The following is a 137294-nucleotide window of genomic DNA, read 5'->3' on the forward strand; positions in this document are numbered from 1 at the left end:
TGTACCCATAGGAATCACCTGCCTTGCTCTTTTCCCCCTGTACCCATATGAATCACCTGCCTTGCTCTTTCTCCCCTGTACCCATAGGAATCACCTGCCTTGCTCTTCCTCCCCCTGTACCCATAGGAATCACCTGCCTTGCTCTTTCTCCCCCTGTACCCATAGGAATCACCTGCCTTGCTCTTTCTCCCCCTGTACCATATGAATCACCTGCCTTGCTCTTTCTCCCCTTGTACCCATAGGAATCACCTGCCTTGCTCTTTCTCTCCCTGTACCCATATAAATCACCTGCCTTGCTCTTCCTCCCCTGTACCCATAGGAATCACCTGCCTTGCTCTTCCTCCCCCTGTACCCATAGGAATCACCTGCCTTGCTCTTTCTCCCCCTGTACCCATAGGAATCACCTGCCTTGCTCTTTCTCCCCTGTACCCATAGGAATCACCTGCCTTGCTCTTTCTCCCCTGTACCCATATGAATCACCTGCCTTGCTCTTTCTCCCCATGTACCCATATGAATCACCTACCTTGCTCTTTCTCCCCCTGTACCCATATGAATCACCTGCCTTGCTCTTTCTCCCCCTGTACCCATAGGAATCACCTGCCTTGCTCTTTCTCCCCCTGTACCCATATGAATCACCTGCCTTGCTCTTTCTCCCCCTGTACCCATAGAAATCACCTGCCTTGCTCTTCCTCCCCCTGTACCCATAGGAATCACCTGCCTTGCTCTTCCTCCCCCTGTACCCATAGGAATCACCTGCCTTGCTCTTTCTCCCCCTGTACTCATATGAATCACCTGCCTTGCTCTTTCTCCCCCTGTACTCATATGAATCACCTGCCTTGCTCTTTCTCCCCCTTGTACCCATAGGAATCACCTGCCTTGCTCTTTCTCTCCCTGTACCCATATAAATCACCTGCCTTGCTCTTCCTCCCCCTGTACCCATAGGAATCACCTGCCTTGCTCTTCCTCCCCTGTACCCATAGGAATCACCTGCCTTGCTCTTTCTCCCCTGTACCCATAGGAATCACCTGCCTTGCTCTTTCTCCCCTGTACCCATATGAATCACCTGCCTTGCTCTTTTCCCCCATGTACCCATATGAATCACCTACCTTGCTCTTTCTCCCCTGTACCCATAGGAATCACCTGCCTTGCTCTTTCTCCCCTGTACCCATAGGAATCACCTGCCTTGCTCTTTCTCCCCCTGTACCCATATGGAATCACCTGCCTTGCTCTTTCTCCCCCTGTACCCATAGAAATCACCTGCCTTGCTCTTCTCCCCCTGTACCCATAGGAATCACCTGCCTTGCTCTTCCTCCCCTGTACCCATAGGAATCACCTGCCTTGCTCTTTCTCCCCTGTACCCATAGGAATCACCTGCCTTGCTCTTTCTCCCCCTTGTACCCATAGGAATCACCTGCCTTGCTCTTTCTCCCCATGTACCCATAGGAATCACCTACCTTGCTCTTTCTCCCCTGTACCCATATGAATCACCTGCCTTGCTCTTTCTCCCCTGTACCCATAGGAATCACCTGCCTTGCTCTTTCTCCCCATGTACCCATAGGAATCACCTGCCTTGCTCTTTCTCCCCCTGTACCCATATGAATCACCTGCCTTGCTCTTTCTCCCCATGTACCCATAGGAATCACCTGCCTTGCTCTTTCTCCCCTGTACCCATAGGAATCACCTGCCTTGCTCTTTCTCCCCTGTACCCATATGAATCACCTGCCTTGCTCTTTCTCCCCTGTACCCATAGGAATCACCTACCTTGCTCTTTCCCCCTGTACCCATAGGAATCACCTGCCTTGCTCTTTCTCCCCTGTACCCATAGGAATCACCTGCCTTGCTCTTTCTCCCCCTGTACCCATAGGAATCACCTGCCTTGCTCTTTCTCCCCTGTACCCATAGGAATCACCTGCCTTGCTCTTTCTCCCCCTGTACCCATAGGAATCACCTGCCTTGCTCTTTCTCCCCTGTACCCATAGGAATCACCTGCCTTGCTCTTTCTCCCCCTGTACCCATAGGAATCACCTGCCTTGCTCTTTCTCCCCTGTACCCATAGGAATCACCTGCCTTGCTCTTTCTCCCCCTGTACCATAGGAATCACCTGCCTTGCTCTTTCTCCCCTGTACCCATATGAATCACCTGCCTTGCTCTTTCTCCCCTGTACCCATATGAATCACCTGCCTTGCTCTTTCTCCCCCTGTACCCATAGGAATCACCTGCCTTGCTCTTTCTCCCCTGTACCCATAGGAATCACCTGCCTTGCTCTTTCTCCCCTGTACCCATAGGAATCACCTGCCTTGCTCTTTCTCCCCTGTACCCATATGAATCACCTGCCTTGCTCTTTCCCCCATGTACCCATATGAATCACCTACCTTGCTCTTTCTCCCCTGTACCCATAGGAATCACCTGCCTTGCTCTTTCTCCCCTGTACCCATAGGAATCACCTGCCTTGCTCTTTCTCCCCTGTACCCATATGAATCACCTGCCTTGCTCTTTCTCCCCTGTACCCATAGAAATCACCTGCCTTGCTCTTCCTCCCCTGTACCCATAGGAATCACCTGCCTTGCTCTTCCTCCCCTGTACCCATAGGAATCACCTGCCTTGCTCTTTCTCCCCTGTACCCATATGAATCACCTGCCTTGCTCTTTCTCCCCCTTGTACCCATAGGAATCACCTGCCTTGCTCTTTCTCTCCCTGTACCCATATAAATCACCTGCCTTGCTCTTCCTCCCCTGTACCCATAGGAATCACCTGCCTTGCTCTTCCTCCCCCTGTACCCATAGGAATCACCTGCCTTGCTCTTTCTCCCCCTGTACCCATAGGAATCACCTGCCTTGCTCTTTCTCCCCTGTACCCATAGGAATCACCTGCCTTGCTCTTTCTCCCCCTGTACCCATATGAATCACCTGCCTTGCTCTTTCTCCCCTGTACCCATATGAATCACCTGCCTTGCTCTTTCTCCCCTGTACCCATATGAATCACCTGCCTTGCTCTTTCTCCCCTGTACCCATAGGAATCACCTGCCTTGCTCTTTCTCCCCTGTACCCATATGAATCACCTGCCTTGCTCTTTCTCCCCCTGTACCCATAGAAATCACCTGCCTTGCTCTTCCTCCCCCTGTACCCATAGGAATCACCTGCCTTGCTCTTCTCCCCTGTACCCATAGGAATCACCTGCCTTGCTCTTTCTCCCCTGTACCCATATGAATCACCTGCCTTGCTCTTTCTCCCCTGTACCATATGAATCACCTGCCTTGCTCTTTCTCCCCTTGTACCCATAGGAATCACCTGCCTTGCTCTTTCTCTCCCTGTACCCATATAAATCACCTGCCTTGCTCTTCCTCCCCTGTACCCATAGAAATCACCTGCCTTGCTCTTCCTCCCCTGTACCCATAGGAATCACCTGCCTTGCTCTTTCTCCCCTGTACCCATAGGAATCACCTGCCTTGCTCTTTCTCCCCCTGTACCCATAGGAATCACCTGCCTTGCTCTTTCTCCCCCTGTACCCATAGGAATCACCTGCCTTGCTCTTTCTCCCCCTGTACCCATAGGAATCACCTGCCTTGCTCTTTCTCCCCTGTACCCATAGGAATCACCTGCCTTGCTCTTTCTCCCCTGTACCCATAGGAATCACCTGCCTTGCTCTTTCTCCCCTGTACCCATAGGAATCACCTGCCTTGCTCTTTCTCCCCCTGTACCCATAGGAATCACCTGCCTTGCTCTTTCTCCCCTGTACCCATAGGAATCACCTGCCTTGCTCTTTCTCCCCCTGTACCCATATGAATCACCTGCCTTGCTCTTTCTCCCCTGTACCCATATGAATCACCTGCCTTGCTCTTTCTCCCCCTGTACCCATAGGAATCACCTGCCTTGCTCTTTCTCCCCTGTACCCATAGGAATCACCTGCCTTGCTCTTTCTCCCCCTGTACCCATAGGAATCACCTGCCTTGCTCTTTCTCCCCCTGTACCCATATGAATCACCTGCCTTGCTCTTTCTCCCCCTGTACCCATATGAATCACCTGCCTTGCTCTTTTTCTCCCCTGTACCCATATGAATCACCTGCCTTGCTCTTTTCTCCCCTGTACCCATAGGAATCACCTGCCTTGCTCTTTCTCCCCTGTACCCATATGCATCACCTGCCTTGCTCTTTCTCCCCTGTACTCATATGAATCACCTGCCTTGCTCTTTCTCCCCCTTGTACCCATAGGAATCACCTGCCTTGCTCTTTCTCTCCCTGTACCCATATAAATCACCTGCCTTGCTCTTTCTCCCCCTGTACCCATAGGAATCACCTGCCTTGCTCTTCCTCCCCTGTACCCATAGGAATCACCTGCCTTGCTCTTTTTCTCCCCTGTACCCATAGGAATCACCTGCCTTGCTCTTTCTCCCCCTGTACCCATAGGAATCACCTGCCTTGCTCTTTCTCCCCCTGTACCCATATGAATCACCTGCCTTGCTCTTTCTCCCCATGTACCCATATGAATCACCTACCTTGCTCTTTCTCCCCCTGTACCCATATGAATCACCTGCCTTGCTCTTTCTCCCCCTGTACCCATAGGAATCACCTGCCTTGCTCTTTCTCCCCCTGTACCCATATGAATCACCTGCCTTGCTCTTTCTCCCCCTGTACCCATAGAAATCACCTGCCTTGCTCTTCCTCCCCTGTACCCATCGGAATCACCTGCCTTGCTCTTCCTCCCCTGTACCCATAGGAATCACCTGCCTTGCTCTTTCTCCCCCTGTACCATATGAATCACCTGCCTTGCTCTTTCTCCCCCTGTACCCATATGAATCACCTGCCTTGCTCTTTCTCCCCTGTACCCATAGGAATCACCTGCCTTGCTCTTTCTCTCCCTGTACCCATATAAATCACCTGCCTTGCTCTTCCTCCCCTGTACCCATAGAAATCACCTGCCTTGCTCTTCCTCCCCTGTACCCATAGGAATCACCTGCCTTGCTCTTTCTCCCCTGTACCCATAGGAATCACCTGCCTTGCTCTTTCTCCCCTGTACCCATATGAATCACCTGCCTTGCTCTTTCCCCCCTGTACCCATATGAATCACCTACCTTGCTCTTTCTCCCCTGTACCCATATGAATCACCTGCCTTGCTCTTTCTCCCCTGTACCCATAGGAATCACCTGCCTTGCTCTTTCTCCCCTGTACCCATAGGAATCACCTGCCTTGCTCTTTCTCCCCTGTACCCATAGAAATCACCTGCCTTGCTCTTTCTCCCCTGTACCCATAGGAATCACCTGCCTTGCTCTTCCTCCCCTGTACCCATAGGAATCACCTGCCTTGCTCTTTCTCCCCTGTACTCATATGAATCACCTGCCTTGCTCTTTCTCCCCTTGTACCCATAGGAATCACCTGCCTTGCTCTTTCTCCCCTGTACCCATATAAATCACCTGCCTTGCTCTTCCTCCCCCTGTACCCATAGGAATCACCTGCCTTGCTCTTCCTCCCCCTGTACCCATAGGAATCACCTGCCTTGCTCTTTCTCCCCCTGTACCCATAGGAATCACCTGCCTTGCTCTTTCTCCCCTGTACCCATAGGAATCACCTGCCTTGCTCTTTCTCCCCTGTACCCATATGAATCACCTGCCTTGCTCTTTCTCCCCTGTACCCATATGAATCACCTACCTTGCTCTTTCTCCCCTGTACCCATATGAATCACCTGCCTTGCTCTTTCTCCCCTGTACCCATAGAAATCACCTGCCTTGCTCTTCCTCCCCTGTACCCATAGGAATCACCTGCCTTGCTCTTCCTCCCCTGTACCCATAGGAATCACCTGCCTTGCTCTTTCTCCCCTGTACCCATATGAATCACCTGCCTTGCTCTTTTCTCCCCTGTACTCATATGAATCACCTGCCTTGCTCTTTCTCCCCTGTACCCATAGGAATCACCTGCCTTGCTCTTTCTCTCCCTGTACCCATATAAATCACCTGCCTTGCTCTTTCTCCCCCTGTACCCATAGGAATCACCTGCCTTGCTCTTCTCCCCTGTACCCATAGGAATCACCTGCCTTGCTCTTTCTCCCCCTGTACCCATAGGAATCACCTGCCTTGCTCTTTCTCCCCATGTACCCATAGGAATCACCTGCCTTGCTCTTTCTCCCCTGTACCCATATGAATCACCTGCCTTGCTCTTTCTCCCCCTGTACCCATAGGAATCACCTGCCTTGCTCTTTCTCCCCCTGTACCCATAGGAATCACCTGCCTTGCTCTTTCTCCCCTGTACCCATATGCATCACCTGCCTTGCTCTTTCTCCCCCTGTACCCATAGGAATCACCTGCCTTGCTCTTTCTCCCCCTGTACCCATATGAATCACCTGCCTTGCTCTTTCTCCCCTGTACCCATAGGAATCACCTGCCTTGCTCTTTCTCCCCCTGTACCCATATGAATCACCTGCCTTGCTCTTTCTCCCCCTGTACTCATATGAATCACCTGCCTTGCTCTTTCTCCCCTGTACCCATAGGAATCACCTGCCTTGCTCTTTCTCCCCCTGTACCCATATGAATCACCTGCCTTGCTCTTCCCCCCCTGTACCCATAGGAATCACCTGCCTTGCTCTTCCTCCCCCTGTACCCATAGGAATCACCTGCCTTGCTCTTTCTCCCCCTGTACCCATAGGAATCACCTGCCTTGCTCTTTCTCCCCCTGTACCCATAGGAATCACCTGCCTTGCTCTTTCTCCCCCTGTACCCATATGAATCACCTGCCTTGCTCTTTCTCCCCATGTACCCATATGAATCACCTACCTTGCTCTTTCTCCCCTGTACCCATATGAATCACCTGCCTTGCTCTTTCTCCCCCTGTACCCATAGGAATCACCTGCCTTGCTCTTTCTCCCCTGTACCCATATGAATCACCTGCCTTGCTCTTTCTCCCCTACCCATAGAAATCACCTGCCTTGCTCTTCCTCCCCCTGTACCCATAGGAATCACCTGCCTTGCTCTTCCTCCCCTGTACCCATAGGAATCACCTGCCTTGCTCTTTTTCCCCCTGTACTCATATGAATCACCTGCCTTGCTCTTTCTCCCCCTGTACTCATATGAATCACCTGCCTTGCTCTTTCTCCCCCTTGTACCCATAGGAATCACCTGCCTTGCTCTTTCTCTCCCTGTACCCATATAAATCACCTGCCTTGCTCTTCCTCCCCCTGTACCCATAGGAATCACCTGCCTTGCTCTTTCTCCCCTGTACCCATAGGAATCACCTGCCTTGCTCTTTCTCCCCCTGTACCCATAGGAATCACCTGCCTTGCTCTTTCTCCCCCTGTACCCATAGGAATCACCTGCCTTGCTCTTTCTCCCCCTGTACCCATAGGAATCACCTGCCTTGCTCTTTCTCCCCATGTACCCATATGAATCACCTGCCTTGCTCTTTCTCCCCCTGTACCCATATGAATCACCTGCCTTGCTCTTTCTCCCCTGTACCCATAGGAATCACCTGCCTTGCTCTTTCTCCCCCTGTACCCATATGAATCACCTGCCTTGCTCTTTCTCCCCCTGTACCCATAGGAATCACCTGCCTTGCTCTTTCTCCCCCTGTACCCATAGGAATCACCTGCCTTGCTCTTTCTCCCCCTGTACCCATATGCATCACCTGCCTTGCTCTTTCTCCCCCTGTACCCATAGGAATCACCTGCCTTGCTCTTTCTCCCCTGTACCCATATGAATCACCTGCCTTGCTCTTTCTCCCCCTGTACCCATAGGAATCACCTGCCTTGCTCTTTCTCCCCCTGTACCCATATGAATCACCTGCCTTGCTCTTTCTCCCCCTGTACCCATAGGAATCACCTGCCTTGCTCTTTCTCCCCCTTGTACCCATAGGAATCACCTGCCTTGCTCTTTCTCTCCCTGTACCCATAGGAATCACCTGCCTTGCTCTTTCTCCCCATGTAACCATAGGAATCACCTGCCTTGCTCTTTCTCCCCTGTACCCATATAAATCACCTGCCTTGCTCTTCCTCCCCTGTACCCATAGGAATCACCTGCCTTGCTCTTCCTCCCCTGTACCCATAGGAATCACCTGCCTTGCTCTTTCTCCCCTGTACCCATAGGAATCACCTGCCTTGCTCTTTCTCCCCTGTACCCATAGGAATCACCTGCCTTGCTCTTTCTCTCCCTGTACCCATAGGAATCACCTGCCTTGCTCTTTCTCCCCATGTAACCATAGGAATCACCTGCCTTGCTCTTTCTCTCCCTGTACCCATATAAATCACCTGCCTTGCTCTTTCTCCCCTGTACCCATATGAATCACCTGCCTTGCTCTTTCTCCCCCTGTACCCATAGGAATCACCTGCCTTGCTCTTTCTCCCCCTGTACCCATATGAATCACCTGCCTTGCTCTTTCTCCCCTGTACCCATAGGAATCACCTGCCTTGCTCTTTCTCCCCCTGTACCCATAGGAATCACCTGCCTTGCTCTTTCTCCCCCTGTACCCATATGAATCACCTGCCTTGCTCTTTCTCCCCCTGTACCCATAGGAATCACCTGCCTTGCTCTTTCTCCCCTTGCCCATATGAATCACCTGCCTTGCTCTTTCTCCCCCTGTACCCATAGGAATCACCTGCCTTGCTCTTTCTCCCCTTGTACCCATAGGAATCACCTGCCTTGCTCTTTCTCTCCCTGTACCCATAGGAATCACCTGCCTTGCTCTTTCTCCCCATGTAACCATAGGAATCACCTGCCTTGCTCTTTCTCTCCCTGTACCCATATAAATCACCTGCCTTGCTCTTCCTCCCCCTGTACCCATAGGAATCACCTGCCTTGCTCTTCCTCCCCTGTACCCATAGGAATCACCTGCCTTGCTCTTTCTCCCCTGTACCCATAGGAATCACCTGCCTTGCTCTTTCTCCCCTTGTACCCATAGGAATCACCTGCCTTGCTCTTTCTCTCCCTGTACCCATAGGAATCACCTGCCTTGCTCTTTCTCCCCATGTAACCATAGGAATCACCTGCCTTGCTCTTTCTCTCCCTTACCCATATAAATCACCTGCCTTGCTCTTCCTCCCCCTGTACCCATAGGAATCACCTGCCTTGCTCTTCCTCCCCCTGTACCCATAGGAATCACCTGCCTTGCTCTTTCTCCCCTGTACCCATAGGAATCACCTGCCTTGCTCTTTCTCCCCCTGTTAGGAATCACCTGCCTTGCTCTTTCTCCCCCTGTACCCATAGGAATCACCTGCCTTGCTCTTTCTCCCCCTGTACCCATATGAATCACCTGCCTTGCTCTTTCTCCCCTGTACCCATATGAATCACCTGCCTTGCTCTTTCTCCCCTGTACCCATATAAATCACCTGCCTTGCTCTTTCTCCCCCTGTACCCATATGAATCACCTGCCTTGCTCTTTCTCCCCTGTACCCATAGGAATCACCTGCCTTGCTCTTTCTCCCCTGTACCCATATGAATCACCTGCCTTGCTCTTTCTCCCCTGTACCCATAGGAATCACCTGCCTTGCTCTTTCTCCCCCTGTACCCATAGGAATCACCTGCCTTGCTCTTTCTCCCCCTGTACCCATAGGAATCACCTGCCTTGCTCTTTCTCCCCCTGTACCCATATGAATCACCTGCCTTGCTCTTTCTCCCCTGTACCCATAGGAATCACCTGCCTTGCTCTTCCTCCCCCTGTACCCATAGGAATCACCTGCCTTGCTCTTTCTCCCCCTGTACCCATAGGAATCACCTGCCTTGCTCTTTCTCCCCCTGTACCCATAGGAATCACCTGCCTTGCTCTTTCTCCCCTGTACCCATATGAATCACCTGCCTTGCTCTTTCTCCCCCTGTACCCATAGGAATCACCTGCCTTGCTCTTTCTCCCCTTGTACCCATAGGAATCACCTGCCTTGCTCTTTCTCTCCCTGTACCCATAGGAATCACCTGCCTTGCTCTTTCTCCCCATGTAACCATAGGAATCACCTGCCTTGCTCTTTCTCTCCCTGTACCCATATAAATCACCTGCCTTGCTCTTCCTCCCCTGTACCCATAGGAATCACCTGCCTTGCTCTTCCTCCCCTGTACCCATAGGAATCACCTGCCTTGCTCTTTCTCCCCTGTACCCATAGGAATCACCTGCCTTGCTCTTTCTCCCCTTGTACCCATAGGAATCACCTGCCTTGCTCTTTCTCCCCTGTACCCATAGGAATCACCTGCCTTGCTCTTTCTCCCCATGTAACCATAGGAATCACTTTACCCATATAAATCACCTGCCTTGCTCTTCCTCCCCCTGTACCCATAGGAATCAACTGCCTTGCTCTTCCTCCCCTGTACCCATAGGAATCACCTGCCTTGCTCTTTCTCCCCCTGTACCCATAGGAATCACCTGCCTTGCTCTTTCTCCCCTGTACCCATAGGAATCACCTGCCTTGCTCTTTCTCCCCCTGTACCCATAGGAATCACCTGCCTTGCTCTTTCTCCCCTGTACCCATATGAATCACCTGCCTTGCTCTTTCTCCCCCTGTACCCATATGAATCACCTGCCTTGCTCTTTCCCCCTGTACCCATAGGAATCACCTGCCTTGCTCTTTCTCCCCTGTACCCATAGGAATCACCTGCCTTGCTCTTTCTCCCCCTGTACCCATAGGAATCACCTGCCTTGCTCTTTCTCCCCTGTACCCATATGAATCACCTGCCTTGCTCTTTCTCCCCATGTACCCATATGAATCACCTACCTTGCTCTTTCTCCCCATGTACCCATATGAATCACCTGCCTTGCTCTTTCTCCCCTGTACCCATAGGAATCACCTGCCTTGCTCTTTCTCCCCTGTACCCATATGCATCACCTGCCTTGCTCTTTCTCCCCTGTACCCATAGAAATCACCCCTTGCTCTTCCTCCCCCTGTACCCATAGGAATCACCTGCCTTGCTCTTCCTCCCCTGTACCCATAGGAATCACCTGCCTTGCTCTTTCTCCCCCTGTACTCATATGAATCACCTGCCTTGCTCTTTCTCCCCCTGTACCCATAGGAATCACCTGCCTTGCTCCTACCCATAGGAATCACCTGCCTTGCTCTTTCTCCCCTGTACCCATAGGAATCACCTGCCTTGCTCTTTCTCCCCCTGTACCCATAGGAATCACCTGCCTTGCTCTTTCTCCCCTGTACCCATATGAATCACCTACCTTGCTCTTTCTCCCCTGTACCCATATGAATCACCTGCCTTGCTCTTTCTCCCCTGTACCCATAGGAATCACCTGCCTTGCTCTTTCTCCCCCTGTACCCATATGAATCACCTGCCTTGCTCTTTCTCCCCTGTACCCATAGAAATCCTGCCTTGCTCTTCCTCCCCCTGTACCCATAGGAATCACCTGCCTTGCTCTTCCTCCCCTGTACCCATAGGAATCACCTGCCTTGCTCTTTCTCCCCTGTACCCATATGAATCACCTGCCTTGCTCTTTCTCCCCTGTACTCATATGAATCACCTGCCTTGCTCTTTCTCCCCTTGTACCCATAGGAATCACCTGCCTTGCTCTTTCTCTCCCTGTACCCATATAAATCACCTGCCTTGCTCTTCCTCCCCCTGTACCCATAGGAATCACCTGCCTTGCTCTTCCTCCCCTGTACCCATAGGAATCACCTGCCTTGCTCTTTCTCCCCCTGTACCCATAGGAATCACCTGCCTTGCTCTTTCTCCCCTGTACCCATAGGAATCACCTGCCTTGCTCTTTCTCCCCTGTACCCATAGGAATCACCTGCCTTGCTCTTTCTCCCCATGTACCCATAGGAATCACCTGCCTTGCTCTTTCTCCCCTGTACCCATATGAATCACCTGCCTTGCTCTTTTCCCCCTGTACCCATAGGAATCACCTGCCTTGCTCTTTCTCCCCTGTACCCATAGGAATCACCTGCCTTGCTCTTTCTCCCCTGTACCCATATGCATCACCTGCCTTGCTCTTTCTCCCCCTGTACCCATAGGAATCACCTGCCTTGCTCTTCCTCCCCCTGTACCCATAGGAATCACCTGCCTTGCTCTTTCTCCCCCTGTACCCATAGGAATCACCTGCCTTGCTCTTTCTCCCCCTGTACCCATAGGAATCACCTGCCTTGCTCTTTCTCCCCTGTACCCATAGGAATCACCTGCCTTGCTCTTTCTCCCCCATGTACCCATAGGAATCACCTGCCTTGCTCTTTCTCCCCTGTACCCATATGAATCACCTGCCTTGCTCTTTCTCCCCCTGTACCCATAGGAATCACCTGCCTTGCTCTTTCTCCCCTGTACCCATAGGAATCACCTGCCTTGCTCTTTCTCCCCTGTACCCATATGCATCACCTGCCTTGCTCTTTCTCCCCTGTACCCATAGGAATCACCTGCCTTGCTCTTTCTCCCCTGTACCCATATGAATCACCTGCCTTGCTCTTTCTCCCCTGTACCCATAGGAATCACCTGCCTTGCTCTTTCTCCCCTGTACCCATATGAATCACCTGCCTTGCTCTTTCTCCCCTGTACCATATGAATCACCTGCCTTGCTCTTTCTCCCCTTGTACCCATATGAATCACCTGCCTTGCTCTTTCTCTCCCTGTACCCATATAAATCACCTGCCTTGCTCTTCCTCCCCCTGTACCCATAGGAATCACCTGCCTTGCTCTTCCTCCCCTGTACCCATAGGAATCACCTGCCTTGCTCTTTCTCCCCCTGTACCCATAGGAATCACCTGCCTTGCTCTTTTCCCCTGTACCCATAGGAATCACCTGCCTTGCTCTTTCTCCCCTGTACCCATATGAATCACCTGCCTTGCTCTTTCTCCCCATGTACCCATATGAATCACCTACCTTGCTCTTTCTCCCCTGTACCCATATGAATCACCTGCCTTGCTCTTTCTCCCCTGTACCCATAGGAATCACCTGCCTTGCTCTTTCTCCCCTGTACCCATATGAATCACCTGCCTTGCTCTTTCTCCCCCTGTACCCATAGAAATCACCTGCCTTGCTCTTTCTCCCCTTGTACCCATAGGAATCACCTGCCTTGCTCTTTCTCCCCTGTACCCATATAAATCACCTGCCTTGCTCTTTCCTCCCCTGTACCCATAGGAATCACCTGCCTTGCTCTTTCCCCCTGTACCCATAGGAATCACCTGCCTTGCTCTTTCTCCCCTGTACCCATAGGAATCACCTGCCTTGCTCTTTCTCCCCTGTACCCATAGGAATCACCTGCCTTGCTCTTTCTCCCCCTGTACCCATAGGAATCACCTGCCTTGCTCTTTCTCCCCATGTACCCATAGGAATCACCTGCCTTGCTCTTTCTCCCTTGTACCCATAGGAATCACCTGCCTTGCTCTTTCTCTCCCTGTACCCATATAAATCACCTGCCTTGCTCTTCCTCCCCCTGTACCCATAGGAATCACCTGCCTTGCTCTTCCTCCCCCTGTACCCATAGGAATCACCTGCCTTGCTCTTTCTCCCCTGTACCCATAGGAATCACCTGCCTTGCTCTTTCTCCCCTGTACCCATAGGAATCACCTGCCTTGCTCTTTCTCCCCTGTACCCATATGAATCACCTGCCTTGCTCTTTCTCCCCATGTACCCATATGAATCACCTACCTTGCTCTTTCTCCCCTGTACCCATATGAATCACCTGCCTTGCTCTTTCTCCCCTGTACCCATAGGAATCACCTGCCTTGCTCTTTCTCCCTGTACCCATATGAATCACCTGCCTTGCTCTTTCTCCCCTGTACCCATAGAAATCACCTGCCTTGCTCTTCCTCCCCTGTACCCATAGGAATCACCTGCCTTGCTCTTTCTCCCCTGTACCCATAGGAATCACCTGCCTTGCTCTTTCTCCCCTGTACTCATATGAATCACCTGCCTTGCTCTTTCTCCCCTGTACCCATATGAATCACCTGCCTTGCTCTTTCTCCCCTTGTACCCATAGGAATCACCTGCCTTGCTCTTTCTCTCCCCCCATATAAATCACCTGCCTTGCTCTTCCTCCCCTGTACCCATAGGAATCACCTGCCTTGCTCTTTCTCCCCTGTACCCATAGGAATCACCTGCCTTGCTCTTTCTCCCCCTGTACCCATATGAATCACCTGCCTTGCTCTTTCTCCCCATGTACCCATATGAATCACCTACCTTGCTCTTTCTCCCCTGTACCCATTGAATCACCTGCCTTGCTCTTTCTCCCCCTGTACCCATAGGAATCACCTGCCTTGCTCTTTCTCCCCTGTACCCATATGAATCACCTGCCTTGCTCTTTCTCCCCCTGTACCCATAGAAATCACCTGCCTTGCTCTTCCTCCCCCTGTACCCATAGGAATCACCTGCCTTGCTCTTCCTCCCCTGTACCCATAGGAATCACCTGCCTTGCTCTTTCTCCCCCTGTACTCATATGAATCACCTGCCTTGCTCTTTCTCCCCCTGTACTCATATGAATCACCTGCCTTGCTCTTTCTCCCCCTTGTACCCATAGGAATCACCTGCCTTGCTCTTTCTCTCCCTGTACCCATATAAATCACCTGCCTTGCTCTTCCTCCCCCTGTACCCATAGGAATCACCTGCCTTGCTCTTCCTCCCCCTGTACCCATAGGAATCACCTGCCTTGCTCTTTCTCCCCCTGTACCCATAGGAATCACCTGCCTTGCTCTTTCTCCCCTGTACCCATAGGAATCACCTGCCTTGCTCTTTCTCCCCTCCCATGAATCACCTGCCTTGCTCTTTCTCCCCATGTACCCATAGGAATCACCTGCCTTGCTCTTTCTCCCCTGTACCCATATGAATCACCTGCCTTGCTCTTTCTCCCCTGTACCCATAGGAATCACCTGCCTTGCTCTTTCTCCCCTGTACCCATAGGAATCACCTGCCTTGCTCTTTCTCCCCCTGTACCCATATGCATCCCTGCCTTGCTCTTTCTCCCCCATAGGAATCACCTGCCTTGCTCTTCCTCCCCCTGTACCCATAGGAATCACCTGCCTTGCTCTTTCTCCCCCTGTACCCATAGGAATCACCTGCCTTGCTCTTTCTCCCCCTGTACCCATAGGAATCACCTGCCTTGCTCTTTCTCCCCCTGTACCCATAGGAATCACCTGCCTTGCTCTTTCTCCCCATGTACCCATAGGAATCACCTGCCTTGCTCTTTCTCCCCTGTACCCATATGAATCACCTGCCTTGCTCTTTCTCCCCTGTACCCATAGGAATCACCTGCCTTGCTCTTTCTCCCCCTGTACCCATAGGAATCACCTGCCTTGCTCTTTCTCCCCCTGTACCCATATGCATCACCTGCCTTGCTCTTTCTCCCCTGTACCCATAGGAATCACCTGCCTTGCTCTTTCTCCCCCTGTACCCATATGAATCACCTGCCTTGCTCTTTCTCCCCCTGTACCCATAGGAATCACCTGCCTTGCTCTTTCTCCCCTGTACCCATATGAATCACCTGCCTTGAATCACCTGCCTTGCTCTTTCTCCCCTTGTACCCATAGGAATCACCTGCCTTGCTCTTTTCTCCCTGTACCCATATAAATCACCTGCCTTGCTCTTCCTCCCCCTGTACCCATAGGAATCACCTGCCTTGCTCTTCCTCCCCTGTACCCATAGGAATCACCTGCCTTGCTCTTTCTCCCCTGTACCCATAGGAATCACCTGCCTTGCTCTTTTCTCCCCCTGTACCCATAGGAATCACCTGCCTTGCTCTTTCTCCCCTGTACCCATAGGAATCACCTGCCTTGCTCTTTCTCCCCATGTACCCATAGGAATCACCTGCCTTGCTCTTTCTCCCCTGTACCCATATGAATCACCTGCCTTGCTCTTTCTCCCCTGTACCCATAGGAATCACCTGCCTTGCTCTTTCTCCCCCTGTACCCATAGGAATCACCTGCCTTGCTCTTTCTCCCCTGTACCCATATGAATCACCTGCCTTGCTCTTTCTCCCCTGTACCCATAGGAATCACCTGCCTTGCTCTTTCTCCCCTGTACCCATAGGAATCACCTGCCTTGCTCTTTCTCCCCTGTACCCATAGGAATCACCTGCCTTGCTCTTTCTCCCCTGTACCCATAGGAATCACCTGCCTTGCTCTTTCTCCCCTGTACCCATAGGAATCACCTGCCTTGCTCTTTCTCCCCATGTACCCATAGGAATCACCTGCCTTGCTCTTTCTCCCCCTGTACCCATATGAATCACCTGCCTTGCTCTTTCTCCCCTGTACCCATAGGAATCACCTGCCTTGCTCTTTCTCCCCTGTACCCATAGGAATCACCTGCCTTGCTCTTTCTCCCCTGTACCCATATGCATCACCTGCCTTGCTCTTTCTCCCCTGTACCCATAGGAATCACCTGCCTTGCTCTTTCTCCCCTGTACCCATATGAATCACCTGCCTTGCTCTTTCTCCCCTGTACCCATAGGAATCACCTGCCTTGCTCTTTTCCCCCTGTACCCATAGGAATCACCTGCCTTGCTCTTTCTCCCCTGTACCATATGAATCACCTGCCTTGCTCTTTCTCCCCTTGTACCCATAGGAATCACCTGCCTTGCTCTTTCTCTCCCTGTACCCATATAAATCACCTGCTTCCTCCCCCTGTACCCATAGGAATCACCTGCCTTGCTCTTCTCCCCCTGTACCCATAGGAATCACCTGCCTTGCTCTTTCTCCCCTGTACCCATAGGAATCACCTGCCTTGCTCTTTCTCCCCTGTACCCATAGGAATCACCTGCCTTGCTCTTTCTCCCCTGTACCCAATGAATCACCTGCCTTGCTCTTTCTCCCCATGTACCCATATGAATCACCTGCCTTGCTCTTTCTCCCCTGTACCCATATGAATCACCTGCCTTGCTCTTTCTCCCCTGTACCCATAGGAATCACCTGCCTTGCTCTTTCTCCCCTGTACCCATATGAATCACCTGCCTTGCTCTTTCTCCCCTGTACCCATAGGAATCACCTGCCTTGCTCTTCCTCCCCTGTACCCATAGGAATCACCTGCCTTGCTCTTCCTCCCCCTGTACCCATAGGAATCACCTGCCTTGCTCTTTCTCCCCTGTACTCATATGAATCACCTGCCTTGCTCTTTCTCCCCTGTACTCATATGAATCACCTGCCTTGCTCTTTCTCCCCCTTGTACCCATAGGAATCACCTGCCTTGCTCTTTCTCTCCCACCCATATAAATCACCTGCCTTGCTCTTCCTCCCCTGTACCCATAGGAATCACCTGCCTTGCTCTTCCTCCCCCTGTACCCATAGGAATCACCTGCCTTGCTCTTTCTCCCCTGTACCCATAGGAATCACCTGCCTTGCTCTTTCTCCCCCTGTACCCATAGGAATCACCTGCCTTGCTCTTTCTCCCCTGTACCCATAGGAATCACCTGCCTTGCTCTTTCTCCCCCTGTACCCATAGGAATCACCTGCCTTGCTCTTTCTCCCCATGTACCCATATGAATCACCTGCCTTGCTCTTTCTCCCCTGTACCCATATGAATCACCTGCCTTGCTCTTTCTCCCCCTGTACCCATAGGAATCACCTGCCTTGCTCTTTCTCCCCTGTACCCATATGAATCACCTGCCTTGCTCTTTCTCCCCTGTACCCATAGGAATCACCTGCCTTGCTCTTTCTCCCCTGTACCCATAGGAATCACCTGCCTTGCTCTTTCTCCCCCTGTACCCATATGAATCACCTGCCTTGCTCTTTCTCCCCTGTACCCATAGGAATCACCTGCCTTGCTCTTTCTCCCCCTGTACCCATATGAATCACCTGCCTTGCTCTTTCTCCCCCTGTACCCATAGGAATCACCTGCCTTGCTCTTTCTCCCCTGTACCCATATGAATCACCTGCCTTGCTCTTTCTCCCCCTTGTACCCATAGGAATCACCTGCCTTGCTCTTTCTCCCCTTGTACCCATAGGAATCACCTGCCTTGCTCTTTCTCTCCCTGTACCCATAGGAATCACCTGCCTTGCTCTTTCTCCCCATGTAACCATAGGAATCACCTGCCTTGCTCTTTCTCCCCTGTACCCATAGGAATCACCTGCCTTGCTCTTCCTCCCCCTGTACCCATAGGAATCACCTGCCTTGCTCTTCCTCCCCCTGTACCCATAGGAATCACCTGCCTTGCTCTTTCTCCCCCTGTACCCATAGGAATCACCTGCCTTGCTCTTTCTCCCCTTGTACCCATAGGAATCACCTGCCTTGCTCTTTCTCTCCCTGTACCCATAGGAATCACCTGCCTTGCTCTTTCTCCCCATGTAACCATAGGAATCACCTGCCTTGCTCTTTCTCTCCCTGTACCCATATAAATCACCTGCCTTGCTCTTCCTCCCCCTGTACCCATAGGAATCAACTGCCTTGCTCTTCCTCCCTCTGTACCCATAGGAATCACCTGCCTTGCTCTTTCTCCCCCTGTACCCATAGGAATCACCTGCCTTGCTCTTTCTCCCCCTGTACCCATAGGAATCACCTGCCTTGTGGCCTCTATTATTGCTTCTCTAACTCCGTCATTCACTGTTTCTATATCTGAATTGAGATCAACCCGAGACAGTCTGTTCACTCAACTCCCGAAATTTACCCCACTCCGCTTTTCCAAATATCCATCTCCTCAATCCATTTCCTACTGATTATTCCACCCTCAATCCTACAGTACACATGACAGGATAGTGATCACTACCCCCTGTAGATTCCTCCAAAACCTTCCAACTACATATGCCTGCCATTGAACTTGAGATCAAAGTAAGGTCCACTTGTCCATTTACATCAGTCATTAACCCTCCTTAGAGCATACTATGAGCATTCAAATCCCCACACCACATTACCCATCTCCTATCCTGACCTTCTACATCCCCAAGGGGCATCAGATCTAGTCTTTTACACTAGTTGTAAAAGTTCACTATTCGCATATTCCCCTCTCCCAACCACACCAATATTACTACATACTCCTGTTTAACTCCCTCTCCCATGTGCCTATATGGGATCCTCCGCTTTATAAAGGTAGCACCCCCCCCCCCCCGAGATACCTCACTGCCTGCTCTGTTGATGATTTGTATCTTCTTAGTCTTTGATTGTAATTTGTCTGTGCAATTGATTGCAGCTGTCACAACCTTCCTCATGTCTACTAACATTATTATGTTTTCCCCCATTCTGCTCCCTACATCATGCCCAGCCTGCATCCCACTCTGCACTGGAGTACCTGCTCTTCTAGGTGCCAGTCAGTGTGATCACCATTAGACACATCTCCTTCATATAGAGTTGATCACGATGTTGATTGTAGCATGTGGAATGTTGTCCCACTCCTCTTCAATGACTGTGCGAAGTTGCTGGACATTGGAGGAAACTGGAGCACGCTATTGTTCACGTCTATCCAGAGTATCCCAAACATGCTCAATGGATGACATGTCTGATCAGTATGCAGGGCATGGAAGAACTGGGACATTTTCAGCTTCCAGGAATTATGTACAATCCTTGGGACTTGGGGCCGTATATTATCATGCTGAAATATGAGGGGATGACGGTGGATAAATGGCACGATGATGGGCCTCAGTATCTAGTCACGGTATCTCTGTGCACTGTTTGTCGTGCATGGTTTATGTCTGCCCATACCATAACCCCACCGCCACCATGGGGCACTCTGTTCACAACATTGACATCAACAAACCGCTTGCCCACACTACGTAAGACACGTGGCATGTGGTTTTGAGGCCGGTTGGACGTACTGACAAATTCTCTAAAACAATGTTGGAGGCGGCTTATGTGAGAGATATGAACATTAAATTATCTGGCTACAGCTCTAATGCACATTCCTGCAGTCAGCATTCCAATTGCACACGCCCTCAAAACATGAGACATCTATGACAGAACTGCACATTTTAGAGTGTCCTTTTATTGTCCCCCAGCACAAGGTGCACCTGTGTAATGATCATGCTGTTTAATCAGCTTCTTGATATTCCACAACTGTCAGGTGGATGGATTATCTTGGCAAAGGAAAACTGCTCACTAACAGGGATGTAAAATATTTTTGGCACAAAATTGAAGAGAAATAAGGTTTTTGTGCATATGGAAAATGTCTGGGATCTTTTTTTCCGCTCATGAAACATGGGACCAACACTTTACATGTTGTATTTATATTTTTGTTCAGTGTAATTACAGAATACAGTTAACTTCTTCACAATAATTAGCAAAGGCTGAGTCACCTTAAAATCTTAGACATGTACATGAAAACACACATACAAAAAGTGTACTGGACAATTTATTGGTGCCTCTGCATTAATATGAATTGTATGTATTTATTTGATCATTTACAATAGGCCAACATAGCCAAAATATTGATCAACATGAACACTCATGAGAAATAAAGGTGATAAAAAATATTAGTGAGACATAAGAAAATATTAGAACAATAAGCCCAGTGTGCAGGACCCATTGATTCGTACAATTTGTAACGCTCATCTCAGTCTGAATGCTTTAAAAAAAACAATACAAGTAACAACCTTTGATATTATAACACGTAAAAGTGAACTAGGTAGGCTTTAGGAAACACAACCAACTAAAGAGATTGATGGGGAGGGGAGCAGGAGAGGAGGGGGACCCATGTACCCCGCTTCAATCAAGCAGGCTTCAGTTACCCACTTGGCTTCAGTCACACCCAACATTGATTCAGGATACAAATCCAGCTGTGGCCTCCTCCTTGTTAGACCTCTCACACTGGGCAGACAGGGGTCCTGGGATAGACAGCTCACACAGCTTCCCCACATACTTTAAATTTTATTTTATTTTATTGAACCTTTATTTAACTAGGCAAGTCAGTTAAATACAAATTCTTATTTACAATGACGGCCTACCAAAAGGCAAAAGACCTCCTGCGGGGACAGGGGCTGGGATTAAAAATAAAATATAAATACAGGACAAAACACACATCACGACAAGAGAGACAACACAACACTACATAAAGAAAGACCTTAGACAACAACAACACACCATGCTAGCAACGCAACATGACAACAACATGGTAGCATGGCAGCAGCACAAGATGGTATCAGCACAAATATTGGTACAATATTATTGTGTACAGACAACAGCACAAAGGGCAAGAAGGTAGAGACACCCATACATCACGCAATGCAGCCACAACTGTCAGTAAGTGTCCATGATTGAGTCTTTGAATGAAGAGATTGAGATAAAACTGTCCAGTTTGAGTGTTTGTTGAACCCTGAGGACCTAAAATTACAATGGCTTGAGAAAGTATTCACCCCCCTTGGCATTTGTCCTATTTTGTTGCCTTACAACCTGGAATTCAAATAGATTTTGGGGGGGTTTGTATAATTTGATTTACACAACATGCCAACCACTTTGAAGATAAAAACATTTTTCTTGTGAAACAAACAAGAAATAAGACAAAAGAAAACAGAAAACTTGAGTGTGCATAAATATTCACCCCTCCAAAGTCAATATTTTGTAGAGCTACCTTTTGCAACAATTACAGCTGCAAGTCTCTTGGGGTATGTCTCTATAAGCTTGGGACATCTAGGCACTGGGATTTTTGCCCATTCTTCAAGGCAAAACTGCTCCAGCTTGTTCAAGTTAGATGGGTTCCGCTGGTGTACAGCAATCTTTAAGTCACACCACAGATTCTCAATTTGATTGAGGTCTGGGCTTTGACAAGGCCATTCTAAGACATTTAAATATTTCTCCTTAAACCACTCGGGTGTTGCTTTAGCACAGGGGTGTCAAACTCAAATACCCAGTGGGCCAAAATGTAAAACCTGAACAAAGTCACGGGCCAACATTGAACAAATTAACCTTTTAAATATGGACCCAAACAAGTTTTGCTTTAACATTGAATATGGAACAAGCATCGCTTATTACCATACAATATATAATTTAATAGTGGAGACATGCAAAATCGAATTTCAAATGAAAAAAACACATCAATGGCATTCATTTATTAAATAAATCAAATTTAAATAAAAATTGTATGCCTCTTTTCTATTTGCAGCCTTCTGATTTAAATACCAAAATAAACTTTTTCCACTGGCTAATAATTTTACAAATAAAATGATAATAAATCAATCAACCATTCAAGCCCATGCCTTGTAGCAAGAAAAAGTGCATAAAGAAAACGTTAATTATTGCACACTGGTCTAATCTGATGTGCCCAAGCCAGATACCTGGCATCTCTTCTTGGATGCTAGTTCATCAATGTCTGGGCTCAAGCTCTGAGCTGAAGAAATCCTCAGTATCGAGCGAAGATGTTCATCAGTCAGACGTCTCCTGTGAGTTGTTTTGGTCATCTTCATCGAGGAGAAAAGTTGTTCGCATAGATAAGTGCTGCCGAACATGGAGAGCATCTGAGCAGCTTGGGTGCGGAGCTGAGGCATTGTGTCAGGGATGAACCGTGGAAACTGTGCGGCGCCCACAGCATCATACTTTGACTTCAGCGTGTCGTTGCACTGGAGTTCAATCAGCTCCATTTGGATGTTGGTTGGTGCATTTTCCACATCAACTGCGAAGGGATTACTAAGCAGTTCAAACTTGCATTTCTGGGCATCGAAGTCGGCAAATCGCCGGCTAAACTCAGCGGCGAGAACACTGAGTTTTTCAGCAAACTGTGCGCATGGGAACACGGCGGTAGAGATCTGCGCTTTTATGGATTGGCAGCAGGGAAAATGGCAAGGGTTTCCTTGCAGCATCTGATTCTCCCGCAGGCACAGTTTAGTTTTGAAGGCCCTCACTGCAGCGTACATGTCTGTGATGATGCGCCCCCGCCCCTGAAGCTGCAGGTTCAGCGCATCGAGATGGCTCGAGATGTCACAGAGAAAGGCCAGCTCACACAGGAACTTTTGCTCCCGGAGCTCTGCTGTATCCTTCCCTTTGGTTTCCAGGAATTGACATATTTCCTCACGCAGCTCGAAACATATGTTCAGTACTTTTCCTCTGCTTAGCCATCTCACCTCTGTGTGATACGGCACGTCTGCGTATTCCGAACCACACTCCTCCAGAAAAGATTTAAACTGGCGGTGATTTAGACCTTTGGCTCTTATAAAGTTAACTACCTGTGTTACTGTGGTCATAACATGTTCCATCTTTAGGGCTTTGGCACACAGTGCTTCCTGATGTATGATGCAGTGTTAAACAGTTAGCTCACCTGCACAGTTCTCTTCCCGCATCTTCTCCCGAACCATGCCCACCAGTCCACTCTTTTTACCGCACATCGCTGGCGCACCATCTGTCGTTAATCCAACGAGTTTATCCAACGGCAGCTTTATTTCAGTTACACATTTGGAAACCTCCTCAAAGATTTCCTTTCCTGTGGTTGTGCCATGCATTGATTTGAATCCTAATAGCTCCTCCGTAACACACAGATTTGAGTCCACTCCACGGATGAAGACTGACAGCTGAGCAGTATCAGATGCGTCGCAGCTCTCATCCACAGCGAGGGAGAACGCAACAAAATCTTTTCCCTTTTCCGTCAGCTGGTCATACAGATTGGTGGCAAGATCACATGTGCGATCAGCTACTGTGTTCCTGCTCAGGCTCACGTTTGAAAATGCTTGTTTTTTCTCTGGGCATACGAGGTTCATCATGCACTTTTTCATGAACTTCGTAGTATTAGTGGTGAATGCGCTGTATAATACCGGCGGGCCAGCTCTAGTAGTAATTTGGTATTGTCTCGCGGGCCAAATATAATTACCCCGCGGGCCAAATTTGGCCCACGGGCCAGAGTTTGACACCCATGCTTTAGCAGTATGCTTAGGGTCATTGTCCTGCTGGACGGTGAACCTCTGTCCCTGTCTCAAATCTCTAGAAGACTGAAACAGGTTTCCCTCAAGAATTTCCCTGTATTTAGTGCCATCCATCATTCCTTCAATTCTGACCAGTTTCCCAGTCCCTGCAGATGAAAAACATTCCCACAGCATGATGCTGCCACCACCATGCTTCACTGTGGGGATGAGAGGTGTTGGGTTTGTGTTACGCACGCCTCTATGAAGAGGGAACGCGACACCCTGCTACAACTAAACTCTCCGTGAAGTGAAAAAGGTATGGACTGTAGGTGCGAGTAAGGATGACAACAGACAGAATGTGGTACCGTTTACAAGGACTTTATGCCTTCACACGGTAATATGAGGAAAAAGGGGCTGGACGGAACCAAAGCAAAGAAAGTAAATCTCAAAACCTCCCCCTCTCCTATCTTACCTGCCTACCCACTACTTACCTAATTTAGCACCACCTGGTGCCCTAACCAAAATACAGGGGGTGGTCCGCCCAGGTCTTACCTAGTGTGCCTAGACAGCGAATATGCTACGGGTATATGTATGCCCGCGGGCCTCTTGCCTAAGCACTCCCAAGGTGCCTTCCCCTTCTCCCCCTGGGAACAAATTAAACAGAATATTAAACAATTTTCAAACAAACTAACAAACGACATCAAATATGCTCTGAGCAACAAACTCACAAAATATACCAACTCTCAGCAAAATCAACCTCTAGCAAAATCTCTCTACAAAAAGCTCTCTCTCTTGAACAGAACACTAGCTTTTTCTATAGCTTCTGAAGGAATGTGTAATTGGAGACAGCTGCGTCTTGACGAGGGGGCGGGGTCAGCTCTCCAATTAGCCCTGGAGTCGACCAATCAGCTGTTTGAAGGATTTCCGGAAGCCATTTCCTGAAATAAACACATGCATAAACACAAACTACAACACATAAACTGGGGAACGTAACAGTTTGCGCCAGACAAAGCGTTTTACATGATGGCCAAAAAGCTCAATTTTAGTCTCATCTGACCAGAGTACCTTCTTCCATATGTTTGGGGAGTCTCCCACATGCCTTCTGGCTCACACTAAATGTGTTTGCTTATTTTTTCTTTAATAAGCAATGGCTTTTTTTATGGCCACTCTTCCATAAAGCCCAGCTCTGTGGAGTGTACGGCTTAAAGTGGTCCTATGGACAGATACTCCAATCTCCACTGTGGAGCTTTGTAGCTCCTTCAGGGTTATCTTTGGTCTCTTTGTTGCCTCTCTGATTAATTCCCTCCTTGCCTGGTCCATGAGTTTTGGTGGGCGGCCCTCTCTTGGCAGGTTTGTTGTGGTGCCATATTCTTTCCATTTTTTAATAATGGATTTAATGGTTCTCCGTGGGATGTTCAACGTTTCTGATATTTTTTTATAACCCAACCCTGATCTGTACTTCTCCACAACTTTGTCCCTGACCTGTTTGGAGAGCTCCTTGGTCTTCATGGTGCCACTTGCTTAATGGTATTGCAGACTGGTTAGACTGTAAACTCTCAATCCAGACCCACATCAAACATCTCCAATCCAAAGTTAAATCTAGAAGTGGCTTCCAATTTCGCAACAAAGCATCCTTCACTCATGCTGCCAAACATACCCTTGTAAAACTGACCATCCTACCAATCCTCGACTTCGGCGATGTCATTTACAAAATAGCCTCCAATACCCCACTCAACAAATTGGATGCAGTCTATCACAGTGCCATCCATTTTGTCACCAAAGCCCCATATACTACCCACCATTGCGACCTGTACGCTCTTATTGGCTGGCCCTCGCTTCATACTCGTCGCCAAACCCACTGGCTCCATGTCATCTACAAGACCCTGCTAGGTAAAGTCCCCCTTTATCTCAGCTCGCTGGTCACCATAGCATCACCCACCTGTAGCACGCGCTCCAGCAGGTATATCTCTCTGGTCACCCCCAAAACCAATTCTTTCTTTGACCGCCTCTCCTTCCAGTTCTCTGCTGCCAATGACTGGAACGAACTACAAAAATCTCTGAAACTGGAAACACTTATCTCCCTCACTAGCTTTAAGCACCAGCTGTTAGAGCAGCTCACAGATTACTGCACCTGTACATAGCCCATCTATAATTTAGCTCAAACAACTACCTCTTTCCCTACTGTATTTAATTTATTTTATTTATTTATTTAGCTCCTTTGCACCCCATTATTTTTATTTCTACTTTGCACATTCTTCTATTGCAAATTTACCATTCCAGTGTTTTACTTGCTATATTGTATTTACTTTGCCACCATGGCCTTTTTTTGCCTTTACCTCCCTTATATCTCACCTCATTTGCTCACATCGTATATAGACTTGTTTCTACTGTATTATTGACTGTATGTTTGTTTTACTCCATGTGTAACTCTGTGTGAACTTCTCAACTTGCCTACCTGGTTAAATAAAGGTGAAATAAAAATAAATGCAATTTTAAAAAAGATTCTGGGGCCTTTCATATACTGAGATCATGTGACAGTTCACGTGACACTTAGATTGCACACAGGTGGACTTTATTTAACTAATTATGTGACTTCTGAAGGTAATTGGTTGCACCAGATCTTACTTAGGGGCTTCATAACAAAGGGGTGAATACATATTCACACACCACTTTCCCATTTTAGATTTTTTCTAGTTTTTTGAAACAAGTTATTTTTAAAATTTCACTTCACCAATGTGGACTTTTTGTGTATGTCCATTACATGAAATCCAAATAAAAATCTATTTAAATTGCAAGTTGTAACTGTCACGCCCTGACCTTAGTTCCTTTGTTATGTCTCTATTTTGGTTTGGTCAGGGCGTGAGTTGGGTTAGGCATTCTATGTTGTTTTTCTATGTTATTTACATTTACATTACATTTAAGTCATTTAGCAGACGCTCTTATCCAGAGCGACTTACAAATTGGTGCGTTCACCTTAAGACATCCAGTGGAACAGCCACTTTACAATAGTGCATCTAAATCTTTTAAGGGGGGTGAGAAGGATTACTTTATCCTATCCTAGGTATTCCTGAAAGAGGTGGGGTTTCAGGTGTCTCCGGAAGGTGGTGATTGACTCCGCTGTCCTGGCGTCGTGAGGGAGTTTGTTCCACCATTGGGGGGCCAGAGCAGCGAACAGTTTTGACTGGGCTGCGCGGGAACTGTACTTCCTCAGTGGTAGGGAGGCGAGCAGGCCAATGCTCTGGGAGGAGGACACAATGGAGTTGTCAACCGTGATGGCGAGATCATGGAACGGGCAGTCCTTCCCCGGGAGGAAGAGCAGCTCCGTCTTGCCGAGGTTCAGCTTGAGGTGGTGATCCGTCATCCACACTGATATGTCTGCCAGACATGCAGAGATGCGATTCGCCACCTGGTCATCAGAAGGGGGAAAGGAGAAGATTAATTGTGTGTCGTCTGCATAGCAATGATAGGAGAGACCATGTGAGGTTATGACAGAGCCAAGTGACTTGGTGTATAGCGAGAATAGGAGAGGGCCTAGAACAGAGCCCTGGGGGACGCCAGTGGTGAGAGCGCGTGGTGAGGATCTTATTATATGTTATCTTTTCTGTGTTTGGCCTGGTATGGTTCCCAATCAGAGGCAGCTGTCTATCGTTGTCTCTGATTGAGAACCATACTTAGGTAGCCTTTTCCCACCTGGTGTTTGTGGGTAGTTGTTTCCTGTTTTGTGTTGTGTCACCTTTCAGGACTGTTTCACTTTGTTATTTTGTATTTCGTGTTCAGTTATATTAAATTAACATGGACACTTACCACGCTGCGTTTTGGTCCGATCTTTCCTGTTCCTCAGATGAAGAAGATCTTTACAGTAACTCAATAAAATAGGAAAAATGCCAAGGGGGATGAATACTTTTGCAAGGCACTGTAGTCATGTGAGGTCTCTTTGTAACAGTAAAATCAAAGATGGCAGAGAGTGTAATGTACCACCACTCTGATATCCAAAAGTTCTGTATGTAATAACACAAAAAAATCCTGGGCTAATAATGTAAGAAATAACACGTAAAAATAAATAGAATTAATGCAGCCCTATCCATCAGCCCCCTTTTAAAGTCCCTCCAGAGATGTTCGATTGGGTTCATGTCCAGGTTCTGGCTGGGCCACTCAAGGACATTCAGTAACTTGTCCCGAAGCCACTCCTGTGTTGTCTTGGCTGTGTGCTTAGGGTTGTTGTCTTGTTGGAAGGTGAACCTGTGGCTCAGTCTGAGGTCCTGAGCGCTCTGGAGCATGTTTTCATCAAGGATCTTTCTGTATTTTTGGAAAAACTCCAAGCGGGCTGTCATGTGCCTTTTACTGAGGAGTGGCTTCCATCTGGCCTGATTGGTGGAGTGCTGCAGAGATGGTTGTCCTTCTGGAAGGTTCTCCCATCAATTGAATTTACCACAGGTGGACTCCAATCAAGTTGTAGAAACATCTCAAGGATGATCGATAGAAACAGGATGCACCTGAGCTCAATTTCGAGTCTCATAGTAAAGGGTCTGAATAGTTATGGAAATAAGGTATTTATGTTTCTACTTTTTTATAAATTAGCAAACATTTATAAAAACCAGTTTTCCCTTTGTCATTATGCAGTACTGTGTGTAGATTGATGAGGGGGAAAAATTATTTAATCAATTTTAGAATAAGGCTGTCATGTAACAAAATGTTGAATAAGTCAAGTGGTCTGAATACTTTCCAAAGGCACTGTATGGGTAACAGGATTGATGTTTTATGCTCAACCCGCTCGGATTTTCAGCACAAAACACCAGAAAATGTCCGAAAAGAGCAGCTCACCTGCTTTTACAGTATGATTTGACAATTAGATGTTCAATGTTACCTTTGAAAAAACATTTAGAAAGGAATAGTTTCACCATATGAATTAAAACAAGAGTTAACTTCATGTAACTGACCTTAAAATGAGGGATGTAAATGAATCACATTAAAAAAAGTATAATCTTCAGAAAGGATTTGTCAAAGCAACAAAATAACTAGGGCTTTACAATGATGGTGAGAACTTGGAGATATGTAGGGATTAAGTGGGTTAAAATCTTCCTAGAAGTCACAGGGGTGCACTGAGTGACATGTCAAAATGCTGAATGTTGGCCCTTTAGCAATTCTTTATTGCTATAATAAATTTGATCTATTGAATTATCCATGTGGTTTATATTGAAGGGCACTTTATGTAATATAACATGCTTTAAAAATTCAATATTGGTGCACAATTTCTACTTAAAATATCATAGGGATGCAATAGGCATTATTTTGTGGAATGACTCAATTGCTGTATGAAAAGTCACTATTAATGCATCCATTCCATCCAAGTGTTTATGTGTGATAATCTACTCCGTTTTTGTTGAGAGTTCCAGGACATTTGAGCAAAATTTATATTATTAGGAAAAAAGTCTGTCGACACTTTACCCTAATTGTTTCTGTAAGTCACTCTGGATAAGAGCACCTGCTAAATTACTCAAATGTAAATGTATATGAACATTTTCACCAGATTTGACCTTTGACCCCTTGAAATTGGCCTTAAAAATCGATATATAATGTGACATCCAGCCTAACTTTGTGTATCACCCAATCCTTGTTTGATCTAGCATGGATGAAAGCCTCTAACAAGCTATTTTTTCAAGCACTTTCTCCAGGTTGACTGTCGTACTTAACTCAAAGGCACGTGCAGTCAAAAATGCGATTTTCCTGATGTTTTGTATATATTTCTACACTATGGGGTAGTGTAAAAGCTGTTTGAAAAGACTGCCTGAAACTTCAGCCTGTTTTGGTGGGATGGTGTTATGGCCTGCCTGGTGACATCACCAGGTGGTAAATTAGTTAATAAACCAATAACAAAGAGACTTCCAAACAGGGTTGGAACTTAAATTATTTTCCAATCGTTTCGTTCTGAACAGAACCATATTTTTTGGGGTTCCGTTCCACTGTTCTGGCCAGCAAAATAAAGCTCTGAACGGGTTCGAACCAAAAAACTTCTTTTTTTTATTGTTCCTTTTTAAACTTCAGATTTTTCTTCTAACATTTAGCTCAACATTAAATTATTTCACCAATCAGTGCGGATAAAGCAGTGGAGTGTGCTATGGAGCGGGCAAGCTATTTACATGCATTGGACAGACAAGTGTAGGATGCGATATGCGACAAATTTTGCGGGTGTTGGAGAGCGCGAGAGAGGGTGGAGCAGGAGGTTTGGCTTGAAGCACTGGGCATCTTGTTGTTTGACATGCATTATCTGAAATAGGCCCACAGAATTATACCTGTGGAGCGGCTTCTATGAAGGAACGTTGAACATCTTTGAACTTCAGAGAGTTGGCTTCATGTTGGACCAGAGCTAGCTAGCTAAAAGTAATTAACCGGTTCCCATGCTTTTAAAATAATGGTTCTGTTCTGGAACAGTATAGATTACTTTTGTTCCCAGTTTTCGGTTCTGTCCCCGGAACCTTTTCCGGTTTTCGGTTCTATTCCGGTTTCAACCCCTGGTTCCAAACCTTCGTCAATAACAGACAGTTTTCAGTTTTCCCCTCCCACAATCACAGTAATGTACATAATTATGACCCAGAAATGATTTGATATTGAGGTAAAAACAGCTGCATTGGACCATTAGGATAAAAGTTGATCATCATCAGCTTATGCAATTTTATTTAAAGGTGCAATATGCAGAAATTGCTCCGCCATTTCCTGGTTGCTAAAATTCGAATAGTTTTGCCAAATTTCAGTTTATGTGACGAAACAAGCAGTGTAGAGAATCATTGTACCATCAAAACCGCTGTAAAATATATTTTCAATAACCCAAAATACTGAATTTTCAGATGTTTGAAGCTTCTGTACAAAAACAAAAGTAGAAGTCGCAAAAACTAAACTTAAGAATAGGAATCATACAAATAGCGCACATAGAACAGATCTACCGCTTCTTACACCTGCTTTCAATGAGAATGACAGATCTATAACTAATATTCCTATGTGAATTTGTCACCCAAAAAGTTACATTTTGTAGCTTTAAGGTCTGGATAATTTTCACTTTAGTCTGCCAATCAACTACAAGAAACATGTCAGCATTGTCTCAAGAATCCCCCCTGCCTTTGTCTCTTGAACTTGAATCCTCTTGCTGTGCAACTGTAACAAAGACCCACATTACTGATTGACAAAACCGGGTGCCCTTTCCCTCCCTAGGTCTGCACCCCTTCCATTCTCTGTCTGTGCCGTGGCTGACCCTGGCTGGTGGAAGCTGACCTTCTCAAGTAAGAAGTCTGAGGTCAAGGTTCTGTACAAGATCCCCCCAGAGTATGGCAATAACACTGGGAATAAGAAGCATTCCAACAGCTCTCAGATCCCCACAGACAACCAGTTCAGTGCCAGACTGGAGAAGATAGTTGATAAGTCAGTCACTGAAGGGCGCCATGTTAAGGTATCCCACTCTGGTCGCTTCAAGAAGATCCGTGCCACACTGGCTGAGAACTCAATGTTGTCCCCTGAACATGGTCTTAGTGATGAGAACCACAGGGCAGAGAAATAACATACATAACGCATGTGCATGCACACACACACACACACACAATACCTATGAACAACAAACAGCCACACCATTCACAAAAACGCAGCAATCTTATTCGCACAAAACATATATATACAGTGCTCAAAAAATAAAGGGAACACTTAAACAACACAATGTAACTCCAAGTCAATCACACTTCTGTGAAATCAAACTGTCCACGCTGTCGTGCAAATGGAATAGACAACAGGTGGAAATTATAGGCAATTAGCAAGACACTCCCAATAAAGGAGTGGTTCTGCAGGTGGCGACCACAGACCACTTCTCAGTTTCTATGCTTCCTGGCTGATGTTTTGGTCACTTTTGAATGCTGGCGGTGCTTTCACTCTAGTGGTAGCATGAGACGGAGTCTACAACCCACACAAGTGGCTCAGGTAGTGCAGCTCATCCAAGATGGCACATCAATGCGAGCTGTGGCAAGAAGGTTTGCTGTGTCTGTCAGCGTAGTGTCCAGAGCATGGAGGCGCTACCAGGAGACAGGCCAGTACATCAGGAGACGTGGAGGAGGCCATAGGAGGGCAACAACACAGCAGCAGGACCGCTACCTCCGCCTTTGTGCAAGGAGGAGCAGGAGGAGCACTGCCAGAGCCCTGCAAAATGACCTCCAGCAGGCCACAAATGTGCATGTGTCTGCTCAAACGGTCAGAAAGAGACTCCATGAGGGTGGTATGAGGGCCCGACGTCCACAGGTGGGGGTTGTGCTTACAGCCCAACACCGTGCAGGACGTTTGGCATTTGCCAGAGAACACCAAGATTGGCGAATTCGCCATAGGTGCCCTGTGCTATTCACAGATGAAAGCAGGTTCACACTGAGCACATGTGACAGACGTGACAGTCTGGAGAAGCCGTGGAGAACGTTCTGCTGCCTGCAACATCCTCCAGCATGACCGGTTTGGCGTTGGGTCAGTCATGGTGTGGGGTGGCATTTCTTTGGGGAGCCGTACAGCCCTCCATGTGCTCGCCAGAGGTAGCCTGACTGCCATTAGGTACCGAGATGAGATCCTCAGACCCCTTGTGAGACCATATGCTGGTGCGGTTGGCCCTGGGTTCCTCCTAATGCAAGACAATGCTAGACCTCATGTGGCTGGAGTGTGTCAGCAGTTCCTGCAAGAGGAATGCATTGATGCTATGGACTGGCCCGCCCGTTCCCCAGACCTGAATCCAATTGGGCACATCTGGGACATTATGTCTCGCTCCATCCACCAACAGACTGTTGACTTTTGTTGCACCACAGACTGTCCAGGAGTTGGCGGATGCTTTAGTCCGGGTCTGGGAGGAGATCCCTCAGGAGACCATCCGCCACCTCATCAGGAGCATGCCCAGGCGTTGTAGGGAGGTCATACAGGCACGTGGAGGCCACACACACTACTGAGCCTCATTTTGACTTGTTTTAAGGACATTACATCAAAGTTGGATCAGCCTGTAGTGTGGTTTTCCACTTTAATTTTGAGTGTGACTCCAAATCCAGACCTCCATGGGTTGATAAATTTGATTTCCATTGATCATTTTTGTGTGATTTTGTTGTCAGCACATTCAACTATGTACAGAAAAAAGTATTTAATAAGAATATTTCATTCATTCAGATCTAGGATGTGTTATTTTAGTGTTCCCTTTATTTTTTTGAGCAGTGTATATACACTCACAATGTGGACACCACACTCAAGTACACCGATAATATTGTTACCATCTAAATTCTCACTCACACCCATATAAACAATACTGTTCAAGGTTCTTGATGCACAGACATATTAGAACGTGTGGTATCTTTGTGTGGATAGCAAAGTACCTCCAACAGTTAATTCCAGTGAGCATTGCACTTTTCAAGATTTTCAAGAGTACGGCAACAAATATGTTGCCTGTGTCTGAACAAGGGCTCATGACCAGTAATCTGGAATGAATATATGTTAATTAAAGTATATGAAATTATGAAAAATACGTTTAGCTTTAAAGGTTTGTTTGTTATAGATGTTTGTTATACATATACATGTTACACATAATAACCTTGGCACAACTGCTCTCACATCAGCTCTTTTAACATTAATATACAGTTGAAGTCGGAAGTTTATATGCACCTTAGCCAAGTACATTCAAACTCAGTTTTTCACAATTCCTGACATTTAATCATAGTCAAAAAAATCCCTATTTTAGGTCAGTTAGGATCACCACCTTATTTTAAGAATGTGAAATGTTAGAATAATAGCAGAGAATTATTTTTCTTTCATCACATTCCCAGTGGGTCAGAAGTTTACATACACTCAATTACTATTTGGTAGCATTGCCTTTAAATGGTTTAACTTGGGTCAAACATTTCAGGTAGCCTTCCAAAGGCTTCCCACAATAAGTTGGGTGGATTGTGTCCCATTCCTCCTGACAGAGCTGGTGTAACTGAGTCATGTTTGTAGGCCTCCTTGCTTTCACACACTTTTTCAGTTCTGCCCACACATTTTCTATGGGATTGAGGTCAGGGCTTTGTGATGGCCACTCCAATACCTTGACTTTGTTGTCCTTAAGCCATCCAACATGTCCTTAAGCCATTTTGCCACAACTTTGGAAGTATGCTTGGGGTCATTGTCCATTTGGAAGACCCATTTTTAACCAAGCTTTAACTTTAACTTTAACTGATGTCTTGAGATGTTGCTTCAATGTATCCATACAATTTTCACCCCTCATGAAGCCATCTATTTTGTGAAGTGCACCAGTCCCTCCTGCAGCAAAGCACCCCCGCAACATGATGCTGCCACCCCCGTGCTTCACAGTTGGGATGGTGTTCTTTGGCTTGCAAGCATCCCCCCTTTTTCCTCCAAAAATAAGAGGTCATTATGGCCAAACAGTTCAATTTTTGTTTAATCAGGCCATAGGACATTTCTCCAAAAAGTACAATCTTTGTCCCCATGTGCAGTTGCAAACCGTAGTCTGGCTTTTTTATGGCGGATTTGGAGCAGTGGCTTCTTCCTTGCTGAGCGGCCTTTTAGGTTATGTCGATATAGGACTTGTTTTACTGTGGATATAGATACTTTTATACCTGTTTCTTCCAGCATCTTCACAAAGTCCTTTGCTGTTGTTCTGGGATTGAGTTGCACTTTTCACACCAAAGTATGTTTATCTCTAGGAGACAGAATGTATCTTCTTCCTGAGCGATATGACGGCTGTGTGGTCCCATGGTGTTTATACTTGCGTACTATTGTTTGTACAGATGAAGGTGGTACCTTCAGGCGTTTGGAAATTGCTCCCAAGGATGAACCGGACTTGTGGAGGTCTACAATTTTTTTCTGAGGTCTTGGCTGATTTCTTTTGATTTTACCATGATGTCAAGCAAAGAGGCACTGATTTTGAAGGTAGGCCTTAAAATACATCCATAGGTACACCTCGAATTGACTCAAATGATGTCAATTAGCCTATCGGAAGCTTCTAAAGCCATGACATATTTTCTGGAATTTTCCAAGCTGTTTAAAGGCACAGTAAACTTAGCGTATGTAAACTTCTGACCCACTGGAATTGTGATACAGGGAATTATAAGTGAAATAATTTACCTGTAAACAAGTGTTGGGAAAATTACTTGTGTCATGCACAAAGTAGATGTCCTAAACGACTTGCCAAAACTATAGTTTGTTAACAAGACATTTGTGGAGTGGTTGAAAAACGAGTTTTAATGACTCCAACCTAAAAGTGTATGTAAACTTCCGACTTCAACTGTACCTATATATATATATATATATATATATATATACACACCTTAATATACCTTAACATACGCCTATTTCAAAGGCAGTTTTATCCACAGACACGGATTGCCCGTGGAACCAATCCATAACAAATTCAACACAAGGACTTCAGCCTAATAGACTATCGTTATTACATTATGGCAGAGAAACTGCTGTGGATGTGGTCCATTAAAATACATATTAACAGCTAGACAAAACATGTAGGCTATCCCTGCTCCAATAGAATGGAACTCATGTACGAACGTTAAATAACTGACACAGTACTGGAGAGTTTCTAGAGGTTGTTGAGGCCTGCGGAAACACATTGCTGATTTTCTGTCAATCATTACCAAACTGTGACTACTCTACTAGACAGACTTTGCACTTCATGAGTCAGACAATGCAAAGCATTCCATATAGCATATTCAGATGAGTAAAACCTTGTGTCACAGGTTATGTGCCAGACTGTATAGTTCGTAGTTGCATCACATGAATCATGTTCCATTGAAGACAATAGACAATCAGGCCTCCTAACCAACCAGAAAATGTCTCCTTTATTTGGTATAAAACAATACCAATTGAACAGAACAGCAAATTATGGCTTAATAAGATACACATCATATAGCACTTAGTTATTCAACATCAAAATGTTCCTCATGTATTGAAATAATGGTGGTTTGATTGATGATGTTGACATCATGAGTGAGTTGTACGCTAGCCCCAATCTCCAGCCTGCTCTTTAGTCCATTTCCCCTAACCGTCCTTGTCAAGGGGATAGCCTCTGGTACACCCAGCCCGCCTCAGCATGATGTTGATGCTCTTCTAGAACACTCTCTCCATTTTTCGGCCGTGTGAAAACAATACGGTCATGTAGCCTGTTGGTCTGACCCTGCCAGAACTCTATCATGTAAGGCTTGACGATATAGCCTCCCCTGTTGGAAGACAGGCAAAAACAAGAACAGGCTTGCATGATAAGACCACTTACTACACAGGTTTGGCATGGCAAAGTCATGTAGAATTCCTGGTGATTTGATAGTAATACTAACCAATAGTCAGGCATTGGGACATCTGTGTCCTTGTACTTTTCCTCCAGCTCCACATTTTTCTGTCTCAGGTACTGCAGAGTGAAACAAAACCGTCAAATGGGCGATTCCAAGCCAGGACAGACATAGAATATTTTGTGTATCTCAGATTCTGGCAATTCTCACAGAGAAACTTCATTGGGAGGAAGGATGTTTGACAGGCTTTTACATTTGTATCACTCTTTTTTTTATCATGATGAAAGGAAAGTGGTCATTTTAGGCCCTTTGAAAAACTAGTTTTAATGACTCCAACCTAAGTGTATGTAAACTTCCAACTTCAACTGTATGTCTTAAACCACTCCACAAATTTCAACCACTCCACAAAATGGGGAGGTTTGCAAGCCGAAGAACACCATCCCAACCATGAAGCACGGGGGTGGCAGCATCATGTTGTGGGGGTGCTTTGCTGCAGGAGGGACTGGTGAACTTCACAAAATAGATGGCATCATGAGGGAGGAAAATTATGTGGATATATTGGAGTCAAACCTGACTCAGTTACACCAGCTTTGTCAGAAGGAATGGGTCAAAATTCACCCATCTTATTGTGGGAAGCTTGTGGAAGGCTACCCGAAACATTTGACCCAAGATAATCAATTTAAAGGCAATGCTACCAAATACTAATCGAGTGTACGTAAACATCTGACCCACTGGGAATGTGATAAAACAAATAAAAGCTGAAATGAATCATTCTCTCTGGGAAATGTCAGAATAATAGCATTCTTAAAATAAAGTGGTGAGCCTAACTGACCTAAGACAGGGAATTTTTAATAGGATTAAATGTAAAAAATAGTGCAAAACTGAGTTTAAACGTATTTAGCTAAGGTGTATGTAAACTTCCGACTTCAACTGTATACTGTACATGCCTCCTGTAAGACCCTATGATCCGTGAACCATACATGATACGAAAACATCTTGGTGTCATTATACTTCTTTATAGTGTGCTTTCAAGTATGGAGTATTTCGAGATTCTGAAATAAAATGTTTAACATTCATTTATTCAACATAAATATCTCAAAAGTACCCTTTTTGATACATCGTTTGGAATAATATCCTCTTCAAACACATACAATTTCCAGAGTGGGCTCTCTGGTACCATTGAAGAAAAGACAAATGTAATACATAGACATGTATATTATAGGTCACTACCAATCACAGCCCTCCTTTAGGATTGCACATTCACATTTATTTTTTACTGTGTATATTATTATTTTTATTCATTTAACTAGACGAGTCAGTTAAGAACAAATTCTTATTTACAATGATGGCCTACCAAAAGGCAAAAGGCCTCCTGCGGGGATGGGGGCTGGGACTAAAAATAAAAATAATTTAAGTAAAAATATAGGACAAAACACAAATCACGCCAAGAGAGTCAACGCAACACTACATAAAGAGAGACCTACGACGACAACATAGCATGGCAGTGTGGGTGATGCTTATAAAATAATAACTTAAAAATGGTATGCACTTGTTAGAGTATGTCTTAAAATGAACTAAATCAAAAAGGGTACTTTAGAAATATTATTTTTCATGTTGAATAGATTCATGTGAAGAAGAGAAATCTGAATCTAGAGGTACTCCATTATGTAAGAGCATACTAGAAGCACACTACAAGGAGTATAATGACACCAAGATATACGCTTGGATTGCGTCCTACCTGACAGGTCGCTCCTACCAGGTGGCGTGGCGAGAATCTGTCTCCTCACCACGCGCTCTCACCACTGGCGTCCCCCAGGGCTCTGTTCTAGGCCCTCTCCTATTCTTGCTATACACCAAGTCACTTGGCTCTGTCATAATCTCACATGGTCTCTCCTATCATTGCTATGCAGACGACACACAATTAATCTTCTCCTTTCCCCCTTCTGATGACCAGGTGGCGAATCGCATCTCTGCATGTCTGGCAGACATATCAGTGTGGATGACGGATCACCACCTCAAGCTGAACCTCGGCAAGACGGAGCTGCTCTTCCTCCCGGGGAAGGACTGCCCGTTCCATGATCTCGCCATCACGGTTGACAACTCCATTGTGTCCTCCTCCCAGAGCGCTAAGAACCTTGGCGTGATCCTGGACAACACCCTGTCGTTCTCAACTAACATCAAGGCGGTGGCCCGTTCCTGTAGGTTCATGCTCTACAACATCCGCAGAGTACGACCCTGCCTCACACAGGAAGCGGCGCAGGTCCTAATCCAGGCACTTGTCATCTCCCGTCTGGATTACTGCAACTCGCTGTTGGCTGGGCTCCCTGCCTGTGCCATTAAACCCCTACAACTCATCCAGAACGCCGCAGCCCGTCTGGTGTTCAACCTTCCCAAGTTCTCTCACGTCACCCCGCTCCTCCGCTCCCTCCACTGGCTTCCAGTTGAAGCTCGCATCCGCTACAAGACCATGGTGCTTGCCTACGGAGCTGTGAGGGGAACGGCACCTCAGTACCTCCAGGCTCTGATCAGGCCCTACACCCAAACAAGGGCACTGCGTTCATCCACCTCTGGCCTGCTCGCCTCCCTACCACTGAGGAAGTACAGTTCCCGCTCAGCCCAGTCAAAACTGTTCGCTGCTCTGGCCCCCCAATGGTGGAACAAACTCCCTCACGACGCCAGGACAGCGGAGTCAATCACCACCTTCCGGAGACACCTGAAACCCCACCTCTTTAAGGAATACCTAGGATAGGAAAAAGTAATCCTTCTCACCCCCCTTAAAAGATTTAGATGCACTATTGTAAAGTGGCTGTTCCACTGGATGTCATAAGGTGAACGCACCAATTTGTAAGTCGCTCTGGATAAGAGCGTCTGCTAAATGACTTAAATGTAAATGTAATATTGTCTGTATCATCTACGGTTCACAGATTATAGGGTCTTACAGGAGGCATGTATAGGTTTAAAAAGGACCTAAAATAGTCAATTTAATTATAATTTTCCAAAAAATTGTTTGTCATACATGTCAAGCATCCTTCCTCCCAATGAAGTTTCTATGTGAAAATTGGCAGAACAATCTGCGATACCCCAAAATATTTTTGGGCTATCCTGGCCTGGAATTGCCCAGATTGAACATATTTCATTAATTTCCCTAATTTTGAGGGAATAAGTCCCTCAATGGTGGATGGCAATAATACAGTGGAGTAGCATGGACTGGTTCTTACATTTCTGTCAGGGACGGCAGTGCTTTGTCTGCTCACAATGGCCCCGATCTGGCTACTCTTGGGCCGGGAGTGGAAGTAGTCACAGGAGCTCTGGTAGGGGATTCTCTCCACATTGCCCTCGATACGGATCTGCACACACACATTCTCAAGGGTAGTGCCAACTACTGTACAGCAAATTCAGTGTCATCCTGCATTAGTTAATTCATTCATTATAACCACATCACAATGTTTTTGAAAATCGAAGATATTTGAAGATATTAAAACAATGGGTTGACAAGTAGGCTACATTTTAAGAGGTAAAATGAAGCACATACCTGCCTGTTGATGGGCTCCCAGTAAAAACACAGACATGCGTAAGGGTTGCTCTCCTACAGGAAGGGAAATGAAAAATTCTGATGTAAAGTCTGCAAACAGAAGTAGTAGGGCTGTGCGATATGGCCCAAATATCATATCACAGTAGTTTTTAGTGTTGATGGTAATTGACTATTTTTTAAATTATTTTTTTAATAATGAAAGTTCTACATTTGCTTTATGAGTAGTGCGTGATGCTACGGTGGCAACACATACATTCTACATGATTTTAATGGGTCTTTCTTCCTTCTGATGGTTTTATACTGTTCAATTTAACTTCAACCTAATCATCAATTTCTGCATTTCCTGCACTCATTTTAGATCATTTCCACACTGCCAGCTAACTAGCGATTAGCAGCTAACAGGATTTAGCTAAAACGTGCTAAGAAAAGACAATGTAGCTGTTTGCAGATGTAACACAAACTAATTGTGTAATTATAGAACGCTTGTGGATTTAAATTAAGACAACAAGTGGAAATAACATCGTTGTCATCAACATTGTTGCATGTGCTGGATTGACCATGCAGACTGAACGGAAGTGTCTCGCAACAACAAATGCGCTCCTTGAGTGACAAGGGGCGGGGCTATGTCTGTGTGGAAAGCGGCATAGATATAGAGAGCGGAGAAGGATGACTCAAGTAGAAGGTGTAAACTATAAAAATGGACGTTACACACACATCACATTTAACAAAACTATACATTCAAATACTGTTATAGAAGGTAAAGTAAAAACCCAAACCGGTCCGTGCATCAATATCGGTATATTGTCAAATCCTGTATACTGCCCAACCCTAAGAATAGTTTGGCATAGTCTAGTAGTACATACATTTGAGAGGACAGGAACATGCCTGACTTATGACAGTAGCAGACACTAACCAGCTCTCCACCTTTCCGGCTCTCGTAGTTGGTAAAGAAGCAGAAGCCTTCATCGCTGTAGCCTTTTAACAAGACCATACGAGCAGATGGACGTCCTTCTCTTCACAGAGAAATAAGCAGATTGATTGAAAATGTGTCACAATTTGAGCTTAAGAAGCAAGCATTGTGTTTGATGGAGTATTTATGGGGGTACTCACTTAGTGGATGTGGCGATGCACATTGCATTGGGCTCTCCAATTTCAGGACATTTTGTGGCTTGATCAAACCAATCTCCAAACTGCTTGATGGGGTCCAGAGACACGAGCTGATTCTCCTCAAAGCACTACGACATGTTAATATAATGACACTTTTACATCAAAATGCACATTACATTGAAGACATAAGCAGACATTGACATTTAAGGAAATACATTTTAAGCAATGTCTATTATGCCATCTTCAATACATTTCTGATATCTCTCCAATTACTGGGGTGTATGCAGTGAGGTGAACCTTCATAACATTGTAGATGATAAAGATGTTATGACTAGAGGTGACACAATTCTCTATTCTAGTATGTGGACAGCTGCTTGTTGAACATCTCATTCTAAAATCATGGGAATTAATATGGAGTTGGTCCCCCCTTTGCTGTTATAACAGCCTCCACTCTTCTGGGAAGGCTTTCCACTAGATGTTGGAACATTGCTGCGTGGACTTGCTCCCATTCAGCCACAAGAGCATTAGTGAGGTCAGGCATTGATGTTTGGCAATTAGGTCTGGCTTGCAGTCGGTGTTCCAATTCATCCCAAAGGAGTTAGATGGGGTTGAGGTCAGGGCTCTTCCAGGTCAGTCAAGTTTTTCCATACCGATCTTGACAAACCATATCTGTATGGACCTCGCTTTGTGCACGGGGGCATTGTCATAATGAAACTTGAAAGGGCCTTCCCCAAATTGTTGCCACAGAGTAGGAAGCACAGAATCGTCTAGAACATGGATCATCAACTAGATTCAGCCGCGAGCCAATTTTATCTTGAGGTGATGGTCGGGGGGCCGGGAACATATTTACAATAATTTGTATATGGCAAATTGACCTCAAGAAATACAGTATGACTGAAACAGAATGATTTCTAACCATGCTTACATTTGTATATGGTCACGTTTCTCTCTATTATGCGTGGGACTACTTGGGAACAGATGTTTTAAAGTAAAATCATTTTTAGCTGATTTCCTGGTGTTTTTAGTCTAATATGTTTAACAACAAAACATGTATGTATTTATTTTCTCAGAAAACTTGGGTGGACAAATAAAACCACCAAAGGGCTAAATTCAGACAGCGGGCTGCCAGTTGGGGAAACCTGGTCTAAAATATCATTGTTTACTGTATTGTTAAAACTTTCTTCACTGGAACAATAAAGGGCCTGAACCATGAAAAACAGCCCCATACCATTATTCCTCCTCCACTATAAACTTTACAGTTGGCACTATGCATTGGGGTAAGTAGCGTTCTCCTGGCATCCATCCACCAAACCCAGATGTGTCCGTCGGACTGCCAGATGGTGAAGCGTGATTCATTATTCCAGAGAACGTGTTTCCACTGCTCCAGAGTTTAAAGGCAGCAAGCTTTACACCACTCCAGCCAATGCTTGGCATTGTGCATAGTGATCTTAGACTTCTGTGTGCCTTTTCGGCCATGGAAACCCATTTCATGAAGCTCCCGAGGAACAGTTCTTGTGCTGACGTTGCTTCTAGAAGCAGTTTGGAAGTTGGTAGTGAGTGTTGCAACCGAGGACAAAAGATTTTTACGCGCTTCAGCACTCAACGGTCCCGTTCTGTGAGCTTGTGTGGTCTACCACTTCGCAGCTATGCCGTTGTTGCTCCAAAGACGTTTCCACTTCACAATAACACCACAGGGCAGCTCTAGCAGCGCAGCAATTTTACAAACTGACTTGTGGGAAAGGTGACATCCTATGATGGTGCCACGTTGAAAGTCACTGAGCTCTTCAGAAAGGCAATTCTACTGCCACTGTTTGTCTACAGAGATTGCATGGCTGTGTGCTCGATTGTATACACCTGTCAGCAACGGGTGTGGATGAAATACCGGAATCCACTCATTTTAAGGGGTGTCCACAGACTTTTGCATTTATAGTGTATATTATAGGGCCGTTATGCTCCCTTTCGCCAGTGGTGGAGCTGTTGGGAGGTGCCCCTTCATTACATCACAAGACGTTGCACTGTAAGCAAAGTCAGCTTTGTAAGCAGATTTGACATTTGACTAAAGTGCAATGTGATGGAAATGTTGGGGTCATTAAGGTCATTTACACTCCAAAACAGTGCTAAATAATACACCACTGAAACAATGTGGGCAAACTGGATAGGCATTGTTGTGCCGCTGGAATATGCAAGTATCTGCATTTGCCATTGACATTCAACCCAAATTAGAAGGGTGAGGTAGCTTGTGCCATAACAAGAATGTAAAGAAATAAAAACTCTTGTTTATTCTCACCTCTTCGTCTCCTTTGTATTTTTTCCGCATACCACTGAGATCCATGGCTGTAGAATCACTCGTAGATTTCGTGCAAAAGGATCGAGAAAATAAGGCTCGACAGCAAGCTGTCAAAGAGGCATGGGGATGAAAGTATTGACCTATTTCACTGATATTCTTCAATGTTCTGCAACTGGGTATGCGCCTCATGCTTGTACAACAACCACGCAAAGCCTGACCGACGTAATCACGTTCACTGTCTCACGTAAAATATTACGCAAACATTCGCTGACTTTTTTAAACCAAAAACAATACTGTATGAAGAGAGGCAGAAACTGCTTCTCCAGGAGAAATAGGTGGCAAGCTAAGCTTATGCGCAGAACTACGCATATACAGGCCGTCAAATCAAATGATTTTTTTTTTAACGAAAATGAAAACGTGTCAGTTTGTAATTTGCACGAGGTTGGAGAAATAACATGTTCAACTAGTTAAGGCATTAAAGGCATTTGCTCGAATCTTGGTTGTTCCTTTAGATTTCGAGAAAATTACATTATTAAATGAATACAGCTACATGTTGAGTCAAACCATGTTGTTGGAGCACGAGTCTATGTCCTCGGTTGTACACAGTGTACACCTTATGTACTCCTAACTAGCCGTCATTAGTTAGTTACACCGGCTAGTTACATAAAAAGCTAGCTACATTGTAGCAAGTACCTGACTAGCAAGTGCATGGCAACAACAGCCTTTAAAAATACACCTGGAGAAAAAACGAATGGCAACTTCATTTATTTTTTAAATTTTTTATTTCACCTTTATTTAACCAGGTAGGCTAGTTGAGAACAAGTTCTCATTTGCAACTGTGACCTGGCCAAGATAAAGCATAGCAGTGTGAACAGACAACACAGAGTTACACATGGAGTAAACAATTAACAAGTCAATAACACAGTAGAAAAAATGGGCAGTCTATATACAATGTGTGCAAAAGGCATGAGGAGGTAGGCGAATAATTACAATTTTGCAGATTAACACTGGAGTGATAAATGATCAGATGGTCATGTACAGGTAGAGATATTGGTGTGCAAAAGAGCAGAAAAGTAAATAAATAAAAAACAGTATAAAAACAGTATGGGAATGAGGTAGGTGAAAATGGGTGGGCTATTTACCAATAGACTATGTACAGCTGCAGCGATCGGTTAGCTGCTCACATAGCTGATGTTTGAAGTTGGTGAGGGAGATAAAAGTCTCCAACTTCAGCGATTTTTGCAGTTCGTTCCAGTCACAGGCAGCAGAGTACTGGAACGAAAGGCGGCCAAATGAGGTGTTGCCTTTAGGGATGATCAGTGAGATACACCTGCTGGAGCGCGTGCTACGGATGGGTGTTGCCATCGTGACCAGTGAACTTTCCACCCTTTACTCTTGGGTGGAAAGTTATTACAGAAAGCTTGATGTGCAAAATGCTCTGTACACTACCATCATATCCATCCTTTCTTTGATGTCAAACCTGAGCCAAGACCATCACTGTACAAAGATAATCACATTGACAGAAAGATGGATTGTAGTATTGTGTAACTCACACCATATACTGTATTATTGGAATGTATACACATGAACACTTTTATTCCATGCAACACAGGTTTTATTGCCTGCATAGAACGGTAGGGCTCCTGAGTGGCGCAGCGGTCAAACCAGTTCAGGAGGTCAGTGAAGTCCAGCGCATGTGTTTATAACTCAAAAACAAGCATGCATACTGGAGCTGTCTTTTCAGCACAACACAAACACACATCTATAGTTGTGTAGCGCTGAAAGGAGAGCTCCTCCATCCGGTCAGTTAGGAATAGTAGTGTTGTGAGCTGGTATCGAGATGTGGACTGATTTATGAGTCCTGGTTTATTCACAGGAAAGTGGCCTGGTGTTGCTCTTGAAGGATTTGCAGACAGTGTTCCAGGACTGTAAGATGATCGCTGTGATCCAAAACAACCCCACCAATTCAGAGGACATTCTGCTTCTCAAGCATAGGCTCTGCTAGCATGGAATCAACATTAAGTTTATTTATATTGTGCCTTTGAGGCAAATTGTATAGCCGTTTGCATTTTTAAAATTGTTTAACCACAGGTGATGAGGTCCTACCTGCCAGACAGCCCTTACATTAACATGGGGCCTCTATTCATTGGCCAGACTGTTATATTTGTTATTAAAGAGCCAAAGGTGAAGCAGATGTTTCTGAGTTTGAGGACCAGCCCCCGGGTGGTATTATTGGGTAAGTACAATCTGATGGTCCTACTACCAGTATAGCAAAACTGTATTACATGACTTCAGTGGAGATACTATAATACAAGCAATTGTGTAATGTCTTACTTTTCCTCCCACTGTTTTAGGGGCCCGTAAATGGAAGACATTACTGAGTCGGCAGGGGGTGTTGAACTATTGCCAAGCTGTCGTCAGTGACCCTGGTCCAGGGAAAGTTGGTGAGCGACCTGACCATGATGACCCCTCAGACAGCCTCCATGCTGCAACGCCACCCCGTCCACCTCTCATTGCTGCTCCAGCAAAAAAAGTAAATGCACCAACCTACTTGGTTAAAGAGGTTAAGAGGTAATCGTCTGGGGTGATCCTTTTTTAATATATCAAAATCTGAGTAGACATTTGCAAAAGTCATTATCAAGAGTCATGCATGTTGCATTAGTAATGAGAATCAGTCTAGCCAAAATAAACACAAGTGGTCTCGGGGAGATCCTGACAAATGCTAATCTGGGGATTACAGAATGTTCACCTGGGTCAATCTATTACCGATTACCGCTGCTATTCTGGGTTTGTGGGAGAGAACCTAACATATTAATCTCAATTCAATATCAGTCTATCACAGGGCAAGCCCTACTAACCCACAGGGTTGCGTATTAATTGAATGTGTGTGTGCTATATCACATGAAGTATCCTTTTCAAATAGCCCTCTTGAGTTTCTAATTTAACTATAGAAAATAGCTTTTCACATGATGTCAAAACATTGGATCATGTGTATTCTATGCTGCAGAACAACATTGAAGAGACTTGATTTAAATGTCTTGTAAACATGCAGTTATCCAATGGAGATGTAGGGACAGACAAGCCTAGGTGCACCATAAATTGCCAGGTCTACATGTCTACCAACACCCCATAAGCACATCTAATTCCTTAAGCTAATGCGGATAATGCCCTGGCCACATTGCGCAGTGGCACTGCTCTCCATGGATTTGGGGGATGCACATTTTACTCATTTGCTTGAGGACAGGGAAGCCGTCATTGGCCGTTTCTCCAACATTTTTTGAAGGCATTTCTTGTTTTTCCCGCATATTTGTTGAGAAAGCCATGGTCAACGATATGGTAAGGCTCTGTGATTTGACAAACAAATGGGAAATCACAAAGTTTGTTGGACATTTGAAGAAAAGATAATTACCATGATGAGAGTGGTCACACATGAACTTCAGGTAAGCACACAGACTGATATTTGCATTTATTGAATGTGTAGTTTGACGAGATGACTTTTCAGGAAAGGGGAATTTCCAAGAATTGTATATGAATTGCAATTTCAACATTCACACTTTAGCCAACTAAACAAACAACCACATAACCAAAACAAGCTACAGTATTTATTGGGTTGACCTATTTCAAAGTGTTGATATTGGACAAAAATATTGCAATAAATCAGATAATTATAGATTTGGCTAGTATAGAATACATTTTTTTAAACACTTTATTAAGCACATCATTAATCAGACTAGGATCTTATGGCTATGAAGGAGATGTTTAATCAATGGATGGTTGGAGAAAAAATATCCCACATTTTAAACTTGTGCAATGCTTAATTAAAATGGTTTTGTTCAGTTCAGACCATGAGTCAAGTTGTGTGGGACAATAATTCATAATGGGCTTTAGATAAGAGCCTCCTTGCCCCTATTTAACCCTTGTGATGAGGCCCAAGGTTATGCCTTTTTGCATAGTGCTTTCTTGAGAATAACAAGTAGTTTGTATTATTTAACCACATAGCAAGTTGACTCACTTGTTTGATCACCACCTTCACCCTGTCTGTGGTACACTCACGCAATTGTCAGACAGTGGCATCAGAGTTTTCAATCCCAGAGGCACAACATCGCGATACTTCCAGGAACGCGTCGCAAAGCAGACTCGACAGATCAGACCAAGGTTTGGCAAGTCATTGGAAGAAGTTAAAAATGTGTTTAATAAAAAAAAATCGAATTCAAAAGGCAAAACCTAGGTACGAACCTATATAGTGCGTTAGGAAGGTATTCAGACCCCTTTACTTTTTCCACATTACAGCCTTATTCTGAAATGGACTAAATTGTTTTTTCCCCCTCATCAATCTACACACAATACCCCATAATGACTGAGCAAAAACAGTTTTTTTTTCTTCAATTTTAGCAAATTTATTTAACCCCCCCACATTTACATAAGTATTCAGACCCTTTACTCAGTACTTTGTTGAAACACCTTTGGCAGCTATTACAACATCAAGTCTCCTTGGGTATGATGCTACAAGCTTGGGTCACCTGTATTTGGGGAGTTTCTCTCATTCTTCTCTGCAGGTCCTCTCAAACTCTGTCAGGTTGGATGGGAAGTGTCGCTGCACAGCTATTTCAAATCAAATCAAAGTTTATTTGTTACGTGTGCCGAATACAAACAGGTGTAGACCTTACAGTGAAATGCTTACTTACAGGCTCTAACCAATAGTGCACAAAAGGTGTTAGGTGAACAATAGGTAGGTAAAGAAATAAAACAGTAAAAATTACAGTAGCGAGGCTACATACAGACACCGGTTAGTCAGACTGATGAGGTAATATGTACATGTAGATATGGTTAAAGTGACTATGCATATATGATGAACAGAGAGTAGCAGTAGTGTAAAAGAGGGGTTGGCGGGTGGTGGGTGGCGGGACACAATGCAGATAGCTTGGTTAGCCAATGTGCGGGAGCACTGGTTGGTCGGCCCAATTGAGGTAGTATGTACATGAAGGTATAGTTAAAGTGACTATGCATATATGATAAACAGAGAGTAGCAGCAGCGTACTGTGGTCTTTGACAATTTTTAGGGCCGTCCTCTGACATCGCCTGGTGTAGAGGTCCTGGATGGCAGGCAGCTTAGCCCCAGTGATGTACTGGGCTGTGGCCTTGCGGTCAGAGGCCGAGCAATTGCCGTACCAGGCAGTGATGCAACCAGATGCTCTCGATGTTGCAGCTGTAGAACCTTTTCAGGATCTCAGGACCCATGCCAAATCTTTTTAGTTTCCTGAGGGGGAATAGGCTTTGTTGTGCCCTCTTCACGACTGTCTTGGTGTGTTTGGACCATTCTAGTTTGTTGTTGATGTGGACACCAAGGAACTTGAACCTCTCAACCTGCTCCACTACAGCCCTGTTGATGAGAATGGGGGCGTGCTCGGTCCTCCTTTTCCTGTAGTACACAATCATCTCCTTGTCAACACAACCAAATATCAACATTTGAATGATACTTATCTTGGATAATTCCATCTGTGCTACTGTGCCACTGTCTGGCGTTAATTCTAGTTTGTCTACAATGAATAATTGATATGTTGGATTCACGTCTCCATCTCAACCAAACATCCTATTCTTTAACTTAGATTTTTGAAATGGAGATGTGAATCCAACATATACATTATTCATTTGAAAACAAACTGGAATTAAATCCAGACAGTGGTACAGATGGAACTATCCAAGTAAAATATATATCTCCTTCAAATGTTGATATTTGGTTGCGTTGACAACCAAACACAATTCAATATCGCTAATACCATGGCATTGTTGAATACTTGTTTCTGATTGGCTTGAAGGGCATTCTAGAGCGTGCATTATGTAAGGGATAGTCAAGGGGCTACGCTTTCTATGGAAAATAATAATAGAATGTCCATCAAGCTAATCAGAAACGAGTATTCAACAATGCAATGGTATAATTATGCAATAAGGCCAGAGGAGGTGTGGTATATGGCCAAAATACTACGGGTAGGGTCTGTTCAGTGCAACACGGAGTGCCTGGACACAGCCCTTAGCCGTGGTATATTGGCCATATAAAACAAACCCCTGAAGTTCCTTATTGCTATTATGAACTGGTTACCAACAGAAGAAAATACATGTTTTTTTTGCATACCCGTCATTTACTGTTTGATAAAGTGCATTCGGAAAGTATTCAGACCACTTGACTTTTTCCACATTTTGTTACAGCTTTATTTTAAAATGAATTAAATAGTTTTTCCCCTCATCAATTTACACACAATACCCAATACTGACAAAGCAAAAACAGGTTTGTATAAATGATTGCAAATTTATAAAAATACAAATAACTGAAATATTTAGACCCTTTCACTCAGTACTTTGTTGAAGCACCAGCTGAGATGGTTATCATTCTGCAAGATTGTCCTATCTCCACAGAGGAGCTATGTCAGAGTGACCATCGGGTTGTTGGTCACATCCCTGGCCAAGGCCATTATTCCCCGATTGCTCAGTTTGGCCGGGCGGCCAGCTCTAGGAATGATGGAGGCCACTGTGTTCTTGGGGATCTTCAATACTGCAGAAAGGTTTTGGTACCCTTCCCCAGACCTGTGCCTCAACACAATCCTGTCTTGGAGCTCTGAGGACAATTCTTTCTACCTCATGGCTTGCTTTTTGCTCTGACATGCATTGTCATCTGTGAGACCTTATATAGACAGGTGTGTGCCTTTCCAAATCATGTCCGATCAATTACATTTATCACAGGTGGACTCCAAATTGTAGAAACATCTCAAAGATGATCGATGGAAACAGGATGCACCTGAGCTCAATTTCGAGTCTCATAGCAAAGGGTCTGAATACTTATGTAAATAAGGTAATTCCGTTTTTTATTTTTGCAAAAATGTAAAGAAACAGTTTTCGCATTGTCATTATGGGGTATTGTGTGTAGATTGATGAGGCTCTTTTTTTATTTAATCGATTTTAGAATAAGGCTGTAAACGTAACAAAATGTGGAAAAAGTGTAGGGGTCTGTGTATAGTTCTTAATTCCCCTTTGAAGGTACAATGTACTTTCCATGTAGATTCCACGCCAACATACGTTGGAAAATGACGTTGAAACAACGTTGATTCCACCAGTTTGTGCCCAGTTGGAAGTTTGTTCGAACTGATTTGTGTTCAAGCAGCAGCGGAGTCACCAAAGATATTTACAACCAACCCAAGATAGTTCATCTGTGTCGTTTTCAATGGGAGTAAATTAAGCATAGTGAGCAGAATAAGCAAGGAGGTGGGCAGAGCCAAGCATGCGCTAGCGATATCCTATTGTCGTGTTCTAGCATGTATTTGCATATTTCTGTTAGGGAACGCATTCTCTGTGAAGTACACGTATACAATAACTAAATTTACCCTTGCACACCTTGTAAACAATATTTTGGCAAAGGGTCACGTCTACAAAACTTAGTGTACTCTGTTTGCAACTGATAATAGTTTTGGGAATAGAAAACTGTATTGAGATCGGACTTTTCTTTGGTGAGAAAATCATCCGAATGTCGGCCCAGTGCCACCTCACTCCATACAGATGTATACATACAGTGAAACAGCTGGCCCCTTGTTCTATCTGTGAACTCACAGTGAAAGCACTGAGCAGCAGCTGAAAGGAGGTAGACTAATGGATCCCGCATGCGTAGAAATCTCCGCAAAGAGCAAGTTGGGTTCCTGAAAATCCGGAACCGCAGCCACTCCGCTATGGGTTGTAGCCTATAGTTTTTGTACTTTTAGGGATATAACTTCTTGCCACTGTGAGGCAGTAATACATAAAGTGATGGGTCAGGTCATAGGTTTGGTTAGTTATAAACGTAGACTCATCGAGATGACGTAGATGCACAAAGTAAACCGTAGTAGTGGGTACATTTCCGTAACAACAAAGAGCAATTAAAGGCGAGGCCTAAAGGAGAAGTTGTATTTTTACAACCAAATCTCTATTTTTTGTATGTTATAGAAAGGTCCAGACATCTTTTTTGAGATTTCACTTGTTTTTGAGAAACTTACCCCAACAGTGAATCGTCCTTTTAGAGACGGCAAAGCTCTCAGTATAGTGATGCAGCTCTTTAGATGTTGTACACATGAAATTGTCATTCCAAACTTTATCTGCAATGTTATATTCCAGTTTTCCTTTACACTGCTGTGCAGGCCGGGTGTGTCTATGTAGTATACGAACATAATTCATGATTTTTACTTTATTTTAGTTAGTTTTGGAGTCAAAGATAATAGTTTCAGTAGAGTTTTAGTTTTTCAAATGGGTTTGTTAATTATTTAATTTCAGTTTACTAAATAGTTTTTTCATGATTCTTTTTAGTTTCATTTTTAGTTTACGATAATAACCTTATAGTAAGGTTACTATGGGTATGAAATACGTCAGGACATGTGTATATTTAGCATTTTATCAGGAATCAGGTAAGACCCAGATGCAGACCGTGTCGAAGTAAACATGTTTATTAGAGCAACAGGGGCAAAGATACAGGACGGCAGGCAGGCTCAGGTCAGGCAGAGGTCGGTAATCCAGAGGTGGGGCAAAGGTACAGGATGGCAGACAGGCTCAGGGGCAGGCAGAGTGGTCAGGCGGGCGGGCTCAGTGTAGGCAGGGGTCAAAACCAGGAGGATGCGAAAAGAGAGATGGGGAGAAAAGCAGGAGCTGATACAAAAACCGCTGGTAGGCTTGAACAAACAAGACGAACTGGCAACAGACAGACAGAGAACACAGGTATAAATACACGGGGGATGATGGGGAAGATGGGCGACACCTGGAGGGGGGTGGAGATAATCACAAAGAGAGGTGGAACAGATCAGGGTGTGACACATTTATCCTTTTGACGTGATAATGAAAGTAGAGGGCCTTATGTTTCTAGAACTTAGTTGCAATTGTGAATCGATTCACGTTTAGATCGTGCCGGCCTATTTGACGGTTTTGACATATCCTTCATCCTTCATTGACTCCCTGTCAAAATAAAATAAATTGATTCAGTTAGTTGGAAGTGGTCCCTTGAACATATAGATAATTGGTGTGATCAAATGTAAACCATAAACATCACCTAGCATGCAACATCCCCACATAGTATTCATAATCCAATGGAGAAATTGCCCGCTTAAAAATGCCATGCAAGGCAATACACGGAGCATGCACTGTAATTGTGTATTTTTCTGTGTTGAGTAAGCAAGCTTGAAGCTTGGCTAGCAGCAAATCTCATTATCCAGTTCCTGCCACATGCTTTCCTGACTGAGGTCAGAGAGGCACCCATCCCTACCTCTGTCCTCAACCATCACATGTAACACCAAGCCAAGCCAAGCCTGCATGGGTGCACATGGACACACAGCCTCACAGCCTAACACACATCATCTATTGTGTTTTTGATGGCTGTAGACGTGTCACTTTTGCATAGGCCTAGCACTCCCATACATAGGCCTCAAACTTTGTTTTGTTGTCACCACTAGCTTCAGTGTTCTCTGCCTTGTGATGTCATTATTGCATGTGCAGGCGGGGTGTTGCTAAAAAAGACTTGGCTAAGCCAATTAGAAGGAAGGTTGCTAATCCTGTTCTCAGATTCCCAGCCTGTTGGGAGGAAGTGAGCACAACTCTTACCAGCCTACAGGCAATGGCCTCTGATATCATGGCTCTTCCTTTACTGTATATTGAAATGGAAATGGTTATTACACTAGATGGGAAATCTGACATTGATCTTAAATAGCTTAGTAGCACAAATACCTGTAGTTCAAGGCTGAGAGGGATCTATAAAGCCCCCATTGAAACCATTTGCCAAGACCTAGATGGGGTTTTAGTATTTTAGAAAAAACACCTGCTGTCAAGTTATGAATACAGGCCTCATATCTTCATGCAACGACCTCAGACAAGAGATTTGTGAATCAAACATGTTGAAGAGTCTCTTCAGCCTCTTATTCACATAATTGCAGCAAACAATTGTCCAATTCAGTATGGGCAATTTACTAAAAAAAAGCTACACGCCAGTGCTGATGGTCCCTTTCCACACCCATTTGGTCTACCCCAGATGTTGATGTGAGGTTGGCTACTATTGCAGAATTATAGCACTGCATAGATTTGTCTTTAGTGAGAGAGTATTTGTTTACTGACAAAATTCAGTCTTTCTGAGGTGAACAAGGTAGATCCAGTACAATCCAGGTAAGCCTAGGCCATGTGTTCAAGTGAAGCATCTCTCTGGGAACCAGATTAGAGTGAGTCCCCTCAAGTCCTCCGAAGTTTAGTATGTTTCACAGATTTGTGTCAGTGTTCGGGTGTGTTGGACACCTGGGGGAAGGGTGCATAGGATTTAGTATTATTTTTCGGCCAAGAATGCAGCTCTGTTGAGATGCCATTGAGATCATCTTAAATAACAACTATTTCAAAACCTCCCACGTACAGTGTCTGTGTTGTCCACATAAGTCATAGTTTAGTTCTGTAAAGGTTGTTTGATTATTGCTCACATTTCATGTGTTTTGCTTTCTTTCTCAGACCCATACCCTCCTGAGATGACAGGGAGTTTGTAGCAGGACAGTCTCACTGAAAAATCTACCATTAACACAAGGGAGGGAAGCCTGACATTATAATTTCAAAAATGGAATCATTTCAAAATCCTTACGGGGCCACGCTCAACCGCAGCCAATCGCTGATGAGTGGCCTGGAGAAGACCCCTCCCACCTGCAACAAGCCCACCCACTCTCGGAGCAGTAGCACTGCCTCCTCCCGTCACTCCCGGGTCAGTATGTCTCTTCCACCAAGAGAGTCACAATGACAAAGAATCAACATCAACAAATTCAATAAACAATCAACACATTCACAGTCACTGACAGAACTAATTACATTCTATATGTAAGGAGTTTTAGGCCCATCCTGCACTTGTTTAAATATCAAATATCCAAACAAAACTTCAAACTGGATGTTAACATTTTACAAACAACTGGACTGTCTCTAGATGGTTGTTGATGTGTCTGTTATGGTGTTGTCTCACCCTCAGAACATTAAAGATTGGGAGGTGATGGACGACCTTCAGGTGGACTTGACGTCAGGTGACAACCCCCAGGACCTGACCATCCCAGGCATCTGTGAAGGATACCTCCTCAAGAGGAGAAAATGGCCCCTGAAAGGCTGGCACAAGGTCAGCAAACTGTCCATTCATCACTATTTTGGAAATTAGTTCATTTTGGCCTTAATTCATGTGTTTATCCTACTTTCAGAGGTACTTTGTGTTGGAAACAGGGATCTTGCGATATTCCAAAACCCAACAAGATGTAAGTGCACATTCCCTTAATTATATATTTTAGTTAAATTATGAAAACCTCCCCATTAATAATGGAAAGCACTTATTTTTTACTTTAAAGATCACAAGGGGAAAGCTCCATGGTTCATTAGATATCAGCCTTGCAGTCATGTCAATCAACAAGAAATCCAATCGTATCAATTTGGATGCAGGAGACATTCTATATCACATGAAGGTATGCCCCATCCCTTTCACCTTATTTTAGCTTGTTGACTGTGCTACATACACTAACATTCAAAAGTTTGGTGTCACTTAGTGATGTCCTTGTTTTTGAAAGAAAAGCACATTTTTGATCAGAAATACAGTGTAGACATCGTTAATGTTATAAATGACTATTGTGCTGGAAACGGCAGATTTTTCTATGGAATATCTACATAGGTGTACATAGGCCCATTATCAGCAACCATCACTCTTGTGTTCCAATGGCACGTTGTGTTAGCTAATCCAAGTTTATAATTTTAAAAGGCTAATTGATCATTAGAAAACCCTTTTGCAATTATGTCAACACAGCTGAAACTGTTGTTCTGATTAAAGAAGCAATAAAACTGACCTTCTTTAGACAAGTTGAGTATCTGGAGCATCAGCATTTGTGGGTTCGATTACAGGTGCAAAATGGCCAGAAACGAATAACTTTCTTCTGAAACTCATCAGTTTATTCTAGTTTTGAGAAATGAAGGCTATTCCATGTGAGAAATTGTCAAGAAACTGAAGATCTCGTACAACACTGTATACTACTCCATTCACAGAACAGGGCACACTGGCTCTAACCAGAATTGAAAGAGGAGTGGGAGGCCCCAGTGCACAACTGAGCAAGAGCACAAGTACATTAGAGTGTCTAGTTTGAGAAACAGACACCTCACAAGTCCTCAACTAGCAGCTTCATTAAATAGTACCAGCAAAACGCCAGTCTCAACGTCAACAGTGAAGAGGCGAATCCGGGATGCTGGCCTTCTAGGCAGAGTTCCTCTGTCCAGTGTCTGTGTTCTTTTGCCCATCTTAATCTTTTTATTGGCCAGTCTGAGATATCGCTTTTTCTTTGCAAATCTGCCTAGAAGGCCAACATCCCGGATTCGCTTCTTCACTGTTGACGTTGAGACGGGTGTTTTGCTGGTAGTAGTTAATGAAGCTGCCAGTTGAGGACGTGTGAGGCGTCTGGAACACAAGAGTGATGGTTGCTGATAATGGGCCTCTGTACGCCTATGTAGATATTCCATTAAAAAATCTGACGTTTCCAGCTACAATAGTAATTTACAACATTAACAATGTCTACACTGTGTTTCTGATCAATTTGATGTTATTTTAATGGACAAAAAAAATGCTTTTCTTTAAAAAACAAGGACATTTCTCAGTGACCCCCAACTTTTGAACGGTAGTGTACATTATGATTAAACAACTTAATAAACTAAGTTGAGTATTGTCCAAGGTTAAATTGAAGAACAGTTGAGTTGGATTATCTTTTTGGGATTACTTTTAGATGCCTGTAGTAATAAAAATGAACTTGACGCCACTCTTCCTGTTCTTTCGTCTCCTAGGCCAAGAGTCATGAACTGTTCTACATCTGGGTGACCAAGCTGAGTGCCCACCGCATGTTCAAGAAGAACGAGGCTGCTCAAGTGCACAATGGCTTCCTCCAGGCCTTGTCCCAGGGCACCAGTGTGGCTGGACTAGCACAGCGGAACGGCATGCAGGACGTGGTAAATTCTCTTTGTAGAGATCCAGTCTCTGTTGGTAATGATGGTAGTTCATAGTCTTGTATTGACTCTCTTTCTTCTCTGTCTGTCTTGTCTGTCTGTCTGTCTGTCTGTCTGTCTGTCTGTCTGTCTGTCTGTCTGTCTGTCTGTCTGTCTGTCTGTCTGTCTGTCTGTCTGTCTGTCTGTCTGTCTGTCTGTCTGTCTGTCTGTCTGTCTGTCTGTCTGTCTGTCTGTCTGTCTGTCTGTCTGTCTGTCTGTCTGTCTGTCTGTCTGTCTGTCTGTCTGTCTGTCTGTCTGTCTGTCTGTCTGTCTGTCTCTCTCTCTCTCTCTCTCTCTCTCTCTCTCTCTCTCTCTCTCTCTCTCTCTCTCTCTCTCGTCCGTATACCAGTCTTCCTACCAACACTACCAAAGCACTACAGGCTCTTACATGGTAGAGACAGCTGCACCAACACTGTCAGAGTTTCCCTCGGTCAACCCTGGGGTGAATGGGAAGGTGTCAGCCTGGTTACAACAGACTCATGACCCAGACAGCTGTGCTGAAGGTACTGCACTCTTATCTTGTATACAAAGTACACCCATGTACACCCTTGTACACCCTTGATGCGTCACTACAGATACCCTGGTTCGAATCCAGACTGTATCACAACCGGCCGTAATTGGGAGTCCCATAGGGCGGCGCACAATTGGCCCAGTGTTATCCAGGTTTGGCAGTAATACAACCAGTCAGGTTGATGGCGCAGCTGTAGAACCTTTTGAGGATCTGAGGACCCATGACAAATATTTTCAGTCTCCTGAGGAGAAATAGTCTTTGTCATGCCCTCTTCACGACTGTCTTAGTGTGTTTGGATGATGATAGTTTGTTGGTGATGTGGACACCAAGGAACTTTAAGCTCTCAATCTGCTTTAAGCTCTCAACCACTGCAGCCCCGTCGATGAGAATGGGGCATGCGCGGTCCTCCTTTTCCTGTAGTACACAATCATCTCCTTTGTCTTGATCACGTTGAGGGAGAGGATGTTGTCCTGGCACCACACGGCCAGGTCTCTGACCTCTTATTGATGTTGGTGATCAAGCATACCATCGGAAAACTTGATGATGGTGTTGGAGTTGTGCCTGGTCATGCAGTCATGAGTGAACAGGGAGTACAGGGGGGGACTGAGCACGCACCAATAAGGGGCCCCGTATTGAGGATCAGTGTTGTTCCCTACCCTTACCACCTGGGCCGGCCCGTCAGGAAGTACAGGATCCAGTTGCAGAGGGAGATGTTTAGTCCCAAGGTCCTTATCTTAATGATGAGCTTTGAGGGCACTATGGTGTTGAACGCTGAGCTGTAGTCAATGAATAGCATTCTCACATACAGTGCCTTGCGAAAGTATTTTGCCACATTTCAGGCTTCAAATATAAAGATATAAAACTGTATTTTTTTGTGAAGAATCAACAACAAGTGGGACACAATCATGAAGTGGAACGACATTTATTGGATATTTCAAACTTTTTTAACAAATCAAAAACTGAAAAATTGGGCGTGCAAAATTATTCAGCCCCCTTAAGTTAATACTTTGTAGCGCCACCTTTTGCTGCGATTACAGCTGTATGTCGCTTGGGGTATGTCTCTATCAGTTTTGCACACCCATTCCTCCTTGCAAAACAACTCGAGCTCAGTGAGGTTGGATGGAGAGCATTTGTGAACAGCAGTTTTCAGTTCTTTCCACAGATTCTCGATTGGATTCAGGTCTGGACTTTGACTTGGCCATTCTAACACCTGGATATGTTTATTTTTGAACCATTCCATTGTAGATTTTGCTTTATGTTTTGGATCATTGTCTTGTTGGAAGACAAATCTCCGTCCCAGTCTCAGGTCTTTTGCAGACTCCATCAGGTTTTCTTCCAGAATGGTCCTGTATTTGGCTCCATCCATCTTCCCATCAATTTTAACCATCTTCCCTGTCCCTGCTGAAGAAAAGCAGGCCCAAACCATGATGCTGCCACCACCATGTTTGACAGTGGGGATGGTGTGTTCAGGGTGATGAGCTGTGTTGCTTTTACGCCAAACATAACGTTTTGCATTGTTGCCAAAAAGTTCAATTTTGGTTTCATCTGACCAGAGCACCTTCTTCCACATGTTTGGTGTGTCTCCCAGGTGGCTTGTGGCAAACTTTAAACAACACTTTTTATGGATATCTTTAAGAAATGGCTTTCTTCTTGACATTCTTCCATAAAGGCCAGATTTGTGCAATATACGACTGATTGTTGTCCTATGGACAGAGTCTCCCACCTCAGCTGTAGATCTCTGCAGTTCATCCAGAGTGATCATGGGCCTCTTGGCTGCATCTCTGATCAGTCTTCTCCTTGTATGAGCTGAAAGTTTAGAGGGACGGCCAGGTCTTGGTAGATTTGCAGTGGTCTGATACTCCTTCCATTTCAATATTATCGCTTGCACAGTGCTCCTTGGGATGTTTAAAGCTTGGGAAATATTTTTGTATCCAAATCCGGCTTTAAACTACTTCACAACAGTATCTCGGACCTGCCTGGTGTGTTCCTTGTTCTTCCTGATGCTCTCTGCGCTTTTAACAGACCTCTGAGACTATCACAGTGCAGGTGCATTTATACGGAGACTTGATTACACACAGGTGGATTGTATTTATCATCATTAGTCATTTAGGTCAACATTGGATCATTCAGAGATCCTCACTGAACTTCTGGAGAGAGTTTGCTGCACTAAAAGTAAAGGGGCTGAATAATTTTGCACGCCCAATTTTTCAGTTTTTGATTTGTTAAAAAAGTTTGAAATATCCAATAAACGTCGTTCCACTTCATGATTGTGTCCCACTTGTTGTTGATTCTTCACAAAAAAATACAGTTTTATATCTTTACGTTTGAAGCCTGAAATGTGGCAAAAGGTCGCAAAGTTCAAGGGGGCCGAATATTTTCGCAAGGCACTGTAGGTGTTCCTTTTGTCCAGGTGGGAAAGATTACATCATCTGTGGATCTGTTGGGGTGGTATGCAAATTGGAGTGGGTCTAGGGTTTTTGGGATAATGGTGTAGATGTGAGCCATGATAGCCTTTCAAAGCACGTCATGGTTACAGAAGTGAGTGCTGCGGGTTGGTAGTCATTAAGGCAGGTTGTGTTCTTGGGCACAGGGACTGTGGTGATCTGCTTGAAATATGTTGGTATTACAGACTCAATCAGGGACATATTGAAAATGTCAGTGAAGACACTTGCCAGTTGGTCAGCAAATGCATAGAGTACACGTCCTGGTAATCCGTCTGGTCCTGCGGTCTTGTGAATGTTGACCTGTTTAAAGGTCTAACTCGCTCGACTATGGAGAATGTGATCACACAGTCATCCAGAACAGCTGATGCTCCCATGCATGCTTTCGTGTTATTTGCCTCAAGGTGAGTATAGAAGTAATTTAGCACGTCTGGTAGACTTGTGTCACTGGGCAGCTCGCGGCTGTCCTTCCATTTGTAGTCTGTAATAATTTGCAATCCCTTCCACATCCCTCGAGCGTTGGAGCCGGTGCAGTACGATTCAATCTTAGTCCTGTATTGACGCTTTGTCTGTTTGATGGTTTGTCGGAGGGCATAGTGGGATTTCTTATAAGCTTCCAGGTTAGATTCCTGCTCCTTGAAAGCGGCAGCTCTACCCTTTAGCTCAGTGTGGATGTTGACTGTAATCCATGGCTTCTGGTTGGGGTATGTACGTACGGTCACTGTGGGGACGACGCCATCGATGCACTTATTGATGAAGCCAGTGACTGATGTGGTGTACTCCTCAATGCCATCGGAAGAATCCCGGGAACATTATTCCAGTCTGTACTAGCAAAACAGTCCTGTAGCTTAGCATCTGCTTCTTCTGACCACTTTCTTATTGACCGAGTCACTGGTGCTTCCTGCTTTAGTTTTTGCATGTAAGCAGGAATCAGGAGGATAGAATTATGGTCAGATTTACCAAATGGAGGGCGAGGGAGAGCTTTGTATGCATCTCTGTGTGTGGAGTAAAGGTGGTCTAGAGTTTTTTTCCCTCGTTGCACATTTAACATGCTGGTAGAAAGAAAATAGGTAAAACGGATTTGAGTTTCTCTGCGTTAAAGTCCTCGGCCATTAGGAGTGCCCCCTTTGGATGAGCATTTTCCTGTTTGCTTATGGCCGTATACAGCTCATTGAGTGCGGTCTTAGTGCCAGCATCGGTTTGTAGTGGTATATAGACAGCTACAAAAAAATACAGATGTGAACTCTCTTGGTAAATAGTGTGGTCCACATCTTATCATGAAATACTCTACCTCAGGCAAGCAAAACCTTGAGACTTCCTTAGATTTTGTATACCAGCTGTTGTTTACATAGACCACCAACCCTTGTCTTACCAGAGGCCACTGTTTTATCCTGCCGAAAAAGCTTAAAACCCGCCAGTTCTATGTTATTCTTGTCGTTGTTCAGCCATGACTAGGTGAAACTTAAGATATTACAGTTTTTAATGTCCCGTTGGTAGTATATACGTGATCGTAGTTCGTCTATTTTTATTATCAATTGATTGTACGTTGGCTAATAGGACTGATGATAAAGGTAGATTACCCTCTCGGTGACGGATCCTTACAAGGCACCCGGACCTTGGTCCCCGATAGCTCCGTCTCTTTCTCCTGCGAATGACGGGGATGAGGGCCTTGTCGGGCGTCTGAAGTAAATCCTTCCCGTCCGACTCGTTGATGAAAAAGTATTCCTCAAGTACGGGGTGAGTGATCGCTGTCCTGATGTCTAGAATCTCTTTTCGGTCATAAGACATGGTGGCGGAAACATTATGTACAAAATAAGTTACAAGTTACAAATAACCCGAAAAAACATACACAATAGCACAATTGGTAATGGTATTGCAAAATGGCAGCCATCTGCCAAACGGTATAAATATAGGATTTTTTTTGTACTCATGCAAACAATATCTATAGCTCCTAATTATCATGAATCATGGACGACCACAGTTAGGAGTTACAAGTGTTTTGCTCTTAACTCCCCAGTAGAACTGTTCTAGGACCTGCCCTAACAGCATCTGTATTGTTTTTGCAGAGCTGAACCGCTGTCAGTTGGACCTGTCTGAGCTGAACCGGCTGGTCCAGAGACTGCAGTCACTGGAGGGGGGGCAGCATGCCTTCACCAATGGAGAGCTGCAGCGCATCATCAGCATGCAGGTGAGATGACGCAACACCACTACGGCCCAGTTCCAAACTAAAACTTCCTAGGATAGGTTTAGCAATGTGGTAATGGTTCCACCCCAGCCGTCTCAGAGGGTAGGATCAAATGTCAACACTTAACCAGATGTTTCATGTCTACACATTTTCCCAGGGGCTAGGGGTGACTTTGGAACTAGGCATACCAGTGAGTTGCAGGACAAGGGTGTGAGACATACTCGAATGTAGTAATGTAATGAGACAACTGGCTCATCCCACTGGGCAAAAACTGTTTGAATTAACATTGTTTCCACGCCATTTCAACCAAAACATTCAACGTGATGACGTTGAAAAGGGAATTTCATATTGTCTTCACCCAACTTTACTAAATCCAATGACGGGGTGAAATGTTGGGTTGATTTCACGTTGAATTCATGTCTGTGCACAATGGGATGCCTGTTCAGGGATTTAAGATGAGTCTGTTTTTGAATTCCACCAAGAATCTTTCCCTTGAGAAACCCAAGAAGTCCAGGTCTGGCAAGATATGGGGTCACTCACGCACAATGTCAAGGGTGGAGGCCCTCGGAATGGTAAGACAGGTTTGTAACACATCAAGCATTTGGTTTTAGCTGTGGTTCTTAGATTAAATGTGAAGGTGATTTAGGAAAACTTTAGACTCACCTTTTAGTTTTGACTTATGGATATTGTTCCAGTGAATTTTCCAATGGATTCGGTACTAATATTCAGATATTTTTAAATCCCCCAAATCCTGAAATTCCTAACGGTGATTGTGTACCACTAACCAATCTGTTATGAATAGAATGTGTTGCTTTTGTGTATTAGCCAACCCAATCCCTGGATAACTTTTAGGCTTCTTTTTAATCCAAAGCCTTTTCGTGGGATTACAAAATCGGTGAGTCAAGACTATGACACTAGGCAGACTGCCAAAGCATGGAACAACTAGTCCTAATTTAGCTCTTCCATGTTGTCCAGACAGCTAAATATAGACAAAGGGGTATATTTGTTTACAATGGAAAGTAACATCATATCAGATGTAACTTTAGGGACAGAGTAAAGCAACGATTTTACAGTAAACATTGCTATCAGATGGAAGTTTGTAAATTGTAGTTGTGATAAAAGTTTGAGAAATAAGACATTTGTTTTGGCTAAAACCTTGTAGGACATACATGCTCCTAGAACTTGACGCTAGCTTTTAGCCTTCCATAGTAGTTATATTGCATGGCTTGTACACAGCTCTCCTTAATTTTCCATCTACATTTGAACATATTTAACATCTCACTAATGCAGGGAATCAGTGACTGACAAATACTGTAGAAAATGGCTATTCTGTTTGTTCTACTTTTTCATTCTTCACCATTCCTCAATTTTGTAGCTGTCCTCCAGTCACCTGAACAGCTCTTCCCAACTGGGTGCGTCTGTCCCCTCCCTCCCAGACTATGTACCCTCCATCCCAGACTACGTCTGCTCCCAGCTGTCCCCTCCCACCAACACCTCCGCTGAAGGCAAGAAGATCCAGCAGGACATCTGTACTTTGTCCCAAAGAGGTCAGAGCCAAATACACACAGACACACACACACTTTGCCTTCAGGTGTTACTGTTACTACTGATGCTAAATGTGAATTTCTTGATTTTCCTGTCCCCATCAGTGCACACGTCCCTCAAGTCTGTGCATGAGGCCTTGGCCCAGGAGCGTCAGAGACTGCAGGACACTTACCACCAATCAACCACACAGGCTGAGGTGAGGGTACACACCTTCAAAGAGACAGGTTTGGTTTACAATAGACCTGTGAGTGCTTTTCGTCACCGATTCTGTCTGTTTTGCTGTCTTTCTCATGGTGTCTATTGTTCGTCACTCTTCCCCTCTCTTTAGACTGCATCTGGGAACGAGTCCCGCCGCACGCCCTCAGTGACAGACTCTGCAGCAGAGTATTTTGATGCGAGTGACGACGTCCTGAATGGGAGCTCCTCTGAGTCTGACGAGTCTGGTCTGAGCGACAGGACCACCAGCAACTCTGAACCTGAGGATGGCCATGGTGAGGGTGAACACACACACACGCACACACACACACACACACACACACACACACACACACACACACACACACACACACACACACACACACACACACACACACACACACACACACACACACACACACACACACACACACACACACACACACACATACACATACTATAACCAGTATAACCAGTCGTTTTTCAGTGTTGCGGTGTCACTACAGCCTGGGGTTCGATCCATGACCGGGAGTCCCATAGGGCGGTGTACAATTGGCCCAGCGTTGTCCGGGTGAGGGGAAAGTTTGGCCAGGGGGGCTTTACTTGGCTCATCACGATCTAGCAACTCCTTGTGGCGGGCCGGAGTGTTTCCTCCGACACATTGATGCAGCTGGCTTCCGGGTTAAGCGAGCGGGTGTTAAGAAGCGCGGCTTGGTGAGTCATGTTTCGGGGGACGCATGACTCGACCTTCGCCTCTCCCGATCCCGTTGGGAAGTTGCAGCGATGAGACAAGATCGTAATCACGAAGTTGGGGAGAAAAAGGGGCTAAAAATGTACAAAAATGAAATATTTTGTTTTTCAATGTATTGAAACTTTTATACATTTTCCTCACAGCTTCGGCCACTCGTGAGTACCGTGCCAGCATCTCTAAGGCTCCCAACAGTGTTGTGCCCATGAACACTGGCCGCCGTACCACTCTGCCTGCCCACTGCCCAGAGAATGCCCATGTGGGCCTGATGCAGATCCTCTACAACAATATAGGCAAGGACCTGTCCCGTGTCTCCATGCCTGCTGCTCTCAACGAGCCTATCAACCTGATACAAAGACTGTGTGAGGAGCTGGAGTACTCCGAGCTGCTGGACATTGCCAACAACACACAGGACCCCTACCAGAGGATGGTAAAGATTTGATTTAAATACATTAATGTATATGTCTTCAATATTTGGTAACGCAAAGGATGTACGGCTTTTAGATACATCTTAAAGACACTGAATGGGAAAGTGCTCAAAGTAGCAGCATTTTTTTCACATCAATAAACTATGATAAAGATTTTCCATACTGTCAAAGGTATATGATAGAGTACAGTATACATTGAGCCTCAGGATTGAAACGAAACCCCGTAACGACAGCTGCAGTATGTTAGATTAGAAGACTGAAGGTGTTTCTCTGTTCTTGCGCAGGTCTACATTGGTGCCTTTGCCATCTCTGGTTATGCTACAGCTCACTACCGCAACCGCTACAAGCCCTTTAATCCACTCCTGGGGGAGACCTATGAATGTCTGAGAGAGGACAAGGGCTTCCGCTACATCAGTGAGCAGGTAGGAGGACTGAACCTTCTCTGACATCCCTCAGCAGAACTGAAGAGTGACCATGCCAGACTAGTTCTGTCAGATTCAGACTAGACCATTCTTGTCTTTCATCAGGTCTGCCACCATCCCCCCATCTCTGCGTGTCACGCTGACTCAGATAACTTCTCCTTGTGGCAGGGTGAGATTTCTTGATTATAAACGAGCAAAACCTTTCTTCTAGTCAGCTAGCGGTAAGCGTCTTAACATTTGCCTTGAACCATTTTAGATTTTTTGTTGTTGTAACTATACTATCATACACTTGTATCAATAATGTTTCTCATGGAACACAACATATTTATGTCACCTGAACAGACCAGCGATGGAAGAATAAGTTCTGGGGAAAGTCACTGGAGATCATGCCAACAGGGATCGTGAACGTCACTCTCCCAAGGTAAGTGTCCCGGTGGCCATTTCTTTACTGTCTACTCTTTCTAGCTGTTAGAAAATAAAATGTGAAATGCTCTACCTTCAATCACTCTTTCAGGTTCGGGGACCACTATGAGTGGAACAAAGTAGTGACCTGTGTCCATAATGTCCTGAGCCAGCAACGCTACCTGGAGCACTATGGGGAGGTTATCATCCGTAACCTCAACAGCAACGCGTGCACTTGTAAGATCACCTTTGTCAAGTCCCGCTATTGGGGGTCGGACACCATCAAGAATGAGGTGCAGGGCACTGTGCTGGACCAGACTGGGAGTGTTATCCACCGGTTCGGCGGGTTGTGGCATGAGGGCATCTTCTGTGACACTTTTCCCACTCCGCAGTGTATCTGGAAGCCAAGTGAGTATCCCACCCACACAAGGAAAAAACTCAAAGAGAGTTTAAAACATAAATCTTGTATAAAGGCTTTATTTCTCCTGTAAAGAAAATTGGACTCATTATGTTCGACACCCATTGAATACAAATATGTAGTATGTAGGAAGCCTATTTAGAAAGACCAAGTTGTAAAAGGTCATTCTAAATATGCAGTTTTGTCACACAACACAATGCCACAGATGTCTCAAGTTTTGAGGGAGCGTACAATTCAAATGCTGACTGCAGGAATGTCCACCAGAGCTGTTACCACGTGTAACCACGACGGCTGATGAAACTGGGACTTGGCACAACGGAATCATTTCCGCTCAAACTGTCATAAACCGTCTCAGGGAAGCTCATCTGTGTGCTCGCCATCCTCATCAGGGTCTTGACCTGACTGCAAGTTTGTCATTGTAACCGACCTCAGTGGGCAAACGCTCACCTTCGATGGCCACTGGCACGCTCGAAAAGTGTGCTTCTCAGGGATGAATCCCGGTTTCAACTGTACCGGGAAGAAGGCAGACACCGTCTGCGTGAATCATGTAAGGCATCATGTGGGCGAGCGGTTTGCTGGTTCACGTTGTGAACTGAGTGCCCCATGGTGGCGGTGGGGTTATGGTATGGGCAGGCATAAGATATGGACAATGCATTTTATCGATGGCAATTTGAATGCACAGAGATACCGTGACGTGATCCTGAGGCCCATTGTCGTGCCATCCATCCACCGACATCACTTCATGTTTCAGCATGATAATGCACGACTCCATGTCACAAGGATATGTACACAATTCCTGAAAGCTCAAAATGTCCCAGTTCTTCCATGGCCTGCATACTCACCAGACATGTCATCCATTGAGCATGTTTGGGATGCTCTGGATCGACGTGTACGACGGTGTTCCAGTTCCCTCCAATATCCAGCAACTTCGCACAGCCATTGAAGAGGTGTGGGACAACGTTCCACAGGCCACAATCAACATCTCTATGTGAAGGAGATGTTTTAATTTTACCTTTAGTTAGCTAGGCAAATCAGTTAAGAACAAATTTTTACTTTCAATGACGGCCTAGGAACAGTGGGTTAACTGCCTGTTCAGGGGCAGAATGACAGATTTGTACCTTGTCAGCTCGGGGATTTGAACTTGCAACCTTTCGGTTACTAGTCCAACTCTCTAACCACTAGGCTACCCTCTGCCCCTGTGTCGCGCTGCATGAGGCAAATGGTGGTCATACCCGATACTGACAGGTTTTCTGATACTACCTTTTTTTTAAAGGTATCTGTGACCAACAGATGCATATCTGTATTCCCAGTCATGACACTTTTTTTTGGGTGCGCCAGGACCATTCACAGCAGAGCTCACTCAGTTTAGCTCAACACTGATTGGCTATTATTTTTATTATTATATATTATATATATTATATATATATATATATATCAAGGTAGGCCAAATGCTCGCTGGCTCCCATTACATTCAATGCTACGGGCGGCAACAATGTCATACTCTTTTTAACCAGACAGCATCAGATAGATATGCTACACATACTGAGACAGAGGGGCACTGTTTCATTCGCTCTGATGCTTTCTCCGGTCAGATACATTCAGCCTCTTGCATATTGAAGGAAATCTATGAACACAGAGAGATGAAAGATCAATTATTTTTTTATGTTTGTTTATTTTTTTTCTTGATAAACGTTTTGGCGAAGCCTGGTTTCCCTTGGCATCCATGAATACACACCACTTGTTAAGATAAATCGGTGTTTTAGGACATTTTCTCATGGTTAGTGGTATGCTAACTAAAGACATTGTGGTTTGAGACTGTGGTTACATTAGCTTATTATTGTAGCTCACCTCATTGGCTTCTTTCACTGTGCAGATCCCCAGCCCAAGGACTACTACCTGTATTACGGCTTTTCCAACTTCGCACTGGAGCTGAACGAGCTCACCCCAGGCTTGAAGCCTCTTCTGCCCCCCACAGACTCACGCCTTCGCCCTGACCAGAGGTGAGTGGTGCCTCAATGGGCCGTGGAGGGCTTGATTATTATGAAACAATTTTACAAATCATGTTTTTATATTGATAGGGCCTTACATTTTTGAACCAGGAAAAATTCAGGGCCTTACTTGTTGATACGATGTGATAGGTTTGATGAATTGGAGCGTTTTTTTTTCTGAGGTTTTTCTTTTCCTCAGGATGCTGGAGGATGGGAGGGTGGATGATTGTGATAAGTTTAAAGAAGAAGTAGAGGACATGCAGAGGGAGCGGAGGAAACAACTGGCTAAGAAAGGACAAGAGCACAAGCCACGCTTCTTCAAGTAAGTCCCTGCTCTTTTAGTCTTCAGTGATACTGAAGCAATAACAATCAGTGTGTCATCTTATATCTAGGAGAATACTTCACCAAGCCCTAACTTCCAAGGTATGCTCTCAGTAATTTACATTTTCTGTTCATTTTCCATATTCAGGAAAGCCGTGGATTCCTCTGGGAGGGATGTGTGGCTGACCAACGGAACCTATTGGAAATTCAGAGAGAACCCTGGGTTTGCTAACACAAACAACCTGGAACTATGGTGAAGAAATGCACTGGGGCCATTTGGTGGCCTGCGAGAATCAAATGACCAAAATGACCCAAGTCTGTATTGAAACCCAGAGGATACGTGGTGGGAATTGATGAAGGCTTGGATGAACTGTCCTGAGAAGCCCACCTTCTATCATCACCATCTTATATGCACTCCCAAGACAAAGAAAACTTCCAGGAAAGTCTGGAAACTACTTGAATCCACTGAACAGTCAACAGTGAACAGTCAAGTTGAAAATAGTTCCCAGAATCCCCTGAAAGTGTAGCATCACCTGTTCCATCACCTGAGAAGGATAAAGAGAGACTTTGTTAATTTTTCTAATGCATTTCTACTGGTACTTGTATTGTCCATTGCAATGTAGTTACAATCATTCCCTATTGTTTGTGTACATTTATGTTCCTCTATCAAGATGCATTTGCTGTCCAGAGCAGTGTTTCCCAACTCCTGTACTCGAATACCCCAAAAATACACATTTCTGTTGTAGCCCTGGACAAGCACACCTGACTCAACTTGTCAACTAATCAGCAAAGCTCTCAATGAGTTGAATCAGATGAGTTAGTCCGGGGCAACAACAAAAATGTGTGCTGTTGGGGGGTACTGGAGGACTCGAGTTGAGAACACTGTCTAGAGCAGGGGTATTCAACTCTTGCCCTACGAGGTCCGGAGCTAGCTGGTTTTCTGTTCTACCTGATCATTAATTGCAACCACTTAGTGTGCCAGGTCTAAATCAATCCCTGATTAGAGGGGATCGATGAAAACAATCAGTGGGACTGGCTTCGCGGTCCAGAGTTTGAGTTTGAGCGGCCTCGAGGGGTGGAAGTGTGAGGTTAATTTGCTCAGGTCAAGAAAACATTTACTGTGGACTAATATTCATAGATTGTATATTTTGAAATGTGTATTTTATACTCTCTGGGCTGAATCCTAACTAGATTTTTGTCTTTCATCACTCAACACTTTCACATAAATCTTCCAAAGAAATCTATGCATGATTCTTAGTTATGTGAGTGGATCTTAAGTTAAGATACGACCCTTTATGAATTATTGTTGAATCATATTTATTTCAGTGGCACTAGTGTATTAAATACCTCTCTTTTACAAGAGTTAATTTTAGTAAGTCAAACAATTTGACATGGGAATATAACCTATAACTTGTCATCTAGCTTGCATAAATTGTGCTTTTGATTTGTGATTTTAGTTAACACTAATAATGCTATTGTGATGATTAAAGATATTTCTCATGAAAGGGGTTACCAAGTCGAAACTGGTTGAGTGGGAACTGAATGTACTGTACTCATCATAATTAATCTGCTTTATGGTACCTTTGATAATGGTAAATTATGAGTATAATCAAATTATGATCAAACTAGACTTAATATCAACATGTGTAATATAAAGTACAATGGATATATGGCTATTATTCAATAGTTTGTATTTACATTCAATGAGATACCAAACCAAACAGTTGTGATTTAAGATAGTTCAACTTTAATTCATGAATAAAAAACAACAGTACAATACACACGTAAGCCACCTTTAATAAATAACATTTTTTCCCCCTCTGTTTTCTGCCATTCAAGTCTTTTTTTTTTTTACATTAGAATAAATCAAACACAATATTTTGCATTTCTCTACTGCATTCCTGAATCATCTGAGTCTGTATCCCTTTCCAGCCTCCTCGGACCGATTGAGTTAATGATGATTTATACACCTCTATACAACGTGAGGATAATTCATCTCACAGAATGGAAGGGGCCCTACTCCAAGACAAACAGTGCACATTAAACACAAAGGAAGATGATTCACTATCCAATGTTGGATGGACAATTTGACCTTTCAAGTCTACACCTTATTCTCTAAGCCTTTTAAAGTCATCATTACTTCTGTAGACAATGGCAATCCCAGGGGACTACATTTCCCATTCACAGGTTTATTCTGATATTGGGGACATGAACGTTAGAGGATGGAAAATAATCATAGGTTATGGAGAGTTTACGGAAGATTTCTATTGTCACGCGTTGGGTTTGTTTTGCTCATTGTAAGGAGTAAGATTACCACTAGGTGGCAGTCCTGAGGAGTCCACACCACGCATACAGAATTCTCTATTTCCCCCAACAGAGACACTCACGAGCTGTCATGTTAGTGCAGGTTCAGTGCCAGTGTAACATACAAAAAGATACAGAGTAAAATGTCAGCACATTTCCATAGCATTTGATAAAACCAACGTTTTTAATTGCTCTTGCCATATTGAACACCTTATAAATAATTGCACTTAAATAACGTAAATAACTCTCCACCTCTTATCAAATAAGATATATTAAGAAACCTCGTCCTTTTTTCGTTTTTTTCATTTAAACTGCTTAAGGGTAAAAACCAAAATGTTCAGGAAGCAATATAACATTTTTGTACAGTGTCCAGCATAAGATTCTGCATAAGAAAACGTCTTGCTTGACTTTTCAAGTTCCAGTTTATTCCTTTTCCCTATTTAAAAACATGAAGTCAGTCCAATGTCCTGTGCGAGACCTTTACTGTGCTGCAGCATTATTCTATTATGATGGTGTCACAGTAGTCAAGATTAGTTCCATTTAGGGATGTCTTTCTGTTTACAAACATACTTAATATAGAGTTCTGCAATACCACAGACCTGATTGTCTTTTCCATCCTATTGCTCCAGTTTTTGTCAGAGAATCCCTGATTAGCCTGACACAAATGGCAGAATTTCCTTTTGAAAGTTGGCACCTACTGTATATAAGTCATGAATGAATAATATAGAAACACTTTGATGAGGTCAACAAAATGAACATCTAGTATACTGTATATGTATGTTTTTTTTAATACAATTATATCTTACATGAAGTATATTCAATCTTAGCCAGCAGTGTTGACTATAGACACACAGACCTCTATTCTTTATTTTAATTTTAAAGTGGATGTGTTTGTCACCTTCCAGTGTGAGTGGTTGACTGTGTTTATGAGTCATGTTTTCATGGTTGGCCTGTCACTCACTAAATGCTAATTATACCATGTCTGTCCTCTGTGCATCATATACTGTAATCATATACTTTAGCTACAGAAGTGTGATAAATAATGAGGTCTTGCCTTGATTACATTCCTGTCTCTTTTCTGATGGGCTTGCAATTGGAGCACACAAACCCAGCAATATGTGGTTTAAGACCACCACTATCCCAGGGTCCTCTGAGTGAGTGGCTGACTGTCACCCAATAGTTGTCTGTGGTCATTAGCACCTTGTGAAGGCCAGGGCTCTGATCAGCTCAGACTGGAGGCTCTCTCTCTCTCTCTCTATATAGATCTCTTGTCACCTTGCCAGGAAGCTGCGCCTTTGTCACGACATGATGAACCTAACGTCTGGGGGTGGACATGGTGTGTCAGGTCACCCTAACCAAGCCTGGGAGTGACAATACATAGGCTACATGTACCCTGTCTGTTTGGCTCTCTCTTAGCCCTAGGATACATATTTGCCTGGTATCGGGGTGGGTGGAAATGGAGAAGCAACAGAGGTCATCAAATCCAATAAATAAATACAAATACTACCCTATATTACTATTACCCTGTGTAGGCCATATAATGGGCTTTTGGCATTATGATTGTGTCTGTGTGTTTGTGTGTGTCATTATCAGCTCTCTGTTAGTAGGATTTCCAGTGTGTGTTGTCCGAGTGGCCCCCGTTTTAATGCAGTTATTGATTGTGGTCTTTATTTGTGTGGTGACGGGGACACTCTCAGATTGATTTAAATCACACAGAGGGCGACCTCTGTTACAGTGAAACCGTCAAAAACTTTGACCCTGTAATACCGAACGCAGCTCCCTGAAATGGTCTGGGATGGAAGCCTGAGAGTCAATTCATCCAATGATTTAGGTTCCCTTTGTGCGCTTACAAATTCAAATGAATCGCTATTGTAGTTGCCTCCAGAGTGTCTGTGAGATATGTTGAATTCCATTGTGTTGTGAGTCTTTCAGAGTGGCGACTCCTTATCGGCTGCTAAGGCCAATAGTTCTAAATGACAGACCTGCTGTAGGCTTCAGAAGACCAGAGGAAGACTGGCCCGTCGGGCTTGAGGCTGATTAGCGTTGCCACTTCAGGGCTAAGGTCCCCCTCACCTCTGACACCTGACCTCTGGTCTCTCGCCTGTGTGCTCGACCCTCAGCTTGCAGTTTTTCACTGCTGTCACAAGGGGGAGTTGCAATCTCCTCAGACAGTAGAGGGAGGATAAGTCAGAAATGATTCAATTATGTTATAACATGCAACCAGTCTTGTCTGCATCTTAGTACATTGGGGCATGTAATTGTGATCATATACTAAAAGAGTTGGGAGAATAGAGAAATGTCTGTGCGTGAGCATGTGTGTGTGAGAGAGAGAAAGTGTGTGGGCGATTGTGTAAGTGTGTGTGTGTGTGTGTGACGTGGGAAGACCGGACAGTCCCTGCAGGGGTCTGTCAGCAGGTGTGCAGACGTCTTATTTTCTAATCCCCAAACGTTAGAAAGACTTAAGTCACAGGTCTGCGTGTCGTTGTGTCTACGTGTCTCTAGGGCAGTGTCAGTGGACCCAGTCAAATCGCCTTGGCTCTTTGGCCCTCACACACTTTGACAGTCACCTTCAAAGTGTTAGTGTCTGACCTCAAAGGGTCCTTGTTCTGAAACATGTAGCCAACACACAAAGAGAGGGCCTTATGAGTAGAGTAGCCACACGTTTGGGCTATAGAGAGGTCTACTCTATTTGTAAAGTAAGTATATATATATATATATATATGTGTGTGTGAAAATAGCTGAGGTACAAGACATCTGGCTTGTCTTCACACTTTTGTTGTTGGACTTCCGTAGCCAATTGAGCTCCAGTCCAGCGCCATTACATGACTTCGTTGGACAGGCAGAGAAATACGGCCATGTGGGAGATACTTAAGCACAAAGAGGATCGGGTAGGACACTAGGAGAGGTTATTTACGTGGTGGGTGGGGGCTCAGTGGGTGTAAAAGCCGTAGTAGCCGGCGTCACTACTGCTGTCCTTTTCACAGACCTCCGCACTGCGGGTGGGTGGCGAGTTCTCCGTGCTAGAGGCGTAGGGCGACACTCGCGGTTTCTTGCTCTCCACCCCACTCTCGAACAGGCCGGAGTCGGCCGAGTCCACTGATTTGACCGAGGGGGGTTCCAGCCAGGGGTCCTCTCCCACCACCTCCTTGGGCTTGTCCTGTAGTGGGGGTGGGGGGCGGAGCGGCTCTAGAAGGGACGGGGGGTGGAGCCTGGCGTGACCTGAAGGGGAGGAGTTGGTAGAGGACACGGGCCTGAACCAGCCTAGACTGGGGCCGGCTTTACTGGGGTGGGGGTGGTTAAGGTACTGAGGGGAGGGTCGGCTGGTGGTCCAGGCTGCTGAGGAGGCTCCCGAGACGGATACGCTGGCAGAGGCGAAGGGGCTGTCCCCGTAGTAGCCCAGCGCGTGGTGGGCCGACGTCTGCAGGGGAAAGGGCTTGTAGAAGCTGTTGTTAGCAAAGTCACTCTCGTAGGTGTTGAAGTCCAGCCGGTTGGAGGTGACACTCTGCTGGGGGGAAAGGTACCAGCGGCTGTGGGGGCTGGCTGAGGGGTCTTTGGACTGCTGGCCCATGGCAGCCATGTGCTCCCGGCTGTAGAATCGGCTCTGGGGCAGCGGGTTCATGTACTGGTCCGTCAGGTACCCCTGTGTGTAGCAGGTCCCCGCCAAAAACTGCTGGCCCTCGGTGGGGGACGGGGTGAGGCGGTCCGTGTCAGGCGGTGCATACAGCCTAGGCAGGGGAGGTGTTACTTCCTGGCAAAACCTAAGCCAAAAATATCTCTCAATCAACTAAAAGGCTTCTAACGCCTACTCATATCAACACATCTTTGTGAGATAGAAATACATAGGCCTACTAGTGTTAGCAATTTTACATGATATATTAGATGGAGATATCTAGTGTTGATACGGTTGGACTGAGTAGGTGTGTGAGCACTGTGCCTCAGCGCCTGCTTGTATAGACATAGAGCAGCTTTAAACATTCTCATTCAAGACTAGAGGCCCCTCTGGAGAGCAGGGTTTTGTTTTCTCTTTATTAATTCAGTTATTTTCTGGCATACTCACGTGTCATAACTGTCCCGGAAACCTTTAGCAAAGGGGTTATGGTCTATTTTCAGCTGAGTGATCTGTGTAAGAAATAGCAGGAGACAGGATGGGAGAGGGGGCAAGGATAGGACAGACAGATCGTTGGAGAGAGAGTGTGAGAGCGTAGATGCATTAGAAACAGAGAGAGAGAGGGAGAGAGAGAGATCACTGACTGCATGAAATAATTAATGAGGGTTACACACAGTTTCTTTTCTTATCATGGGAAAGTCTTCTGCTTTGGCACCTTTGTGCGAGTATACTTCTATTCCTAATTAAGTTATAATTGTCTATGATACGCTATGGAAAAGGGCACGCCCAATGAGCTGTTGAGGTCAGGCGAGGTGACTCACGTCTGCATTTTGATAGGCTGTGACAGCGATGAATTGGTTCTCCGGAAAGATGAAGGTCTGGGCCTTGGTGGTGAGGAAGGGGTCCTCAGAACCATCGTCCTTCACCTCAATGATGTGCAGCCGCGGCTGGTACTTATGGAGTGACTGCAGCACGATCATCTAGGAGGGAACAGCACTGTAGAGTTAGTTATAGAAAAGCATTACGACCATCATAGCCTTAAGAAGTAGTGGGGGTGCTGCGGTATTCTTCGCTGTGGGAGGGGGGATGCTGAGAATTTTGGGTCAAAGGGGGAGGTGGGCGGCGCTGAAAAAAATGTGTTATCCGCGCTACAGATGGTTATATCGGTCTGCTAATACAGGACTAGTAAAGGCCCAGTGCACTACATTTGTGAGAACACACACACACACACACACACACACACACACACACACACACACACACACAGCGCATTCAGAAAGTATTCAGACCCCTTCACTTTTTCCACGTTTTTTTCCACAATACGTTACAGCCTTATTCTAAAATTGATTAAATAATTATTTTCCCTCATTGATCTACACACAATACCCCTTAATGACAAAGGAAAAGCAGGTTTTTATAAATGTTTGCTAAATTCTAAAAATTATAAACAGAAATACCTTATTTCCATAAGTATTCAGACCCTTTGCTATGAGACTCGAAATTGAGCTCAGGTGCATCCTGTTTCTATCGATCATCCTTGAGATGTTTCTACAACTTGATTGGAGTCCACCTGTGGTAAATTCAATTGATTGGACATAATTTGGAAAGGGACACACCTGCCTATATAAATTCCCACAGTTGCATGTCAGAGCAAAAACCAAGCCATGAGGTAGAAAGAATTGTCCAGCTCCGAGACAGGATTGTAATTGAGGCACAGATCTGGGGAAAGGTACCAAAAGATTTCTGCAGCATGGAAGGTCCTCAAGAACACAGTGGCCTCCATAATTCTTAAATTGAATAAGTTTGGAACCACCAATACTCTTCCTAGAACTGGCCATACTGAACAATAGGGGGAGGCGGACCTTGGTCAGGGAGGTGACCAAGAACCCGACGGTCAGAATTCCTCTGTGGCGATTGGAGAAACTTCCATAAGGACAACCATCTCTGCAGCACTCCATCAATCAGGCCTTTTTGGTAGTGACCAGATGGAAACCACTCCTCGCTAAAAAGGCACATGACAGCCCACTTATAATTTGCCAAAAGGCACCAAGATTCTCTGGTCTGAGATTGAATTATTTGTCCTGAATGCCAAGTGTCACATCTAGAGGAAACCTGGCACCATCCCTACAGTGAAGCATGGTGGTGGCAGCATCATGCTGTGGGGATGTTTCAAGGGCAGGGACTGGGAGGCTAATCAGGATCGAAGCAAAGATGAACGGCACAAAGTACAGAGAGATCCTTGATGAAAACCTGCTCCAGAGTGCTCAGGACCTCAGACTGGGGTGAAGGTTCACCTTCCAACAGGACAACAACCCTAAGCACACAGCCATGACAATGCAGGAGAGGCTTCGGGACAAGTCTCTGAATTTCCTTGAGTGGCCCAGTCAGAGCCCGGACTTCAACACATTTGAACATCTCTGGAGAGACCTGAAAATATCTGTGCAGCAACGCTCCCCATCGAACCTGACAGAGTTTGAGAGGATCTGCACAGAAGAAAGGGGGAAACTCCCAAAATACAGGTGTGCCAAGCTTGTAGCGTCATGCCCAAGAAGACTTGAGGCTGTAATTGCTGCCAAAGGTGCTTCAACAAAAGTACTGAGTAAAGAGTCTGAATACTTATGTAAATGTGGGGGCTGGTGCCAGGTTTTCTTCAGATGTGACGCTTGGCATTCAGGCCAAAGAGTTCCATCTTGGTTTCATCAGACCAGAGAATCTTGTTTCTCATGGTCTGAGAGTCTTTAGGTGCCTTTTGGCAAACTCCAAGTGGGCTGGCATGTACCTTTTACTGAGGAGTGACTTCCATATGGCCACTCAACCATAAAGGGCTGATTAGTGGAGTGCTGCATAGATGATTGTCCTTCTGGAAGGTTCTCCCATCTTCACAGAGGAACTCTGGAGCTCTTTCAGAGTGACCATCGGGTTCCTGGTCACCTCCCTGAACAAGGCCCTTCTCCCCTGATGGCACAGTTTGGCTGGGTGGCCAGCACTAGGAGGAGTCTTGGTGGTTCCAAACTTCTTCCATTTAAGTATGATGGATCTCTACGGTCAATTCCTTCGACCTCATGGCTTGGTTTTTGCTCTGACATGCACTGCAATCAAGTTGTAGAAACATCTCAAGGATGATCAATGGAAACAGGATGCACCTCAGCTCAATTTCGAGTTTCACAGAATTGGTTCTGAATCACTTATGTAAATACGGTATATGTTTTTATTTTTAATACATTTGCTAAAATGTAAAAAAAAAACGTTTTTGCTTTGTCATTTTGTGGTATTGTGTGTAGATTGCTGACAATAATTGTTTTCTAAATCCATTTTACAACAAGGCTGTAACGTAACAAAATGTGGAAAAAGTTAAGTGGTCTGAATACTTTCCGAAAGCACTGTGTATATATATATATATATATATTAGAGGTCGACCGATTAATCAGCATGGCCGATTAATTAGGGCCGATTTCAAGTTTTCAATGCTTTTCTTAAAATAAAATCAATGCACAAGTATATATTTTTTAAACCTGCATATTTAGTTAAAAGAAATTCATGTTAGCAGGCAATATTAACTAGGGAAATTGTGTCACTTCTCTTGCGTTCAGTGCAAGCAGAGTCAGGGTATATGCAGCAGTTTGGGCCGCCTGGCTCATTGCAACTGTGTGAAGACCATTTCTTTCTAACAAAGACTTGCCTGAATTTTAGCCAGCAAAATTTAGACTTATGGATGCCACCCGTTCGATTAAATACGGAACGGTTCCGTATTTCACTGAAAGAATAAACGCTTTGTTTGCGAAATGATAGTTTCCGGATTTGACCATATTAATGACCTAAGGCTCGTATTTCTGTGTGTTTATTATATTGTAATTATGTCTATGATTTGATATTTGATAGAGCAGTCTGACAGAGGTGGTAGGCAGCAGCAGGCTCGTAAGAAATTCAATCAAACAGCACTTTCCTGCGTTTGCCAGCAGCTCTTCGCAATGCTTGAAGCACAGCACTCTTTATGACTTCAAGCCTATCAACTCCCGAGATTAGGCTGGCAATACTATAGTGCCTATAAGAACATCCAATAGTCAAAGGTATATGAAATACAAATGGTATAGAGAGAAATAGTCCTAGTTCCAATAATAACTACAACCTAAAACCTCTTAACTGGGAATATTGAAGACTCATGTTAAAAGGGACCACCAGCTTTCATATGTTCTCATTTTCTAAGCAAGGAACTTAAACATTAGCTTTTTTACATGGCACATATTGCACTTTTACTTTCTTCTCAAACACTGTGTTTTTGCATTATTTAAACCAAATTGAACATTTTTGATTATATATTTGAGACTAAATAGATTTTTATTTATGTATTTATTATATTAAGTTAAAATAAAAGTGTTCATTCAGTACTGTTGTAATTGTCATTATTACAAATATATATATATATAAATAAAAATAGTCTGATTAATCGGCATCAGCTTTTTTTTTTTTTGGTGTATCGGTATCGGCGTTGAAAAATCATAATCGGCCGACCTCACATTATATACATATATTTTTCATTATTTTTTTGTTTTTTTCAGGGGGGTTGCACCCTCAGCACCCCTACTATGACGACCATGAAATACGATCAAAAGCACCATCAATAGAAAATCTAATTTAGATAAATATTCAAACTACTGAACAAACACACAAACAGCAAAAAAGCAACAACATAAAACATTAGGATTTTATGACATATTTAAATGACTTTCTGAGCATACTGTATTCTGTTACCTGTGCAACGTTGTTGGAGCTGCCCTTGTTATTGGTGAGCTTGAGCTTGCCAAACGACACCTCCTGCCTCATCCAGTGAGCCCCTGTGTTGGGAGAGTCTGGGTGCATATACATCCTGTTCCCTATGGGAAAGAGTTAATAACAACGTTAATGAAGCCTTCCTGAGCCCTTTATAAGTCTACATAAGCCTATATAAATGCTTCACAAATCATTTACAAGCAAATGCCCTACTACACAATCACAGCTCCAGTTAACATCGGCACAACAACATTCTAACCCGCCACCACATAATCGTTAGCTACCATGGCAATGTTACCACAACTACCACTACACTGTAATAAGTCCGGTGCCACACAGCCACCATACCTGCTATGACACAGGTTGACCTATTTCGATGACTGCAGTGCTGTGTGGTAGTTCAAATTGATGCTCTAACTCTCAAGGCTCCTCTGGAGGAGTATTGGGGATTCACTGATTGTACCACTGTATGTCATTGATTGGAGCTGTATGGATGACAGAGAGTGTGGTGTGGAAATATTATAAACTGGGTGGATCGAGCTCTGAATAGTGATTGGCTGAAAGCCGTGGTTTATCAGACCGTATACCACGGGTGTGACAAAACCTTACTTTGAACTGTTCTAATTATGTGTAGTAACCAGTTTATAATAGCTATAAGGCCCCTCGGGGTTTGTGGTATACGGCCAACAGTGAAGCGCTGTATGCAGGCACTCCGCGTTGCGTCTATCTTAAGAACAGCCCTTAGCAGTGGTATATTGTTCATATACCACAACCCCTCTGGCCTTATTGCTTAATTATAATACAATCATACCTGGCATGTTGCCCTCTGCTTTGCCACACTGGACCCACTTGCCTCCCTGGTACCTCCAGTGGTGCTGGTCAGCCAGGACCACGTCCACATACACATTGTAGTGGGCTGACGGGTCCAGAACGCTGATGTTGAAACTCAAGAAGGGGAACATCCTCCTAGAGTAGAAGAGAGATCATGGTCAGATGAGAGAAGAGGGAGATATATTTGGTTAAAATACAACAAAAGAGGGACCTCCCTGGTGGCGCAGTGGTTAAGGGCGCTGTACTGCAGCGCCAGCTGTGCCATCAGAGACTCTGGGTTCGCGCCCAGGCTCTGTCGTAACCGGCCGCGACCGGGAGGTCTGTGGGGCGACGCACAATTGGCCTAGCGTCGTCCGGGTTAGGGAGGGTTTGGCAGGTAGGGATGTCCTTGTCTCATCGCGCACCAGCGACTCCTGTGGCGGGCCGGGCGCAGTGCGAGCTAACTAAGGTTGCCAGGTGCACGGTGTCAAATTAAAAATAAATTAAAAAATACAACAAAAGAGATGTACTGTAGGGCAAGATTTAATTGAAAGGAAAATACCACTAAAAAATGCATTTCTTGGTATTTGTTTTATTGGTCCACTGTTGATACAGTCAAAAAAAACAAATATCAAAATATAGTTGGAGTGGAATTATTCCATGAAGAAACACAAATATGATACTGTATTGCTCTTTCTAATAACCTTATAATGTGTGGTGTACACGTTTTACCCCTATTATTCCAATGTGGATATACACAGTACAAACAATTGGAATTAAAATACACAAACATTTCTTGACTTGACAGCTTTTACAACACTACCATCAGAATGACTAAATCTACTTCGAGCTACAAATTGTACTACAATCTGAAACAACCCCAAGGCATCTTTGTCAGAAACAACATCGAGCAAGATAGAGAGGGGATTTCTTTTTAAAAGCTCTGTGTGTGTTTCTTCTGTGTGAGGTCAGATGGCTGAGGGGCAGAGCGGGGTGATAGGAGAGGGGGGGCAGGGTGTTGTAGTGGAGGTGAATATTTAATATGGCTGTTAATAAAAGATGGGCCAGAAAGCAGCGTCTGATTGCTGGAGCTTTACTTGGTGAACTGATTTGATCACCGGGGCAGTCACTGAGGAGGTAACGGGGAGGTCAGCCTGTCCCAAGGCAATACAGTGGGGAAATGGGGGGTAAAGTTTGTCCAAAAACAGGAAAAACACACTCATACATACATAATGTACTGTAAAACACACACACACACACAAGGCTACCGGGACAGCATGGCACAACACAACCAACTGTCTGTCGGCGTGGATTAACGGTCTCTAAGCCTGTGTACATTTTATAACCCCTTGCCCTTTGTCGCCCTGGCATATACACTATACATATCAGTTTACACTAGGCTGTATATGCCTTCATTATGATACTGCAAGTTGCGGCTGTTTGAGATAAGCACAGGGTAATTGATGTTGCTTTGCTTTTGGCCTGCTGTTTTGATACTACATAGTACCTGAGGCTATAGCTGTATAGCACTTCCAACGCAACACATAGACCGAGATAGTGTGCCTTTAGTGAATAGTGAAGGTAGATACTTGATCAGATAAGGCTGTGCCCACTCCTTAGTGGTTCAAAAAGCTGTGCTAAAAACACACTTCCTTTCCAGATACTCTCACCACCACCACCAACTAGCCAACTCAGGAAATTACTATTATGGTGAGAACCTGAATGCAATTTCTGCTACAATATTCATCATTAATACTGAAGGTGCTTACGTTTTAGAGGGTTATTTGTTGGTTGACTACCATGGTGAGAATATGAAGGCAATTTCTGCTATAATATTCCGTATTAATACTGAAGGCACTTACTTTTTATAGGGTTATATGTAGGTTGCTTTAAATGAAACCATGGTAACGTATGTAATGCTACAATACTATAGCAGAGATTGAGAGAGAGCTACTCTCTGCCTCTTACACTGACAGCCCTGTCTACCTCGGTATGACAGAAGGGGCATTACCTTTTCCACCTGGTGTGAGCCTATAAAGTCACCTCATTTAAATTCAGTCTGCTCGACCCTCAAGCTCTTTCAGCATTTAGCAGTGTAAAACAAGTGAGGTGTATAAAGAGACATTTCTTTTGGGGGCAAATGTTTGTTTGTGTGTGTGTGTGTGGGGGGGGTAGAGGGCTTCCACTCTGGAGGGTAACTCCTACTCCAATTGGGTGTGTGTGCATGGCATATGTGTGTATCTCACAGATTTCAATACCACAGTCAATTAGTCAAGGCAAACTGTACTCTGCTGAGACAGCGTTAACCTCTCCTCTTCAATGACAGACATTAGGGAACCCAAAGGATCTGTGCCAGAATACTATATAATAAATTAAAATGTATTCAGAAAACAGACCACCTTAGGTTGTGACATTGTTATAAAATCTGCTTGGTTTGTGTTTGTTCTGAATGCTTTTATGTGACAAGATGGAAGAGGCTGTCATATCTGTACGAGGAAATGTGCCATTGACAAAACCCACACAAGACCTTACACGCATCATACCCTATGGTAAGACAAAATACAATTGGGTGATGATATTTTTTCCTTTTACAGTAGATCTCCACACTGTTGGATATGAATATGTTCTACCTGAATCATGGGCAGTCCAGTGCAACAATCAATCTCAAATCTCTGTGAAACCCAAGTATTGTGGCAGCTCCTTAGCTGCTAGGACATAACAGGTGATAGGTTTCTCCTTCCATGGCTGTGTTTAATATAAGTGAAAACAGACACTGGCACTGTTTGAGTCATGAGTGGAACCCCATTACCCTAAAACAGAAAACAAGAACACTGATAGCTGACATTTTCCTTCACTGATATTGTCAGACTTATTTAAACTGAGGCCTTTTATAGGAAATCAGAACTTGTCGAGAGGAAACCAAAAGGCGAGCCACAGAGATGTGGGGGAGGTTCAGGGGTTTTCATTATTGATTATGCAGGATGAGATCTGTAAACTTCTCTGGCTGAGTATGAAAGGCAGAGAGCCTGACTGAGAGTGGGCAGCCACAGACGGGTCTAGCCATGCCATGATTCCATGTCTATTGACTCCTACACTACTGTTTGTGTGCCACAGGTAGTACCTGTTCTAACTAAATCAGCATATTTAAGTCAAATACTTGCCAGACAGCCAATCATTCAACATGTGGGTGTAGTTGGGAAAAACAAAGCTCAATGACAAACAAACATCGGGTTAGAGAGAAAGAGAAAGGGGGTAGCCCTGGGGATGTGAAGCAGAAGCCGGTGAGTGACTGCATATTCACAGGGGAGAAGACTTTTCTGCTTGAGTGCACCCACTGATTCAACAGGACAGGAGTTCAGGTCCAGTTTATGTCACCACACATGTACACTTGATCATCGGTGATGAAAACATGCCAGTCTACAGCTGCTGCTGGACACAAGGAGAGTATCACACTATTTATAGGCACCTATTCTCTATCCAATGGATCGAGGTACAGTACAGAGAACCTTTGTGTAGACAGAAGACCGAACAGCAGCTCAGGAATATTTACATTTACATTTAAGTCATTTAGCAGACGCTCTTATCCAGAGCGACTTACAATATAGTCAGATGATGTTATTTGATACACTATGAAGATATGATTGATAATGTACTGTTTGCATTGGACTTTAGATATTGGCTGGACAGTAATTAAAATACACAGAATATATTCAAACAACCTATTTTTGCTGAAAGCAGGAATTTTAGGAATGCACGATATATCTGTGAACATATGTGTTTACAATACCGTGTTGGTAATTAAGCATAATTTGTTCAACCGCCACTTCCGGGGTAGATAGCTTTAGCTTGGTACCTAGCTAGCATCAATACAACCAGCCTGAAAACAATGACCAGTAGAAACTGCAGTCATGTTCATTATTCTTAGCAATGATTTAGGAATCCTTGTGAGTAAGTATTCGCTAAGTTGCCACTTGTTGTTCGCCTATTGAAATTGAACTTCAATTCATGAAAATAAATAGCTAGCCAGCTACTTAACCCTGTGGCCAAAAGCAAACATTATAAGCAGCCAGCTAGCTTATGTGTTGTTAAGCTAGCCACAATAAGGATTAGGCACAATAGTGGAATTTGCGGTTTGCCTTCAAAATAAAAGTATGTCATTGACAGTGATGCAAATGAATACGAATAGTAAATTATGTCATACTTTATTTTGAAGGCTAACCTTAAAGTCCACTATTGTGGCTAATCCTTATTGTGGCTAGCTTTACAGATGGGTCCGACCACCATTAGTCAAATAAGAACTGTCTTAAAAATTAGGGTAATTTTAGATGATGACACCTAGCCTTATAGTTAGCTAGCTAACTATAGCTATTGAAACAGATTATGTCGTTTTGCTATGTTTTTGGGGAAGAACATTGTTTGCATCCATGAGCTAGCTAGCTTTTTTTTAAATGGCCAGCACTGTAGGTGTGCGAGACAACTTTACCAGCATCATAGCATACATATCGATGACTCATTGTGACATATGAAATATGAGTGATAGTGTAATCAATGTGTAATAACTACGTTAAAAAATGTATGAACGCGTTAAATTATTATGTGATGTGCAGTCACATTCAAGTCCTGATTGGTCAACAAGCTTACTTGACACGTCAAATAGTGTTATTTCACACACCAAATAGTGTTAAATAGTATATTTATAGACATGCAAAGACCCAAATGGCATTCCATAGAAGTCCTGGTTGAGAATGAAATGACTGAACAAATGGACAACGAAACAGCACAGCAAGTATGTGAAAGAAATAGGTTTTGATTATGTTTTACTGGTAATGGGGACATACGTAAATGCCAACAAAATAACTTTTTGATCAGTGTGGTGTGTGTAACCTTTATTTAACTATGCAAGTCAGTTGACGGACTACCCTGGCCAAACCTGGACGACGCTGGGCCAATTGTGCGCTGCCCTATGGGACTCCCAATCACGGCCGGATGTGATACAGCCTGGATTCAAACCAGGGACTGTAGTGACGCCTCTTGCACTGAGATGCAGTGCCTTAGACCGCTGCGTCCATGTGTTGCGTCCATGTGTGTTTGTGTAAGTGTAGTAGAATGCTTAAAAGGCTGCTAGAATTGTAAATATTGGATATCGGTATCAGTTTTGTTTTGGCAAGGAAAATATTGGATATCGGTATCGGCCAAAAATGTCATATCGGTGCATCACTAATGAACTTCAAATCAAAGGTTTCTATGAGTGGGTGCGACCATACATGCAGGGCTCTACGGCAACGCAGACTTTAAATATATTTTTTTACAAGTAGCATGTGTGCGCCTAAGTTTAAAAATGGAGTCACACACAAAGAAATTTGTGCTCCTAAACTATTTTACTACAGTGTGAGTAAAATGGTCACACTGTGGAGGCCTGACATGCTCCCCATTCTCAACATCTTTCAAGAGGCGATGAGAACCTAAACATCAGAGCATATAGGAAGTACTTGGGTTAGTTCCTTCTGAAAAGTTGGTATTAGAGGTTTCTGCAAGACACTGCATACTTTATGTATGCACACACCAACATCTGTACAGGATGTGACAAGTTGTTTAAAAAGTCTAAGACATCAAAACCTTGAAATAGTCCTACTTCTGCTTCACTGGAGAGAGAGAGAGGTGGAGCATATATGCATTACCCAGACACAGACTAGGTTGCACTTCATGTTGACAGACACTGATTGCTATATCTCTACAAACGCTTATGTTCATTTTTATTTAACCCCAGTTTTCAGAAACACAGCTACAGCTACAGTAAATAAACCTAAAAGCCTAAAACGTCCAACACTTTCTGCTACAGTGTCAACGGCCAACATAGTATTACTCCATGAACTTGAATAGTAAAAACAAATATTACAAACATTGGATTTATATAGTACTTTTATAGGACCAAAGACACTTAAAAACAATCAACAAAAACTCTACTTTATCCTTTGAGGAGTGTTCATTACTTGTTTATTTATAAATGGGTTATAAACAGTCACAACACAATGGTTTAATTACATTGTGATTGATTGATCCTAGTTACAATGTTGAATGTTTAAATGTTTTTTTGGAACATATTAAGTGAGAAATATATACTTGATGTGTTTCTCACAACATTACCGAGATTCATTGAACCAGAGAGACAGAGATGTATTTTCTCTCTGAGCAGGTTACCATGATTCCCGTGAGTCTCAGGTTAGGGCAGAACTCTTCCTCTGAAATGGGCTGCCTACACTGTAAGAACTTACTCAATCATATCTCCGTCCAAGAAAACATCTTGCTATAGATCAATAACAGTTAGAGATGTCATCAAATTATAGAGTATTCAAAATTTGAATACTACAACAATCCAAAAAGCACACAACATAATGCTCATGTCTTCTTTGACAAGAGACGTTTCTGAAACCTAACAATGGCTGAATGCAGTGGTTGCTAAAAATGCATGTCTTGGTTAAAACCTCTTGAGTGTAGGGGGCAGTATTTTGATGTTTGGATGAAAAACGTACCCAAATGAAACTGACTATTTCTCAGGCCCAGAATCTAGAATATGCATATAATTGTCAGATTAGGATAGAAAACACTCTAAAGTTTCCAAAACTGTCAAAATATTGTCTGTGAGTATAATAGAACTGATACTGCAGGCGAAAACCGGAGGAAAATCCAAAGAGGAAGTTATTTTGATAGCTCCCTAGTCCATTGCATCCCTTCCCTCCATTTAAAGGGATATCAACCAGATTCATTTTCCTATGGCTTCCACATGGTGTGAACAGTCTTTAGACATAGTTTCAGGCTTTTATTCTGAAAAATGAGCGAGAAAGATCACATCACGTCAGTGGATGGCTGGGTGCCAGCAGCGTTTTGCATGCGTGAGCAGCTTGGAGGAGACATTTTCTCTCTCTCTCCTATTGAAGAAGCTACGGTTGAAATATTATCAATTATTTATTGTAAAAACAACCTGAGGATTTATTATAAAAAACGTTTGACATGTTTCTACGAACTTTACGGATACTATTTGGAATTTTCGTCTGCCCCGTCGTGACTGCTTGAGCCTGTGGATTTCTGAACATAACGCGCCAAACAAATGGAGGTATTTTGAATATAAAAATAATCTTTATGGAACAAAAGGAACATTTATTGTGTAACTGGGAGTCTCGTGAGTGCAAGCATCCGAAGATCATCAAAGGTAAGCGATTCATTTTATTGCTTTTCTGACTTTCGTGACCAATCTACTTTGCTGCCAGCTGTTTGTAATGTTTTGTCTGCTGAGAGAGATGCCATTACATAAATGCTTGGATAGCTTTCGCAGAAAAGCTTTTTTGAAATCTGACACGCCAGGTGGATTAACAACAAGCTAAACTGTGTTTTGCTATATTGCACTTGTGATTTCATGAAAATTAAATATTTTTAGTAATTTAATTTGAATTTGATGCGCTGCAATCCAGCGGATGTTGACGAAAATGATCCAGCTAAAAGGATGGGTGCGCCAAGAAGTTTTATATTCCAATCATGTTGAACCAGCACCTAACATAATCTCCTCAGTTATGTTTCTATCAGCAATCTAAGTACATGGTGGACCACTATCACAATAAATAGCAACCTCTCACCAACAGGTATGGTTCCATTTCCACTGCCATGAGTCAAAGAGTCAGTGGTGGTGGAGATGGCTGGTCCAAGCCCATGTTAAATTAATTGGTCTTGTCTTACAGGAACACTTGAAAAGAGCAGGAGAACCCTTGCCCCTGCTGCATGCCTAGGGATTGCTGCACATTTCAAAAGGCCAGACTTGTTCTTCTGAGGGAATGGGATCCTCACTCCCTATACTCTTAACTGTACCAGAGAAGAGGTGTGAGTGAAGAAAGAGGAAAAAAAGCTTGCCTTCCTTCCTGGACTTCAAAAGGTGCCTAGCACCACTGCTCTGTGTATGGCCATCTGAAGCCTCGCTGGTGCCTGCTCTGCCCTTCACCCCATACCCCTCTCTCTCCCTTTCTTGCACGCACTTGCGTGCTCTCTCTATGTCTCTCTCTCTACAGTATGTCTCTCTATGTGTCTCTCCATGTCTCTCTCTCTACAGTATGTCTCTCTGAGTCTCTCTATATGAGTCTCTGAGTCTCTCTTGTCTCTATGAGTCTCTCTGAGTCTCTGTCTCTGAGTCTCTGTCTCTCTGAGTCTCTCTCTCTGGGTCTCTCTGTCTCTTTATGAGTCTCTCTCTGTCTCTCTCTGAGTCTCTCTGTCTCTCTCTCTCTGTGTCTGTGTCTCTCTCTGTCTCTCTCTCATCCTTTCACTTGGCTCCATTGGAAGTGAGTAGCATTAGAGAACCCAATGGTTCCAATACTTTTCTTTCACTATCAGTGGAAAATGATATCATGAGAGTAGCTATTTGGTGGTAAGTCTGTTTACACATAATGTATTTCAATTCAATGTGCATGTGATGATTAATATCATGATTATGTAGGCATGTATGTTGCCTGTGCCTCTGTGTTTGCGTGTGTGTGTGTGTGTGTGTGAAGGGGGGTGGCGGGGGGCACAGCAATATGTGTATTTTAAGATATGCATTAATTACTTTAATTATAAGAGCCGAGATGACCATGACCAGACTGTCATTTTCCACAGGGTTATCTGCCAGGAGAGGTTATATCAAAAACTGACAAACGCACACACAGACATACACAGAGGCAAGCACCAATATACTGTAGGCCTACACAATCATGATAGTAATGATTCGAGTAGAGAGATGAATGCGATTGACAGAACCTGAACCAACTGTCACTGATTTAAACCATTACAGAGAAGTGGGAGTGTTATTTTCATTTGGAATAAGGTTTTATTTTCATATTTACCATTGTAGCAGCACAAAATTGCATTTGAAACCAATAGGAAAATGGTTGAATTAGAGACGGCGGATTATGCCAGCGTGGTGATACACTCGGCATGCACTTCAGGGAGTCAGGCTGAAGTATCAGAATGTTTTCCAGCAACAATATTTCCATGATATTGTGGCTAGTATTTATGCTCCTCATCATAGCACATTGGACTCAAACCAGCGCATGAGAACTTGGATTGCTTTGCCTAAAATGTTCATGATAAGTTGCACAAGTTAAATCAGTTAGAACATATAATTAAAAAAATATGCAAAGGAAAACTAGAAAAATATGTGAGAAGCTCACAATGTTGGAGTTTATTTAAAGTTATGCTTAAATAGCATGCAGATTTCATGATGGGCAAAAAGCAACAACTAAAATAGCCAGCTAGTTTAACATGTACATGATTATGTTTTGTGCATCATATGAATTAATATCGAATAAACAAGCCTGAATATTTTTGAGCAATTTGTTAGTCTGTAGCGGGTCAATAGTCTCATGCCGTGTCTGGATTCATTCTTATAGGCCCAATTCATTTTCGTGTGACATACTCGGCTTTGGCAGTTTGGCACACACTGATATGGCCAACATTATGTAGCCTACACATACAATGTTTAGGAATGAGTTTGAGGAAAACATGAGCAATGCACCAAGGAACAACTTTCCCTGAACTTTCTCACCAATGATTAGCTCACATGTTCTCATGCCTTGAGACCTGTCAAAAACGTTTTAGCGCGATTGACCTAGGCCTACATTACCTATGGAAGGAACTAACACATTTTGCTGGTTGAATTCATGTTGTTTCCACCTCATTTCCACCGAAAACAATACGTGTGATGATGTTGTATCAACATAGAAAACTGATTGGATTTGAAAAAAATCATCAAAGGGATTTGATTTTTTTTTTTGAACCAACGTTTAGCTTAAATCCATTGTCATGGTGTCATGTTGAATTCACGTTAGTTGACAACTCAACCAAAAAAATACATTTGGAACTGACGTCTGTGCCCAGTTTATTGTCATTTGGTGTCTACATCAGATGCTAATAGGCTTATAATAAACAGGCAATAACGTTTCCCTCTGAGGGAATTTGCTTTTTTACTCACCGTCCCTGTTTCGTTATGATCATTTCCGTTTGGTATTTGTGGAACTTCGCCCACAGAGGATAGTTGTTGAGGAGAGCCTGCGTCTTCCCGCACACCTGTAGCCCAGGTAATGGGTAGAGCGGAGTGCGAGGGTACCCGTGTTGAAAGGGTGCGGAATAACTCTCTGAAGAGGCAGGGTAAACTTCTTTGCTAGTTGTCGAGAAACCTTCGCCTCCCGTCGGTAAATAAGTCTGTCCCATTCCGTTTCTAGTTGGCGACCTGACACTGCTGAAGTGGCAGTTATTGAGGGGAGTTGGTGAGTAAAACCTCCCAGGTTGTGCTCCGAAACCTGCCACAGTTTGGTCTGCGTGGTATGGCAGTACCAACCCGTCTTGTCCGTTTTGAATTGCGTCTTGGTAATATAACCTGGTGTCCTGAATTCCCATTTTGAACTCCGCTAAATCCTTGCTGCGTTGAAGGTGATTGTTGATATCGGTGTCTTTTCCGAAAGTTTGCGTATCAGTCCCATTCAACATACTGAGATAAAGATTGGGACCTATGCCGCCCATGTGCAGCCCCAGTCTCAGTGTATGCGCAATGTCATAGGTTCACCGTGCCCCTATTGTTTCAAGTCGAGTGGAATGATAGCGCGTTTAACGATTTTGAGATAAAGGCACACAAATCAACATTTCGTCCACCTACCGTTTTTTGTTCACCCAATAACTAAATAATACGTTCTAAAGTTCATAGAACAATAGGTCTATCGACTTCTGGAAAACGAACCCTCAATTTCAATATATCAAGAAATAGGCAATATTTTTAGTAAAAGTCACGGGTTAATGATCTTATCGTTAACCTTCGGAAATAATTGACTTGTCTTTTTTTCCAAGAGTCCCTACCAGTGTCTCAAACACATGCCCTGCTTCCTAACCTATGATATATACATTTAGCGATTGGTAATTGGCTGGAGGTGGGTCTGATGCCGAAGCTGGACGTGATAGGCTTGAATTTCGCAAAGACCCTCCCCATTTCCCAAGGACTTGCTCGTGCGGCTCATATATTCTAAATAAGCAGACAACACGATAAACAATTGTCAAACTATTAAACTCTCTGAAACGGTTGTGAGTGCAACGTTTTCTCACTTTAGGCTACTTAATGTCAATAACACATTTTAGGAAATATAAAGTCCATTGATTACTGGAATTGCATGTGATCAAAATAAACTCAATATTTTATTGTAGTGGCAGATGCAGGTAGGCACTGATAACATCATTAACCCGTTATAATGAACATTATAATAATAACAACATCAACAATATTATTATGATTACTTAGTAGTAACCTACTATAATGCTAGTGTACTAGGCCTAATTGCCTAATGATAAATGAGTCATTTTGAATAGAGCATACAGATAAATAAAACAGATAATAAACATATACATACATATAGGCATATTGTTCATCAGATGTAAATTATTCCTATAGCTTGACAAGATAGTCATACCCTAACTGTTGTGAGCCTATTCTTCGATAGCCTTATTCTTCTCTGATTTTGGCCCACAATATTTTGCCCTTTTGTTTTAAAAACGAACAAACAAACAAAAACAAGTTAATGGTTAGTCTTTCGTTTAATCGTAACCTTAAAATATAAACGCATGCACATTTCTGGGCTTCATGTTGTCATAATTCAAATGTTGAAATATCAACCATTTTACAACGCATTGGTTAACTGAGACAGCGTGCACTGATGTGCGCAACACGTTCTGTACCACACTGACACCAGACTGTGATTAATATACTCTCAACCCGTCTCTGACTTTAAACCAACTTTCTTACCTCAGCCTACATGCAACATTTTAATTAAAACGCTAATTTTTTTCAATGTTTTAGTCATCATCAGAGGGAGGGTTGATAAAAGTATCCGCACACCCACAAGGTTTGGATTTCATTTAGAAAAAGTGTCTAATCGGGTAACAGAACGAGTGTGAACGATTCAATTTAACAAAAGTTTCAGAGTTTTGTCATGTTTAATAAAATGCCATTTCTAAAATGTTTTTGTTTTGTAATTAATGCATATCACATGTATTTCATATATTGACTCAATCATGTTTTAGAAAATGTAACAAAAAAACAAACAAATACCAGTAATTGTCACCGTGATGCATTTAAATTAGCCTGATTGTGATCAGTTATTGATTGGTTGAAAAGGGATGTATAAAATTTGAATACATAATAGTCCAGAGGTTCTTCTAACTGTGACTTTTAAAATGTTTAACAGTTTTGTTTTTTAACTTAAATTGGTCAAATCTGTGACATTTGCTGTCAAATGAACAACATAAATGCATTGATTTCACAAAGAAGGGAGTTATTTCTAATAATTCAGTGAAAATAATGGGATGTGACCGCTACAATAAATGTATTAGCTCAGTAGCAGAGTGAAGAATACTATAGAATAGTGCACAAGATGAAATAGAGACTGAGGTGACTGAAATATTGTCTATGACTGACTCCAGCAACTGTCCTTGTGTGTTCCAAGAACACAGACACAACTGTTAAATCTGCTCAAAGAGAAGATCTTTATGTTAAACACAGATAAAACAGATAACTCCAGGGGTATTGACCCCCCCCCCCACACTAATACACAGAAATCCCCCAAGTGCAGGTATGACACAGTCCTCCCACTCCACACTGTCATTGCTCTAATCTTAACTTCCTGTGTATCTCTTAGCAAGGTGAGCTCACAAGGGCACGCCACTGAAGTCATCGTTGTTGACACGAATGGCGAGAGGGCCACAGTCTGAGCAACACAGCGGCCAGGCCAGCCAGGCGTACCCATGAGCCTCCGGGGCAGAGCCACCATTTCTCCCGCATTGCTCTCATGTCATCCTACTGCAGGTTTCCCCAGGACATTACCTCGGTGTGCACAATCAGCTTTCATTTGATCCTCTAACAATTACAAACAGGCCACGTGCTAGTTCTCAACATATTCATCAGTTTTGGATCTGAGCAAACAGACCAACAGAATTACAAGGCACTAGCCTCACATTTTATGTGTGGACAAATTATTTCAGATATTTGTTTGGCCCTATTTCCCAAAAGTGTACTTACTATATATTGGTCAAAATTCAGTTAAAAGATTTTCTTTGACCTGGCAATCGAAGAAGCTAGAATGGATCATTAGCTTTTTAAAGACTTCCATGGGCTGACAGATTTAACATTAGAAGTGCTAGACCTCTGAATGATTTACGCTCCGGTGTGGAGTCAGTTGGTTAATCCAGATCTTTATCATGATTGTCATCTAGCGCCTTGACTTAACAGTGACACATTTTTGTGAAAAGTATTACATATCTCACATCGGACATTAGCGAGTGGCCTCTGAAGATATCTACCCAAAGGGTTACATGATCGTAAAAGTTACTGATAGATTAGTCGACACCTCAAATGATCAATGAACACTATGTTTGGTTGTTACCCACAACATTTACAATTACATTTACAAACTGTTGACAACAGTACGGTCCTTATGCCTTCAGGCGGATACATTGATTCTGTCTGTATCATGCCCCCATTGGCTCAGTGCGGAGAGGAAGGAAACAAGTGCCCCCAACCCTCCACTGAACCTGATTGGGCAGTATGGTGCCTAGACGGAGGACTACAACACGGGACACTATGTCAAACTGAACGCCATAACTCAGTTGACAACACTTGTTTACAATCTAGTTTATGTTCGTTAAACAGAAACATGCTTAGACCGCTGCTTTCCAGAATTCTGTCAAACTCTATAATATAATTGTTATCCATGTGTTCGGTGTCAACTTTTCCCACTGAGAGCATAACCTCTAGTCATAAATACCAGTGCCTTGACATTTCACCAATGTGGGTGGGCCTCCCAAGTGTGACCCACATGGATCTCAAATCAATGAATCAGTTGCAGCCTGTATGAATCATAATGTTGACTTGTGGTGCACCACACTTGAAGTTGGTTTCGAAGCTCCTGCAAAACTCTTGAATGGAGCAAATAAAAACTCTGCAGTCATTACACCTGGCACTATCACTACGAAGCATGACGAATTAGAATCTTTGTTCAACATTGAATGGATAATAATCCCAGGGTTATGTCAATTGACATAAGTCTTACGAATGTTGTTATAATCTGTTGTTACGTTACGACAGGTGTCGCATCTTCGTATGACTGTGTTATAACCGATACATTGGTGCGTGTTTCATGGCAGCTGTGAGAATGTGATGAAGTCTCGGTTTGTGTTTGGGTGTGTTGATTCTGCTGAGGCAGTGCGGTGCAGGTGTGAAAGCCGAAGCGGGAAGCTCCTCGTAATCACTCTGCAAATGGTTCTGATTAGAAGGACTTAGCGGCAACACATGCTTCTCAACCGGCTCCTGGAGAACCACCTTCCATTCTGGGTGCGCCGTGGCAACGGGGCCCTAATTAAAGCAACATATGTTTATTTAAATCTCCATGCGGAGTGTGAAAGGAGGCTTCAGGAGGCACCACCTACCGAGGCTGTGAAAACAGAGGGAGGGCAAATTAAGTGGTGAAGGGAGTAGAAGGATAGGGAGAAAGAGCGTGAGACTGCGAGAAGAAGTGAGAGAGGAGAAGATAGCACTTAGTACTCGGCGGCATTCGCACCCGATATCACATGAACTCTTGGAGAAGTGAAAATGTATTCCACTGCAACCCTATAAACAAACAAGTTGCCACTTCCTTAGTTTATAATTAGATGGTAATCAATGCTGGGTTGGTTTCTCCCTCAGTAATAGAGCTCCAGCCATGGCCGGGCAATGCCGGCCCTGTAGTTGCAAACAGACAACTGAAGGACAGAAGATCCATATAATTCTTTGACATTAAATAAGAGACACTTTCCATGCATTCTTGGCACAGTATTTGAAATAAAGGTTGTCTTTATGGCATGACTTAACAAGTATTTACAAGCATACTTTATGGATTGGCCTTGAAAAAATCATTTTTCGAAAGTCCTGATTCAAGAATTCACACATGGCTAGCCTAGAAAATAACTTAAATTAAAGAAAGCTGGAGGCCATGTTTGCTTCACCAATGATTTCACAGAGAAAAGTGGCCATTGACATGGCCTCTAAAAGCATTGTTATGGAGCATCCCTTTGACATTTGCCATCAGAGAGAGCTTGAGTAAGATGAGGGCAGTGTTGTGATGGCTAGTGGGAGAGTGCTCATTCTCTGGTCAGCCCGTGAACCCTGACTCACCTCCATAAACACCCAGAGTGTTTTGAAGCCACAGACATCTGCCTGCACCTTCTCAAGCACACAGAGCTGCCCTCACACACCCAGACTCCAGACGTGACCTTTCAGCCTGGAAATGCTAACATTGGAGCAAACTGTTCAGAGATCAGTCACAAAGACCTCTGTGCTCGCCGTGGACACTCAGCAGACCCAGCTGTAGGACCAGTCAACCTAAATCAGTTGACCTAAGATTAAACACACAGTCTGTGATTAGATGGTTTAATCCCATTTATAGGTGCTAAAGCATCAAGGCAAGATTAGCACCTCACCATTTAAAATAAAATGAGGTTCCAATGTTCGGGGAAGAGTGCTGCAAAGAAAAGTTGTGGTGGGCCAAAAATGTCTCACGGGGTGCAGACAGTATGTGATGCCTCTTTCTCAGACAGTGCATCTCATTCAATGTCCTGGAGGTTGCTCAAGTGTCAGTATTTTATCCTCTCTCTCTCTCTCTCTCTCTCTCTCTCTCTCTCTCTCTCTCTCTCTCTCACAAGCTTGACTGGTAAACCATGATATATAGAGCCTCATTACTCCCTAAAAATGCCATACACCTGCAGGATCAGAAACTACACGCTGTAAAATGAGCAAGCCTAGTTTCCAAATGCCAAGGAATTGTATCCCACCTTGAGGGGCTTGAGTGTTTATCACCGGGAAGTGCTTTTATACAGAACGGTGCATGATGCGTCCCAGGCCTTAAACTCCATCCATGAAAGGTCCTGCTCCTCAGACAGCACAGTGCCTGTGGTTTGATGGGACGGGGCAGCTGTGCACTCCATCGCATTCCTCTGGCTTGCTCCGGGGGCACAGAGCGACCCCCATTCCAAAACACTGCCAGTAAGTCTCAGTCTTCCCTTACAGGGACCATGGCGTCTCACTTCCCATGCACCCCCCAAATGCACAGAAGGATGCCCCGCCCCCAGTACATCCACAGTTCACCCACTGACTGCATTAAGAAATCATCGCCCCTGTCGTCCACGCTGACCCCTAAGTACAGGCCTGGGGTCAGCCGATCTAAGGTAAACCAGAGAACACTGAATCTGGAATGATAGCAAACCAAGTAGGGATACTAATTAGGTTGCCCCCAAAATACATAATATACGATCGAAATCATGAATGTGTAAGAACCGACGCTGGAGATGAGAAGCAGGTACAGAGAGTGAACATTTAATTTACACAGACATGGAAAAGGACAGGAACAGCTTCAGAACCGGGTAATACAAAGACATTCCTCGGCATACACATCACAGACAAACTGAATTGGTCCACTCACACTGACAGCGTCGTGAAGAAGGCGCAGCAGCGCCTCTTCAACCTCAGGAGGCTGAAGAAATTCGGCTTGCCACTAAAAGCACTCACAAACTTCTACAGATGCACAATCGAGAGCATCCTGGCGGGCTGTATCACCGCCTGGTACGGCAACTGCTCCGCCCTCAACCGTAAGGCTCTCCAGAGGGTAGTGAGGTCTGCACAACGCATCACCGGGGGCAAACTACCTGCCCTCCAGGACACCTACACCACCCGATGTTACAGGAAGGCCATAAAGATCATCAAGGACATCAACCACCCGAACCACTGCCTGTTCACCCCGCTATCATCCAGAAGGCGAGGTCAGTACAGGTGCATCAAAGCTGGGACCGAGAGACTGAAAAACAGCTTCTATCTCAAGGCCATCAGACTGTTAAACAGCCACCACTAACATTGAGTGGCTGTTGCCAACACACTGTCATTGACACTGACCCAACTCCAGCCACTTTAATAATGGGAATTGATGGGAAATGATGTAAATATATCACTAGCCACTTTAAACAATGCTACCTTATATAATGTTACTTACCCTACATTATTCATCTCATATGCATACGTATATACTGTACTCTACATCATCGACTGCATCCTTATGTAATACATGTATCACTAGCCACTTTAACTATGCCACTTTGTTTACTTTGTCTACATACTCATCTCATATGTATATACTGTACTCGATACCATCTACTGTATGCTGCTCTGTACCATCACTCATTCATATATCCTTATGTACATATTCTTTATCCCCTTACACTGTCTATAAGACAGTAGTTTTGGAATTGTTAGTTAGATTACTTGTTGGTTATCACTGCATTGTCGGAACTAGAAGCACAAGCATTTCGCTACACTCGCATTAACATCTGCTAACCATGTGTATGTGACAAATACAATTTGATTTGATTTGATTTGATTTGACAATTAACGCTGGAATGGGGAACAGAGCTGGGGAACAGACAGATATAGGGGAGGTAATGACACAGGTGATTGAGTCCAGGTGAGTGCAATGAATCGCTGATGCGTGTGACGAGGGGAGCAGGAGTGCGTAATGATGGTGGCAGGAGTGTGTAGTGCTGGGCAGCCTGGCGCCTTCGAGCGCCAGGGAGCGGGAGCAGGCGTGACAGAATGAAGTGTAGCTGTGGAAGCGTAGCGGTTGGCCGCTAGCTCTGGAAAATGTTCTCTCGTCATGTCAAGCCACAGCTTTGTTAATGTGCTGAGACCCAGTTTATACACACTTTTGTGCAGAAGTCAAAACAAAGCTAGATGAAGATCTGGTTGGTCTAAATCTGACAGGGCAAGAAGCAGAGAGATGGTAGAAAAGAGACGCTGTCACGAACATCGTCTTGAAAAGGACCGGACCAAGGTGCAGCGTGGTGAGGGTCAATCTTTCTTTCTTTTTTTAATGTCGCCAACAAAACAATAAACATCAAAAACGAACGTGAAGCTCCGTAAGGCTATACATGCATTAAACGTAGACAACAACCCACAAATGAAAAAAAGCTGCCCAAGTATGATTCCCAATTAGAGACAATGATAGACAGCTGTCCCTGATTGAGAATCATACCCGGCCAAAAACAAAGAACCAGAAAGCATAGACTTTCCCACCCGAGTCACACCTTGACCAAACAAATATAGAGAATAAAAGGATCTCTACGGTCAGGGCGTGACAGACGCGTTGTTAAATGAAGACATGAGAGTGTCGAAAGGAGTGATGTAGAAGAAGAAGGGCCGTACTATCATTGATGGAGGAGACACACTGAAAAGAGGATAATCGTATATCAAATGCTGGGATCCTGAGAGTTTATGTTGTTCATTGAGTCATTCACTGGTAGAGGTTTAAATGTGTCTGATATGTATCCAGAACACAGTACTGGCCCCTACCCTATTACCTGCACAATGGCTTTTAGCACATCCACTGTATCTGGAGGAGGAAGAGCTGAATGAACCACACAACTCCTGTGCCCCCTTACACTAAGTCCAGGCAGTGTATCTCTCCCAGAGTTCTCCAGCAGCCTCCAGTGTTGGGTTGGCTCTGCATTCTCCGCTCCCTTCCATTCACCCAGGGCAACAAGAGTCTGCAAAGAAAAGCAGGGCACATTAGTCACTTAGCTTGATTCGGCATATTTCAGTAAGTTCACAGCGAGTTCAAGACATCTTTAATGAAAGAGTAAACAACAAGGTTAACAGCTTTTGAAGCCCCGGAACAAGCAGAGTCAACGAGATGAGCCACTAATTCATAGCATCCTCATCACTGGAGTCACTTTCATAGTGGTGCGGACGAAGCTGACTTAATTAAATGACATTCATACAAACAGAGTAATACAGTAAGTTTACATGAGGCAGGCAGAGGCTAGTGCCAAGCTGAACATCTGACTTTATTTTCACTGCTATGGGATGTACACTTTAGCTGCCATTTTGAATAGATCTAATGCCTAATTATCATGTCATAAATCCCAGTGGACAAGGTGTTAGATGCTGTCAGTTCAGATGAAAACTGTGGAGGGTTCCATTTCCCCCCTCCCCTTCCAGACAAAGGCGCTGTCTGTCTGTTCACTCAATAATTCATCCTTTCTCCTCCAGCCCCCATGTTCAACACTTTCAGACACTCCACATGCTTATTTCCTTCCAGTCTCAACATTTGATTTGTTCCCTCATATTTCCCCATATTGACACTCACAAACTGATTGATGATACATTTATTGTGGATTGATGTAGATTTTGATGCATAGCATAATGCCATGACGGTCAATGCTTGACTCAGTGGATGTAACGGCAATAAGGCAGGAGACATATTTCGCATGAGGGGCTCATTTGCGCAAAGAACATACAGTTGAAGTCGGAAGTTTACATACACCTTAGTCAAATTGTCACGATCGTTATAATGAATATCTGACCAAGGTGCAGCGTCTGTTGAGTTCCACATAATTTATTAAAGAAAGTAAAATTTAGCAAAGACAAAAACAAATAAACAATAAACTAATAACGAACCGTGACTACAGAGAATGCTACGTGCACTAACTCAAAACAATATCCCATAACACACAGGTGGAAAAAATGCTACTTAAGTATGATCCCCAATTAGAGACAACGATAGCCAGCTGCCTCTAATTGGGAATCACACCAAAACACCAACATAGAGAAATCAAACTAGAAGCCCACATAGAAAATATAAACTAGATTAAACCCCTAGTCACGCCCTGACCTACTCTACCATAGAAAATAAAGGCTTTCTATGGTCAGGACGTGACAAAAATACATTTAAACTCAGTGTTTCACAATTCCTGACATTTAATCATAGTAAAAATTCCCTGTCTTAGGTCAGTTAGGATCACCACTTTATTTTAAGAATGTGAAATGTCAGAATAATAGTAGAGAGAATTATTTATTTCAGATTTTATTTGTTTCATCACATTCCCAGTGGGTCAGAAGTTTACATACACTCAATTAGTATTTGGTAGCATTGCCTTTAAATTGTTTAACTTGGGTCAAACGTTTCGGGTAGCCTTCCACAAGTTTCCCACAATAAGTTGGGTGAATTTTGGAGCTGGTGTAACTGAGTCAGGTTTGTAGGCCTCCTTGCTAGCACACGCTTTGTCAGTTCTGCCCATAAATGTTCTATAGGATTGAGGTCAGGGCTTTGTGATGGCCACTCCAATACCTTGACTTTGTCGTCCTTAAGCCATTTTGCCACAACTTTGGAAGTATGCTTGGGGTCATTGTCCATTTGGAAGACCCATTTGCGAGCAAGCTTTAACTTCCTGACTGATGCTGCCACCCCGTGCTTCACAGTTGGGATGGTGTTCTTCGGCTTGCAAGCATCCCCCTTTTTCCTCCAAACATAACGATGGTCATTATGGCCAAACAGTTCTATTTTTGTTTCATCAGACCAGAGGACATTTCTCCAAAAAGTACGATCTTTGTCCCCATGTGCAGTTGCAAACCGTAGTCTGGCTTTTTTATGGCGGTTTTGAAGCAGTGGCTTCTTCCTTGCTGAGCGGCCTGTTAGGTTATGTCGATACCGGACTTGTTTTACTGTGGACATAGTTACTTATACCTGTTTCTCCCAGCATCTTCACAAGGTACTTTGCTGTTGTTCTGGGATTGATTTGCACTTTTCGCACCAATGTACGTTCATCTCTAGGAGACAGAACACGTCTCCTTCCTGAGCGGTATGACGGCTGTGTGGTTCCATGGTGTTTATACTTACTTATACTTATACTTATTGTTTGTACAGATGAACATGGTACCTTCTGGCATTTGGAAATTGCTCACAAGGATGAACCAGACTTGTGGAGGTCTACAAATTCTTTTTCTGAGGTCTTGGCTGATTTATTTTGATTTTCCAATGAGGTCAAGGAAAGAAGCATTGAGTTTGAAGGTAGGCATTGAAATACATCCACAGGTAAACTTCCAATTGACTCAAATGATGTCAATTAGCCTATCAGAAGCTTATAAAGCCATGACATCATTTTCTGGAATTTTCCAAGCTGTTAAAGGCGCAGTCAACTTAGTGTATGTAAACTTCTGATCCACTGGAATTGTGATACAGTGAATTATAAGTGAAATAATCTGTCTGTAAACAATTGTTGGAAAAATGACTTGTGTCATGCACAAAGTAGATGTCCTAACCGACTTGCCAAAACTATAGTTTGTTAACAAGAAATTTGTGGAGTGGTTGAAAAACGAGTTTTAATGACTCCAACCTAAGTGTATGTAAAATTCAGACTTCAACTGTCGTTGAGCCTAAGGGAACAAGGAAATGCATGCAGTCTACCAAAGTTATTTTAATGAAATCTCAGAGCATAACATGTGACATGATTTGGCATAAAATACTAATCTGAGTCTAAAATGGTTCAAATGTTTCAAAATATTTTTTTTGTTCTCATCTCAGTGCAGATCTCAGTTAGCTAGCAAAACTTGGATCAAACACGATAATCAACATCAACATCAGCCATTTCAACCTGTATAACCTCCCCGTCTCCCTTTTCTCCCCCTCTTTTTACCCATCCATTCGTGGTGACAGACATGGCACAGGGTCTTGACCCTGCCACACTCACTCTCCCCTTCGATCCAGTTCAGACGACCCTGCCACAAACCTGCCAGTGCCTGGTATATTTAGTCCCAGGCCGCGAAGGATCACTGTAGGAAAACAGCCTTGGCGAGCCATGCTCTCAGGGACCCAGGAAAGATCACTGTGGGAAAACAATCTGGGAGAGCCATGCTCTCAGGGACCCAGGAAGGATCATTGTGGGAAAACAGCCTGGGAGAGCCATGCTCTGAGGGGCAGGAAGGATCACTGTGGGAAAACAGCCTGGGAGAGCCATGCTCTGAGGGGCAGGAAGGATCATTGTGGGAAAACAGCCTGGGAGAGCCATGCTCTCAGGGACCCAGGAAGGATCACTGTGGGAAAACAGCCCTGGCGAGCCATGCTCTCAGGGACCCAGGAAGGATCACTGTAGGAAAACAGCCTTGGCGAGCCATGCTCTCAGGGACCCAGGAAGGATCACTGTGGGAAAACAATCTGGGAGAGCCATGCTCTGAGGGGCAGGAAGGATCATTGTGGGAAAACAGCCTGGGAGAGCCATGCTCTCAGGGACCCAGGAAGGATCACTGTGGGAAAACAATCTGGGAGAGCCATGCTCTGAGGGGCAGGAAGGATCATTGTGGGAAAACAGCCTGGGAGAGCCAGGAAGGATCACTGAGCCTTGGAGAGCCATGCTCTCAGGGACCCAGGAAGGATCACTGTGGGAAAACAGCCTCTGGGAGAAGGATCACCATGCTCAGTCTGGGGGCCATGCTCAGGGACCCAGGAAGGATCACTGTAGGAAAACAGCCTTGGCGAGCCATGCTCTCAGGGACCCAGGAAGGATCACTGTGGGAAAACAATCTGGGAGAGCCATGCTCTCAGGGACCCAGGAAGGATTACTGTAGGAAAACAGTCTGGGAGAGCCATGCTCTCAGGGACCCAGGAAGGATCACTGTAGGAAAACAGCCTTGGCGAGCCATGCTCTCAGGGACCCAGGAAGGATCACTGTGGGAAAACAGCCTTGGCGAGCCATGCTCTCAGGGACTCAGGAAGGATCACTGTAGGAAAACAGCCTTGGCGAGCCATGCTCTCAGGGACCCAGGAAGGATCACTGTAGGAAAACAGCCTTGGCGAGCCATGCTCTCAGGGACCCAGGAAGGATCACTGTGGGAAAACAATCTGGGAGAGCCATGCTCTCAGGGACCCAGAAAGGATCACTGTGGGAAAACAATCTGGGAGAGCCATGCTCTCAGGGACCCAGAAAGGATCACTGTGGGAAAACAGCCTGGGAGAGCCATGCTCTCAGGGACCCAGGAAGGATCACTGTGGGAAAACAATCTGGGAGAGCCATGCTCTGAGGGGCAGGAAGGATCATTGTGGGAAAACAGCCTGGGAGAGCCATGCTCTGAGGGGCAGGAAGGATCACTGTGGGAAAACAGCCTGGGAGAGCCATGCTCTGAGGGGCAGGAAGGATCACTTTGGGAAAACAGCCCTGGAGAGCCATGTTCTGAGGGGCAGGAAGGATCACTGTGGGAAAACAGCCTGGGAGAGCCATGCTCTGAGGGGCAGGAAGGATCATTGTGGGAAAACAGCCTGGGAGAACCATGCTCTGAGGGGCAGGAAGGATCATTGTGGGAAAACAGCCTGGGAGAGCCATGCTCTGAGGGGCAGGAAGGATCACTGTGGGAAAACAGCCTGGGAGAGCCATGCTCTGAGGGGCAGGAAGGATCATTGTGGGAAAACAGCCTGGGAGAGCCATGCTCTGAGGGGCAGGAAGGATCATTGTGGGAAAACAGCCTGGGAGAGCCATGCTCTGAGGGGCAGGAAGGATCACTGTGGGAAAACAGCCTGGGAGAGCCATGCTCTGAGGGGCAGGAAGGATCATTGTGGGAAAACAGCCTGGGAGAGCCATGCTCTGAGGGGCAGGAAGGATCATTGTGGGAAAACAGCCTGGGAGAGCCATGCTCTGAGGGGCAGGAAGGATCACTGTGGGAAAACAGCCTGGGAGAGCCATGCTCTGAGGGGCAGGAAGGATCATTGTGGGAAAACAGCCTGGGAGAGCCATGCTCTGAGGGGCAGGAAGGATCACTGTGGGAAAACAGCCTGGGAGAGCCATGCTCTGAGGGGCAGGAAGGATCATTGTGGGAAAACAGCCTGGGAGAGCCATGCTCTGAGGGGCAGGAAGGATCATTGTGGGAAAACAGCCTGGGAGAGCCATGCTCTGAGGGGCAGGAAGGATCACTGTGGGAAAACAGCCTGGGAGAGCCATGCTCTGAGGGGCAGGAAGGATCATTGTGGGAAAACAGCCTGGGAGAGCCATGCTCTGAGGGGCAGGAAGGATCACTTTGGGAAAACAGCCCTGGAGAGCCATGCCCTGAGGGGCCCTGGAAGAGGGACCAGAGACTAGATCCTGTAATGATATTGCATCTTAATACGCTTGTGCTTTGCTATTTTTCTCTCCTCTTGTGGTGCTTGTGGGTATAGAGGGTGAGAGTCCTGGGTGGGTCACACAGGGCTGACCCTGCTGGCAGCAGACCCAGTGTCCCTGGCTGGCAGACTTGGGAGTCATGGGGGACTGAGGGCACGAGAGGAGAGGATCTCAAGATGTCCTTAAAAGCCCTATAGGAAATGAGGGTGTGCAGTGTCATTTCCTTAAAGGGTTTGGATTGTGTATCCATTCTTTAAAACAAAAACAACGAAACAAACCCTAACAAAAAATGTCAACATTTTCTTTAATGTTATACATTAGATTTATTTATCAAAAAGCTTTTTGGTGTCCAATAATGGTTAAACCATCGTTCTCTGTGGTCTAATGTGTGCCACTAGAGATTCTGGGTTCGAGTCCAGGCTCTGTCGCAGCCGGCCGCAACAATTGGCCCTCAAGACTAGTCATTCAACTGAGACTGCTCTTCTCTGTATCACGGAGGCGCCCCGCACTGCTAAAGCTAACTCTCTCTCCTCTGCTCTCATCCTTCTAGACCTATCGGCTGCCTTCGATACTGTGAACCATCAGATCCTCCTCTCCACCCTCTCCGAGTTGGGCATCTCCGGCGCGGCCCACACTTGGATTGCGTCCTACCTGACAGGTCGCTCCTACCAGGTGGCGTGGCGAGAATCTGTCTCCTCACCACGTGCTCTCACCACTGGTGTCCCCCAGGGCTCTGTTCTAGGCCCTCTCCTATTCTCGCTATACACCAAGTCACTTGGCTCTGTCATAACCTCACATGGTCTCTCCTATCATTGCTATGCAGACGACACACAATTAATCTTCTCCTTTCCCCTTCTGATGACCAGGTGGCGAATCGCATCTCTGCATGTCTGGCAGACATATCAGTGTGGATGACGGATCACCACCTCAAGCTGAACCTCGGCAAGACGGAGCTGCTCTTCCTCCCGGGGAAGGACTGCCCGTTCCATGATCTCGCCATCACGGTTGACAACTCCATTGTGTCCTCCTCCCAGAGCGCTAAGAACCTTGGCGTGATCCTGGACAACACCCTGTCGTTCTCAACTAACATCAAGGCGGTGGCCCGTTCTTGTAGGTTCATGCTCTACAACATCCGCAGAGTACGACCCTGCCTCACACAGGAAGCGGCGCAGGTCCTAATCCAGGCACTTGTCATCTCCCGTCTGGATTACTGCAACTCGCTGTTGGCTGGGCTCCCTGCCTGTGCCATTAAACCCTACAACTCATCCAGAACGCCGCAGCCCGTCTGGTGTTCAACCTTCCCAAGTTCTCTCACGTCACCCCGCTCCTCCGCTCTCTCCACTGGCTTCCAGTTGAAGCTCGCATCCGCTACAAGACCATGGTGCTTGCCTACGGAGCTGTGAGGGGAACGGCACCTCAGTACCTCCAGGCTCTGATCAGGCCCTACACCCAAACAAGGGCACTGCGTTCATCCACCTCTGGCCTGCTCGCCTCCCTACCACTGAGGAAGTACAGATCCCGCTCAGCCCAGTCAAAACTGTTCGCTGCTCTGGCCCCCCAATGGTGGAACAAACTCCCTCACGACGCCAGGACAGCGGAGTCAATCACCACCTTCCGGAGACACCTGAAACCCCACCTCTTTAAGGAATACCTAGGATAGGATAAAGTAATCCTTCTCACCCCCCCTTAAAAGATTTAGATGCACTATTGTAAAGTGGCTGTTCCACTGGATGTCATAAGGTGAATGCACCAATTTGTAAGTCGCTCTGGATAAGAGCGTCTGCTAAATGACTTAAATGTAAATGATGTAAATGTCATCCGGGTTAGGGGAGGGTTTGGCCGGCAGGGATGCCCTTGTCCCGTCGCGCACAGTGCACGCTGACACGGTCGCCAGGTGTACGGTGTTTCCTCTGACACCTTGGTGCGGCTGGCTTCCGGGTTAAGTGGGCACTGTGTCAAGAAGCAGTGCGGCTTGGTTTGGTTGTGTTTCAGAGGATGCATGGCTCTCGACCTTTACCTCTCCCGGGTCTGTATGGGAGTTGCAGTGATGAGACAAGACTGTAACTACCAATTGGATACCATGGGAGAAAAAGGGGTAAAAAAAATAAAATAAAATAAAGACATTGTTCTCTGAAAATTGCCCAATGCAGTTATTCCAGGTGTTTATTCTAACTGTCATATTTGGCTCATTGAAAACAATCCCATAAATTGTACAATTAGCTACTTTTGAAGGAAATGATTTCTGAACATACTATAAAAATAAGCTTCCCACTTCTCCATAACCTGCTATTAGCCCGTGCTGGGGGGATTTTACAATCACTGAAATAATGTTATGATTGATTGAATGATTGACAGTTGCAGACAGGCGTAATGAATGACTTGAGCTGGTGCACAAATACAATGATGGACATGTGGCTCTGGCTGTGAAGCCATGGAAAGTGCAGCAGGGTTAGGGCACAAGGGCCCAGGACACAGTGCTGTGTGTGTGTACAGTATGTGCGTGTGTGTCTGCCTCAGGTCTGGCTGGCCCTGCTCATTCCACTTGCTCCTGGGTTGCGGCTGGGGCAGGCGTTGGGGGTGTGTGTGTGGTATGTGAGTGGCAGGAGACAGAGGGGGGCTGTGTTTGGGAGTGGTCTAACACAACCAGCGCATAGGGTGAAGGAGGGGATGTTGGGACGATGATCTGGATGTGGTGGTGGCTTTAAGCGGCGTTCCAACTGACAACAGCTTGCCATCCAGAGGTCTTGCCCAGCCCACCTCCCAATCCATCTGTCTTTATCAGTCTGCCGCTTTCTGTATCAATCATTTGCATCATTTATTTTTAGTGGGATGTGGCCCCTCGCCCTTGTCACCCCCCCTCGCCACCTGCCCACCCCGCTGCCCTCCTCATGCCCCCCACAGGCCCCTTGCTTAGAGGCACTCATTAATGAGTGTCAGTCTGAGCTGTGGCAATTTGACTGCAGAGTAGACACCTTCTCTGACAAATGCAGGGCTGCAGTCAACACGCATCATGTGCAACAAGAACAAACTGACATCACGCTGCCTCGGACGCTTCCCTTCCAGTCCCAAGAGGCCTCAGTTTGCTGGTGGAAAACCCTTGTTCATTTGTTTTGATAACTCCAATATGAACGAAGAGTTGAGAATCTGTGTTAAGCGGATCTTCCTGTAGATGCCATCTGGGGAAAAGCAATTAACAACAGATCCATCTTGGACAGTATCTCTCGTGCCATAGTGTCTTTAGGAGCATGGTGCTGCTGCTATTTGTCATGGTCGTCGGAATAAATATCAGACCAAGGCGCAGCGGATGTTGAGTTCCACATAATTTAATGATAAAGTGAAACTTAACAAAGACAAAAACAAATAAACAATAAACTAACAACGAACCTTGACTACAGAAGTGCTACGTGCACTAACTCAAAACACAATATCCCACAAACACAGGTGGGAACAAACACTACTTAAATATGATCCCCAATTAGAGACAACGATTACCAGCTGCCTCTAATTGGGAATCATACAAATCACCAACATAGAAACATGAAAACTAGAACACCCACATAGAAGTAATAAACTAGACTAACCCCCCAGTCACGCTCTGACCTACTCCACCATAGAAAATAAGGACTCTCAATGGTCAGGACATGACACTATTGTACATTACGTACTGTACTGATCCACTCGATGGAGTTGGAGATCACCAGGTCACCCCCCCAATCATATTACTCTGTTTAAATACAACTCAACACTTCTATGAACTGATGGCTGCACATTGTTTAATTGGCAATGCATGAACTTTGCCAACTGTTTATGTTCATCAAGTCACAATAACAACTCTGGAGAGAGAAAGAGAGTGTGTGTGTGTGCGCACTTCTGTCTACTGTCTACGTGGGTATGTCATGTATCTGTGTCTGTGAGTGCCACCGTACCCCTTCAGCGTTAGATAGGGATACATTTGAGCCAGGGATGTTGTCTTGTGTATCCTTGCTCCCGCGGTTCCCGGGACAGGGTAGTTTTCTAGTAACCAGGGCGGACGTCACAGGGCTATTCTGGCCGCCCGGTGTGACAGCCGGACAGCAACAGTATGCTGAGGGCAGGAATGTAGTCTCGTCCGGAGGCCGAGCCGAGCGCTGATCCTGTCGGAGGAAGTGGAGAGTGGTGCTCTCCCATTTCATGGGCTATGGAAAGGGAGGAGGGGCAGTGGGGGGAATTGGGCCGACTCCATATCCCCCAGGATAGATGAGGCAGAGAGAGAGACAGGATGAGGGGTGGGCAAAGGTATTTGGGTTTGGTGCCAGTCGAGCCAGGTCTCTGGCATGCCGCATTCCCGGAGATCAACACCCCCCGCCCAATATGTAAGACATTCTTACAATCAGGCTTATTTGGACTTTTATTACGTTTATAGTAATACAGCTGTTTTTTACAGGATGAAAATCCATCACCTTGTTGATGTGAGTGTAAGCGGAGACTCTTTACTAGGATAAAGGCATCTCAGAGCACTTAGGTTTTGGTATGGTGATATCAAAGGTATATTAAAACATAGGATAAGAATAGGCATATACTCATACAACCCCCCCCACTCCACACACGCGCACCCCTGCTACCATGATGGGCATCTAAGGACCAAGGGGCACTGACTCCTAGATATCACCGGATATACCAGGCGGCAGGATAGCCTAGTGGTTAGAGCATTGGACTAGTACCGAAAGGTTGCAAGTTCAAACCCCCGAGCTGACAAGGTACAAATCTGTCGTTCTGCCCCTGAACAGGCAGTTAACCCACTGTTCCTAGGCCGTCATTGAAAATAAGAATTTGTTCTTAACTGACTTGCCTAGTAAAATAAATAAATAAAAAATACCAGATTCTGTCTTACAGCAAATATATTGAGGATTGGATTTACACATTATGAATCATGGACGACCATTGATATCCTGTGACATTTGCCTTGACATTTTCAACTTCAGGGAGCAGTCACTGTCCTCAGAAAAAAAGAGAATATAATCAAGGGGAATGCTGTAATCAAGGGGAATGCTGTAATCAAGGGGAATGCTATAATCAAGGGAATGTTATAATCAAGGGGAATGCTGTAATCAAGGGGAATTCTGTAATCAAGGGGAATGCTGTAATCAAGGGGAATGCTATAATCAAGGGGAATGTTGTAATCAAGGGGAATGCTATAATCAAGGGGAATGCTATAATCAAGGGAATGCTATAATCAAGGGGAATGCTGTAATCAAGGGGAATGCTATAATCAGGTGAATGCTGTAATCAAGGGAATGCTGTAATCAAGGGGAATGCTGTAATCAAGGGGAATGCTATAATCAAGGAGAATGCTGTAATCAAGGGGAATGCTATAATCAAGGGGAATGCTGTAATCAAGGGGAATGCTATAATCAAGGGAATGCTATAATCAAGGGGAATGCTGTAATCAAGGGGAATGCTATAATCAGGCGAATGCTATAATCAAGGGGAATGCTGGAATCAATCTATCAAATAGAGTTTGCCGAAAAGCCTTGGTCATAAATAGGAGTTTACAATTCATCGCCATTGGCAAGTCATTCATTGACATGCAATCTTTATGCCTCTCGTGCAGAATGGGCAAGTTATTGACTTTAAAGAATCCAGCTTTTAGAATCTGTGTAAGTTTTTCTTCGTTTGATGCAAACATGCATCAAGTAGCTGACAAAAAAGCAGTGGATAGTTTCATATATAACAGATTATCCATGTTTTTAACAATTTGAGTTCCTTTCAGAACGTGAACAGAAAGTATCACATTTACAGTACACTGACTGTATAGACCTTTATTCTCGTTGTTCCTGCTATTTCAGGGCATTCCAAAAACTTCTGCCGTTCTTGATTGACAGAAAACAGATGGAGCAACTAATTTATTGTCAGTAGAAGTTCTGATGTGCATGTACAGTATATGTACAGTATGTGTGTGAGTTTTGTATGAGTGTGCATTTGAGTCCCCGTCTGGGTGGTATGATTGTATGTTTGTGTATGTGTACATTATGTGTGTTTATGAGGCTTTGTATGCGTATGAATGTGTGTATTTTCACGATTCTGTGTGTGTGATTGTGTGTGTGTGTTTGCACTCTGTGTGTTAATGCTCGTGTGGCTGTGCCTGTCTGTCGGCTAAGGTTATCCTGACGCTGAGTAGCCACACCTTGCGGCTGCACAGACCTCCGGGATAGGCTCCCTCTCATCAGCAGCATTAGGCCCCAGTGTATGATGGGTGCTGACCCCTGGCCGAGCTTGGCGGTGGCGGCCGGTGTGGGTGACAACGTACAACAGGGCCCAGGCTCACTTCCTACCAGGAGCAGAAACACCCTGGAATGCCCTGGTACCAGTCACTCTGCTGTCGAGCCACGCGGGCCAGGGGAAAGACAACACGGCGACTAATTTGTGCCTGGCCTCAGACAAAGGGCACTCCCATTATTAAACCACCCTGTCTCTCAGAGTCATAGGCCATAGAGGAGATGGTTTACTGAGGGATCTGAGAAACTAGTTGAAGGAAGCTAAACTTTTTTTGCTTTGTTGAATACTCTGAATACTCATATACAAACACAAATCTATTTGATTTATTGTTTGTGTATAGAGTATGGATCCCCACTGAGTGCAGTTGTACCTTTCAGCCCCAAAAGCAGGGGACGAAGGGAGTTCCAATAGGAGAATGACCCCTGTATATAAAAATGACAATGAAGAGCCATTGCATTTGGAGCCTTGAAAATATGAAGTGACGAAGGCAACCCTTTGTGTGGGAATTGACGTGGCACGAGGCTGACTCCGTGCACCCTCTAGGGGTTAACCTTCCAGTCAGGATCAAATGCTAAAACTAGGTCAGGGGAAGAGGGGAGAAAGGGAGGGATGAAGAGAAGGAACATGGTGAACAACGAGAGGGGACTCGTGAAGGTTGGGGGGACAGGGATGTGGAGCTGTGACAAACCAACAGCATCCCATGCAGAGAGTGAGATGGAAGAAGAGAAAGAAGGAGAGGGAGGGACAGGTAGAGGAAAGTAGCTTGAGAGAAGACATGGGTGATACAGACTGGCAGATGGACAGAACCAGAAACGCTTTATGACTCTTCTCATGACCTTTCTACCCAGATCCTCATCCTAAATTAATAGGAAGTAGTAGACAACCATGGAACCATGCTGTTGCCCTTACATGGACGCCCCATGTCCTGTCTGGCTCCGTTGTGCCTAGCCAGGTCGCCACTGCCGGTATCCCCCACGCATGTAACAGAGGGCAACTGGGCCTGACAACTACACAAAAAGGGTTCTGGTAGTTGCGATTCTCATTGCTCTCATAGTACTTCACAGATCCACTGTGCACATGCCAGCGGATCCAAAGCTTTGGTGAACTTTCAGAAGGGACGAGGGGATGTAAGGTCTCCAGCACCAGTCTGCTCCCGCCTCGAGCTTAGATCAGGGGCAGCTTTGACCACCATCAACCTCCACCACCTTCCACCACGTCCCTTTGTTTGTCGCTGTAGCTGACCCTTCCCTTCCATTTCATTAATTAAAATTAGCATCCGTCCCCGTAGCATTGACTTATTACGTCTGATAGAATCAACTTTTGTATCAGTGGGCCCTGGGGTTGCCGGCCCTAATGAGGCCCAAGATCCTAATTAGACGGTGTGGGGGGATAAGGGAGGGGTGGGGGTCTGGGGGGGCAGAGAGGGCCCTGCTGTACCGAGCGGGCCCCTGAGGGGACTGGGGATATTTATGTTTATACATCCATCCTGCACCTACACATAGAGGGAAACGAGAAGAGAGCGGCCCCTGGTCTCAGACAGTGCCTGCTCCTCCTCTCTCGCTCTTTCTCCCATCACAACCAACCACAGGCCAGGGAGCTGGGTGATCCGCCATCTGGTCAAGGGTCAGACAAGCCTACACTGCAAAGGACACAGCGTGGCATTTACCGCCAGTAAACTCAATACACAAAAAAACTAAAACAATTTACAAATACAAAAGGTGGTCTTATGACAATTGGGACTAACGGAGAACGTATTACAAATGAATGAACAAGTGTATTTCATTAAATGTGGTTATTTTATACATACGGTGTGTTTTGAATGTGTTTTATACATGCATGGGTTTCCAGTTCTCTTCCAAATACTAATTTTGATGTATCAAACATGGGAAGTTGCCAAGCAGATTCACTACAGGAAGTAACCAATCACACAGCATCTAGACAGACAATGCGCCACTCACCCACTGGTAATTTCACGCTCTCTTCCTTGCGAAGAGTCACTACAGGCAGAGTCACTTCCGACAGGTTAACGCTGCCGAACATAAGATCTCGTCTCTCATCTCTTTGTGTTGAACAACTGACTGAAAGGAAAGTTTTTTGCTTCGTGTAGATTTACCTCTTATGCTTTTTCTAGTCACTACGTCTCCATGGCTAGGTACTGAGACTTGGCTAGCTCTCACTAGAAGGCTTAGCTAACCCAGCTAACTCGCTGCAAGGCTTGCTATATACCACCAAACTAGCTTTTCTAACTGTCCAGAAGGTAGAATTGCTAGCTCTCCTCTCTAGTTTAGTTCGTTGTGTCGTATTGACTAGACTGACCGTCCTTGCTTCACAGCTCGACGTCAAAGAGAAACGCTTTGACAAAGAAAGCACATGCTTCTCCGGCTAACATTGTGCTAACTAGTTAGGCTATATCAATTCAAATTTATTTATATAGCCCTTCGTACGTCAGCTGATATCTCAAAGTGCTGTACAGAAACCCAGCCTAAAACCCCAAACAGCAAGCAATGCAGGTGTAGAAGCACGGTGGCTAGGAAAAAGTCCTTAGAAAGGCCAAATCCTAGGAAGAAACCTAGAGAGGAACCAGGCTATGTGGGGTGGCCAGTCCTCTTCTGGCTGTGCCGGGTGGAGATTATAACAGAACATGGCCAAGATGTTCAAATGTTCATAAATGACCAGCATGGTCCAATAATAATGAGGCAGAACAGTTGAAACTGGAGCAGCAGCACAGCCAGGTGGACTGGGGACAGCAAGGAGTCATCATGTCAGGTAGTCCTGAGGCATGGTCCTAGGGCTCAGGTCCTCCGAGAGAGAGAAAGAAAGAGAGAAAGAGAGAATTAGAGAGAGCACACTTAAATTCACACAGGACACCGAATAGGACAGGAGAAGTACTCCAGGTATAACAAACTGACCCTAGCCCCCCGACACATAAACTACTGCAGCATAAATACTGGAGGCTGAGACAGGAGGGGTCAGGAGACACTGTGGCCCCATCCGAGGATACCCACGGACAGGGCCAAACAGAAAGGATATAACCACACCCACTTTGCCAAAGCACAGCCCCCACACCACTAGAGGGATATCTTCAACCACCAACTTACCATCCTGAGACAAGGCTGAGTATAGCCCACAAAGATCTCCGCCACAACCCAACCCAACCCTACCCAGACAGGATGATCACATCAGTGACTCAACCCACTCAGGTGACGCACCCCTCCCAGGGACGGTATGAGAGAGCCCCAGTAAGCCAGTGACTCAGCCCCTGTAATAGCCCACGAGGCGAACGATAGCTAGCTTACGCTTTGCCCGAAGCCCTTCTCTTGTTTAGTACAATCTACGTTCACTCGTTTGTGTTGACTAGACTGACCAGTTTAGCCTCTCTGCATTATGATCGTGACAGATTTTATACCAAAAAACGAATACCAGTAACCACCAAGCACACGGTTCCCTTTGGCTAGCACCGTGCTAGCTATAGCATACCTTTAGCCCACGAGCTGGTTGCTAGCTAGCTAATGCCTACACTAGCCCCACAGCAATAGCGTTAATACACAGTGCTGACTTCAGCTAGCAATTAGCCGCAAGGCCTCTAATAAGCTATCTCACATCTGTCAAGGCTAAATCGCAGCAGGCACTATTGGGTTAGCAGGCCGGTTTCCATGATTAGGGATGCAGAAGGGGTAACAGAGGCTTGAACGTGACCCAAACTGACCCCTCGGTTCAACAAATTATGGTCACTGCTACCCCGTCTGAGGCAGGCACTCAAACCCTCTTGCGCTGGCGGCTCGATGATGCTTGGAAGCCAGCCGCTACTGGCTCTTCCACCTACGGAGGATTTCGCCTTCCTCTCTGCTTCTTCCTGCTCCCAGGGCAGGCGATCCTTCCTGGCCAGGATGTCCTCCCACGTCCAGGATCCCTTGCCATTTAAAATGTCCTCCCATGTCCAGTCCTCCTTCTTACCACACTGCTTGGTCCTTTGGTGGTGGGAAGTTCTGTCACAGTTGTTGAAGGAGGAGGACCAAGGTGCAGCGTGGTGAGCGTACATATTCTTTATTTAAGATGCCGCCAACAATAAACACTACAAACCAACCGTGAAGCTAAAGGCTATGTGCACTAAACAAAGTCAACTTCCCACAAAGACAGATGGGAAAAGGGCTACCTAAGTATGGTTCTCAATTAGAGACAACGATAGACAGCTGTCTCTGATTGAGAACCATACCCGGCCAAAACATAGAAATACAAAATCATAGATAACAAAACATAGAATGCCCACCCCAAATCACACCCTGACCAAACCAAATAGAGACATTAAAAGGCTCTCTACAGTCAGGGCGTGACACCCAGTTTGTGAATACCTGGCCTAGACAAGATGGGCGAGGTGGTTTCCAACAAAACAATGGTGGCTAACTAATTCAACTCATATTTTAGTTGCCAGTAAGTTGGTTAGCAACTTACCCACCACCACTAGTTTGTTTGGGAATCACCAAGTCAAGAGCTACTACGCCAAGTTAGGGGTCCAACCAATCTCTTTCTGATTTGAAAGTATTTCAGTATCCAAGGTTGCTAAAATGATAGCTGTGCTTAACTGCTTCAAAACCACTAGCTTACCAGCAAAGTTGTTAAGATATCTAGATGTTCGAATTGCCCCATACATTACTTACGTCATTAACCTCTCTCTTGATCAATTTACATTTCCAAAGGATATGAAAATAGCCTAAGTAATTCCTTTGCACAAGAAGGGGAGTAAGACCAACCCTGGGAACTACAGGCCAGTCTCTATTCTCAGTGTCACGTCCAAGATCTTGGAGAGAATATGATTCATGAGCAGCTCTATGAATATGTAAACAAACATAATCTCATGTTTGAATTCCAGTCATGGTTCAGAAAATCATTCTCTACTCTCTCAATGATCAAATAAACTAAAATACCTTAGTTAGCTCACCACTAGCAAAGAGTTTTCTAACTAACTACAGCCTGTCGTTTCCAATGGGGCAAAATATTAAATAGTGGGTAGAACAAGCAAGGAGGTGGGCAGGGCCAAGCATGAGATAGCGAGAGCCTATTGGCGTGTTCGAGCATGTATTTGCATAGTTCCGTTAGGGAATACCTACTCTGTGAAGTGCGAGTGTGCAATAACTCAATTCGCCCTTGCACTCCTTCTAAACAACATAATTTTAAAAAACTTTGTCAGAGGGTAAAGTCTACAAAACTTAGAGTACTCTGTTCATAATAAATGTCAGTTTTGGAAACAGAAAACTGTATTGAGATCAAATGTTTCATTGATGACAAACTTAGCAGATGCCAGCCACTGGTCGAGTAGAAATGGCAACTGGATGCTTCACATGCATATATCCAGTGAAATATCTGTCTCGTTGTTCTATCTGTGCCGCTAGCATCAAATCAAACCAAATAATATTGGTCACGTACACATGGTTAGCAGATGTTAATGCGAGTGCAGCGAAATGCTTGTGCTTCTAGTTCCGACAATGCAGTAATATCTAACAAGTAATCTAACAAATTCACAACATCTACCTTATACACACAAATGTAAAGGGATGAAAAAGAATAAGTACATATAAAAATATGGATGAGCGATGGCTGTGCGGCATAGGCAAGATGCAGTAGATGGTTTAGAAAACAATTATATACAGTTGAAGTCGTAAGTTTACATACACTTAGGTTGGAGTCATTAAAACTCTTTTTCAATCATTCCACAAATGTCTTGTTAACAAACTATAGTTTTGGCAAGTCGGTTAGGACATCTACTTTCTGCATAACACAAGTCATTTTTCCAACAATTGTTTACAGACAGATTATTTCACTTATAATTCACTGTATCACAATTCCATTGGATCAGACGTTTACATACACTAAGTTGACTGTGCCTTTAAACAGCTTGGAAAATTCCGGAAATTTATGTCATGGCTTTAGAAGCTTCTGGTAGGCTAAATGACATAATTTGAGTCAATTGGAGGTGTACCTGTGGATGTATTTCAAGGCCTACCTTCAAACTCAGTGCCTCTTTGCTTGACATCATGGTAAAATCAAATTAAATCAGCCAAGACCGCAGAAAAAATAATTGTAGACCTCCACAAGTTTGGTTCATACTTGGTAGCAATTTCAAAATGCCTGAAGGTACCACGTTCATCTATTCAAACAATAGTACACAAGTATAAACACCATGGGACCACGCAGCCGTCATTCCGCTGACGAAGTAGACGGGTTCTGTCTCCTAGTGATGAACGTACTTTGGTGCGAAAAGTGCAAATCAATCCCAGAACAACAGCAAAGTACCTTGTGAAGATGCTGGAGGAAATAGGTACAAAAGTATCTATATCCACAGTAAAACGAGTCCTATATCGATGTAACCTAAAAGGCCGCTCAGCAAGGAAGAAGCCACTGCTCCAAATCCGCCATAAAAAAAGCCAGACTACGGTTTGCAACTGCACATGGGGACAAAGATTGTACTTTTTGGAGAAATGTCCTCTGGTCTGATGAAACAAAAATAGAACTGTTTGGCCATAATTACCATCATTATGTTTGGAGGAAAAAGGGGATGCTTGCAAGCCAAAGAACACCATCCCAACTGTGAAGCAAGGGGGTGGCAGCATCATGTTGTGGGGATGCTTTGCTGCAGGAGGGACTGGTGCACTTCACAAAATAGATGGCGTCATGAGGTAGGAAAATTATGTGGATATATTGAAGCAACATCTCAAGACATCAGTCAGGAAGTTAAAGCTTGGTCGCAAATGGGTCTTCCAAATGGACAATGACCCCAAGCCGTGAGCTCAATCTTATAGAAAATGTGTGGGCAGAACCTCCTTGTGCTAGCAAGGAGGCCTACAAACCTGACTCAGTTACACCAGCTCTGTCAGGAGGAATGGGCCAAAATTTGACCCAAGGTAAACAATTTAAAGGCAATGCTACCAAATACTAATTGAGTGTATGTAAACTTCTGACCCACTGGGATTTTTTTATGAAAGAAATAGAAGCTAAAATAAATAATTCTCTCTACTATTATTCTGACATTTAATTCTTAAAATAAAGTGGGGATCCTAAGTGACTTAAGACAAGCAATTGCTACTAGAATTAAATGTCAGGAATTCTGAAAAACTGAGTCTAAATGTACTTGGCTAAGGTGTATGTAAACTTCCAACTTCAACTGTGCATATGAGATGAGTCATGTAGGATATGCAAACATTATTTAAGTGGCATTATTTAAAGTGACTAGTGATACCTTTATTAAGTTCATTTATTTAAGTGGCCAGATATTTGAGTCTGTATGTTGGCAGCAGCATCTCTATGTTAGTGATGGCTGTTTAACAGTCTGATGGCCTTGAGATAGAAGCTGTTTTTTAGTCTCTCGGTCCCAGCTTTGAAGCTTAGCTCTCTTGCATAGTTCAGATAACGTTCAGTTGTTTTTGTGCTTAACCATGCCCACCTACTCGACTCAAAAACCAGGTCAGCTACAGCGTCAATGCTAGCCTTGCCACCACCTACCCCGTAGGCATGGGTACCATGGCAACCAGGTCTTTCCCTCTCTGAGGGCAGTTTGCTAAAGCCAGTGTTAATTGAGTGACCAGCGACGCAATAGGCTGCAAACCCACAGTCCAAGTCTCAGGACAGAAGCATACAGTGGGGGCATGCAGTGGAACACATTAAGGCACATCTGTGCTCCTTAAACCCTAACCCTCGTGCAGTGGCTCATTCCAGGGAAGACCTAGGGAGCCCACTCAACCCCCAAGTGCACTCTGTGCCACAGCTTTCCCTTCGGCTCTTCTCAAGCAGCCGAGGCAGGAAGACTAATTGACAGTCGCCACCAAGTACTGTCTTCATATCCCAGTGTTTTTACACCTACTCTCATGAATAAAAAGGGCGACTCGCGATAAATGCCGCAAGAAGGTGCTTTGGCATCACTGGTGAGTGAGAGTCATTTCACTTTTGGGAGACTCGCCACTAGAGCAGGGAACTGGCGTTCATGCGCAGTTCAGCCCTGGGTCTTGACCACAGTTACAATGGGTACAGACTGCAGCTCGCTATGAAGCCACTCGTTTTCAATGGGATTCTAGCTTCAGTAGCATGTGGCGACTCAGCTTGCATACTAGAGCAGGACATCTCCTTTCTATTTGAGCATAGGGGCAATCAGAGCCATGCCAGGTTCTATTCCCAGTACTTCCTGGTTGCCAAATGGGGGGGGGGTTGGGGGGGGGTGCTCCCCATTCTGGTCCTACGGTTGCACCCATTCTGGACCTATGGGTCCTCCACAGCCATCTGAGAAAGCTCATATGCTTATGCTCAAAGTGCTGTCTCGCTCTATTCGTCCAGGCAACTGGTTCACTTCAGTCGACCTCCAGGACTTTTATTTTCACGTAAGTATTTTGCCAACAAACAGGAGGTTTTTCAGGTTTGCCTATCAAGGCACAGCCTGCAAATACCTCACTGTCCCCTTCGGACTAGCATTAGCTCCCCAGACGTTCAGCAAGTGTGTGGAGGCGGCTCTAGTGCAATCAGGGGGCTAGGAGTCTCCACCTACATAAACGATTACCTAGTTTGCTCCCTGACACAGGAGCAATTGGTACGAGACACGGCTTTCCTTGTATCCCACCTCAACAAGTTAGGCTTCCAGATCAACCAGAAAAAGATCTGTTTGATGCAGACACAGAGAATAGAATACCTAGGAGTCAAGCTGGATTTTCTCTCTTATTGAGCTACACTATCGTACGACCACATCGTGTCGTTCCGACAGTGCCTCTCCCTGTTCCACAGGGGGTGCTCGGACATGCTCAATATGTGTCTCTGAGTCCTTGGGTTAATGACATCCACCAGCTCAGTAGTACCACTGGGTCTACTGAGAATGAGAGATCTCCAGCGTTGGGTATCTGCCCAACGTCTGTGTACAGGACGTCACCTCTATTTAAGCATAACAGCAACCTCGGAATGTCTCTCGGCTCTCTGTCATTGGCAGAGCCCCACAATCTTCATTCTGGTACTCCCCTAGGGGTAGTATCCTAGAGCCTCGCCGATCCAAGGCACTGGTCTGCTGACGTAACCGTCCTAGGGGGTTTCAACAGGCTCTTCCGTCGCGACGTCCCCCGAAGGCCAGCTAGCTGTCTGAATCGCCGTGTCTCCAGCTCGCCTAGCTACTCACTGGACCCTATGATGACTCGGCAACGCATGCCTCTCCCTAATGTCAATATGCCTTGTCCAATGCTGTTCTGGTTGGTGATTATTGTCTTATGTCACTGTAAGCCTCCAGCCCTGCTCAATATGCCTTAGCTAGCCAATTTTGTTCCACCCCCCACACATGCGGTGACCTCACCTGGCTTAAATGGTGCCTCTAGAGACAAAACCTTTCTCATCGTCACTCAATGCCTAGGTTGACCTCCACTGTATTCACATCCTACCATACCCTTGTCTGTACATATGCCTTGGATCTATTCTTCCACACCCAGAAATCTGCTCCTTCAAATCAAATCAAATCAACATTTTAAGCTTTGTTCCAAACGCACTAGACAACCAGTTCTTATAGCCTTTAGCCGTACCCTTATCCTACTCCTCCTCTGTTCCTCTGGTGGTGTAGAGGTTAACCCAGGCCCTGCAGCGCCTAGCTCCACTCCCATGCCCCAGGCGCTCTCCTTTGTTGACTTCTGTAAACCTAAAGGCCTTGGTTTCATGCATGTTAACATTAAAAGCATCCTCCCTAAGTTTGTTTTATTCACTGCTTTAGCACACTCTGCCAACCCGGATGTCCGAGCCGTGTCTGAATCCTGGCTCAGGAAGGCCACCAAAAATCCTGAAATTTCCATCCCTAACTATAACATTTTCCGACAAGGTAGAACTGGCAAAGGGGGTGGAGTTGCAATCTGCTGCAGAGATAGCCCGCAGAGTTCTGTCATACTATCCAGGTCTGTGCCCAAACAATTCAAGCTTCTACTTTTAAAAATCCACCTTTCTAGAAACAAGTCTCTCCGTTGCCACTTGTTATAGACCCGCCTCGGCCCCCAGTTGTGCCCTGGACACCATATGTGAATTGATTGCCCCCCATCTATCTTCAGAGTTTGTAATGTTAGGTGACCTAAACTGGGACATGCTTAACACCCCGGCCGTCCTACAATCTAAACTAGATGCCCTCAATCTCACACAAATTATCAAGGAATCCACCAGGTACAACCCTAAATCCATAGATATCATCCTGACCAATTTGCCCTATAAATACACCTCTGCTGTCTTCAACCATGATCTCACCGACCATTGCCTCATTGCCTGCGTGCGTAATGGGTCCACGGTCAAACGATCACCACTCATCACTGTCAAACTCTCCCTAAAACAATTCTAATCGACCTGGCCTGGGTATCCTGGAATGATATTGATCTCAATCCGTCAGTAGAGGATACCTGGTTGCTCTTTAAAAGTGCTTTCCTCTCCATCTTAAATAAGCATTCCCCATTCAAAAAATGTAGAACTAAGAACAGATATAGCCCTTGGTTCACCCCAGACTTGACTGCCCTTGACCAGCACAAAAACGTCCTGTGGTGTTCTGCATTAGCATCGAATAGCCACCGCGATATGCAATGTTTTAGGGAAGTCAGGAACCAATATACTCAGTCAGTTATGAAAGCTAAGGCTAGCTTTTTCAAACAGAAATTTGCATCCGCTTCTCTTTCACCCAAATCCTTCTCTTTCACCCAAATCCAGTCAGCTGATGTTCTGAAAGAGCTGCAAAATCCGCAAATCAGCTGGGCTAGACAATCTTGACCCAATCTGAATATGCAATCTGGTTTCCAAGCTGATCATGGGTGCACCTCAGCCGTGCTCAAGGTCCTAAACAATATCATAACCGCCATCGATAAAAGACAGTACTGTGCAGCCGTCTTCATCGACCTGGCCAAGGCTTTCGACTCTGTCAATCACTGCATTCTTATCGGCAGACTCAATAGCCTTGGCTTCTCAAATGACTGCCTCGCATGGTTCACCAACTACTTCTCAGATAGAGTTTAGTATGTCAAATCGTAAAGCCTGTTGTCAGGACCTCTGGCATTCTCTATGGGGGTGCCACAGGGTTCAATTCTCGGGCCGACTCTTTTCTCTGTATATATCAATGATACTTGCTGCTGGTGATTCTCTGATCCACCTCTATGCAGATGACACCATTCTGTATACATATGGCCTTTATTTGGACAGTGTGCTAACAAACCTCCAAATGAGCTTCAATGCCATACAACACTCCGTCCGAGGCCTCCAATTGCTTTTAAATGCAAGTAAAACTAAGTGCATGCTCTTCAACCGATTGCTGCCCGCACCCGCCCGCTCGACTAGCATCCCTACCCTGGACGGTTCTGACTTAGAATATGTGCACAACTACAAGTACCTAAGTGTCTGGTTAGACTATAAACTCTCCTTCCAGACTCACATTAAGCATATCCAATCCAAAATTAAATCTAGAATCGGCTTCCTATTTCTCAACAAAGCCTCCTTCACTCATGCTGCCGAACATACCCTCGTAAAACTGACTATCCTACCGATCCTTGACTTCGGCGATGTCATTTACAAAATAGCCTCCAACACTCTACTGAGCAAATTGAATGTAGTCTATCCCAGTGCCCTTCGTTTTGTCACCAAAGCCCCATATACTACCCACCACTGCGACCTGTATGCTCTCATTAGCTGGCCCTCACTACATATTCTTCGCCAAACCCACTAGCGCCAGGTCATCTATAAGTCTATGCTAGGTAAAGCACCACCTTATCTCAGCTCACTAGTCACCATAGCAATACCCACCTGTAGCACACGCTCCAGCAGGTATATTTCACAGGTCACCCCCAAAGCCAACACCACCTTTGGCCACCTTTCCTTCCAGTTTTCTGCTGCCAACGAATTGCAAAAATCACTGAAGCTGGAGTCTTATATCTCCCTCTCTAACTTTAAGCATCAGCTGTCAGAGTAGCTTACGGATCAATGTACCTGTACACAGCCAATCTGTAAATAGCACACTTGACTAACTCATCCCCATATTGTTACTTGTCCTCTTGCTATTTTGCACCCCAGTATCTCTACTTGCACATCATCATCTGCACATCTATCACTCCAGTGTTAATGCTAAATTGTAATTATTACGCCTCCATGGCCTATTTATTGCCTTACCTCTCTACTCTTCTAAATTTGCACACACTGTACATAGATGTTTCTATTGTGTTATTGACTGTATGTTTGTGTATGTGTAACTCTGTGTTGGTGTTTTTGTCACACTGCTTTGCTTTTTATCTTGGTCAGGTCGCAGTTGTAAATGAGAACTTGTTCTCAACTGGCCTACCTGGTTAAATAAAGGTGAAATAGATATATATATATTTTAAATTATGCCTAAGGTCAGCGATAAATGTAATTGTCTTGCCTTAGAGCTTTTGGTTTTCCACCTGCTGCCCTTCACTTCTATGGTAATAGATTTTCTCCTCCATTTGTGTCCAATACACGGGTTGTGCATTTACTTGGATAGTCCAAGAGTTTTATGGAAGGGAGGGCCCCTCTCTCATCAATGTCTATTCCATAGGATAGTAGAGGCTACTATATTGGCTTAAAATAGCAAGGATTGAAGTCAACGGAGGGCCCGAGGGCTCATTCCACCAGAGATTTGGCTCCCGCTGGGCGCAGTTCAAAGACATCTCCTTACAAAGAGATTTGTGATGCTACATGTGTTATGCAGATGAGTGAGGACCCAACAGCGATTCAACAGAAACAGTCTTTTAATGTCCAAACAGGGAAAACATAAATCCTCAATCGTTACAGGAGATGTCCAAACAGGGAAAACATAAATCCTCTATCTTTGCAGGAGAGTCCTCCTTCTAGTAGTAGAGGAGAATTGCAGGGCTAGCGGCAACAGACTGCAGGTCCCTCAGGGTAGACGCGGGCCGTAGAGGACAAAGACACCTGCTCACACGTAGCATCTAATAAAGAGGCAGATTACGACAGGACGGGACAAAGGGCAAAGCAAACAAGAATCCGACAAGGACAGAAGCAGAAACAGAGAGAGAAATAGAGACTTAATCAGAGGGCAAAAGAGGGGACAGGTGTGAGAGAGTAAACGAGGTCGTTAGGAGAATGAGGAACAGCTGGAAGCAGGAACGGAACGATAGAGAGAGAGAAAGATAGTAACCTAATACGACCAGCAGGGGGAAACGAAGAGAAGAGAAAGCACAGGGACAAGACATAACATGACAGTACCCCCCCACTCACCGAGCGCCTCCTGGCGCACTCGAGGAGGAAACCTGGCGGCAACGGAGGAAATCACCGATCAGCGAACGGTCCAGCACGTCCCGAGATGGAACCCAACTCCTTTCCTCAGGACCGTACCGGAAAACGATGAAGAGGGAATCATTGTGCTATTATTATTTTTTAAATGAGACACGGGTAGAGAACTGTAAGAGTTAGAGCTATCAGGACCAAACAGGCCAGGAGAGAGACAACTTGGGGCAGACTGAGACACAGCAAGGCTAGGAGCAGGACCAGGAGAGATGCGGTGGCTGGGGACAGACTGAGACACAGCAAGGCCAGGGGTAGGGGCAGGAGGAGAGTTACCAGACTTAGTCTGCGCGCAGGCGAATAGAAGCAAGCGTACCCCGAACGCCGGGGTGGCCGGCTAACTGGGCAGAGTGAGCCCACTGAAGAACGGCCAGACGAGTAGGAACGGGAACGAAAAGAAGGTTCCTAGGACAAGCGCGCGGAGACGGAGTGTGAGTGAGTGCTTGCTTTACCTGCCTCTCAATTCCCCAGACAGTCAACCCGACAACACGCCCCTCAGGGAGAATCCCCTCGGGGTCGGTGGAGGCTACTGAAGAACTGAAGAGACGGGATAAAGCATCAGGCTTGGTGTTCTTAGAGCCCGGACGATAAGAAATAACGAACTCGAAACGAGCGAAAAACAGCGCCCAACGAGCCTGACGCGCATTAAGTCGTTTGGCAGAACGGATGTACTCAAGGTTCTTATGGTCAGTCCAAACGACAAAAGGAACGGTCGCCCCCTCCAACCACTGTCGCCATTCGCCTAGGGCTAAGCGGATGGCGAGCAGTTCAGCGGTTTACCACATCATAGTTACGTTCCGACGGCTACAGGCGATGAGAAAAATACGCGCAAGGGTGGACCCTATCGTCCAGAATGGGAGCGCTGGGACAGAATGGCTCCCACGCCCACCTCTGACGCGTCAACCTCGACAATGAACTGTCTAGAGACGTCAGGTGTAACAAGGATAGGAGCGGATGTAAAACGCTTCTTGAGGAGATCAATACTACAATCATACGACCGGTGAGGAGGAAGGGAGGTGGCCCTGGACCGACTGAAGACCGTGCGCAGATCATGATATTCCTCCGGCACCCCTGTCAAATCACCAGGCTCCTCCTGAGAAGAGGGGCAGAAGAAACAGGAGGGATAGCAGACATTAAACATTTCACATGACAAGAGATGTTCCAGGAGAGGATAGAATTACTAGACCAATTAATAGAAGGATTATGACACACTAGCCAGGGATGGCCCAAAACAACAGGCGTAAAAGGTGAACGAAAAATCAAAAAAGAAATGGTTTCGCTATGATTACCAGAGACAGTGAGGGTTAAAGGTAGCGTTTCACGCTGAATCCTGGGGAGAGGACTACCATCCAAGGCGAACATGGCCGTGGGCTCCCTAACTGTCTGAGAGGAATGTCATGTTCCCGAGCCCAGGCTTCGTCCATAAAACAGCCCTCCGCCCCTGAGTCTATCAAGGCACTGCAGGAAGCTGCCGAACCGGTCCAGCGAGATGGACCGACAAGGTAGTACAGGATCTTGAAGGAGAGACCTGAGTAGTAGCGCTCACCAGTAGCCCTCCGCTTACTGATGAGCTCTGGCCTTTTACTGGACATGAAATGACAAATGACCAGCGGAACCGCAATAGAGACAGAGGCGGTTGGTAATTCTCCGTTCCCTCTCCTTAGTCGAGATGCGAATACCCCCAGCTGCATGGGCTCAGCACCTGAGCCAGTGGAGGAAGATGGTAGTGATGCGGAGAGGGGGAAACGGATAACGCGAGCTCTCTTCCACGAGCTCGGTGACGAAGATCTACCCGTGCGTTCTATACGAATAGCGAGTTCAATCAAAGAATCCACGCTGGAAGGAACCTCCCGGGAGAGAATCTCATCCTTTACCTCCGCGTGGAGACCCTCCAGAAAACGAGCGAGCAACGCCGGCTCGTTCCAGTCACTGGAGGCAGCAAGAGTGCGAAACTCTATAGAGTAGTCCGTTATGGATCGATTCCCTTGACATAGGGAAGACAAGGCCCTGGAAGCTTCTTTCCCAAAAACTGAACAATCAAAAACCCGTATCATCTCCTCCTTAAAGTTCTGATACTGGTTAGTACACTCAGCCCTTGCCTCCCAGATTGCCGTGCCCCACTCACGAGCCCGTCCAGTAAGGAGAGATATGACGTAGGCGATACGAGCTGTACCCCTGGAGTACGTGTTGGGCTGGAGAGAGAACACAATATCACACTGGGTGAGGAACGAGCGGCATTCAGTGGGCTCCCCAGAGTAACACGGTGGGTTATTAATTCTGGGCCCGGAGACTCGGGAAGCCCTGGAAGTAGCCGGTGGATCGAGGCGGAGATTGTGAATATGTTTCGAGAGGTCGGAGACTTGGGCGGCCAGGGTCTCAACGGCATGTCGAGCAGCAGACAATTCCTGCTCGTGTCTGCCTAGCATCGCTCCCTGGATCTCGACGGCTGAGTAGAGAGGATCCGAAGTCGCTGGGTCCATTCTTGGTCGGATTCTTCTGTTATGCAGATGAGTGAGGACCCAACAGCGATTCAACAGAAACAGTCTTTTAATGTCCAAACAGGGAAAACATAAATCCTCAATCGTTACAGGAGATGTCCAAACAGGAAAACATAAATCCTCTATCTTTGCAGGAGAGTCCTCCTTCTAGTAGTAGAGGAGAATTGCAGGGCTAGCGGCAACAGACTGCAGGTCCCTCAGGGTAGGCGCGGGCCGTAGAGGACAAAGACACCTGCTCACACGTAGCATCTAATAAAGAGGCAGATTACGACAGGACGGGACAAAGGGCAAAGCAAACAAGAATCCGACAAGGACAGAAGCAGAAACAGAGAGAGAAATAGAGACTTAATCAGAGGGCAAAAGAGGGGACAGGTGTGAGAGAGTAAACGAGGTCGTTAGGAGAATGAGGAACAGCTGGAAGCAGGAACGGAACGATAGAGAGAGAGAAAGATAGTAACCTAATACGACCAGCAGGGGGAAACGAAGAGAAGAGAAAGCACAGGGACAAGACATAACATGACAACATGTTGGGCTACCCCTCATACTATGATGTTTTTACCAACTGAATGTCATTGCACTTTCATGGTACTGTTGGAAGACTACCCTGGCTTTGGAGAGCATATCTGCGATACGGGAGTTGGCCATATCCCATATGTGATACAGTACATCGAAACAAGTATTTTAAAGATAACTCAAGGTTACTTTCGTAACCCAGGTTCTCTGATAATATGAGTGAGATATATCACATCTTGTTCCTCCTCGCAGAGCGCAAGGAAGAGAGACATGCTTGAGAATGACCAGTGTCTCCAATAGACGCTGTGTGATTGGTTACTTCCTGTAGTGAATCCGCAAGGAGACTTCCCATATGTGATACATCTCACTCATATTATCAGAGCCCTCAGGTTTTCATGGGACCTCAGATCCTCAAAAGGTTCTACAGCTGCACCATTAAGCGCATCTTGACTAGCTGTCTCACCGCTTGGTATGGCAACTACTTGGCAGCTGATTGCAAGATGCTACAGAAGGTAGTGCTTACGGCCCAGTTCATCACTGGGGCCAAGCTTCCTGCCTTCCAGATCCTATATACTAGGCGGTGTCAGAGGAAGGCCCTAAAAATTGTCAAAGACTCCAGCCACCCAAGTCAGTCTGTTTTCTCTGCTACGGTACGGCAAGCGGTACCGGAACGCCAAGTCTGGGACCAAAAGGCTCCTGAACAGCTTCTACCCCAAAGCCATGAGACTGCTTTTCACCCTCTACCTACATGTACATAGTACTTCAATCAATCACCTAACCAAACCTACATGTACATATTACCTCAATCAATCACCCCAACTACAGTACCATGTACCCCACTGACTCGGTTTCGGTTCTCCTTGTATATAGCCTGTATATAACCTCGTTATTGTTATTTTATTGTGTTACTATTTTATTTGTATCTGTTTGTTAATTTCAATACTTTTGAACTGCATTGTTGGGAAAGGGCTCGTAAGTCTACACTTTTTGTATTCGGCGCATGTGACAACCAGGGTTACGAAAGTAACCTTGAGTTTCCTCACCCCTTCTCCATTCATTTCGTAAACTGCTTCCGATTTTAGTCTTGCAGGCATTTGTCACTGCTGGTGCTCTCTTCCAACAACTCTGCACCACCATGGCTCACACAACCATGCCAGTTTCATAACCAGAGCTGTTTGTCCCCTCTAAGAGGCCCTGTGACAACCACTGAAGACTTTAATGTGTTGGTGTCATATCATCTTTGGCTTACTATGGCGAGGGGACTGGAAATCTTCCAGCGACAATAATTCTCCTTTGCCGGGGCAGGCACAGAGAGACAGAGACAGTCTGGGCACAGGCGCTGAGGAGGCGGGTGGCTGGTGGTGACACGGGTGGTGCCAATGTTAGCAGACAGGACATGGGCACAGGGGGCAATGGGATGGCAGCAGCGCCCAGGATAGACGTGTGTCACTAACTCACTGGGTGACGCGTGAGGACACCCAAGTGGAGGGAGACGCTAAGGCTTTGTGAAGGTGGAGGAGGAGGAGGCGAAGGGATAGAAGGACGGAGGGATAGAGAGGGGTTTCAGTCTGATACCTGTAGACATGCCCAGCTTCTCTCTCCTACTGGTGGCCTGCTGAATCAGTCAGCCAGGCATGAGTCAGGCAGTCCATGATAGCAGAAGAGCTGTGAAGCTGTACCGGATATATAACCCTGCTCAGCCAGACGCCCACATGCAGGTACCAAGAGCAACCAGCCACCAGCACACCGCACTGGCGCCTGACCTTCTCAGCAACCCACTTCTCTCTACCTTGCTCTCTCGCTCTCTCTCTCTCTCTCTCTCTCTCTCTGTCTGTCTGTCTGTCTCTCTGTTTCTCTCTCACTCTCACTCACTATCACTATTTAACCCTCCTCTCTCCCAGTCTGTCTTTTCTTACACAACCAAGCCGTCAATAACAAAATAACATGAATGCCTTAGTACAGAGAAATACACAAATCACTATATTTTATTGTTTCATTTTACTCATGTCACACGATCCACTATGTCTACTTAGGCACCATGGATGCTGTTGACAGAAGCTGGCATAGTGGTGTGCATGGTGCAGTGTAGTGGGGATAGAGTGTGTACATGCGGGGTGAGGGGTGAGAGGGTGCTGTGCAGGGAGCCAGAGTCATGTCAAAAAGGGGGGCAGGCATCACCCAGGGTGTGAGAAACAGGACTGGGACCACATGGCTGATATTAGCTGTGTCAAAACGACATGCACTCCCCAAATCAGATCCTTCGGTCACACAGAAGTCGCTACATGCAGCAGGATTTTAGCAATGCCGAGAAAATGAATATAAAATGTAAAATAACTACACACTACACACAGGAACATTTTGAAATGTTTTGCATCGTTTTGAAGAGAGACGGAGTGACCGAAAGAAAGAAACAACTGGAAAATGACTGGCGTGATAAAAAGAGAGCGGAAACGTTGAACGAAAGTGAGAAAAGTGAGAAATCGGCCAAAGCAAGTGATACTATAGCTGGCAGTGCTTGTGAGGATGGCGCGTGTGTCTCTACATGTCTACAAGGACAGCTCCAACAGCCCCTCTCTGTTTGCCAGCCAGTGTTCTCAATATAAAGTGCTCTAATTGCTCAGAAAATGACAGCTAACGATGATTACACATGACATCGGCTGACATTACGGTGACACTGTGACGCCTCATGTGTCCCCTCCCATCCTCCTCTTCCCCCAAATCCGTCCCCTCCCCTTCCCCCCCCCGTTCCTGTGTTGTGCCATCCCCCGTTGACCGAAGCCATGCCCCTCGTGACCGCCGGGTGCCCTCTGCTTGTTGAAGCTGTCGAGACCAGAGATGTCCCAAAGTTCAATCTTGTCATGCTCTGGCATTGCTTCCTGCCACCCCCCATCCATCAGCCAAGCTGTTTTCGAACCGTGTGTGTGCCGGCCCCCCTGCCCTCCACTGTGCTCTTTCCCCAGCTGTGAGTCGAGCAATAGATTTTGGTTTGCGTACGCATTGGTATTTTTTTATAGCTTTTTATGTGTGTGTGTGTATGTGTGTGTGTGTGTGTGTGTATATTTTATATCATTTTGTGTGTATACTGTCTTGAGTGTGTTTTGTGTATGAGTGTATAGATGCCTGTATGGGCGTTTGTATGCGGTGCATGTGTGTGTACGCATGTGTGGGTGTATCTGCCGCTGCGGGCTGGGATGTGTCACCCCTTTGTCTCGTCAATGTTAATAGGAGCGTGGCCAGCCAGGCGTGGAGCTGTGACAGATCAGCAGACAACCCCTGCCACCTCCCCCACCCCCCCCACCCTGCTCCCAGCATACAGCTCTAATATCCCTGCCTGCCCGGGCATCACCCCTGGCACACGTAAATCTTAATTTAATTTCAGGTCAGAACCTGCCGGGCTGTGTCTCTGGCACTGGGCTAGGATGCAGCACCATGTAACGCGGTGCCCGGCGGGTACTGCCAGGGTGGCAGGTAGGAGCAGCGATGATGTCTGGGATAACGAGGCACCTTTCGGCAGTATTACTCACCGCTAGGAGCCATAGTGTCACAACGAGCCGCTTCAGATTTTTAGGGGGATAAACTCTCATACAGTAGCGTGCAAATCTATGTGATTGAGAGTGAGCTTGTTAAACAATGCTTTAATAGATATAAACTCAGCAAAAAAAGAAACGTCCTCTCACTGTCAACTGCATTTATTTTCAGCAAACTTAACATGTGTAAATATTTGTATAAACATAACAAGATTCAACAACTGAGATATTAACTGAACAAGTTCCACAGACATGTGACTAACAGAAATTGAATAATGTGTCCCTGAACAAAGGGTCAAAATCAAAGTAACAGTCAGTATCTGGTGTGGCCACCAGCTGCATTAAGTACTGCAGTGCATCTCCTCCTCATGGACTGCACCAGATTTGCCAGTTCTTGCTGTGAGATGTTACCCCACTTTTCCACCAAGGCACCTGCAAGTTCCCGGACATTTCTGGGGAGAATGGCCCTAGCCCTCACCCTCCGATCCAACAGGTCCCAGATGTGCTCAATGGGATTGAGATCCGGGCTCTTCGATGGCCATGGCAGAACACTGACATTCCTGTCTTGCTGGAAATCACTCACAGAATGAGCAGTATGGCTGGTGGCATTGTCATGCTGGAGGGTCATGTCAGGATGAGGGAGGAGGATGTCTTCCTTGTAATGCACAGCGTTGAGATTGCCTGCAAAGACAACAAGCTCAGTCCGATGATGCTGTGACACACAGTCCAGCCTCTCTGAGCCTATTGCAGACAGTCTGAGCACTGATGGAGGAATTGTGTGTTCCTGGTGTAACATGGAGAGTTGTTGTTGCCATCCTGTACCTGTCCCGCAGGTTTGATGTTCGGATGTACCGATCCTGTGCAGGTGTTGTTACACGTGGTCTGCCACTGAGTGGACGATCAACTGTCTGTTCTGTCTTCCTGTAGCACTGTCTTAGGTGTCTCACAGTACAGACATTGCAATTTATTGCCCTGGCCACATCTGCAGTCCTCATGCCTCCTTGCAGCATGCCTACGGCATGTTCACGCAGATGAGCAGGGACCCTGGGCATCTTTCTTTTGGTGTTTTTCAGAGTCAGTAGAAAGGCCTCTTTAGTGTCCTAAGTTTTCATAACTATGACCTTAATTGCCTACCGTCTGTAAGCTTAGTGTCTTAACGACCATTCCACAGGTGCATGTTCATTAATTGTTTATGGTTCATTGAACAAGCATGGGAAACAGTGTTTAAACCCTTTACAATGAAATCTTGGAAGTTATTTGGATTTTTGCGAATTATCTTTGAAAGTCAGGGTCCTGAAAAAGGGACGTTTCTTTTTTTGCTGAGTTTATGTGTACTTTTCGGGCCTTTAACGAGCAGGTAAGGCAGCCTCAACAGATGTTGTCAGAATGTTTAAGTAACATTCCTCTAGCTCAACTTTTCCAATGCTTCTCTGCACAATCCTTATGCCCACAGTCAAGAGTGTTATTTTACAGCAATTGGATTCAAAACGGTATAATTCTTGTTGTGCATGTTAAGTTGTCCATGCAAGCCAAGTGTGAGTATAATCATATTCAGATGCAGTATTTCACACAAAACACCACTTAGATATAATTGAGGTCAAGTGGGAACAGTGCAATCCAGGCAGAAATATTACCCTTTTCACATGCAATTCGTTCCTAAATGCTGATGGTAAGCATGAGCTCATACGAAAGTGTAACACCAGCTTGCTGTTAGAAGGGAAATCCTTGTCATGGAAAGTATTAAAGTGACGCCATTTTAGTCTCCTACAAGATTGAAACGCTGTGGTTCTTTTCACACGTACATTTGTTGTTTGTAAAAAATAAATGACCCACAAAGATGACTGAGTCAGTGGAAGTCGAGGTATTATGCTGTCTTTCCTGCATGAGTAGAGACCTCACCGACATCCATTGCATCTCTCTCAACACACTATGGACTTTCAGAGACACTCTCGGCCTTCCATTTTTAGGTTTTGTTCGGACGAACCTGTCTGTTTGCATTCTATGCTGTAGAATTGATTTGTTCGTCCATATCATCTACGCTATCCTCCTGTTGAGGCTGTTCATGTTCATAGCAGTTGTTCACCCAAGATGTGAACTTCAGCCCACCTTGACAGTCTGCTCTGCACTACCCAGTGTCCCCTGATGCTGGTGTCCGTATGTATGCAGTGGGGCCCCTGCCATAGTCCTACAGTACACTGTCTGAGCTGTGGTAGCAGTGACAGTGTTGGTGGGGGATGTGTGATATATTGTGACAGCGGGAGCCAGAGCTGGCGGGCGGTGACCGTGCGGCACCATATTGCAAGGCTCCCTGGGGACGGGGGATCAGCGTGCCAGCCTTACCAGGAAGTGCTAATAGGCACAACACGTCTTGCTTTCGCACATTAGGGCGAGCGAAGGGTGACAGATCGGAGCTGTGATACTGCCGTGTGGGAAAAAAAGGGCCTACACCACCCGTTTGCCATGCGGTGCCGCCTAATGATGAAAAGGAACGGCCCTAGTCGATCAACATGCCCACCCGGCAATCACTGGGCTGATGTGTTCTCAGATGGACATTTCCCTATCTCTCTGTTGTCAGCGGACATGACCCTACTTTTCCTCAAGTGACAGTCACTGACTGTATATACTGTATCTGAGAATAAAGTTACAAGTGTGAGGATAGGCCTACACTCCTGAAAACAAGCTGTTTGACTTCAAGTGCCAGGCTTGAGGGTACAACACGATTATGATATATCTTATTTGATACCCAAATAACAGGATTGTTAACGTGTCTTTAAACCGCTAAACCGTGTTTTTCACAATAGAGAAAGAATGGCACTCCTGGATACAGTATGGAGCTAGTTGTTCGTTTTGGTAGACCCCACTTCTTACACCAATTGTGTTTAGCATTTTCACTCCCTCCACTTATTTGGCAATTGTTTTTGATATTAGGAATCTCGTAGAGAACTGGGGCTAAGATCATTAGGTAGCTACAGTACCATACCTGAATGTTCCTGACACAAAAAAGATCAGGGCCAATACTAACCTTCCTCATAATTACTATTGGCCGGCAGTGTGCTGTACATATAGGGTTGCTGGTGTGTAAATGTGTCATGGATATTGTGTCATTGAGGATACAGCGTTTCCCGGACTCTCTGTCTGTTTAATATTTCAGATAGAACTCTCGAGATTGACAAACATTGCAGTCAGCGCCTAATGCAAAATGTGAAAATGTACATGGAAATGAAATTAATGATTCATAGAGAGAGAGAGAGGAGCTCACCTCTCTGTCAACTGTGCTTGTGTAGAGAAGAATCCCTGCGAGTCTATGGCTCTGAGTGGTTCAGACAGGCTAGCAGCAGAACCGACTGCAACAGGCACACACTACATTTACACACACACACACACACACACACACACACACACACACACACACACACACACACACACACACACACGTGTGATCAACCACACTTTTGTCTGATCATCCTAAGGCTATATCTGTTATCTTTGTGCTTGCTATGCCTTTCAAACGTCCTACAGTGCCTTCAGAAGTATTCATACCCATTGACTTTTTCCACCTTTTGTTGTGTTACAGCCTGAATTTTAAATAATTACATTTAGATTTTTTTGCCAGTGAACTACACACAATACCCCATAGTGTCAAAGTGGAATTATGTTTTTCAAAATGTTTACAAATTAATTAAAAATGAAAAGCTGAAATGTCTTCAGTCAATAAGTGTTCAACCCCTTTGTTATGGGAAGCCAAATATAAGTCACATAATAAGTTACATGGACTCACTCTGTGTGCGATAATAGTGTTTAATATTTTTGAATGACTACCTCATCTCTATACCCCACACATCACTTATCTGTAAGGTTCCTCCGTCGAGAAGTGAATTTCACACAGATTCAACCACAAAGACCAGGGAGGTTTTCCAATGTCTCACAAAGAAGGGCACCTATTGGTAGATGGGTAATGTAAACAGAAAATAAGCAAACATTGAATATCCCTTTAAGCATGGTGAAGTTCTTAATTACACTTTGGATGGTGCATCAATACACCCAGTCACTACAAAGATACAGGCGTCCTTCCTAACTCAGTTGCCAAAGAGGAAGGAAAACGCTCAGGGATTTCACCATGAGGCCAATGGTGACTTTAAAACAGTTACATAGTTGAATGGCTGTGATAGGAGAAACCTGAGGATGGATCAACTACATTGTAGATACTCCCAAATACTAACCTAATTGACAGAGTGAAAAGAAGGAAGCCTGTACATAATAAAAATATTCCAAAACATGCATCCTGCAGCATGTTATGGGAATGCTTGTAATCGACGGGAGGTTTTCAGGATAAAAAAATACAAGGAAGGGAGCTAAGCTCAGGCAAAATCCTAGACGAAAATCTGGTTCAGTCTGCTTTTCAGTCTGCTTTCCAAAGCCAAATCCTGCTTACTAAGAAGCTTACTAAGAAGACACAGTACATTGAATGTTACTGAATGGCCGAGTTACAGTTTTGACTTAAATCTACTTGAAAATCTATGACAATACCTGAAAATGGTTGTCTATCAATGATCAAGAACCAATTTGACAGAGCTTGAAGAATTTTGAAAAGAATAATGAGCAAATGTTGCAAAATCCAGGTGTGGAAAGCTCTTAGAGACTTACCTGGAAAAAGACTTACCCAGAAATTCATAGTTCATATTTAATTTTCAGTTTGCAAAAAAATTCTAAAAACATGTTTTCATTTGGTTTTCATGGGGTGGGTTATTGTGTGTTGATGGGTGAGGCAAAAATCTATTTAATACATGTTGAATTCAGCAACACATTCAGAATTCAGTAACATAACAGAATGTGGAATAAATCAAGGGGTGTGAATACTTTCTGAAGACACTGTATGTTCATCCTCTGCTGCAGTATGTATTTCTGCCAAGCTTCCCCTCTCTACCCCTGCATCATAGCCCTGTTTCCTAGCTTTCATTTTGCATTTTGAACTGGGGACAGAAAGGCAGGGCATGAGTTTAAACTGTAGCATTATCCAGTTAACTTTCACTAACCCTGCCTGGGGGGCACATTGTGTGCTCATTGTTTCTCTCTCTCTCTCTCTCTCTCTCTCTCTCTCTCTCTCTCTCTCTGCATCTTTTCTCTTTGCCTCAGTAATTATTGCAGTGTAAAAACTCAACATATCAACCCAACTCTCCTCCGCTGGCAGACTGGCACTCCTGCCTCTGTTTGTTTTTGACTCGGGCTCATCTCTCTCTCTCTCTTTCTCTCTCTCTCTTTCTCTCTCTCTCCATCCCTTCCCCACACGTCTCACTCCCCCTCCACTCTGACACCCATTGCCCCTTGGGCCATGCTATGCCTGCTGAAGCGCTATGCTGTGAGTGAGCGAGAGCGTGGCCCGCCATCAATAGGGGTGGGTTACACAGGTCGGCGGTTCAAACGCAGGTCACAGCGTCACGGCGACGCTCGACATCTCTACCCAAGAGCTTCTGTGTATGTGTGTGTGTGTGTTTGTGTGTGTGTGTGCAGCTCATAATTTATGCCAACGTGTGTTAACTGACTGAGTCTCAGCATCCAGGGTTCGATCCCTTCACTGGGCTAGTTTCCGATTAACATGCAATGAACATGTGTCGGGGGCACATCAGAGGCAGTGATTCTCCGATGCTGTGTTGTATATTTGCTGTTCATTAGAGATCTTAGACTTTAAAATAAATAGTAGGCTAACTTTTATAAGAACATACTGGGGGGCGGTAGGTAGACTAGTGGTTAGAGTGTTGGGCCAGCAACCGAAAGATTGCTAGATCAAATCCCTGAGCTGACAGGGTACAAATCTGTCATTCTGCCTCTGAACATGGCAGTTAACCCACTGTTCCTAAGCCCTCATTGTAAATACAAATTTGTTCTTAACTGACTTGCCTAGTTAAAAAAATAAAAAATACTGACTGATAAAAGAGCAACGGTCATAATGTGAATGATGATGGACAGAATAACCATAATCACATCTTTCTCATCCTTGTTACCATGATCAATATATTTGTGTCCTTTTGCAAATATAACTGTAACACTTTTGGGAAACCCTATTCTCTGATTTATATAATGACTTTCTCATTATCATTGAAATAATACTGTTTGATATCCTGCTTGAAATCAAATGCTATTTGAACGTGCAAATGCTCCACGATGTACATGTTGTACGGGTTATGTTTGACATTCAATAGGTTATGATGACAGTGGAGTTGGATGTTGCCCTGTGTAAGGTGGTTGTTGTGGTCTGGATGGCCACCTAGTGGGCTGTGTGGAATGTTCTGGCCATGGATACAGGACAAGACAGGGATGCATTGGAACAACATCACACTCTTAGAAAAAAAAAGGTGCTATATAGAACCTAAAAGGGTTCTTCAGTTGTCCGCATAGGAGAAGCCTTTGAAAAACCCCTTCTGGTTCCAGGTAAAAACCACTTTGGGTTCCATGTAAAACCCTTTCCACAGAGGGTTCTACATAGAGCCCAAAAGGGTTATACCTGCAACCAAAAAGGGTTCACTCTGGAAACAAAAAGGTTTCTCCTATGGGACCAGGCAAAGAAGCCCTTTGGAATCCATAATGCTGAATATAGCTTAGCATTGAGTATATTTCCAGGAGTGTAGTGTACAGCAATCATTTTGCAACTAACTACTCATCTTACAAAACATTTCACCCAGTGTTGATCCTGCAGTGGTTTCTGTTTAAAGGTAGAGCCCAATGTGGCAGAATAGTCATGTCAGAAGTGAAAGAAGGAGCATTAGAGAGCAGAGACAGCGCAGAAACCGCTCACATTCTGCAGTGATAGAAAGTAACACTTTACAGTCCCTTAATTATCTGGAAATTACTTACAAATCAGTGCATTCGGAAAGTACTCAGACGCCTTGACTTTTGCCACATTTTGTAACATTACAGCCTTATTCTATTTTTTCCCCCTAATTAATATACACACCATGCCTCATAATGACAGAGCAAAAACAGGTTTTTAGAAATGTTTGCAAAATTCTTATAAATAAAATACGTAAATATCACATTTACAAAGTATTCAGACCCTTTACTCAGTACTTTGTTGAAGCACCTTTGGCAGCGATTACAGCTTTGAGTCTTCTTGGGTATGATGGTACAAGTTGGTATACCTGCATTTGGGGATTTATCCTATTCTTCTCTGCAGATCCTCTCAAGCTCTGTCAGGTTGGATGGGGAGCGTCACTGCACAGCTATTTTCAGGTCACTCCAGAGATGTCCGGGCTCTAGCTGGGCCACTCAAGGACATTCTGAGACTTGTCTCGCAGCCACTCCTACATTGTCTTGGCTGTGTGCTTAGGGTCATTGTCCTGTTTGAAGGTGAACCTTCACCCCATTCTGAGGTCCTGAGCGCTCTGGAGCAGGTTTTCATCAAGGATCTCTCTGTACTTTACTCCATTCATCTTTCCATCGATCCTGACTAGTCTCCCAGTCCCTGCCACTGAAAAACATCCACACCGCATGATGCTGCCACCACCATGCTTCACCTTAGGGATGGTGCCATGTTTCCTCCAGACGTGACGCTTGGCATTCAGGCCAAAGAGTTCAATCTTGGTTTCATCACACCATAGAATCTCTTTCTCATGGTCTGAGAGTCTTTAGGTGCCTTTTGGAAAACTCCAAGTGGGCTTTCATCTGCTTTGTACTGAGGAGTAGCTTCCGTCTGGCCACTCTACCATAAAGGCCTGATTGTTGAAGTGCTACAGAGATGGTTCTGGAAGGTTCTCCCAACCTCTGGAGCTCTGTCAGAGTGACCATTGGGTTCTTGGTCACCTCTCTGACCAAGGCCCTTCTCCCCCGATTGCTCAGTCTATTAGAATACATAGAGAATATTGATGTAACGTAACGAAATGTGGAAAAAGTCATGGTGTCTGAATACTTTCTGAATGCATTGTATACAGAACAAAAAATATAAACGCAACATGCAAAAAATTCTACAATTTTACTGAGTTACAGTTCATTTAAGGAAATCAATTGAAATAAATTAATTGTGCCCTAATTTATGGATTTCACATGACTGGGCAGGGGCACAGCCATGGGGGGGCTTGGAAGGGGAAAGGTCCACCCACTTGCGAGCCAGGCCCACCCACTGGGGAGCCAGGCCCAGCCAATCAGAATTGGTTTTCCCCCACAAAGGGCTTTTTTTACCAACAGAAATGCTCAGTTTCATCAGCTGTCTGGGTGGCTGGTGTCAGACGGTCCTGCAGGTGAAGAAACCGCATGTGGCGGTCCTGGGCTGGCGTGGTT

At 44.9% G+C, this 137294-nt stretch overlaps 4 protein-coding genes and 1 pseudogene across 5 annotated transcripts; 3 read left to right on the forward strand and 2 right to left on the reverse strand.

Moving 5' to 3' along the window:
- The first annotated feature begins 19527 nt into the window (after positions 1 to 19527).
- Positions 19528 to 31173, forward strand: LOC115144304 (proline-rich protein 15-like protein B). Its single transcript, XM_065002289.1, has 2 exons — positions 19528 to 19580; positions 30831 to 31173. The coding sequence occupies exons 1-2, from the start codon at positions 19528 to 19530 to the stop codon at positions 31171 to 31173; spliced, it is 396 nt and encodes a 131-aa protein (XP_064858361.1).
- A 4268-nt stretch (positions 31174 to 35441) lies between these two features.
- On the reverse strand, positions 35442 to 43069 carry LOC115143894 (pyridoxine-5'-phosphate oxidase-like). Its single transcript, XM_029684337.2, has 7 exons — positions 42835 to 43069; positions 40551 to 40675; positions 40354 to 40453; positions 39441 to 39494; positions 39127 to 39255; positions 35957 to 36027; positions 35442 to 35842 (listed from the first exon to the last, which is right to left on the reverse strand). The coding sequence occupies exons 1-7, from the start codon at positions 43021 to 43023 to the stop codon at positions 35677 to 35679; spliced, it is 834 nt and encodes a 277-aa protein (XP_029540197.1). The 5' UTR covers positions 43024 to 43069; the 3' UTR covers positions 35442 to 35676.
- Positions 43070 to 44435: 1366 nt separating this feature from the next.
- On the forward strand, positions 44436 to 45371 carry LOC115144291 (large ribosomal subunit protein uL10m-like; annotated as a pseudogene).
- A 662-nt stretch (positions 45372 to 46033) lies between these two features.
- On the forward strand, positions 46034 to 69282 carry LOC115143893 (oxysterol-binding protein-related protein 7-like). The gene is made up of 21 exons (XM_029684336.2): positions 46034 to 46274; positions 53323 to 53566; positions 53825 to 53965; positions 54045 to 54098; positions 54189 to 54302; positions 55660 to 55821; positions 56207 to 56360; positions 60876 to 60997; positions 61477 to 61575; positions 61866 to 61889; positions 62370 to 62541; positions 62644 to 62735; positions 62868 to 63030; positions 63629 to 63912; positions 64195 to 64332; positions 64438 to 64501; positions 64675 to 64753; positions 64847 to 65142; positions 67026 to 67152; positions 67340 to 67462; positions 67610 to 69282. The coding sequence occupies exons 2-21, from the start codon at positions 53426 to 53428 to the stop codon at positions 67716 to 67718; spliced, it is 2658 nt and encodes an 885-aa protein (XP_029540196.1). The 5' UTR covers positions 46034 to 46274; positions 53323 to 53425; the 3' UTR covers positions 67719 to 69282.
- LOC115143892 (eomesodermin-like) lies at positions 69186 to 89847 on the reverse strand. 2 transcript variants are annotated; one of them, XM_065002352.1, is made up of 6 exons: positions 88938 to 89847; positions 78951 to 79105; positions 78122 to 78243; positions 74194 to 74352; positions 73823 to 73884; positions 69186 to 73490 (listed from the first exon to the last, which is right to left on the reverse strand). In XM_065002352.1, the coding sequence occupies exons 1-6, from the start codon at positions 89483 to 89485 to the stop codon at positions 72695 to 72697; spliced, it is 1842 nt and encodes a 613-aa protein (XP_064858424.1). In that variant the 5' UTR covers positions 89486 to 89847; the 3' UTR covers positions 69186 to 72694. The 2 variants fall into 2 exon arrangements, with proteins under 2 accessions (XP_064858424.1, XP_064858423.1); XM_065002351.1 differs by having other exon boundaries at positions 69186 to 73523.
- Positions 89848 to 137294: the final 47447 nt, after the last annotated feature.

This window comes from Oncorhynchus nerka, linkage group LG16, assembly GCF_034236695.1.
Source record: "Oncorhynchus nerka isolate Pitt River linkage group LG16, Oner_Uvic_2.0, whole genome shotgun sequence".
Classification (NCBI taxonomy): Eukaryota; Metazoa; Chordata; class Actinopteri; order Salmoniformes; family Salmonidae; genus Oncorhynchus; species Oncorhynchus nerka.

Coding starts and splice junctions, on each gene's coding strand:
- LOC115144304 (XM_065002289.1), top strand. CDS start 19,528: ATGGGGCACTCTGTTCACAACATTGACATCAACAAACCGCTTGCCCAC. Junction 19,581..30,830: donor AAACCGCTTGCCCACACTAC/GTAAGACACGTG, acceptor TTCCCTCCCTAG/GTCTGCACCCCTTCCATTCT.
- LOC115143894 (XM_029684337.2), bottom strand. CDS start 43,023: ATGAGGCGCATACCCAGTTGCAGAACATTGAAGAATATCAGTGAAATA. Junction 40,454..40,550: donor TGCATCGCCACATCCACTAA/GTGAGTACCCCC, acceptor TTCTCTGTGAAG/AGAAGGACGTCCATCTGCTC. Junction 39,495..40,353: donor GCCGGAAAGGTGGAGAGCTG/GTTAGTGTCTGC, acceptor CCCTTCCTGTAG/GAGAGCAACCCTTACGCATG.
- LOC115143893 (XM_029684336.2), top strand. CDS start 53,426: ATGGAATCATTTCAAAATCCTTACGGGGCCACGCTCAACCGCAGCCAA. Junction 61,890..62,369: donor TTCGTGGGATTACAAAATCG/GTGAGTCAAGAC, acceptor TCAATTTTGTAG/CTGTCCTCCAGTCACCTGAA. Junction 62,542..62,643: donor CTGTACTTTGTCCCAAAGAG/GTCAGAGCCAAA, acceptor TGTCCCCATCAG/TGCACACGTCCCTCAAGTCT.
- LOC115143892 (XM_065002351.1), bottom strand. CDS start 89,485: ATGGGCGGCATAGGTCCCAATCTTTATCTCAGTATGTTGAATGGGACT. Junction 78,244..78,950: donor AGCAGAGGGCAACATGCCAG/GTATGATTGTAT, acceptor TCTTTCCCATAG/GGAACAGGATGTATATGCAC. Junction 73,885..74,193: donor CAGCCTATCAAAATGCAGAC/GTGAGTCACCTC, acceptor TTTCTTACACAG/ATCACTCAGCTGAAAATAGA.